The 142,242-nt window shown below is 44.5% G+C and overlaps 7 protein-coding genes and 2 non-coding genes across 13 annotated transcripts; 6 read left to right on the forward strand and 3 right to left on the reverse strand.

The window, feature by feature from the left end:
* The first annotated feature begins 30,292 nt into the window (after window positions 1-30,292).
* On the forward strand, window positions 30,293-44,836 carry sun2 (Sad1 and UNC84 domain containing 2). Its single transcript, XM_030094796.1, has 16 exons — window positions 30,293-30,468; window positions 37,948-38,056; window positions 38,134-38,249; window positions 38,409-38,756; window positions 38,837-38,908; window positions 39,003-39,074; window positions 39,557-39,714; window positions 40,359-40,409; window positions 40,550-40,588; window positions 40,903-41,097; window positions 41,172-41,309; window positions 41,438-41,534; window positions 41,896-42,011; window positions 42,151-42,324; window positions 42,792-42,881; window positions 42,968-44,836. Exons 2-16 carry the CDS (start codon window positions 37,950-37,952, stop codon window positions 43,085-43,087), a joined length of 1,893 nt encoding a protein of 630 aa, XP_029950656.1. The 5' UTR covers window positions 30,293-30,468; window positions 37,948-37,949; the 3' UTR covers window positions 43,088-44,836.
* Window positions 44,837-46,979: 2,143 nt separating this feature from the next.
* Window positions 46,980-47,170, forward strand: LOC115391189 (U2 spliceosomal RNA). Its single transcript, XR_003931748.1, has one exon. It is a non-coding gene; the product is annotated as a U2 spliceosomal RNA (small nuclear RNA).
* Window positions 47,171-50,825: 3,655 nt separating this feature from the next.
* Window positions 50,826-51,016, forward strand: LOC115391164 (U2 spliceosomal RNA). Its single transcript, XR_003931726.1, has one exon. It is a non-coding gene; the product is annotated as a U2 spliceosomal RNA (small nuclear RNA).
* Window positions 51,017-52,764: 1,748 nt separating this feature from the next.
* Window positions 52,765-54,722, forward strand: LOC115391153 (G-protein coupled receptor 35). Its single transcript, XM_030095271.1, has 2 exons — window positions 52,765-53,115; window positions 54,168-54,722. The coding sequence occupies exons 1-2, from the start codon at window positions 52,765-52,767 to the stop codon at window positions 54,720-54,722; spliced, it is 906 nt and encodes a 301-aa protein (XP_029951131.1).
* Window positions 54,723-55,042: 320 nt separating this feature from the next.
* Window positions 55,043-57,247, reverse strand: LOC115390366 (uncharacterized). 2 transcript variants are annotated; one of them, XM_030094209.1, is made up of 3 exons: window positions 57,007-57,247; window positions 56,225-56,489; window positions 55,043-56,096 (listed from the first exon to the last, which is right to left on the reverse strand). In XM_030094209.1, exons 1-3 carry the CDS (start codon window positions 57,135-57,137, stop codon window positions 55,431-55,433), a joined length of 1,062 nt encoding a protein of 353 aa, XP_029950069.1. In that variant the 5' UTR covers window positions 57,138-57,247; the 3' UTR covers window positions 55,043-55,430. The 2 variants fall into 2 exon arrangements, with proteins under 2 accessions (XP_029950069.1, XP_029950070.1); XM_030094210.1 differs by having other exon boundaries at window positions 56,960-57,149.
* Window positions 57,248-67,085: 9,838 nt separating this feature from the next.
* On the reverse strand, window positions 67,086-71,746 carry atf4a (activating transcription factor 4a). Of its 2 annotated transcripts, none has more exons than XM_030094434.1 (4): window positions 71,581-71,746; window positions 69,558-69,740; window positions 69,141-69,467; window positions 67,086-68,603 (listed from the first exon to the last, which is right to left on the reverse strand). In XM_030094434.1, exons 2-4 carry the CDS (start codon window positions 69,604-69,606, stop codon window positions 67,678-67,680), a joined length of 1,302 nt encoding a protein of 433 aa, XP_029950294.1. In that variant the 5' UTR covers window positions 69,607-69,740; window positions 71,581-71,746; the 3' UTR covers window positions 67,086-67,677. The 2 variants fall into 2 exon arrangements, with proteins under 2 accessions (XP_029950294.1, XP_029950293.1); XM_030094433.1 differs by having other exon boundaries at window positions 67,086-68,606.
* A 1,520-nt stretch (window positions 71,747-73,266) lies between these two features.
* On the reverse strand, window positions 73,267-77,830 carry rps19bp1 (ribosomal protein S19 binding protein 1). Its single transcript, XM_030094363.1, has 4 exons — window positions 77,673-77,830; window positions 75,218-75,385; window positions 74,927-75,024; window positions 73,267-74,008 (listed from the first exon to the last, which is right to left on the reverse strand). Exons 1-4 carry the CDS (start codon window positions 77,725-77,727, stop codon window positions 73,859-73,861), a joined length of 471 nt encoding a protein of 156 aa, XP_029950223.1. The 5' UTR covers window positions 77,728-77,830; the 3' UTR covers window positions 73,267-73,858.
* A 968-nt stretch (window positions 77,831-78,798) lies between these two features.
* On the forward strand, window positions 78,799-82,278 carry LOC115390386 (3-mercaptopyruvate sulfurtransferase-like). Its single transcript, XM_030094234.1, has 2 exons — window positions 78,799-79,397; window positions 81,319-82,278. Exons 1-2 carry the CDS (start codon window positions 78,818-78,820, stop codon window positions 81,615-81,617), a joined length of 879 nt encoding a protein of 292 aa, XP_029950094.1. The 5' UTR covers window positions 78,799-78,817; the 3' UTR covers window positions 81,618-82,278.
* A 2,653-nt stretch (window positions 82,279-84,931) lies between these two features.
* LOC115390659 (uncharacterized) lies at window positions 84,932-98,130 on the forward strand. 3 transcript variants are annotated; one of them, XM_030094593.1, is made up of 12 exons: window positions 84,932-85,028; window positions 87,423-87,558; window positions 93,880-93,962; window positions 94,526-94,696; window positions 94,780-94,897; window positions 95,005-95,086; window positions 95,348-95,435; window positions 95,509-95,630; window positions 95,727-95,922; window positions 96,010-96,109; window positions 96,225-96,303; window positions 96,855-98,130. In XM_030094593.1, exons 4-12 carry the CDS (start codon window positions 94,600-94,602, stop codon window positions 97,674-97,676), a joined length of 1,704 nt encoding a protein of 567 aa, XP_029950453.1. In that variant the 5' UTR covers window positions 84,932-85,028; window positions 87,423-87,558; window positions 93,880-93,962; window positions 94,526-94,599; the 3' UTR covers window positions 97,677-98,130. The 3 variants fall into 3 exon arrangements, with proteins under 3 accessions (XP_029950453.1, XP_029950451.1, XP_029950452.1); XM_030094591.1 differs by having other exon boundaries at window positions 95,727-96,109; XM_030094592.1 differs by lacking the exons at window positions 87,423-87,558; window positions 93,880-93,962 and having other exon boundaries at window positions 84,949-85,028; window positions 95,727-96,109.
* The last annotated feature ends 44,112 nt before the right edge of the window (window positions 98,131-142,242 follow it).

Genomic DNA, 142,242 nt, shown 5'->3' on the forward strand with positions numbered 1-142,242 from the left:
TTCATTTTTAAGATAAAGAAAGATAAAGATGCTAGTTGGGAATAAGGCACCACACACTACTGTCCATCTTCTGTACCACTCTGTGCAGGGCTGCAGGGTGCTGGATTCAAACCTGTGAGCCTGGAGGAAACTCGTGCACGCACAGGGAGAACATGCAAACCCCACAGAGAGAGAACCTGCCAGAATTTAAACCGTGACCGCGTGAGAGGGGGAACCACTACACCAGCACGACGCCCCAAACACTGTTATAGTTATGTTAAACTTGACAAAAAAAAAAAAAAAAATCAATGGATGAATAAAGGAAGAAAAGAAATTTAAAAGTGAGATTATTATTGAGACTTTAGATACTGTAAAAGTGGAACTTTCAACTCGTTATTTTAGCCAGTGAGTGATGTTTCTCTGGAGGGATGCAGCTCAGTGGGTTCCACTTCACTGACCCGTCTGGAAAGATGTTTTCTTCAGGTCAGTTCAGTGAAGCATCTTGTGGCCTCATACTATAAACAGTGCTGTGAGTTGTTTACTGGTTAGCTAGTATTCATGATGTTTATTAAAGCTCAGTGGTTTGGTGCTTGAATGTAACCATCAACTCGTGTCAGGCTCCGTTTAACGGCGTTTTTAAGTGAAAACTGAAACTTTTGTTGTGTTTTGTTTGTCCGTTTACACGACAATGGTCATGCACCAATATCAGCCTCCAACACGTTAAAACTCCTCGTCTTCAAAAAACAAAACAAATAACAGCATTTACAGAAGGAACAGTTTTAAGTAAATCGGTGTGATCAACTTCAAGACTGTAAATGCATTTGAGAGGTTTTGAGATGTTTGTCTTTCCACAGATGAATGATGTGACAGTAAAAGAGGCGGGGGAATTATGATCCTGACAGTTTGCTGCATTTCAGATCAACTTCAGAACTGAGAAGTGCTGGAAACCTCCGGGTTTCATTTTAAATCATGTAGAGTAAATATGAAGCTCAGTGTGTCGGATCTTTATCTGGTTACTAAATCTGTCAGATCGTATAGCTGCTGCTAAATGGTGTCTGGTATCTTTTCCCAACATGCTTCATCACAGCTGGGATTTATGGTGACGGCAGGACAGGTTCCATCCTGGAAAGGCCAGCTGCCCACAAAAACTGTCTGCTTCTTGGATTGATGGAAATATGTCACTCTTTCAACCAAACATAAACATCAACACCAAAACACAGTGAAGTGATATATTGAAAACACCCCCCACATCATTTCTCTTCTGTTTGTATTTCAACTGTTTGTTTCTGTCTAATTGTCGGGACACTTGTTTTCCTCCTGGTTTGCAGTTCAGGAGCAGCACAGATGTTGTTTTTGGAGCTGTGTGGAGGAGTGCCGGCTCCGGGCCGAGGCCGCATCCTCAGCCGAGTTCAAGACTGTAGACAGTCAGCAAATTAGGCCGCAGGAGTGTGTGTGTGTGTGTGTGTGTGTGTGTGTGTGTGTGTGGGGGGGGGGGGGGGGGGGGGGGCTCATAACGTCTGACATGAAAGAGGGAAAAAAACCTGACGCGCAGTAAGAAAGCAGCGACTCCCCGAACCTCCAGCAAAGGCAAACACTCTGCCGTGCAGCAACAGCTCAGCAGGTCCGGGAGAGTCTTGTTTACTGAGAAACACACTGACGGCGCTGCAGGGAGCCTGAGGTCTGAGCTCTGCAGGCACGCCGCCGCGCTGGGGGAGTGTGGGAGCTGAGTCCAGTTAATGAAGGGAAGGTGGAAGATCACTGTCGTTAAGCTTTTTATTAATCCGACACAACGTTTGGACCCGTCCTCCGTGCTGTCCTCAGGCTCTCTGCGTCGCAGACTTTTATGCTGCTTCACGGTTCAGTCGATCGCCATGTGCCACTCACACACTCACACACCCCACCTGGCTGAAGTTTCTCAGAATTCACAGTTTATTGTTTAATACTGAAACCAGGTGGAACTCAGGTGACTCGGAACAACGTATCAAGGAGTTAAATGCAGAGTTTTGCTGATAAATTATTGGTGTGAATGCATCTAAGAAATCAAATAAAGCTTGATTTATTTTATAAATGAGAGCTTTCAGAAACTGGACTAATTCCTGAAAAGTGACATTTCTGAAACAAGAGGTCCATTCCACACCTTTTAAGACATTGAGAATAATATTAAAGTGTTATATTTATATTGCCGGATCCTTTTGTAGCATCGTAGCATTTTTTTATGATGTTTTACTTCATGGGTATTTCATTTCATTTTCAAAAATAAAAGACACGAGGATTTAACAGGATCTCCTTCAGGCTGAGCCGCTTAGATATTCCTGAAGATCGATGTCAAGTTTCCCAAATTCCAGACGGTACAGTCCTTCAAGCACGACGGCGTCGTTCCAGGTTACAGTGTCAGATTCCTGAGTCTCCATCTTTCAGGGCTTTAAGAATGAAACGAGATTCTATCAAATCCAACGTGTTTTCTACATTGTTTGAATGTCTACTCCATGTGAAGGATTTGAGCGTTAGCTACCTCCTGCTGGGCTAACAATCAAACATATTCTTCAATACACTGAAATCTGTTTCAGCCATCACAAGAAAAAAACAACATTGATGAATAAAGTTTAACATGAAAACTGAAGCAAAATGAAATCGATCTGAACAATGAAATCTTACAAAGCAGCAAGCAAACAAGTGATTCAAACCAATTACTGATCAATTGCTCTTTGTTATGACTGCAGTTGCTATGTTTCCACAAGATGCTAAACATTTAGCCACCTGTGAAAGTCAAAGGATAACAAATGACAGATCGTTCATATAGAAATGCAACTGAAGTGTTTTTTAGCTTATGAAAATGTGCCACTATTCATATTCCGGTAACGCTTCCTTTTACAGTACGGTAATTACCATGTATTAACATGGTAATTGCAGGGTAAGTACCATGTAATAAGGAGAAGTTACTGTAAAATTACCATGTAATTACAGGGTAACTATGTTGCTAATTACCTAGTACTTTTAGAGTAATTACCAAGCCAGGCAAATACCAAGTAACTACCTGGTAGTAAGTATAAATTACTGGGTAATTATAATGTATATAGCAACTATGTCGGTAATTGCCAAGTACTTACAAAGTAATTGCTAAGTAATTACCATGTAATCATTGGGAAATGTAGACTTTTTACTAGGTATTACTAGGTACTGCTCGGTGTGTACGCTATGTATTTCCCTATTTGTCAAGTGTTTTTTACTACTTACCTGGTAACTTCTTAGTATTTCCCAGTAACTACAACATTTACCTGGTAATTACGGTTGAACTGTAGACTACTGCAAAAGGAAGTGAAGCCTGTTTCCACACTATTACCTGGTAACTACTTATTCGTTACCCAGGAACTGCAAAAATACCTACCTCGAAATTACATAGTTATTAAAGTGGATTTGTACTGTAAAAGGAAGTGAGGTCTGTTTCCATGTTATTACCTGGTAATTACTCATTTATTACCCAGTAAATAGAAAATATTTACCTGGAAATTACATAGTTATTAAAGTGGATTTGTACTGTAAAGGAAGTGAGGTCTGTTTCCCTGTTATTACCTGGTAATTACTCATTTATTACCCAGTAAATAGAAAATATTTACCTGGAAATTACATAGTATTAAAGTGGATTTGTACTGTAAAAGGAAGTGAGGTCGTGTTCCATGTTATTACTTGGTAATTACTCAGTATTTTAGCCTGTTACTCGGAAACTTTCACATACCCCACACACTTGCACCAAAAATGCATCAAACCCCATCACTGTCTGTGATACAGTGTCTGAACAGCACACTGTGTCTGTCAGGAGATCAGAGTTTCCATCAAAACCACCATCACCAGCCATCACATTACATTAAGATGAACGCATTATTGTTACACTTCCTCACTCCAAACACCTCACTGTGACAGACATGCAAAGAAGAGAGCTGCCAAAGATAAACATTTTAATCAAATGGAGTTCAACTTCTTATAAACAATTTACAAACAGTGCACATTTTTAGCAGTCAGGCACCTTTTGTTTTTTTAAGAAACAGAACAGACTTCTTTTGCAAAAAACAAAATACAAATAACAGTGATAAACAATCACTATAAATCAACATTAATAAGTACACTGCTCCAGTCTTGTGAATTCACATCATCATGTGTTTTCTGCAGACCCGTCTGGTCTACAGGAACCCTTGATCTCCATCATTCCGAATACCCAGGACGGCCGTCGCCAGGTGTTGTCACGTTGTCCACGTCCAGACTTGTACCTCCCTCGGCGTGATGAAAACGAGGACAGCACAACTGTTCCTTCTTAATGCTCAGGGTTTATTCACTTTAACACCCAAACCCCAAACGTGAGAGCTGAAAACATACAAATATACATATTAATAAACAGAAACTTACACAATAAAGAAATATACACATTGCACAAAACACAAATATCTTTAAACCTTCAAACATACACATGAAACCGACATTACAACCGAAACATTCACCCAAGCCTGAACATGAGACCACAGCCACCCAGCACCAGCTGCAGAGCTCCACACTACCACCACTAGAATGATCAATAAAACACCAAGCAACACGGAAATATACACACCTCACTGACTGCATCACATTGTAAGCCGTTTGTTTTTGCTCTTTTTACATACTTTTTGGAGCGTTTTCTCTCTCTCCACGTTTGTGTGCACCACTTAATGTGGTCCTACCCGGAACGTCTGCAGAGGGTTAGTTCCGCCACTCGGTGATATTTATATTTAATTAAATTTCGGTTCTACCTCGACTGAGAGAAAGCTTATTTATGGCAGAACGTCTGCAGACACTTGGTGATATGGTGATATTTATATTTAATTAATTTTCGGTTCCTACTCTAATGAGAGAAAGCGTGTTTACGGCGGAACGTTCCGGGTAGGACCACATTAAGTGATGCACAGACAAATGCGGAGAGAGAAAATAAGAACAAAAAACTCCGTGAAAAGAGCAAAAACAAACGGCTTACCTCCTTTACAATGTGAAACAGCCAGTGAGGTGTGTATATTTTCGTTTTTCTTGGTGTTTTATTGATCATTATCATGGTGGTGGTAGTGTGGAGCTCTGCAGCTGGTGCTGGGTGGTTGTGGTTCAGGCTTGGGTGAATGTTTCGGTTGTAATGTCGGTTTCATGTGCATATTTGAAGGTTTTAAATATATTTGTGTTTTGTGCAATGTGTATATTTGTTTATTGTGTAAGTTTCTGTTTATTAAAATGTAGCGTTATATTTGTATGTTTTCAGCTCTCACGTTTGGGGTTTGGGTGTTACAGTGAATAAACCCTGAGCATTGAGAAGGAACAGTTGTGCTGTCCTCGTTTTCATCTCGCGAGGGAGGTACAAGTCTGGACGTGGACAACGTGACAACACCTGGCGACGGCAGTTCTGGGTATTCGGGATGATGGAGATCAAGGGTTCCTGTAGACCAGACGGGTCTGCAGAAAACACATGATGTGAATTCACAAGACTGGAGCAGTGTACTTATTAATGTTGGTTTATAGTGATTGTTTATCACTGTTATTTGTATTTTGTTTTTTGCAAAATAAATCTGTTCTGTTTCTTAAAAAAAAAAGGTGCCTGACTGCTAAAAATGTGCACTGTTTTGTAAATTGTTTTATAAGAAGTTGAACTCCATTTGATTAAAATGTTTATCTTTGGCAGCTCTCTTGTTTTTGCATGTCTGTCACAGTGAGGTGTTCGTAGTGAGGAAGTGTAATAATAATGCGTTCATCTTAATGTAATGTGATGGCTGGTGATGGTGGTTTTGATGGAAACTCTGATCTCCTGACAGACACAGTGTGCTGTTCAGACACTGTATCACAGACAGTGATGGGGTTTGATGCATTTTTGGTGCAAGTGTGTGGGGTATGTGAAAGTTTCCGAGTAACAGGCTAAATACTGAGTAATTACCAGGTAATAACATGGAAACAGACCTCACTTCCTTTTACAGTACAAATCCACTTTAATAGCTATGTAATTTCCAGGTAAATATTTTTCTATTTACTGGGTAATAAATGAGTAATTACCAGGTAATAACATGGAAACAGACCTCACTTCCTTTTACAGTACAAATCCACTTTAATAGCTATGTAATTTCCAGGTAAATATTTTTCTATTTACTGGGTAATAAATGACTAATTACCAGGTAATAACATGGAAACGGACCTCACTTCCTTTTACAGTACAAATCCACTTCAATAACTATGTAATTTCCAGGTAAATATTTTTCTATTTACTAGGTAACAAATAAGCAATTACCATGTAATAACATGGAAACAGACCTCACTTCCTTTTACAGTACAAATCCACTTTAATAACTATGTAATTTCCAGGTAGGTATTTTTGCAGTTCCTGGGTAACGAATAAGTAGTTACCAGGTAATAGTGTGGAAACAGGCCTCACTTCCTTTTGCAGTAGTCTACAGTTCAACCGTAATTACCAGGTAAATGTTGTAGTTACTGGGAAATACTAAGAAGTTACCAGGTAAGTAGTAAAAAACACTTGACAAATAGGGACATACATAGCGTACACACCTAGCAGTACCTAGTAATACCTAGTAAAAAGTCTACATTTCCCAATGATTACATGGTAATTACTTAGCAATTACTTAGTAAGTACTTGGCAATTACCGACATAGTTGCTATATACATTATAATTACCCAGTAATTAATACTTACTACCAGGTAGTTACTTGGTATTTGCCTACAATTGGCTTGGTAATTACTCTAAAAGTACTAGGTAATTAGCAACATAGTTACCCTGTAATTACATGGTAATTTTACAGTAACTTCTCCTTATTACATGGTACTTACCCTGCAATTACCACGTTAATACATGGTAATTACCGTACTGTAAAAGGAAGCGTTACCCATATGGCTCACTAAGGTTTGTCATCAACATGAAAGGTTAACAATTTGTCTTTGATGAACAAAATGTAACAACATGTAACAAAAATTTACCAAAGAGTCTCTGGAGAAGTGAAAACTTGGATGAATCTTGATGTTCAGTAGGAATCGAGGAGTAAAACGCAGCCAACACACCGACGATCACCATGAAATGTAGAGATGTTTGACAGAAGATCAGATGAACCGATGGATTCTATGAAGTGTTCTGGAATGTTCCATTGCCATGGGAATGGGGGAGTCTCTTTCTACAAAGCTTTGTCTATAATTTATAATGAAAATCTCATCATCAGTTTTGTTTGTCCCCATTTTGTTTCTCATTTTACATTTTTATCGATATCATATCTGATATGTAGCAGACAGAAACTCAGTGTGCCTCTGATATTGACAACACAACTACAGGATCTCTTCCCGTCCAAAAAAATGTTTGTTCCAAAAAATGTGATAAGATAAGATAAGATAAGATAAGATAAGATAAGATAAGATAATGTACCAAGTCCAACCTTACCAGTACTTTTCAGTCTTAATATGTGAGCTCGACTGGATGATTACTGCTATGCTTCACAAAGCAGTCGAAAGAGCTAACCTGCTAACCTTTCGCATTATTTTTCGTGTCTCATTTATCCTGTTGTTTTTGCAATTTTTTAATAAACTAAACAATAAAAGAAGAAAAAAAATCCTTATCAGTCAAAACATACTGTTGCATTCTGTCATGTACATCATGTATGGATGACTCCTATATGATGGACTCTAATATTTCCTGATATCGACCCTAATAAGGATTTTTAAAAAAGTTTTAAAAAAATGTGGATCTTGAAGAGTTGCTGCTGATGTTCGCTGACAGACTCCTGCAGTTTCAAGTCTTCATTGTTCAGTCAGTCGGTCCTCACCGCTGCAGCCGGCTGAAGGAGACACTCGCTGCTGACCGAGATACGATCAGGCACACAACATCTCAACACTCGACCAGGGAGCGCCACTTGTTTTTCTCCGAGGGCAGCGGGGCGAAGCTTTCTGCTGCTGAAGAGCTCCGCCTACAAAGCAGAGGTTCCCGGCCGAGTGTTGGGGACGGGGCCCCTTCAGGGGGCCACACTGCGCCTGCTCTGAGGCTGTTCATGAAGCACTTCAACACTCCTGTTTGTGTATGTTGGAGATAAGATGTAATCTAGAGGGGCTCCGGGGAAAAGAGTGAGGAAACAGTGCTTTAAATTAACTTCAGCATCAAAATGAACAACAGTTTAGCAGTTAGAAAAACTTTGTAACGGGATCCTTCGGACCAGAGATGTCGAACACCTTTTAGTTCAGGGGCCAAATAATGACAAAGTCAAGTTTCTGTTTACGGTGGCAGCAATTATATGTGATTAAAATGTAGATATCGTCACAAAACCGAGCAAATACTCCTGAAAACGGCTCCAGTAACTAATGTCAATGTCTCCGTCTGGTGAAAAGTACAGTGATTAGTCATGTTTTTACAAACTCACACTGACAGCGTTACCAGTGTTTCAGCTTGCGTCTAAATGCTGCGTCTTGGCCGGTTTTGGACCACGGGCCTCATGTTTGACACACAGTTCATGTTGTCTAATGTCAGCCTTCATTCACTGAACGTCTTTCACTGCTCAGCTGTGGAGGAGTGTAGCTTCAGTCACAAGTGTAACCCTTTACACACCTATGCATGTGCATACACACACACTCACACACACACACCCAGACTTTGATCCGAGGGGTGGTTTGCTCTGTCGGTGGGAATTCCCCCTCATATCGCAGTAGGAGGGTCCTCAGCTTCCTCCACCTTCCCAGAAAGAGAGAAAAGGTCTCATTTCTTCTTTTAACTTCTTCTGAAGCTTTGCCTCCAGGGTTGAAGCCTCACACACTCCTCCCCATCACTTCTCTGGCAGTCACACTCAGTCCCCCTGTTGTTCCTGTGATCGGGCCCACCGACGGGTTTCCAGAAGGTCCTGCAGAAGGTCCCGGTGTCACACTTCAAACGGGCCCTTGATGCGTTTCCGTAACGTGTCTGACTGTGGCGCTGAGTGTGAATGGAGCTCCTTGTCATTTCAAGAGGCCTCCAGAGAAGTCCAAGAGTTAAAAGAAGAGGTAAATAGTGGAGCTTTCATTGTGGTTCACATAAAGTAGGCAGCAAATTCACACAGCAAGGATTTTTTTTGGGATCTCTTAACAACAAAGCAAAGAGGAAGGAAAGAGGAAGAATCTTCTGGTGCAATTTCTCAATGAACCTCACAAAAAAAATACAATCTTTCTGCTGTGAGAGGTGAAGAGCTCAAGGTTTTATTCCCTTTAGGTCTCATTTGTTTTCATTTGAGAAAAATCAAAAACTAACAGGAGAGTAGAAAAATGATTTCATATTGCACTGAGTTTCATAAAAACCATGAGTATAGACCCCAGAAAAGTTCTATTTTTATATGAAACCACTTTTTTTTACAAAGCTTTTATGACCTGTAAGCACCAAGGTGTTTGTACAACACCGAAAATTAACAAAAATCCAACCAGGGTGATTCTCCCTTTAAAGCAAACCACTAAACCTTAAAAAACTTGAAATTAGTCAGCTGTGCTGATATTTAATGAGGCAAAATCAAACTGTTGAAATTATCATTCTTGGTTTGGTTTATTGAAACAAATAGTTTTCACTGAGGCGAGTAATTTGTGGACTCATATATTAATGAAATTGAAAATTAATAATTCCCTGTTGCATGAAGCCCCAGAGCCATTGATGGAACGTTTCTGTTTGCTTTAAGGAGGCATCTGTGAAGCATTATTGGTGTTTGGGATTTGCACAATCTGGATTTGTTGTATGAACATAAGACCACGACAAGGTATAAACATCAGTATTTATCGCTTTCAGCTTTATTTCAAAACATTTTGCATCAGTCTATTGAGCGATTCAACATGTTCAACCAGAACTCATGCATGTTCATCGTCAGGGCACTGCACTTTTTACAAATGAATTAAATGCCTGGAATGTGCAGAATGATCATATAAATTTTGGTTGAAGTGGCAGTTATAATTAAAATCCATCCATCTTCCACCGCTTATCCGGGGCCGGGTCGCGGGGGCAGCAGTCTCAGCAGGGATGCCCAGACTTCCCTGTCCCCAGACACTTCCTCCAGCTCTTCCGGGAGGATCCCAAGGCGTTCCCAGGCCAGCCGAGAGACATAGTCTCTCCAGCGTGTCCTGGGTCTTCCCCGGGGTCTCCTCCCGGTGGGACATGCCCAGAAAACCTCCCCAGGGAGGCGTCCAGGAGGCATCCTAACCAGGTTCCCGAGTCTCCTCAGCTGGTTCCTCTCGATGTGGAGGAGTAGCGGCTCTACTCCGAGCTCCTCCCTGGTGACTGAGCTCCTCACCCTATCTCTAAGGGAGCGTCCAGCCACCCTACGGAGGAAGCTCATTTCAGCCGCTTGTATCCGGGATCTTGTCCTTTCGGTCATGACCCAAAGCTCATGACCATAGATGAGGGTGGGAACGTAGATTGACCGGTAAATTGAGAGCTTCGCCTTTCGACTCAGCTCCTTCTTCATCACGACGGACCGATACAACGACCGTATCACTGCAGTCGCTGCACCGATCCGCCTGTCAATCTCACGTTCCATCCGTCCCTCACTCGTGAACAAGACCCCAAGATACTTAAACTCCTCCACTTGGGCCAGAGTCTCTCCACTGACCTGGAGAGGGCAAGCCACCTTCCTCCGGTTGAGGACCATGGCCTCGGATTTGGAGGTGCTGATCCTCATCCCTGTCGCTTCACACTCGGCTGCGAACCGCCCCAGTGCATGCTGTAGGTCCGGGTTCGATGAAGCCATTAGGACAACATCATCTGCAAAAAGCAGAGATGAAATCCTGTGGTTCCCGAACTGGACCCCCTCCGGCTCCTGGCTGCACCTAGAAATTCTGTCGAACCTTCCTCTCCAGGACCCTGGAATAGACTTTCCCAGGGAGGCTGAGGAGTGTGATCCCCCTATACTTGGAGCAACAGGGGAACCACCACCCCAGTCTGCCAATCCAGAGGCACCGTCACCGATTGACACGACATGTTGCAGAGACGTGTCCACCAAGACCGTCCCTGCACATCTAGAGACTTAAGATACTCAGGGCGAATCTCGTCCACCCCTGGTGCCTTGCCACCAAGGAGCTTACCGACCACCTCGGTGACTTCAGCTTGGGTGATGGACGAGTCCACCTCTGAGACCTCAGCCTCTGCGTCCTCCACGGAAGACGATGGGAGATGGGATTGAGGAGATTCTTGAAGTATTCTTTCCACCATCCTATGATATCTCCAGTTGAGGTCAGCAGCTCCCCTCCTCCACTATAAAGTGTTAGTAGAGACATGCTTTCCCTTCCTGAGGCGCCGGACGGTTTGCCAGAATTTCTTCGAGGCTGACCGGTAGTCCTCCTCTATGGCCTCCCCGAACTCCTCCCAGACCCGAGTTTTGGCCTCCATAGCCACTCGGGCTGCGGCTCACTTGGCCTGCCGGTACCTGTCGCCGGGTTCGGGGGTTGCCACCGGCAGACAAAGGAGACCTTACGACCACAGCTCCAAGCAGCTGCTTCCACAATGGAGGTGGAGAACATGGTCCACTCAGACTCAATGTCCCCAGCCTCCCTCGGGACGTGAGAGAAGAGTTGAAAACCCTGCTGACAGAGGGTTCCAGCAGACGTTCCCAGCAGACCCTCACAACACGTTTGGGTCTGCCAGGTCTGTCCGGTTTCCTCCTGCACCAACTGCGAACTCCATTTTTAAAAAGTTGTGTTTTTTAGTGTCTGTTTATGCATCAACAGTGGTCAGTGTCACTGAAAATACAACTAAATGTTTCTTTTAACACATCAACAATATCTACTCATCATGAAACATTTTGGTTTGACACTGAAACCTGGAGGCTTTCAGAGAAACAATCAGTGTTACAGTAAGATCATTATTTATGGAGGCTCACAAGAGCAACCTCTGCAGAAACTGATGCCTCAAAGTGCAAACACCGAACCCACATGTTCCCACCAACCCCAGACTCCAAACCCACGGCCCGGCGGAGGGACACACCGACCACAGGGTTCCACGTCTGAAATAACTCCTGCACCTGTGCTTCCCGTGTCGGCGGCTCCTGGAGGTGAACGGCTCTCAGTGAGACGCCACCGCAGGACTTTCCAGCTGAGGTTTTTATTCCCAACCTGAGGGCAAACAGGAAAACAAACTCTGACTCAAGTTCTTAATTTTAGAACAAAGCATCATAAGTGTCCCAGGAAAGAAAGAAGCGGAAAAAAAAGTCCTGATCCGGTGTGAATGATGAGCACCGACGTGTCGGCACGTACGCCGGGCGCATTGCACATGTCGCAGAAGCTGGGAGGGAGGTCACTTCCCCAAACTGCCCGTCTGTGGACCTTCTGCTGGCTTTTCTGAGTAAATTTACACAGTTGTGGTTTTTCAGCAGGAGCTGCAAAGAAATGAAGTGTACAGAGAAGTGGAGATCAGGAAGTGCGTCAGGCTAAACTCACAGTACACACTCATCCATACACACACACACTGCAGCATACTGGGAGTGTGTGTGAGAGTGTGCATGAGTCTGTATAGTCAGGGTCATTGTCTTACGGTTTCAAACAGCTCGTCGGGAGAACATGTGATGCTAAGAAGCTGTAAAAGTTGCTTCTTTGAGAAGAAACAACGGTGTTTCTGTGTTTTCCCTGGCCGAACTCTCCATGTCCTTCACTTTGTTTGCCTGAGCAGAGGATTTTCTTTAAGTGCGTTTGATAAGCTACAACATGTTTTTGCAACATTGCAGAGATCTGACTCAACCACTTCCTCTTTATAAAGCCCAGATTAATCATACCTGGAAAAATTCCCTTGACCCTAACCTGCTTTGGAAATCAAAAATTGTCCATTCCTTCACTTCTGCATTGTGCCTGCAAAATGTATATATCGTCTTCATCTGAAAAGTATTGATTGACTCATCTTCATTATTTGATGATTTGCATTTTTTATTGATCACATTCAGGTCTTGAACGTCCTTGCCACAAGGCCTGTAACTGAATTACTCACCTTATATCTCTACATCCTGTCAGGATGGACGGAGGAAAGACTTCAGGCCACCGAATGTGATAACGGAGGAGACGCTCTCAGTCTTCGCCCAATCAGTCAATCAATAAATCAATCAATCTCTGTTTAAATGGCACTTTTCAGACAATAAATCTCAAAATGCTTGATAAATGGTTGATGAAACATTTAAAAGGAAAAATATTATGTAAAGTGCATCCTCATGATTATGTCTCTTCTCTGCTCTGCTCTCCCAGACCTGTTCTAGCTCTGTGTTTCATTCCCTCAGGTCTTCTTCTGAGATATGAAATCCAGCATGCTCAGGCTGAGGCAGGTTGGCATTGGAACGGACATCGTTGGAGTCATAGAGTTCAAACTCAGGTGTGTCGTGGCTTGCTTGGAAACTTTTGCAGTTCGATCGGAACTCATTTAGAAAGATTTGATCATGAATTTGGACATTTGAAGGCGGAGTGAAGCCATTTTTAGTGCCTGTGAGACTGACGACCTTTATATTGAAAGTGACGAGCCGTTTTGTGGACATCTTTTTCAAAACGTTGCCATGTAAATGCCTCAAGAAGATTTTCTGTAGCTTAATTTTCAAAGGTGCCATGCTCTTCAGTGTTGGTGAATCAGTTCAGAATCCCTTTCTAAAACTCGGGCATCTTATGGATCCTGTGTAATTCATCCTGTTCACTGTTTTTCTTTTGCTTTTTTTTGCTTGTGTCCCTTTTTGAAGGATTACTGATTACTTTTCTCACATTAAACATAAATCTTTGATCTGTTAGTGAGAAGAATAAATGTCCGCCCCCAGTTTATTTTATGAGTTCCTATTTCAGAACAAGCCTGAACGTCACATGAGGCTCATAAGAAAGGGGAGATAAATAATTTCACCCGGAACAGAGTGAATGTAAACCCGGCTTCTCAATCTGTGGGATGCATTTGCAAAAGGTCACATTGCTGTATGCGTTCAGAAAAGCTGCCCATTACGTTTTTTATTTCACAAAACTGAAGATTTATTACCCGTGGAAGCAGGATGGATCAATAACTGCGGTTTCCACACAATAATCATACGACTTTGATGCCCAGAGGGGAAAAATGAGTCAGAACAGGAAGGCAGGTGAGCGAGAAGAATGAACGATGTAAGACGTTTGCAGAAACTAAAGCAGAAAATGACTGTGAGGTTAAACTATTTGTGGAATGCACCTTTACTTACAGTGTAACCAGACTGCACACACACACACACACACACACCGCCTCGCCGGGCTGTGCGGGGCACGATAAGGTAATGGGAGCATTGGGTTTCGACTCTTTCTCCACAAACGCTATCTGATGGAGGGGACTTCCTGCTCCCTCTGCGCTCCTTCCATCTTTGATATTAATACTTTACAGTGCCTGCTGATAGTGTGAGCTCCTGCCAGGGACTATATACACTTTATAAATGTTAGCGTTGCTGGGTGTGTCCTGCGTTTCTATTAATGTACCGGAGCACGTATTTCACTCCTCTGCTGCTTGCAGCAGGATTTATTTAAAGATCGTACACCTGAGCGACTGCCGCCGGTGTTTGGGGTTGTTTATATGTACGTTCCAGGTTACTAAGCATCGTTTGAAGGCTTAGTTTAGCGCAGGGGTGTCAAAGACATTTTAGTTAAGGGGACACATACAGAACAATCTAATCCTGAGTGGGATGGACTGATTAACTGGAGCCATGATTAGCTTTAAATCGAAAATTTAAAGTTTTTCTTGGCTATGGAGCAAAGTGTGTGTGATGAAAATGTCTATTTTTTTGCAAATACCAAAAAATTACTACTGAAAATGACAACAATCTCAACATAATGCCAATTTTAATGAAACCAGGTGCAAAAATGTTATATTTCTCTGAAAAAAAAAAGTTTTCTTTAAAGGTGCATTAAGGAGTTTGCACGTTTCATGCGAAACAGCGGCCCCTGCAGGCCTTGGGCGAAACTGCAGCTTAGTGAAATGCACGTGTCTGAGGCTTGCATCCATGTACATGCACGGAAGAGGGGAACTCCTTCCTCACTCTTTTAGTAACGCTCAAGTAAAATTTAAGCTTCTTTTGCCTGGTGGGGTCTGTGCGGGAGTTGTGTCAGTGCTAGAAGCCGGTCTTTTCTAATGCTGCTCAGTTGCTGCTCGCTAAGCATCTGGTGGAGTAATGGCGGACTAAACGAAACCTAAGGAAAAAAATTCACAAAAAAAAATTCAAAAAAATTCTGGTGCCGGACCGGTACTGCAACTTTCAAGTGACAATTTAGCGCTGTTAGAGGTACTTGTAATGAATATGTCAGGGCACATTGTACACATCATTGAATATTTGTAATGTATTTATGGTGGAAAATAAGTATTTTTAAAGTTAAAAAACTCCTTAATGAACTTTTAAAATATTTTGAATTTCTTGATAGTTTGGAACCTCTTACTTCCTTACTTTTTTTTAAATACCTTTCATTTAAGGAAGTTTTGAGTTTTTCATCTCTCACCAAGACCAGCATTGACTTCCATGCTGGTTCCTTTCCGTTTGGAGTTTGCATGTTCTCGAAATGCATGCATGTGTTTCTCACAGCTGGATAACACTGGATTGAATGGTTACCAGTGAAACAACCAAACTTTTCTCTGTTTTCAGCTCCAGCCTCACAAGTCTAACGAGGATAAAGTGAGCATAGAAGATAGATAAGATAACCGTGTGAGACTGGAGCTCAGTGCATGTGTTCATTACCAGTAGTTGATGCAAGCAGGAAATGTAAACTACGAAACAAGCATTTGATCCAAAATGTTTTAATGCACGAGTGATTGAGCTTTTTAATGACGAGAGTGGAAAACAATAAGTTGAGTAAAAATCTGTACTTGAAAGTTATTATGCTTCATTTTGACACATTTGATCGAACAGGTTCGTGGTGTCCGCTGCTGACGAAGGCTGAATTCAGAGCATCAGCAACTTTTACACCAACCACAACACGCACAACAGGAGGTCTGGGGTCTTTCACTCAATTCAAAACAGCAAAGCTCAGAAAAAACAAAAGCGAGGCATGAGTCCAGGTCTGAATCGGGATGCCTGATGAACCCCCCCTCCCCCGCTGACACCGCCACTGTCCTCGCTCCTTCCTGTTTACACGAAAAGACGTCCGCCCGAACGCTGGCGGGACCTGTATTCCCTCTCTGTTGTCTCTTCAGATCCAGATAAGTCCATAAATAATGGCGGAGCTTGATTAAAGCACCACCGGCTTTCTTTTGGGCTCTCTTTGTCCCTGCGGAGGAATTGATCAGCAGGAAGCTGAAAGTCAAAGTGGCTCAAATGGCCAAATTGTCTTTCATCTCGCTCCCTTTCAAAATGGGTTAGTGCATAATGCACATACTCACACACGCACACACACACACACACACACACACACACACACACACACACACACACACACAGTCTTGTATTTCTATCCTTGTGGGGACCGTCCATTGACTCCCATTCATGTCTAGCCCCTAACCCTGACCCTTACCCTAACCCTAACCCACACCACAACAAAGCCTAACCCTAAAGAAATGTTTTTGCACTTTTACTTTTTTCAGTAACAACAACATGGTCAAGAAAACACTGTTTCTCCTACTTAGGACCGGAAAAAGGTCCCCACAAGGCACGTCGTTCCACGTTTTGCTATCCTTGTGGGGACATTTGGCCCCGACAAGGATAGAAATACAAGAACACACACACACACACACACACACACACACACACACACACACACACACACACACACACACACACACACACACCTCATTCTAAGAGCTCTCTAATGTCCTGCCATGCAGGTGTGTGCTAATCCTCTAAATCCAATAATAATGGCGGTCCAGGTCTTCATGCGGTCCCATTGAGATCAGTGGAGCAGCTGGAGGGTGTGTGTTTACAGATTAAGACAAAGTCGTGCACGCCGCTGTTTATGTAGCCAGCAGGAGATTTCGGGTCTGTTTCCTCATTGTCCATTTCTCCTTCAGTGATTTGGACTTTTTTTCATACGGGATGTTGCATCATTATTTAAAAAAACTCTTAAAATCTTCTTTGTGCATCATCAGAAAATAAAAACCCAAATTAATTAATGAACTCAGTCGTTTCCTTCAATTTCTGCTATCATGGATCAGTATGAGTCGTGTTGTCATTTACTTTACAAGCTGTGGAAACTTTAAACAGGCTCAATACAACCATTCTGACATTAAAATCATAAATCCTATTTAATTCTTTTGACATGTGGTCGACGTGACCTCTGACCTACACTACAACCTGCCCAGGGCTGCCAAATAATCATCAAATGCAACATTACAGTAAACTCCAGAGCGAAGACATATTCACAGTTTTTCTAGATGAACTGTATTTCTTGGGGACATAACTGTGAAGCAGTGCAGGCTGGAATAATCCTTCAAGGACAGTCACATCTCCTGATAAGGTCTGCTGAGCTCAGAGGAGCGCTGCTTTTCCATGTGAATATTTTAGACCTCATTTAAATGCAATTAAAACACAAAAAGCTGCCATGATCGCTAATTAACAAGAGACTTTACCCCCTAAAATGTTCAAAGTCATGGATATTTACCAAAGTTGGAATTTAACAAGGGCGTCTTCGCCTTCAAGTCTGTTAGCATTTTTATGCAACCTTTAGAAATAGTGTTTTTAGGAAGAATCTCTCTCTCACACACACACACACACACACACACACACACACACACACACACACACACACACACTTGTACAGCTTTGCTTGTCTGTGGGATCCTCTCACTGATTTATTGCATCAGCATTACTTCACCTTAAATGATTTTCCTTATGACTACAAGTCTCCATAACAGACACACACACACACACACACACACACACACACACACACACACACACACGCTCAGTCTCGTATTTCTATCCTTGTGGGGACCTTCCATTGACTCCCATTCATGTCTAGCCCCTAACCCTGACCCTTACCCTAACCCTAACCCACACCACAACAAAGCCTAACCCTAAAGAAATGTTTTTGCACTTTTACTTTTTTCAGTAACAACAACATGGTCAAGAAAACACTGTTTCTCCTACTTAGGACCGGAAAAAGGTCCCCACAAGGCACATCGTTCCACGTTTTGCTATCCTTGTGGGGACATTTGGCCCCAACAAGGATAGAAATACGAGAACACACACACACACACACACACACACACACACACACACACACACACACACACACACACACACACACATGTTTGATAGAGTATTGTATATCATGGAAAAGACCACACGACCATGGCGGGGGGGGGGGTCCACAGCAGTGGGACAATGGGAGCACAGGAGGCTGTGAGAAGTCCAGAAATGAACACGTGAGACAACAAGGAAAGAAAGACGAGTCATTGGAAAAAGATAACATCATAAATGTGGCGGTAGATTCGCCGCTTTGCTGTAACTCGGACGTCGTCATTGTTGAGGAGAATGGCAGCTTAGTAGTCATGGAAGAGAGAGGAAGGTAGAACAATAAAAGATTAATGCAAGAGAAAATATTACAGGCGTGGGAGAAAGGAGGGATGCATGAACTGCGGATTAAAAGAAGAGAAAGATTTATTTAGTTATTGACAGATCATTATTGATCCTCAGCTTGGCTCTATGGTGGTCAAGATGTTGATTATATGTTGAAACCCAGAGACAGCATGTTGCTTCTGTGGCTCCCTGAGCAAATCCTGCACCTTCTGGGATCTGCTGCTGAAATTAACTCATTAAACACAGTCAGTGAAGCACGTCAAATCCTAAACCACAGTCAGAAAAGGTGTGTTTTTACTCCTGTATCTTCTGCAGGTCAAAATCACATGTTTGAGGATAATCGTTGACGCTACAGGTATGGGTGTGAATGTGGTCGTCCGCCTGTTTTTTAATGGAGCAATTCTTCTCTAAAGATGATGAAGAGGGTCAGAAGGATGGAAGGCAAAGAAAAAAAACAGGATAAGGAAAGAAAACATGTTTTAAGCTCAACCTGAGTTGGAAAGTTTCCAGTTTTTTTATCAGCACTTCGGTGTGTGTTCTTATGCGCACAAGCTCTGCGTAGCTGCAAGCCTGCCGAGTGTGTGTGTGTGTGTGTGTGTGTGTGTGTGTGTGTGTGCATCAGGTTGCTGCCTGCAGGCATGACTGAGTGAGTGACTAATTGTGTCGTCTGCTCACTACGACACACACAAACACACACACACACACTCATACACTCACAGATTACGCAATCGCCATGGGGATAATCTCCTTGGCCTGGTATTTTTTCTTTCTGCCCTCAGAAGATGAATATTGACACGTCTAGATTACGCTCCGGTCTGGAAATCCGTCCCTTTGCTCACCTAATCCCTGACCCTCCGTGATTCCGCTCTCCGTCAGGCTCACACCAACTAATCTGCCGCTTCTTGGAAATTCTCCCGTTTCTCTGGTTGTCGGCGAGCGGTTTGGCTGGAATCCAAATTCCATTACAAAATCATTTCATCACTTACAACATTTTGGGTTTGCTGAACTTCCGGATTATTAAATGATTCTCAAACACAATGTGAGCGGGAGCAGCCGCTCATTCTGTGTTGAACCTGGTTTTTAATTGAACGTCAAACACTCAGGAGGCACAACGGTCCTAAAACTCATCACTTTAATCGATTCTGCTCCACCTTGAGAAGCTGGGAGAAAACCACTGAAATCATCAGCTGACAGAACAGAGACAGACGTTTGCATCAGGAATTTCACAGGCTTAGATCAGCGGTTCCCAACTCGACATTCATGCCCCCGAGAAACAGAAGACTGCAGCTCAACGGGAGCGGAGAGAGCAGCGTTAGCAGCAGGGATTTCTTCATTAAGGTTAATGGATGCTTGGACAAGTCGAGGCAGAGACCAAGCAAACCGGCGGCTGCAGGTGATGGTTTTCCAAACCTCACTGGATCCAGAATGAAAGAGTTCCAGCTCTCATCTGCTGGATTTTAATTCAACTCTGGATGTGGCATGAGGAAGGTGAAGGTGAAGCTGAGGTTCGGCTGGTTCAGAATCAGTCTCCAGGAAGTGACTGAATCTCAATCTTCTGTCTTCTGAAGACACGGAGACGTCGGGTATGTGTGTGTGCGTGTACGTGTGCATGTGGGTGCATGTGTGTGGCAGACAAAAATGAAGTGTCAGCCACAGTTCAGGCGGAGCTGAAACTCCGAGCAACAAGTGAAAATCAAAACACGGCGGGCCGAGGCCGGCGTCGCCTGTGGAAGAGTGAGCAGGAACAAAGTGGAGAAGGAGCAGGTGGAGCAGAGCGACGGGGCGGGAAGAACACAGATCCCACGCTTTGATATTAACGCACACGCTGATCAAAAAGGACCTGTTTAAATAGTGTTAGATTAAATCAATCACTATCTGCAAGGCAATTCACAGTGCGTTATGAAGAAGGAAGGAAGGAAGTGTTTCTGAAAAGCTAATTTCAGCCACCATTTAACAGTTTACATTTATATTGTGCTTTTAGTTTTCATATTGTTCTTTGTATTTGGCTCTTATTATCTTTAGGCTTTTTATACCGGGACCTGAGTCCTAATTTCGTACCATTGACTATGTGACAATGAAGTTCCTTGAATTCCATGAAAATATAGAGATACATTAAAGCAAGGCGATAGAGAAAGGCACACCTTGTGTTAATAAAGTTAATATCGACCTTGATGCCTGAAAGTCATGAAACCAGTGCAAAGATATATTCACCACAGGCAAATATTCTTACCTGCTGGATTAAAGACAGAAAAATTCATTTTACTAATAAAAGCCGTGAAAGAACAGATTTTTCTGACGAAGGATTTCCTCCTGCGATCAGCTGAGTCCTGTAAAAAAAAAAAAAACCTTTTCAACTGTGCAGGTTAACCTAAAGGCCCAGCTGTCAACACTGTATATGTATATTTATGTAAAACATTATTTTGTCTGTTGTTTTTCAACTATTTAGCGCCGTGCTGCTGAAGCCTCCTCCATAAATCTGATCACACATCGACTCCTACAAGACTTTTAAAGTAACCAAGCTCATAAACAAGTCCTCGAGGAGTGGGAGGAGGGACCAAGACCAGAATATACAAACCGCTCCTCATGCTTCAGTTTCCATTGCTCCTGGGTTTTGTGTTATAATATACCAAACTGATGTGTGATTGATCTTCTGTCACACAGTGATCAGTCGACACGTCACACACGTTTATTCTGCAGCTCACCTGTTGGTTCATGTCCAGTTTCCAATACGGACGATTACACACATTCCTGCTGCTCCGTGTTGCTCATCACATTGCTCATCCATGCAGGCCCTCTTTATTTGTTGTCTGGCTTTGTCCTCGAAAATTTACAAAAACCTGTCGGTCGTTCGTGCAATGAAAGTTTTTCATTTTCACCTTAACCTTCTCTGGAAACCACAGACGCTGTGAAGCGGTCAGGTGGAACAGAAGCCGTGTCTGAAGATGATCTTCAGGTCTTCAATCATAATTTTGTTTTGTTTTTTTTGTACTGGTGCTATTTCTATTGGTAGATTATGTTTATGATCAATATCTGCAAACATCTGATCACAGAATGTTCAGACTGGAAAAGAACACATTAGCAATCTTTGGAAATAAGATCAAAATAACTGCAGTTTTCATACATTTTTAGCTACTTTCAGCTTGATGCAGTTTTATCGACTGTTTATTTATGCCTTTGTTTTTGCTGTTAAATGGTCCATGTATCTTCAGTTGCAAGAACTAAAAGTCCACCTCTTCGAAACCAGGAACAAATTTTATTATGCTTCTAATTCTTTTCCAACTTTTAAACCATGCGTTCCAACTTGAGATGTCAAAATAGCCACCAAAGCCCGACAGGCTGCTGTTTACCGATCTTACTCAGATTTAACTTTTGCAAAACCCTTAATGAAGCGGATGAAGCTGAGGAAAGTCGTCCAGCTCGAGAACATTGCTTGGAGGTCATGGAAAAATCAAACTGCCCTGGAGGTCGTGACCCGGGGCAAACAGGGACGTCTGGAGCTCGCCGGGCTCTCTGCATCTGGCTCATTCGTTCTCGTAAATCTCCTCTCCTCTCACACTCAGACACACACACACACACACTCAGCCTCATGCACTCAGACGCTCGCGCCCTCTCACACTCTCACACTCTCACTCCATCCACGCCGGCCTTTCATCTATCAATGGGCCCATTGACGGCTCGCGTGAGTCCTTCAGGGTGGATCCAGCTCTCCATCCGACATCGGTACCTCGGGCTTCCTCTGACACACACACACACACACACACACACACACACACACACACACACACACACTTCACACAACACACAGCTCATGGATTTTGGTTGTCATTTCTGTTTCTAATATAACAATTGCAGCTAAAGTGTTAATTTAGCTGTTTTAACCTTTTTGGTCATAAAGCTATTATCATCAATTTTTAAAAACAATTTTAACAGATTACTATTTTTATTTTTTAAGCCTTTTTTGACCAGAAGATTAAAAAACGGTTCAATGTATAATAACTAAGAGGGATGGCTAAAGAGCCACGGGTTGTAAAGCTCTGCTCAAGATTCTTTAAATCCATGAACTGGATACAGACAGATGAGAGAACTTGGCTTATTGTCAGACTGACGAATCAACTCTCTTCCCCTGAAGATAAAAGTCGGTCTTTAATCTTTTTAAAATACGATTCATCAAAATCTATTAGATTTTTTTCCTTAATTGTTCGAACCAGCTCTGGCTAACAATGGCGCGGTGCTTCCCCCTCGCCGGCGGGCCGTGGCGGCGCTCCAGACGTGAGCTCACGGGGAGACTCCCTCTGGCGTGGCGTGGCGGCCGTGGCGAGGTGAGAGGTGAAGCCTCGTGGCGTCGACGCGCACAGCCGGCGCGGCTGAAGATGGCCGACGCGCCCGCTGGCGTCCGTGCATGCGCGCACGTGTGCGTTCAGCCACAAACAAATGCCGTGCGTGCAAATACCTCACATTAAAAGAAAGTTCGAGTCGAGGCTTGAAGGCTGGAAACTCGAAACAAAAGGAAATGTAAATGAGATCGAGAAATAAAATGCAAAAGTCAGATTTTATTAAAAAGAAAAAGAAAAACACCAGATCGTGCAGCTGCTCGGTGGATAACCGTTCAAATTCCTGGCGAGAAGGATTTCCATGCCCTCGGGCAATGGAGGAGAAAAAGAAAAAAAAAAAGTAGCGTCTGTTCTGAGTCAGCTCGTCTGGAGAGATTCAATACAGACGTATGTCAGGTTTTCCCTGAGAAAAGCCTATTGTCTGCAAACGTTTTACAGCCTCTCACGGTGTCTGAGCGGCTCTGGATGTGGTCGTTTCTATCGTCACGCCGAACGCAGACCTTCCTATTTTTAGAGCAGTCTCTTATCGTGCAGTGATTCACAGAGAGGCGACAATACGAACTGGAAGATAAGATCTGGATTTACTGCACAGGACAGACTTTACTCATGTCTGGCTGACCCATTCCATAAGTCTTGAAGTCATCATCTTTTCCATTGTGAGGAAATTTAATATGCTGAAAACTGAAATAAAGTTTCCACCTGAAACAAAATACTTAAAAAAAATGTCCTTTTTTTCCTTCAGAGAAACTAAAATACAGCAGGAATCACTGAGATTGCTGAAGCTTCATGTGTCTTTACAGTCTGCTAATACACGGAGAAATGAACTTAAAAAGGCTGTCGGGGATTAAATATTATGTCATGCACAAGCTGGCCCTGTTTCACAGCCTCACTGTTATTTTCTCACACATTCACCGCCTGTTTACGCCGCCGCCCAGGAGGACCAGGGCTCCGAGCTGCTTTCAGCGATGTGGAGCAGAACCAGTCAGTTTTTAAAAAGCTTCCACACAGAGTTTTGTTTTCAGCGGCTCAAAAACACTGCTGTCATGTAGCCGCAAACCCAAAACACAACAGAAGTTTTGCATTTTCCTAAATTAGTTTAATGAGGTACAGAATAATGAAACATTTCTGACTGATTAATCTTGACAAGCTCAAACTTCAACAAGCCTCTTTTCTCAAGATAAAATATAATTAAAACTGACTTTAACCTCTCATTTACATTCATTACACTCATTACTCATGTAATGATTCAGCAGAACTCAGCTCAGAAAAATAGACGCAGTAAACTTGAACTTCCTTTGTCTGATGAATCGAAAATAAAAATCGAATTGTTTTCCCGGCGCTGACCATCCGGCCGACTCATCCTCAGCACAATCTGAGGAAGTGGAGGTGAGCACTCTTTTTTTTCTCTTATTGCTAGTTGTTGTCTGAAGCAGAAAACAACCCTGATGTCCTTTTATGGAGCGTTTTCCTGAAACATGTGAGCCTTATTTGTTCACTGCCGGTGTGTCCGGCGCTACCTGATGTCAGAGACCAAGAATTCCCCCCGCCAGACGGCAGAGAGGCTCGGGTTAATCAGTGACAGCGTGTGAAAGAAAGAGATTCCTGCACCACAACATGCCGTCTCAAGGCAGACCTTCTCTTTATATCCAGACGGACACAGTTATGAAACCACGAGGCTGCGTATCGTCTGATATCTGATGCTCTGATCTTTTTATTCTGACATCTGAGGTGTATGTTAATATGTTCTTCAGGACAAATTAAGATTTTAGTGTTGTATTTTTCAGGAGCAGCTTCTTTGTGGTTGTGACTTCTTGTAGCAAAAACACTGAAAACGTAGTTTTCACACCAGGGATTGGGATGAAGATGACAGACTCGGACAACTGGATGCCGAGCCTCCAAAATAAAAATCCCCCCTTACGCTCCACAACACATATTAATCTGGTGGTATGGCAAACCTCCAGTGCAGATCCGCTCAGATCCGGTGGAAATACAGCCGTTTATTACAATAGTGGCTAATGCTAGGTGCCGTATATGTATCTATGTCCATATATCTCTGCTTGTAGCTCCTGCTGCGTCACGCAACCGGTGTAAAATGATCCTGAAGCCTAATTTATAACCACAGCATAGCCATAACCGGTGTGTAGCCGCCTCTGCATCACCTCCACCAGCAATCCAATGCTGAAGGCACAGTCGCTGTTAGGGATGTCCTGGCCACAGGCTCAGTCAATGACCTCATCTCTTGTTTTGCTCCCGGTGACCCCCCCCCCCCCCCCGTTGCACCACGTCGTTAAACAGGCACAGGTCTGACAGGAACCCTCCTCCCGTTCCCGTCCTCGCCGTCTGACTCACCTTGATGACGGCACGGCGGATTAGCGCCCGGTCGGCCGTCGCTCTGGTCCGAGGGCGGCTTAAGCTCGGCCGCTGGGAGTCACCGTGTGAGTCTCAGCAGATTAACATGTGTGCCATGCTGCTGGTGAGCTCACGAAGCTGAGCCCCGCTCCTGGCCTATATTCATCGCCGAGCTCGTTTCTTTGCATTTTGCTTTGTTTACGGTCAGATTCTTAAAAAAAAAAAAACAAAGCTGTGCAGAGAGATAAGAAGGCTGTGACAGAGTTTGACTGCACGCTGCTGTTGCATAACTCCGAGGAGGAACAGCGTCTTTGGTACGAGCTGTTTCTAATGGAAACGTACAGCACAGCGCTGTAAACAGTCATCAGAAGCGCCATCGCGTTTTAGGCGAGAGGTGACTCTCTCCGTGAACCGTGTTACCGAAAACGCTCGTTACCTACTGAGGAAGGAAAATCCATCCTGTTTATGCACATTCCCAAAATTCCAAAGGTCAATACTTTGTCATTTTCCTCTCAGGAAAGCAGATTTGGAGGTGGAAATGCCCCCCGGCTCCCTCATTAAAGACTGTACTTTCTGCATTGTTTGAGGGGAAAAACATCAGACGTACAGCCGGGCGGCGTCACCGACGTGAGACTTTCTCATGAAGCCTGAATTCGTCCTTAATGAGGGAAACTCCGCCGACGTTCCACAGACGTCGTCATGCTTCAACGTGTCAGTGGGTTTGTCCGAAGTAGGAGACGAGGCGAGGGAAAATGTGGCTGTAAATCCACTTTATCGTATTGTTCTGTGTGTGTCTGTGTGTGTGTGTGTGTGTGTGTGTGTGTGTGTGTGTGTTCCATTCCATTCCATTACATGACCAATCCTGGCCTGACATGCTAAACTACATTGTTTTCCGTTTCCGTGGAAACGGTCATCGTTTTCAAAGCCCTGCCGAGTAAACATGAAGCTTTCCTGAACCGAAATCGCAAAAAACGACGCGTTTTCTCTTGAAACGTCGTCGTGCACACGGGTTCTTGAAAGCACCACTTCTCAGGCACCATCTTCTGTCGCTCCCGGACGGCGGAGGAACCGCGCAGCGCCAGTCGGGTGGGAAGTGGCGGACCGAGTCCCACATTTAACCGTCTAAATTTAAGCTTCTCACCAGACTTGTGCCATAAAATATTCAGTGGATGTGACCCAGAATAAACGGAGCGGAGCCTGCGAGCGAGTTCAGGCAGACAGTGAGCCTCTCCGCGCTCGCTCCGCTCTGCTGCTTCCTCCTGGAGCGCCGGTCCTGACCGGGCTGCGTCCATTTAATGTGTCAATGCGTTTTCTGCTCCTTTGGACTGAAATCCAGAGTTTACACCTCCGTCCTGTGGATCTCCCACCTGTAGACACATTTCTGCATAATGCATTGAAAGCCGACAGCTCCCTTTCAAAGACGCAAATCTGAAGCAGATATCTGGGTGTGAACTACTGCACTCTCTTTCAATTTCAATTACAGTTTTCAGATGATGTAAACACAAGACACACGCTGCAGAAATGAGTCTCAGTCCTGAACCACTGGCCTGTAAAATATTCACATTGTTGTCACATGCTGCCTTCAATAGCCGGCGATGCTCACACTTCAGGGAATCACTGTTATGTAAGAAATGATCAACGTGACAGAATGATTTCTGTCCTTCAAAATGAAGAGGCTGTGTGCGTGTTAAATCCAGAGGAAAGAGCTCCTAACATCTGACTAGAGGTCACAAACACACCCTGAAATGCTGAATTCCCCCTAAAGATACATAAAACACAACCTACAGCGATTGCTTGAGCAATCATGGAGCTTCAGGTTAATGTCTTTAATTTTTCTTCCCTGTCCTTGATCTTTTTTGTTTGCATCTTGGCAGTTTTATTGATTGAGCATTTATTGTGAAATTAGAGACATTTTTTTTATTCACCTGATTTCCCATACAGGTGAGGCATACTTTAGATTAAAAGTATAAGGTAACTTCTGAATACATTCCAAGCACTTTAAAAAGACACAGAAGAGTCGTTCTCTTTATTTTCTTTGGATTTCAATGAATGTTATCAATATTTTTCAATAATTGGGAAATATTAGGAGCATTTCGCAAACATTAGAAACAAGTCATGCGCAGGATGACAGCTTAAACGTCTTAGAAGCGAATACAGAAGTGACTAGAATTTGGCACTCAGAGAGCGCATACCTCGGCCACAGGTCAAATCAGTCACCAACAACAATAAGAACACCATTTGTAATAAAGCAGCATTGTGATCGGAGTGGTGCGGCACAGTGCCTGCATGTGGTGTTGGACTGGGGGGTGGGGAGGCGCGGAGCGGTGCGGTGCCTGCATGCTGCCTCAGGAGCCCGAGTGGGGTGCTGGATGGGCCCCCCCACCTTTAATTCTGCCCCCCCCCCCCAACCCTGGGCCAAGGACAACAGAGCCGTTTGTCCCCCCCTGTCGGCGGGCCTGCCCAACTATGTCAAAGACTGCCCTATCTCTTAATGATAAAGAATCCTTTAAAGAATTCCTGGATCCAGACAGTGATCCGGATCATCACCAACATTTAATGGATTCTAAGTTAGCCCAAGACCCACCTTTCCACAAGGTTTCATTGCAATCCGTCCATAACTTTTTCCGTAATGTTGCTAACAAACCAACCAACCAACAAACAAATCAACAAACCAAAAAACCAACAAACCAACGTGATTGCATAACCTCCTTGGTGGAGGTAAAAATCTAATTTGAAGTCTGATGATGAGGAGCCAGGCTCCGTCATCTGATTTATTTTGATATTAGCTGGCCTGATGAACATCCTTGTTCAGTTCACACACAGTATACATTCCTCATTCACTCGTGCAGATCAAACATGATCGTGGTCTGGATTACAGGTTCAGCAGTAACAGCGTAGCTTCGGGCTCCTGCTGGGTCTTCGTCGGGGATTTGCTGCTGGTGACTCACAGCTTTTACGGTGTTTTCGTCTGTGACGGTGTAGCAGCGGGGTGTGTCATGTCTACAGGGAGCGGCCCGACTGTCTTTAAAGACCACTTTCTCCTCCCGTTCTCCACGCCGCGCCTCGTTTCTTCCCACCCCCCCACCCCTCCGCCGCCGTGTCAGGCCTTCCAAAAAAACCACATACGTTGGTTTGGCCGGCGCTATTTCTGACGGCATTCCAAGCGCCTGACTTCAGACTGGAGCGAGCGTCGTGTGTGACGTCGGCTGTTTGTTTGTGGTTGTGTCTGGAGCAGCGGCCTGCTAGATAAGGCCGGATGGGAGTCGTCTGAGCAGTGCGTTTGAGGGGTGGGGGGTGGGTGGGGGGGATGCCAGACATGAAAGAGTGCATGAAACATGTTTGGAAGTCGGAGGAACCGGCCTCGGGAGTGATGAGCTTGTCAACTTTATAGACTCCTCATTGTTGAGCGGCCGATGATGGAGTGCCGTTCTATTCCTCCGTCTCTGCCGCTCCCGCCCCCAGCCGCAGGAAACTGCTGCATAATGATAACAGACTCGGAGACAATGGGCTCAACGGGCGTAAATACACAGGCGCGCGCGCGTGCCGACGCACGGCGCGCACACACACCGCTGTGGGTCAGGGGTCCCGCATGAGCTGCTGATAGTCTGCAGGCTTTCTGAAATTATTTATCAAACATGGAGCGGTCCGGACATACCGGCAGCATTTCTGAGCTCTTTTTTTTTCTTTCCTTTTTTGACCTGTTGGAATAAAGAATGAGCCCTCTCCCACCTTACCACCCCTCCGCCCCCCCCGGACCTCGTCTGCCCAGTGATAAGGTCACATCGGGTTTATTTTGGGCTGCTTGCAGAGCTGCAAAGAGTAGCAAACCCTCAGGGTTTCCCCTAAAAGCATCGGTGGTGTTTTGGGATGTTTGTTCCCTCAAGAGAGGTAAACAATTTTGAAAAACGGCCCTCTCTTTCTGAGAGGTTTCACCTTCACTGGTTGGTGTTTGCCTCATATACAGATATACACAGGAAAATGACTTCCAGTCACGGGTCAAAAATGATCGTTTTGCTGTTTTACGACATTTACTGCCTGCGTTTCTGCATCGCCATCCTGCGCTCCAGGGAGTTTGGATTTTGAGTAATGCACAAGTCAGTTTATTTATTTTTCACTCACATATTCAATCAGGAATCAAGGAGAAATAAGCGGTGCTTTGAAACACATATTCATTCAAACATGGACTCCCTTCATAGGATTTATTGAGATCATATGTATTATTTAAAAAAATGAACACAATAACCTCGCAGCTGGGTTTGATTGGTTCGTTCGGGGCCTTTCATACTATACAAAAACATAACTTTCTTTTACTGTCTTTATATAAAACAGGGTTGTCAACACCTAATTTCATCTTCAGTCGGCCAGACCGGTTAAATAGTACCACAACAGGTGTTAAAGTTTTTCTTTGTTGTTGTGCTGAGTGCACGTTTCTTCATTTAAAACAGGGTGAAAATAACAGCAGGACAGTAATTTTTCGATTAATTTATTTCTAAATTTAATTTCATATGATATATATGAGTATCGTCCTCAGCAGTCCCTCGTCAATAAACCTTATCAGTCATGTACAGCCTGATGGCGCCACCGTGTGTCAGCAGGCCTGAACAGCAGCTAGAGGGTGAAGACCTTCAGGCACTGTGCATTTCTGACCACCAGGGGGCGCTTTGGTTATTCTACCTCTACCAGGAGGAGACCGGAAATAGTTTCAAATGGACAACATCACACTCAGAACGTGTACAAAGTAAAATAAATAAATATTCACATGAAGCTGAGGCACTTCCGGTGAAAACGTTACTATTATTTTTCTTAATTACATGTTATCATACTCTCAGTAAAGTATTAATTAAAAAAACAAACAAAATGTATGACTGAAATACATTTCAAAAATATTTCATCATGTTCACTGTTACTTTTTACAGAAAGATCAGTAAAATAACGGGGTAAAGTGTTCATATACATTTCATACAAAAACTGTCCACTGCTGGGTTCCTGTGGCATTTATTGTGCAAAAAGAATTAGAATAACCATTAAAAAGAGGAAAAAATAACACAAGTAACAGGAATAAGAATAAAAAATAAAAACAAAAATAATGTAAAATCAAAATTAAAATTTGGATTTAGAATAGGAATAAGAAAAATAACGGTACAGAATAATAATGAGGATAAAATGTGTCTTCCTGTGTTTTACTGTGCAGCGGTGCTGCGGCTCCGCCTCCGGCAGCTTGACTCCTCTCCAGCCGTCAGTCGGAGCGTCTGTAGCGGTGTCAGACCTCAGAGCTGTCAGTGTTCCTCCGCTCCCTGTCATCCCACCAGCCTGCGGGACACACTTTGTTTGGAAGTTTTTCACTTTAGGTAAGAGACTTTCTTGTGTAACAATGGAGCGGAGGCTTCGCCGCTGACCGGAGGATTATCGTTGGTGCCAGCCGGCCGTGCGGCTCTTTTATCTGCCTCTGGCTGTGGCTGAACTGACGGGGTGAGTTCGGGACTCTTTCAGTTACGATCATCAAACTCCCGGTGCTAAATGTGAGACGTTCACTGTCCTCCTGTGTGTGTGTGTGGGTGTGTGCCACCCGTTCCCCCGGTGCCCCCCTCTTTCCCCCCGGGCTTCGTGCCCCCTCTCCCCTCACTGCCCCCCTCCTCTCCGCGGCGGTGAGCGCTCGGTTTCGGGATGCTTGTGTGGACGCCGCCGTTCGCGTGTTTTCGGAGCGTCTCTCGTGTGAAAACACGCAGCCTTGTTTTGTTGCTATAAATAAATAAGCCCGACGTGTGTGTGTTGGGTGTTGCGTTCACGGACTCAGTGGGCGGAACCGGGACGTCTTAAAAAAAAAAAAAAAAGAAAAAAAAAAGAAAAAAACTTTCTTGGTTCAAAATGAAGGGGAAGTTTAACGTGAGCTTTGGCTAATGTAGCCCAACGAGCTAAGATGCTACATGTAAACAACTAGACTCAGGTTTAAAAAAAAAAACATTTTTGGTTTATTCATACTCCCATATTAAATCAACAACTTTTTATCAAGAGTTTTTGTATAATATTACGGTATGGCCATTTCAATTATTATTTAAAAAATGTGTTTTAATTCCATGTTTGCATGTTTTTACAACTGTACTCTATTTATTCTTACTATTTATTTACTTAATTTTTTTTTTTTTTTGCTTTATTAACCATCATCTCTCTATCTAACTATCTATTTCTACAGGTACATCTACATCTCTATATACAAAAAAAAATTCACTACATTTCATATAGTATGATGCATTTGAATAATTTTAATTTTTTTCTTTGTTTTTATTTATTTATGGCGTTTTTACTTAATTATTTTATATGTCATGATTTGTTTGATTTAACAGTGCAAATAGGTGCAATTTTACGTTGCTTTATAGCCATGCATTGGTATATTAAACATATTAGTTATTAGTAATCTAATACTTTGATTAGTGTTTGTCAAATGTACTTGTAAAATGAATAGTACTTTTACCTGATTAAGTCAAATTAAGGCATTGTAACAGTAGCTTTAGTTAAGCATGAATTTCCAGTACTCCGGGTTTATTATACTGTATAGCTCCTGAGGAGAGTGCATTTAATCATCTGTCATTCATGCTGGGGTCCAAATCTTCAGTGTTCTCCCTAAAGCTGAGCTGAAATGTAATTACTATTTTAAAGAACTACTGTGTCTGCAGGTCTTAGCTGGACTCTCCTGAGGCTTTGTTTGAATTGGGCAGCATTGTGTCTTGTTTTTGTATCCACATGTTTGCACCATGACACCATTCTGCTGAAAATACCTCACAGCTATTACGTCCTGTCTCCAAGAGAGATCTGATCCAAATTATAGGCAATTTCAGTTGTTTAGTATACCAACTACACAGATTTACAGCCACAGTCTGACTACAAAGGACGCTTGAAGCGTAAGCCGAGCCGGCCTGGTCCTGGATGGGATCCAGCAGAACTCACACAGCCAAGCCTCGTCCTTCTTCTCCACTGTAAACGGGCCTCCAGCTAACTGCTGAAAATCCAGAGAGTCCGCACAAGCATCTGGTTCCCATCGCTGTAAACAGACCTTATTAGGCAGCCGCTCAGATAAATACGTGGTTCCTACTGTCCTGAGCGTTTGGGGCGATTTGTCTGAAGCCGGACCGTGCGGCTGACTCACCCGCTCTGTACGCCTGAGTCATATTTCACTGGCACTGTCCTGACGCTAGCCGCCGCTCCTCAGCCCTTTGCCAGCCTCGGTTTGGGCTTTACGGGGAGTGATTCCCTGCATTCTTTACCCACTGCTTTCCACTCCACTCACGCTTTTCCCCCTCCTCGTTTCTGGCCTCCGTTTCTCTCCTGCTTTCATTCACATTTCTGTTTCTTCCTCCTTTTTTGACACGGCGTCCCTTTGTCTGTCCTGTTTGTGCTGCTGCTGCCATTCCCTGCCTTTGTCTCTGTCTGCTCTCTCTTTCACATACGACCTCTCGACTGTCCACGGGCCTTTCCCCCCTTTTGTCTGAGCTCTGCCGGTCTCGGTGGTTTGGACAGTGGGAAAGTAACGGCGCCCCGCCCAGCCCTGCCCTCACCAAATGCTCCTGTAGTTTAAAAAGGATTTGAACGTTCTGCGAAGAGCTTGTGAGTGTTTATCGTACTCGAGTGCGGATTCACTCCGCCTTTCAACGCGAGGCCACGTTTACATGGCAACTTTTCAAGTGTTTTGTGTTTGACAGCGTTTTAATGTTGGCTGTTGGATGTTGGCTTACATTTAAACCACAGAAATGCTGAGATCGATGGAGTTGGCATGCCAGGCCAGGAGTTGGCGCTGTTGGTTGTGTTTGTGAAGAAACCGTTGTCGTTATTTTCCATCCAGTTGCACATGAGCAGAACTCGTTACTACGACTGTGGTGCACATGTTTTGTAGCAGCGTTTCCAAAAAGTGTGATTTTTCTCCTTTTACATGCAGACAGATCCAGAGCGTTTTTAAACAGCTGCATTTCCAGCAGCTCCGAGCAGCACAGTCATGTAGACTCTGAAAATGCTGCAGAGGTTTTGTGTTTTCGTGTGAACGGGGCCTCAGCGCTCGTGTGTTTCTCTCCCACGTTGTGCATTTTCACAGTTGCTGAATCATGGAAATGGATTCACACCACCGTACAGAGTGAGTGTCAGCACACACCCAAAGGAATTTCACTCTTATTTGTTGTGAAAGTTCTTATTTTGTTGTAAATCTTGTAGAGACATGTTAGATGCCAACACCGTGAAGCGGGACTTTGCTCTTCGGCAGGTTTTATATTTCACTTTTGCTCTGAGAAGTGGATTGCTCGCCACGTTGTTTTTGGTTGGATTAGATGTGGTAATGATAACTCTCCACAGCAAACGTTTCAAAAGAGAGTGTGAAAGTCCAAATCCACGGAGTGAAAAAGAGAGACGCTGTTTTCTCAAGGGATCAGGTAGCAGCAATGATGATGTTTGGAAGGGGGCAGAGTTGGAGGCAGTGTTGCAGACGGTGAAGGTGTGTGAAGGTGTGTGAGGCCAATGAATTCCTCGAAGTGTCTCACAGATACGCTCTGATTACGTTCGTCGTTTATTTTTCTTTTCTAATCTTAAAAGACAGTTTGGTTATAGTACCTCTCTGGTGATCCGTACCCAAAAGCCTCCAGGAGGTGAACAGAAATATGAATGAAAAGAACACGGAATATAGACAGAAAGTGGTAATAAATTATCTATTATAACTGAAGTTTATTTTTTAATTTATTTATTTTATTGCAAACCGGTGAAATGCAGCCGCTATTGCTCACCGGGGCCGTAGTAAATAACTCTTGTGTGAGAGTAGGTGGACAACAATGGCCTCCTCCAGCATGACTTCCAGTCCACATTCTCTTTTCTTCTGTTCATATGAATGTCCATGTCCTCTCAACTGTTGATGTTTATAGCTCATAAAAACAAACAGCAGCACCCGCGAGTGTCCCGCCAAGCTAACTGCATGGTTTTCAGTGTTTCTGCTCTTTCCATGCAAAACATTTTGTCGCAAAAAAGATGCATTTTCACCTGAAACGTCATTTAATCAAGGCCTTAGATGACCGTTCTTCCATACAATCTCATAATCACAACATTTTGTTGTGCAGAAACACCTGGTATATTCAGCTGACACCGAGCTGCCTGTCGGTCGATCCTCCACTGCTGCCCTTCATGGTGATTGCTGCTTTATTCTCCGTGCAAACTGAACTGTTCTGTCACGTGCTGTAAATGCATCATTTCGGCAGTCCGGCCTCACTGCTTCCAGTAAACAGCATCTTTTGTCCCGTTTCCTGTCGGCCTCGGGAGGGGAACTGATCGAGGAGAAGCATGCTTTCTCGCTACGTCTCTGCAGCGATGTCTTCTTCTGGGTTTGTGGAGGAGGGGCTCGGTCGATCAGGAGGGGAGAAGTGCTGAGCTGGGCTGCTCGGAGATGCCATTCAGAGTGGAAGGGAGGATTTGAGGGAATTAAAGTACAAACTGCTCCCTTCACCGAGCTCTCAGCTGAAGTCTCTTTACATACCGGGAGGAAAGAAAGGCTGAATGTGTGACAGGGAGGCGCTTGTGCTGTCTGCCGGATCTGCTGCCTCGGAGCATACAGGAAATACAAATACATATCCGTCACTTACTGTTGAGCTCATGCAGCATTGGTTATTAAAGAGGAGAGGCTGGTGGAAAACTCCTGGTCTCCTCACAAGAGGAGAGGAGCCGTGTTAAACGCTAATAAAGGAGATGAGCCTCACGGCGGCATCACTTCAGGGCAGCTTTAGGTGGAGTTAGAGCTTGGGAGTGAAGGTTTCTTAATGTGCTTCTGCTCTTTCTCTCTGACTTCCTGTCGACTGGGTAGAAAAAGCCACAGCTTCCTTTTCTGTCATCTTCTGCCTCTCCTTTCAGCAGCAGCACAAGTAAGTAACGCTCGGCTCCCCTCTCGTCCCTGGTTCATGATACCAGGACTGACTGGCAGGAGAAGACGTCTCTTCTCAAGACAGAGGTTTAAATCCGGGACCTCGGGCTCTCTGACGGGTCAGGCCCGGTAAGCTACCAGCGGCTGACTGAAGGTGAAGTCGATTAGGCTGGAAGACTTTTATGACTCTCAGGTTGCTGTCTCTCATCTCACTTGAATGGCCAGACTGTCTACTTAGCTGGAGGTATGCAGAGGTGAGTCAGAAACGAGTGTGCGTGCGTGTGCGTGTGTGTGCACTGATGCCACGGTGTAATGACACACGCTGTCAGGGTGCGGTGCACAGGCAAACCTTCAGAGTGTATTCAAGCTCGGCCAGTTTAGTGCGAGCGCAGTGCGACCAGACCACGGCCGCTGGGATCCTGACAGCTGATCTCTGAGGACTCTAATCTGAGCAGAGGAATGAAGTCTGGAGGGATTAAGCGCGGGACGTGACGGGTACGACACCGGCGCCTGGTTCTGTTCTGACGCCACTGCATCCTCTGAGCGGTAGTGAGAGTGTTTGCTGTGTGGAGGAGTGTTCACCTGCCTCAGTCTGCTCGCCAGCAGCTGGGGTGAGTTGGATGGAGCGATGTAGAGGCGGATGGTAAAAAGAACCGTCCTCGCTGTATTTTGCACCTCAAGGTATCGTTAAAGTTGGCTTCTTGTTGAGATTGTGGTGATTTTCAGTCATAACTGTTTGGTTTACATGTTCTTCGTGTATTTGCTGAACTGTAACTGATAAAAACCTCTGAAGTTTGAATTTACTGGTTATTTTGGGACTATTTCACTGGTTCCGGCCCACTCCGGATGAAGCTGTGTAGAACCTGAAATGCATTGTGTCTGACGCCCCTGCTCGAATCCTTCTGCTTTTTTCAAGTGCAGCAAAGTCCGAAGAGAAGTGTGAGTTCAGTATAAATGGATCTGAGTTGAGACTTTGGAGCCGCGGTTGATTCTCACTAAGTGGACTGAGAACACATCGACTGGGCTTAACATGCCTGTTACATAATCCCTGAGCGATGGCTGCCATGCTGGAAGCTCACCTTGTGAATACTTTGAAAGAATTCTGTTTATTGTTTGGCTGCCATTGCTTCATACTGAGTCCTCTAAGTGTCGATGCGCTGGAGAACACTCTGAGTGTGTGAGTGCACTGCTTTGAGTTGTTGTTGGGTTTTTTTTTTTTCATGTGTGCTTGTTAATCTCGGCGATCGTTTGTGCTGCAAGACAGATTAGTTGGATTACCGGCCACCAAGATTAACTGAAAGAGCAGCTGTCAGGCTCTTGTTAGTTAGTGCTGCTGCCGCTACATCAACCGTAACAGGCTCAGCGACACTGCTGCCGCTTATTTCACTGCACCGGTAAGCTTTTCTAACCGTTACTGCTTCATGCTCTGCATTACTGCTTTGTTTACACTTCGTATGCTGACGTTGAAGCTGTTGTCACAGCAGTTTTTGTGATAATCGTAACAGTATGAAGCATCTATAAATGCATTGACTAAACTTTTTTTGTAGAAAATCCTAAATGTTAGCAGATTAAATTTGCAGAAATTTTAAAACTGAATTAATCGTAAGTGTGATGGAGACGCATTAAAATCCCAAAAAGCAGCTCTAACAAAACATTTAGTAAGTAGTTCTTGTGCACACGCGCTCGTCGATGATCAACAACAACAATGGCGGCCTCCACAGAGTCGAGGCTCTCATGGCTGTCATCTTTTCCTGGAACTTGGTCGTTTTAGAGTTGAGAGTCACTATAACAGCAAATCAACTTTGTTGTCTGTCCATGTGAATGTACACGCTTGTTAATGTTTAGAGCATGTTGTTCTCTGCCTGCATGTGTGTGTTTTCATGACAAAACCAGAAAGTAGCGCGCACGGCGTGGCCCGCCGTGAAACACATTGGTTTTAAAGCGTTGCCGTGTAAACGGGAAACTTTTCTGAGTCGATAACGCAAAGAGGGTGAGATGTTCTCGCTTGACAAGTTGTCGTGTCAGTAGGGTCTCAGAAAGACTTACGTTTCCATTTAAGAGCTTCTAAAAACAGAAGAAGTTCTTCCTTTCATTGCCGAAGTCTCCCAACAGCAACAACAACTCCCTGTCATGAGACGAAGCATGTGCAGCGAGCAACCTGTGGGGGGGGGGGGCCCTCTCTGAGGGCATGAACACTTTAGAATGATTGCTTTTGTCATTTTATGTCCTCATCTGTCTTTCTTCTGAACTCATTCAACTTCATTCTCAGCGTGAATGTTTTTCTTTTTTGTTTTTGTTTTTTTTGCAACATTTTCCAAATCCCTTTAACCCTTTGGCGTCATTTGTGCTCTCTCAATGCATTTTTCAGTTTTCAATTTTACCCATCCATACCAAAATTTACAAAGAAAAGTGTTCTTAAAAATCATTCATCACCTTTATTTCTTCATTTCAAACCTCAAAATGATTGATTGCTCAATCGTTTTGAAGATTTTGACATTAAAATTGCCAATTTTTACACAAAATCACATTTTATTGAATATTTCTCACAGAATGAATGAGAATGAAGCTTTAGTCGTCAGTAAAGTGTTGGGCTTTTGCAGCAAAACTTATGTATCCATTTATGGAATTGCTGCTGCTCTTTCTTTTTCCTTTCATTTTGTGGCCAAAAATACATCTTTGACTTCTGCTAAAGCCACTTGTCTCTTATCTCACTGCCACTGTGTTATAACATAATGTCACGTTTGCATTTCATCCTCATGGAAAGGTTGTGAGAATTGACATTTCACAAACTTTTAAATACATAAATTGGCATAGAAAGGGTTAAAATCTTGAAATTTGTTTGTAATTTTGGGGAAAAAGGCTAAAAACATTTTAGCTTCATGATGATTTGATTGCGTTTGTTGTGCTTTTGCTTTATGATGCAGTGTTTTTCTTCTCCTCCCGTCAGTCATGTCTCGGCGGAGCACTCGCCTCGTGTCCGGCGGCTACTACAATTCAGACGAGGAGTCAGACTCCAGCACCGTGACCAGCATATCCTACCGTGAAAACCCGGTCAAGTAAGTGAGCGAGCGCGGACCTCAGGGACTGAGATCAGGCCGTCCTTTAAGATTAATGCTCTTCTTTTCCTCTTCAGGGTTTTCAAGAAGAAGGCGGGAAGAAGCAAAGCCGCCTCCCGTACGTCCAGCCGAGCGAACAGCAACGCCAGCTCAGCCGCCCCAGAGACGCCCATCAGCCCAGACCAGTATGAAGGTAACGGATCTGCCGCTCTCTGCCTGCTCACTGACACCGAGTACCGCCCTGGTCTTGGTTATGAACTGTGGTCTGGTCCAAAGAAGCACAGGGACTCCTCCTCCTCATCCTCCTCCTCCTCCTCCTCATCCTCGTCCTCATCTCCTCTCTGCTCCTCAGCTCTGACTCCGTCTCCATCGAGCAGCCAGGTCACCATGCGGACAGTGTCCTACGTGACCTCCGCCCCGACCCCCCGGCCGGCGCTGACGCCCTTGGGCTCCCGCAGCCAGACGCCGGCCCGCGGCCCGTCCACGCCGCCGGAGCGGAGCTACCACACCAGACACTGCAGCTCCGGCGCGCCGGGCCGCACGGAGCCCGGCCAGAGCGGCGTGGACAGCTCGGGATACTCCTCCTCCGAGGGCGCCGGCAGGAAGCCGTGCCCCGTCACCGGCAAGCTGGGCGGGGCCAGCCGGGGCCCCTGCGTGGGACTCAGGAGCAGAATCAGCAGTGCCTTCAGCAGGTTGATCGGTGAGGAGCCGCAGGAGTTCAGGTGTTTAGTTGAGACGTAACACAACTGAATAAACCCGTTTTTTCCCTGTTTTGTTCAGAATCCGCCTCTTCGACGGCCTCCTCGACGGCCGCCGCCGCACATTCGAAAGTCCTTCATCTCACAGCACTAGGTACTTTCAGCCGCCGCAGTGTTTGATCTGCTTTGACACACAATCAGCTCTGATGGTCCAAATCCTCACAAACCGACGTTTCTCCTCCTGCCAGCCGGAGCCCCGTCCTCCAGAAGGCACATGAAGAAGGCCGCTGTGGTTCTGCTCTTCCTCTTCCTCCTCCTCTGTGAGTGTCAGCCAGACTCCGTCTCCCATGAGTCAAGGGGCGTCCTGGGCGTGTTTCCACTCCCTGAAAGCTTTTAGTGATCAGCTGCGTTTCTGAAGGCATGGCAGATGAAGGTGCTCGGGGTTTCCCCCTCCAGGAAGTGAAGAGACGGTTGTGTGCCACAGATGGCGTTTGATTTGCAAAGCAGGCCGAAGCTCGGCTGTTCGCTGGTTGTGCGGTTTGATCTCAGTCGCACGCGTCGCTGATGGGAGGCATTGCCTCGCTTTGCATGTTGCTGCAAATGACTGCTTGGATACACTTATTCTGTGCTTCCTTTGAAGCTCTGAAAATAGAAAGTCAGCCGTCTCCTTGTGATATGTAATCAACATGCAAACTGGCTCACAAACCTAAATGTTTGAGTATTTGAGTATTTTTAAAACTGGGTGAAGTTTTATTTATCGTGTTTTGTCATGACCCTGACCCCGTGGCTCTGTTTCCCCCAGGTGTTTGGTTGCTCCTCCCCTTCTTCACGTCCTACATCTCCCTCCTCACTTCCACAAAGACCGTGTCTCAGACCAAACCCGTGATCCCGCCCGCCGCCCCCGCCGCCCGGCCCCTCACCCCTCCTCAGCCCAGCATCGTGCGTCCCTCGCCGGTGGTGGTACGACTCCACTGCACCTCACTGGCACTGGCACCATCCGTTCCTCCTCAGGGGGGCGCCCTGCTGGAGCTTCACTCTGAAATGTTCACTGATACTCAAACATTATTTACACAATGGGAGGAAATGAGTTATGATCTGATCTTCAAACAACTGACTTAAAGGTGCTGTAGGCAGGATTTTGCTAGTCAATGCTATTTTTTCTGTGTTTTCTTTGGATTAAATGTCAGAGTATCCATTGACAATCCTTTAGGAGTGTAGCATAATTGCACTACCGCGAGGGCGCAGCGTTTCCATCTGTCTCTGTTCTGAGCTGAAAAGGAATCTCGACAGCTCCAGGTATTTTTGACCAATCAGAAGACCCTGAGGTGAGGCTCTAACCGTGATTGGTCGAGGGGCTTAACTTGCGTAAGGGCGTGATGTCAGAGAAAACAGGACAGGATTGGCTGTGCTGGGTTTCAAATGGTCATCTTAGATGGGTCAAAGATGCGGAATCCTGCCTACAGCACCTTTAATTACATTCTTGGATGTCAGTGAAGTAGTTTTCCTGTTAACCCTTACTGCAGATTAGTAGAAAGTTTTTTGGGTTTTTTTTTCTTGAAAATTTTTCAGTTTATTCGTATTTAAATGTTTTTCTGTCAATCCAGGATCCGGCCGTCGTGTCTGCTGCCGTCGACGCGAAGATGGAACGTCTGCTGGTAAGAACAAGCTCGCTGAGTGAAAGTAACGAAAAAGGAAAACCTTACGGTGTGCATCCCAGAATGATCATAACTGAAGCCATCAAGCAAGGCCAGCTTCCTTGCTGGGTTCCGGTGATGAAGGTGTGTGTTTCTTTCAGGTGGAGCTGCAGCTGAAGCAGGAGCGTCTGGTCTCCCAGGTGAGAGCGTCTCTCTGGACGCCGCGCTCGTTTCAGTCTGTTAGCCCTGTAAAATGCTGGAACCGTCCAGTCTGATGGAACCCTGGAGATTCCAGAACCTCGACCACAGCAGGATAGAACCCTGGTTTAGAAGTGGCTGTGCTGTCGTGACATCTAGTGGTGGAGAAGAGGAACTGCTGGAAACCCGGCCTGCAGCTTCTCTCTCAGAAGCCGTTTTGAAGAAATGCCCTTCATGAACTAAAACCAACACTTCACAGCGTTTTCTCTAACCGTCTGTTTCCTAAACTCGGGACTTGCTTGCTCTTGTCCCCCAGATGAAGGAGGCGCTGCAGCAGGACCTGCAGGAGATGAAGGCCCAGCTGGAGGCAGCAGACTCCAGCAGCTGGGCGCAGCTGCAGCAGGAGGTGACGGGGCTGAGCCGGCAGCTCGCGGGCTTCCAGACAGACAGCCAGGCGGCGGCGGCGAGCCTCAGCCTCAGGGTCCAGACGCTGGAGGCCCAGGGCGCCCAGGTAACTGTCATTTCCCCGAGGGACGCGTCCAGCAGCCGACTGGCTCCTGACCCTCGTCCTCCTCTCTGGACTAGCTCTCTCAGGACTTGTCGTCCGTCCGGCTGACGCCCCCTCCTGCCCCCTGCCCTGCGCCCAGCGCCGCCCCCGCCCTCAACCACCTCACCCCGGAGCTCCAGCAGGCCCTGGAGAAGTGGTTCACCGACCGCGTCAAGGTGACCGCAGACACTCGGACCAGCTGATCACACGCACTCTGCAGCGTGGCGTGATCCTTCCTCTGTCAGACCTGCTCCTCAGCCTGTGTGGATTCATCACAGTTTATGTTTTTGTGAACGTGAACCAGGAGCAGGACGCCATCAGGCTCGCTGACAAAGGAGGCTGCACAGACTGTGGACGTCCCATGGCCGACAGGATGCCAGACTTTGCTCTGGAGAGTCAAGGTTGGTAAAACTGTTGTCTTGATTGGTTTGAATGAGGGATATTTGTTCATTTTCCATTGGTCCTGTGTTTTAGCCCAGATTTTTTCCTTAAACGCTCATTATCATCTCATTTATTTTGGTTTAAAAGCAGCCAATCAGTAATATTTTGTCTCTGCTTTTACAGTTGGAGATTAAATCAGTTATATTTTTATATGTTTCAACGCCTGAAAGGATTTTCTTCATTGTCTGGATTAAAGAACTGATCATACCCTTTAACCCTTTCCGTGTGCGTGTCTGTGTCTCTGTGTGTGTGTGTGTGTGTGTGTGTGTGTGTGTGTGTGTGTGTGTGTGTCTGTGTGTGTGTGTGTGCGCGTGTGTGTAGGAGCCAGTGTGGTCAGTACTCGGTGTTCGGAGACGTACGGGATCCGCTCGGCGTGCGTCACCCTGTTTGGCTTCCCTCTCTGGTATCCGTCTGAAAGCCCGAGGACCGTCATCCAGGTGCAGCAGAAACAGAACTCTGTCCTCTCTTCTGTCTCCTCTCTGAGGTCTTTCGTCCGTTCTGAGCTCTTCTTGTTGATCGGTGTTTCCGGGTTAACAGACTGTCTCTCTCTCTCTCTCTCTCTCTCTCTCTGTTCAGGGTTTCCCGGTGCTGCTTCCTGGGAAGTGCTGGGCCTTCCACGGCGTGCAGGGCACCCTGCTCATCTCGCTGTCTCACCCTGTGATGATCAGTCACGTGACGCTGGACCACCTGCCGCGCTACAACTCCCCCACGGGCCGCATCGACTCCGCGCCCAAAGACTTCCAAGTCTACGTGAGTCCTGCTCGGCACAGCGCCGGCGCTTTGATCCAACAGCCATGAGAGGCTTTTATGGGGCTTTGAAATGCGGTGAAATATAGAGAATAGACGGACAGAAGAAACAGATATTTGTGGATGAAAATGAGCAGAAGGATCGATTTCTCTCCGTTTCTCATGCGTGAGGCTCATATGTCTCATCTGCACCCGCAGCTCACGTTAAATCTCCGCTGTGTGTTTTGAAATATGTCGATACTCCACCAATCCAGCAGCAGGTCGGTTGGACTGTTTCCAGCTGAACTGATTTGGACGCTGACGATAATGAACTCTAAACTATTCATTCGTCTCAGAAACCAAGAAAAGAACCAACAAAACCTGCCTTCAGTTATTTCTGTTGCGGGTCGAAGATTCAGGAAGTTAGTGTTCAGTCTGAATAAACAGTTTTGACTCATTTCTGTTGATGTTCTCGCTCCTTTCCTTTCCAGGGGATGAAAAATGACACGGATGAGGGAACCCTGCTGGGAGGCTTCACCTATGACGAGTACGGGGAGCCAACGCAGACGTTTCAGCTGCCGGTAACTTTAAACTGACTGACACATCACACGCACACACACCAACACACAGGGCACACACTGATCTGTTCCCTCTCCGGTTCCCACAGAACCACAGTGACGTCCTGTATCGGTTGGTGGAGCTGCGAGTCCTCTCCAACTGGGGCCACGTCGAATACACGTGTCTCTACCGCTTCCGTGTGCACGGAAAGATGGCGTCCGCGACATGAGGGCGGCGCCGGGCCTCCTCCGGCGTGTCAGAAAGGGCCTGAGCAACGTTCTCCAGGAACTGAGAGACGACCTGAAAGGTCTGCAGTGTGTTCAGGGCCAAACGCTGCTGAAACGCGGACGCATGTCTCCCCCGTGTGTGTGTGTGTGTGTGTGTGTGTGTGTGTGTGTGTGTGTGCGTGCGTGTGTGTGCGTGTGCGCGTGCGCGTTCTCGTATTTCTATCCTTGTTGGGGCGTGTGTGTGTGTGCGTGTGTGTGTGTGTGTGTGTGTGTGTGTGTGTGTGTGTGTGAGCAAGTTTCGCCGTTTTTTGCGACGCTTAATGTTGAATTGACAAACATTAAAAAGCTTTTTTTTTGTGCAGTGCACAAGCTTTGATTAATTGCAGTGAAAGATGTAAAGTATTGTTTTCTAAAAACTAAAAAAGTACTTATTTGGGGTGTAGAGTTCTGGAAACTTTACGCTTTTAAGAATATTTTTGCATTGTTTGTTTGAAATGCCTGTGGTACAAGTCAAATGACACGTTAGAGGAGTAAAGATACAGGACTTTGTGGAAAGCTTTACATATCATAGGCAATAAGAACGTCATGGCTTTAATATTAAATACCTTTAATAAATTCTAATGCTAGTTGCCAAAATGCCGCCATGCAGACTCCAGGTGTGACCGCAGTCAGGTGTGTTTCTCTTACGTCACAGTTATAGCCTCACTATCACCCCATACAAAGAATCTAGACACTCCCGGTCCGTTTCCGGGCACTAAATGAATTGTTTTCTGATTGATGAATGAAGTTGTCTTTAGAGATGAGGTATTTAGTTCTCGCAGCTGTTACATCGGGGTTGCAGCGTCGTAACGACGGGGCGTGAGCAGAACGCACTCTTGAATGTTTATCGCAGTGTTGTTTAAATATGCAGCTTTGTAACGATTTCTCAGTTTCCTCCTTTAACAGGTATTGATGCATTAAGGCAGGGGTGTCAAACATACGGCGTGCGGGCCAGAACTGGCCCGCCAGAGAGTCCAGAGATCACTGCTGCAGAGATGGAGAAATGTGGAAGGATCCTTTCTCAATTTTGTGATTCTGATCATAATATGAACCAGTTGTACCAGCTGTTTTATGTTTTTGAAGATGTAAACAGTGAAATGAACTTGGTGACAAATGAATACTTTGCTGCATTAAAACAAAGACAGGCCTAAGTTATTATTCTTTATAGATGATAATGTTGTTATTTGCCAGTGAAGTGAGTTTGACAGCCCTGCATTAATGTCAGTTATAATCCTGCTACCTGAATACTTGAACGTCGAGCTGCTCCGAGATCTTAAAAACAGCGCGACAAACCAATGATGTCTTTGTTTCTACTTCCTTGTACACAACTATTTGATTTTGTATGAAAAATACTGCTGGTATTTATCTTTAAACCGAGAATATGCATTTACGACTTCCTGTGGTGTTTTTGTAAAATGGGATTGAGGGTGATTTCTGTGGTCACATGCTGAACATGTGAAAAAATCAGAAGATAATCTTTTCAAATCTGGATTTGGTTCAGAACAGAACTGCTTCACTGTTGTAGAGCACAGCTCGAGGAGAAACTATTCAAAGGAAAAAAATAGTTTTCTATATCTTATTGTTTTTGAAGAGTGCAGACTTGATTACGACTCAGGATCAGGAAGTTTTTGTGTCGCTATTTTTTCTGTGAGCAGATCATTGCTGAGGTTTTTAAAATGACTGATTCAATGAAACGCCAATAAATTGCTGGAAAAAAGAACTCACAACTGTCTATTTCATGGTTCATGTGTTGATGAGGGTGGAATGCACAATGGTAGTTTGTATGGTTTTTGGTTTTTAGCCTCTACAGTTTAAATAATGCAACATAATTCTGAACTTCTGTGTTGATTGCAGACATAGAGCACTTTATAAATATACACATTAATTGTGCAGGATATACCGTAACATTTCTGTTTGTGTTTGTGATATTTTCAAATTAGATCGTCACAGTGATGAGCACTCTCATGTGCGTGCATGCAGGTTTTCCCTCATGTTCCCAAAATGTCAAGGCAAAATGTTTCCTCAGCCCAATCCAATGTAATTTGGCTTCAGGAAGATAACAGAAGTCAACATCTTCATTTTGAAATGAGATGATGAGATGCAGCATTTACAGTTTATTCTGTGTACATGCATATTTTAATTTGACCATCATTAATTTTATCCCAGGAGGAACAACTGGCTGTGTTGGGACGAAACCATTTGCAGACCTGCTCCAGTCTTCTGCAGGATGACTCAGTATAGTCAAAGAGAGACAAACGGTGTTGTTTAAGCCCTGGAAAATTAACACAACCAGTTATACTGTGGCTGAAACCCAGCAGCAGTCTCCAGTGGTCTGGCCTGTGTCAGCTGGTCTCCCAGCAGCCAATCAGAAGCTCCGCTCTCCTCACAGCTTCAAACCTTCACACCTCTCTCTGGACACTGCAGCCACAGGCAAATCAGATCTGCAATAGTTGAAGCTGAACTTCCCTGTACTAAAAAATCAATAAGCTGAAGACATACGACAAAACTTAATAGTTGTAGTTTACACAAAAAAGAAAAACAAATCTCTTTGAAAAATCGTATTGCATACAGAAAAACGAAAAATACACAGTCCTTCCCGAGTGGTCTCAGTCCAATTTAACTGGCTTGACACTTCTACTTAATCCATAAACTCTTATAATATACCAAATAATAGATCACTGAAGCATGTGATGCGATGCAACTGCAAAACAAAACTCGCAATCCTGAAAAATCTGTCTACTTGTTTTTGCCGCCACCTATTGTTGCCCGGTCCAATGTGGCGGACACATTGACGTGTCGTTTCGTCAGAGCATGCGCGGAGCATGCGTAGACTGGCTTGAGGTAGCCTGCACGCGCACATGTTCGTTGAAGGAGCGAAACTTCACGTTTGTGCCTCGAATGTCTTTCGGTAAGTTCATATTTACTCGAAAACGTTTTATTTATCGACAGCCACAGACTGCATACATAACTTTAACTTAACTAGTTATCTTTTTTTTTTACTGTTTTCTGAAGAAAGTAATTATTGCATTATGCGTTCTGTCTCCGACTAGCTAGTCGTGGACGGTGGACGAACTTTGCTTCATGCTGCCTTTCAACTTAATATTTTGTTAAAATGTTTTCTTACTTTGTAACTACAGAGTAATGTTGTCTTTGCTTGGGTCGCGTTGGTTTGAGGTGTTAATTATTGGCCTGTTAATGAGGATTTCTGTTTTTATTGGTCATAATGTGGAGACACTCAAGACAATTAACGTCACTTCTGTTGTTAATGTTGAACTTTGTCAGTGCTCTGTCAAAAATGTCTTCGTTTCCTCTGCTGGGTGTTTTTTGGTGATATATTATTTGCAGTAGGAGTCCTAAAGTCTGCTCGGTCACGGTAAAGTGAAGTGAGACGGTTTGAGTCTGGGGCTGCAGTACCTCTCCTCTACACTAGAGGCGCTGCAGGCCCGTCTTCATCTCTGCTCATCATGTCGCGTCAAATCATCTTTTTTCTGTCCTTCATGTTTCTTCCAGCGTGTCTAATCGAATCCAAACACTGCCCGAGCTCCTCTGTGTGAATTTGATCCACATTATTGAGTGTTCCTTTAAGATATGAGCGTTTTTTCGGATGTGTGTTTCTATTGGTCCAGAACGGCTCACGTGTCCCCAGAGACAGACTTCAGTGTAAAAGAAACCCTCGTTAAACTCTTTCAGCTCATAGATATCTGTGTTTCAACTCACTCGATCAGCAGCACGTCAGATTTTACTGTCTCCTCTCTGCTTTCTGTGAAATCTTCAGTAAACGTGTTTTTGGGGTCGGACCGGGACTGACATGGACCTCCCGGAGGATGACTCCCTCTGCTCGGAGTCTCTGTCGGTATCGCTTCTCGGCCTTTTGGCTAAGATCAAGTGTAGTATCTGTTCTTATCAGTTTAATATCTGATACGTCCCCTACCCGGGGACCATATATTAAATTGATTTTTGGAACAGGGAGATGGAATAGGGGCTTGCTCCGTCCACTCCACGCATCGACCTGGTATTGCAGTACCTCCAGGAACGGTGCACCCCCCTCTACTGTCAAAGGAAATATGAATAAGTTGGTTAGCGGTGTGCTTACGTTAACTGGTGTGTCAGCAATTAGTGGGACTGCGGAGTAATTACAGAAAATATGGATTCAATCTTGAATTATTGTAAATGACAGCGTGAACAACTGAGATTCTAAAGCATTTAGAATATTCATGAACACCAAAACAACAACGTAGCAAGTCAAAGCAGGCAGTGGAAATGAGGTGGATTCAAACACACCGTGATACGGTCACAGTCAGAGAAGTGAAAGCCTTCGGTTTACAAAGTTTCTATGCAAACTTATGTCGTGGCTACAAAACAAACTCAACCGTATCAGAAGAGAAAAAACTACATGAACAAGTAAAACAGAAAGTAAACAAGCAGAAACTAAAAGGCAGTTTGTCATTGTTTTTGATACATGTTGAAACTGTTGACTGAGATATTTTAATCCTGAGCCCCCCCTTGTGTCTAATTTCTGTCACTGCATTGATTTTTTTCTAACATATGAAAGTCTATTTTAGCTTTTACCACCCAGTAAGCAGCCCGATCGAAGCCCGCAGTCTTTTAATTTCACCTCTTGTGTTCAATCATTTCTCATGGGAAATGTAGAGAGAGAGAGCAGACAGAGAGATGGACGGAGTGAGATAGAGCAAACTAACGTTTATAAAGTGTTTTCTCATTTTATGTCGTCCACCTTGAAGTTATTGAGCTTTATGAAGCACAACTAAAGTTTGTTTTCTCCACACTATGGATCTGTCTTTTACAGATGTTATTATGAAAGACAGTCATGTTTATATGTTCATCAGTAAGTCAGATATAATGGAAAATGAAGACAAAGAGTTGACAGAACTGAACCTCCAGTAAACTGTTTTCTCATTTGATATCGTCCATCTTTATGTTTTATCTTTACCACAATCATGAAGACGTCTCATTTCAAGTTGTCTTGATGAATAATAAATGTAATTTCTTTCTATTTTCCCCAAACACAGCAGCTCCCACAGAGGACGGACCAGGGGGACAGAAGTGTCTCTGCTGTCCGGTGGAATGAAACCTTAGGCATTTTCCAAGAAATTAATTTAACCTACAAATGTTATGTTTTGAAATAACACGTTTTATAAGCGATTTGCCCTGTCTCTCTGGAATCCACAGAAATTAAAAAAGGAAAACTATCTTTTTCTATTTAGGAATGCAAATATATAACTGTAATTTTAAATCTTAATTGAGAGATAATGGGTTTTTCACTCTATCAGTTTGTATGTAAAAAGAAAAATGTGAAATATTCTTGATTTCATTTCAGTGAAAGAATGTTAACAGAATCATAAAGGCTTAATTTTTTTTTAAATGACCAATATTGTTAATTTTTATCATGGATCATGAAGTTGTTTTGATGAGTTTTATGTTTGGATCGTTTTGTTTCTGCCTTCACTGATTTTCTTCCGTTTCTTCTTCCTCCTGAACACAGAGATCATGTGAAACACAAACGGTCTCAGACCTTTTATTTTTTCCAGCAGATTGAAGGTTTTGATCGGTAGATTGGAGTCATTATTTTTTTTTGCAGAAAATGAGTGTTTGAAGTTACATTTTCTTCGTCTCTGTCTTTAAACAGACAGAATCCAAATGAAGACTTGTGGAGAAGACAGGGAGGAAACTCTGGATCCTCCTGGTCCAGGAAGAGTCGCGCTCTGTTATACTGCAGGTACAGAGACGGCGTCCTCATAGGGGTGTGCGATAAGTTAAGGATTATAATGTCTGGACGATCTCATAAATCAGAAAGATCGTTAAATCGTCCGTAGGGCACGTTCTTCTCGTTATTTTTTCACCAATATATATTTTTTGGAGTGATGATGTTTCCTGAAAGCTTCAGATAATATTAACTAAATATTCCTTCTAGTGCAGTTATCCACATACATAATAGATACATGCAGAGCAACATTAACGATGATTAAAAAAAAAAAAAACCTCCGCAGCCACAGCCAGTGCTGCGTTCAAGTTTACTCGGGACACAAAGGCAGCTAACAGCGAGCGGAGCGCGGTGCGACAGCTTCTCTAACCGGAGCTGCTGCTGGGTGGAGGCTGTGTCAGGCAGAGCTGGTTTACAGCAGCAGTACGGGATCTACAAGAGATCAGTCGCCATAGAAACACCCCAACAAGCTGGAGGGAGAGACGCTGAAGTTAGCACTGAAGCAGTTCACAAGCTAGCATGAGGGATTGTATATACAACAAATCACAGAAATGTGAAAAGACACTCAGTGAACATACCGTCAAGTTAACAGCTGAAACGGCCCTTTAGTCTGATAACTAGTGGAACGTCTTTGGTTTAATGGGATGATGAGGGGCTGCATTTCAGTGGAGACAGAGCCCTCTAGTGGTCATATAGCGCAATATTAAAACTATATCCCATTAAAACTGTGCTAAAAAGCTATTTGATGTGTTTAGTCTTTTGTGTGACAAAAGTGTTCTTTATTGTTCATTATCTTTTACCTCATTTTTAAAAGGCGATAAAAGCTTAGATCTCTGAACAAAAAATTGCTCTCAAGCAGCTGTATTATTCACTCAGGTTATAGATATTAGTTAATTGTGTTTGTCTTTATGTTTGTGTTCATTGCACATTTTGATTAAAAAAAAACTATTATTTAGATTAAAGCCAGTTTCTTTAGCTGAAATTGTATTTTTTTTCTTTTAGGGTTTTACATGTTTAAATACATTTTATACGTTTTACATGTTTAACATTGCAGAAAAAAATGGTCAAACTTGCAAATTAGTTTAGAAAAATCAATATAAAAAAGAATCGTGATAAAATTGTGATCGTGATATTGATTTTAAAAAATCGTGATATGACATTTTTGCCATATCGCCCACCCCTACGTCCTCATCATGTGTTTCCTGACTGTCCCTTTTTTATTTCTCCAGTATGATTTACACCTCCCTCTGGACACTGCAGCCACATGCAGATCAGATCTGCAACAGTTGAAGCTGAACTTCCTGTACTAAAAAGTCAATAAGCAGAAGATATACAATAAACTAAATAGTTGTAGTTTTCACAAAAAACAAATCACTTTAAAAATTCATATTTCATATGAGAACAACGAAAATAAACAGTCCTTCCCGAGTGGTCTCAGTCCAATTTAACTGGCTTGACACTTCCACTTAATCCAAAATATACCGCATAATAGATCAGTGAAGCCTGTGAAGTGAAGTGAGACGGTTTGAGTCTGGGGCTGCAGTACCTCTCCTCTACACTAGAGGCCCATTTCCATCTCTGCTCGTCACGTGCCATCAAATCGTCTGTTTTTCAGTCTTTCACTTTTCTCCCAGCGTGTCTAATCGAATCCAAACACTGCCCGAGCTCCTCTGTGTGAGTTTGATCCACATTATTGAGTGTTCCTTTAAGATATGAGCGTTTATTCGGATGTGTGTTTCTATTGGTCCAGAACGGCTCACGTGTCCCCAGAGACAGACTTCAGTGTAAAAGAAACCCTCGTTAAACTCTTTCAACTCATAGATATGTGTTTCAACTCACCCGATCAGCAGCACGTCAGATTTTACTGTCTCCTCTCTCTGCTTTCTGTGAAATCTTCAGTAAACGTGTTTTTGGGGTCGGACCGGGACTGACATGGACCTCCCGGAGGATGACTCCCTCTGCTCGGAGTCTCTGTTGGAATCGCTTCTCGGCCTTTTGGCTAAGATCAAGTGTAGTATCTGTTCTTATCAGTTTAATATCTGATACGTCCCCTATCCGGGGACCATATATTAAATTGATTTTTGGAACAGGGAGATGGAATAGGGGCTTGCTCCGTCCACTCCACGCATCGACCTGGTATTGCAGTATCTCCAGGAACGGTGCACACCCCTCTACTATTAAAGGAAATGTGATTGTCATCAATTATTCAGCTCTTGGCTCAGTAGTTGAATTGGGTTACTCTTGGAATGATGTGCCTGTTTCAACTGGTGGGTTTGTAGCTTTTATGTGATTGCAGGGTAATTGTGGAGAATTATACATTTGAATTATTGGAAATGATTACGTTAACAATTAGGGCTGGACAACATGGCCAAAAATTTTATCACGATATAGTTCATAATTTTGGTGGATACGATATAATTCCGATATCAATACAAATAATACAAAAGCCTCAGAAAAACTGCTAAGAATCATGTACATGATGTACTACCTGTAAAACTAGAAACTATTGATCCAGGAAGCTCCTCCAGTATAACATTTTAGAAATAAAAACTACAATAAATTAAATGTTTACCTTTTATTTAAGAAATATGAAATCACTGCAAAATAAACGTAAGTTTCACCTTTTTCAATATAAATAGCTTTAACTTTACACTTAAAGCAGAACTATGCAACTGGTGATGCGGAGGACGTTTACGACAGTGAGCTTTCACAGGAGACCAGTAGGGGGAGCGCTAAAGCAAATCTTGCATAGTTCTGCTTTAAATACAGTTATGCTATTGTTATAGATTCAAACAAAGGTGCTTCAACCAGGAAGAAGAATAAAAGTGCTCAGAATTACTAAGGTTAAGTACAGAATTATTAAGATATTATAAGATTGAAGACTATTATAAGATTGTAGTGATTATGGTGACACTGCAGCGAATCTCTGGATTGTTTTTTTTTTTTTTGTTTTTGTATTTGTCTTCACTGTTGCAGCGACTTGTAAATTGTAGACGGTCCCTTAACCCCGCAGCACTACCAGCTGCTCATAGAAATCAATATTGTTTCTGATACTTGATAGACAGATACTTTTAATTAAAACAACGATGGGATGGACGCGCCCTTTGTATGTTACTGACATTTTGTTAAAGAGTTATTGAGACCGAAAGCCCGCATCTGTCAAGATGCTGCTAACTTTACTGGACTGTTCAGTGAATGATATTCCTAATTCGTAGCCACGAATTAATATTTCGTGCGCACGATTTATTATTTCATGGCCACAAATTAGCTTGTGGAAGCAGCAAATAGATACATTGACCTTTAAAGTACTGCAGTCTGAGCCAGTTGCCCCTCCTCCTCACACACAACACAACATCTCCTCAGACGTGCAACCAGCAGCAACTAAACTCTGCATTATAGGGCCAACTTAAAAAAAAACAAAACAAAAAAAAACATGAAATCTGACTTCTGACTGTAAAAGTTCAGGTTCCAGATGAACGTGGGTGTTCAGTGTAGCTTTATATTGCTTTTTCCCCTCCTCCTCCTCTCAACATGAGTGCTTTGGTAACATCTTGCATTATATTTCTCATTTTCACGGCGTCACCTGTTCTCACTGGAGTTGCGTCAGTCAGAATAACACCGCGGTGCGTCTGTTGGTTCAGTCCCCGCAGGAATAAAACTAGAAATCATTTCGCCTTTTTTTTTATTCTAATGACTCCTAAATGGGAATAATGAAAAAGCCTGATCCTCAGGTGTGTGGATAAACGGATAACACCTCCCAGCGTGGCCCCGCCCCGTCGTGACGCTCTCTGGAGGTCGTTTTTAAGCCGCTGGCTTCGATGACCTGCAGAAGGACTCGGGGCTAAAACGCCGTGGACCTCCTGAGGTACGTTCCGGAGTTTTCCTCACTTGAAGCATCTCAGCGTCTCCCTCCCCAACATGTCCAACGCCACCTCCCTCCACCAGAACTCCACCGGCGCCCCCCTGCTGTGGTACCGGTTTCCACAGTGCGCCGCCGTGCCGTACGCCTTCATCTTCTACTACGGGGTCAAGGTGTTCAACCTGGCCGTGGGGACGCCGTGCAACGCCTTCGTCGTCTGGCAGATCGCGGCGAGGAAGAGCGACGCCTCCACGTCGGACGTCTTCATCCTGAGCCTGGCCGTCCTGGACGCCTGCTTCTGCCTCATGACGCCCGTCGACCTGGTCAACACCCTGCTGGTCGACGACTTCCGCGTCTGGCACTACAAGAAGTTCATGTACGGGGTCAAGGACGTGGCGCCGCTCTTCCTGGTGAGTTCTCAGAGCGGAGTCATGAATAAACGCACCACTCCTGTGGTGTGACTGGTAACTGCTGATGCAGAAAGTGTATATATTCTGCTCTTATCACCAGTGGAAAAACTCTTAACGTTTCAGTATTAGAGATAAAAACTTATATTTTTATTGTTTTTTCGGGGGGAGATGAAGATGAATTTACTAGAAAATATAAACTGTAGTCTTTTAAATGACAAACAACATTTTGTTTGTTTATTTCAGTTCCAAATTTTCTTCTTTGAGCAATAAAGTCACCTTGAATTGCAGTTTTAAAGTAAATTTTTGTCCAACTGTTTTTATCTCAATTTGAAATGAAGACATTTTAGGAACTTTAATTGGAATACTGTTGAGTCATCTGTAGTTCTGCATAAACACTGTACTGATAACAGCTCAAAACAACATTCAGTTCATTTCAGTGCAGTTTATATAGCATCAATAACCACATAATTACACTGACTAAAACGTAAATGCAATAATTTTGACTTTGCTCCCTTTTTCCATGAGCTGAACTAAGAGATTAAAAACTTCTTTCTCTCAGATACGGTTCACAGATGTGTCTAAATCTGACTCAGTGAGAACCTCTCTGCTGAGATGATTCCATCCACATGTTTAATGTCCTGACAGAAACGTTCAGCAGTGTCAGCTCACGGCCCGACAGACGAACCAGCGTTCTCAGCATCTCTGCTGCTTTCTGGTATCTATTTCAGGACGTTGCTGTGTCGACACAAAGGTTTATCGGGAATGAAAACGCTAAAAACGACGTGTTTTCACATGAAGCATTGTGACTTTCAGAAAGCATACATTCATTAAGGAACAACCTCTTGATAATAAAAATATTCTAAAAAAATGTATTGATTTCCACCTCTGGTTAGTTATTTTTATGGCATATGGAGTAAAATGTATGATCTGGTTGGTGACACTGATTCCCTTTGTGATCACAGAACAGCTTTTGGGTTAAATCATGGAAAAATATCTGATCCGGTCCGAACCAGAAGTAGAAACGACAGACAGTGTCACTCTGCCTCCTCCAGGTCTGCATCTCTGTAGACCGCTACGTGGCCGTGGTCTACCCGGTGCTGTTCGCCGGTATCCGTGACAACAGGATCCGCTCGGGGCTCTGCCTGCTGGTCTGGGGTCTGGTCCTGGCTCACGGCGTCGCCAAGAGCGTCCTGGGAAGAAAGGGCGTCAACAACATCTTCAGCGGCGTCATCCTGTTCGCCTTCGCGGTCATGGTCTTCTGCAACGTCTCGGTGGTGTGGGCGCTGCGCCGCTCGGTGGCGGGGAAGGAGGAGATGCACCCGGTGAAGAGGAGGGCCTTCAGGATGGTGCTGATCAACCTGGCCATCATCGTGGTCAACTACCTGCCGCCCGTGGCGCTCATGCCCTTCGCGCCCTACTACACGTTTGTGGAGTTCAACTGTCAGATCACGACCAGCGTCTTCTCCATCATGGACCTGAGCTGCAGCATCGAGCCGCTCCTCTACATCACCAAGATGGAGCGCACCGACGGCGGCGGCTGCTGGCGGAGCCGCCGCTCCAGGAGCCGTCCGGACGGTTCCCAGAAATCCTCCGGTCAGCAGCCGTGAATCGGAGTGAACCCGGCGGCGTTTGATCAAACAAGCAAAGCCCTCAGGACTGATGAAGCACTTAGCAGCCGGTTAGCCTGTAAATGAATCGGCGTCTCTCAGTGGGATCAATTAACCCAGAATAATGAGCCATGATGTGCAACTTTATGCAAGTTAGTACAGGAGATGACCAGCACTGTCATGACATTAGGAGTTTTCACCCTCTTTCTCATTTTCATTTAAAAATTCATCCGTTTGGTCTGTTTGAGCCATTTTCTTCATGACAAACCAAAAATAAAGCTACTGGCTGAAAAGGAGCTGAATTTTATTGAAGTCCAGGAGGTAAAGGTGAAGGATCTTCCACACGTTGAACCATTCATGAGCAGCTCCCCATATCAACTGACATGAAATCACAAGACAGGAAATGAAACCATGTTTTGAATCCAGAGAGTTTATCTCAAACACTCTTCAGCAGGAGTATAAAACAGATCAGCTTCACATAGAATATTGCTAAAAAAGTGGCATCTCAACATCATTAAGCTTCAAGTTCAAAGATCTGTCAGACCCCGTTTTCATGGCATTTCAAGTCGGAACACATCGGATTTTCAAAACGATGTCCGCTCGCACTGAAAACGAAGCAGTTAGCTTGTCGGGCTACCAGTTGTTTGTTTCTGTAACGAAGCAGAAAGTCTCGATATAAACATGAGCAGACCGTAGGAACGACGTGCGTCAGTGGTGGGTGAGTTTGGAGTGGATCTCCTCCAGACTGTCCGCCAGGGCTTCAGGGCCGTCCTCGGAGGTCACGTACCCGGGGTAAATGGGAAAGAACTGGGGCGGCGTGCTGCTGTGACCTTTAACCTCTGGCGGCGGAGGCAGAAACAGCGGTATCAGCTTCGCGTGAGCGTAGTCGATCTCAAAGCCCTCGAAGATGAGCCCCACCCCCCAGGCGCCCAGCGCCTCCTCCAGGAGCCGGGACACCTTCCGGGCGGCCAGCACCAGCTCCTCGTAGTCCCTCCTCTCCAGTCTGAATATGTCAGAGGTCAGAGGTCGGCGGGGCACCAGCACGGTGAAGCCGGGAGAGTTGGGGAAAGGGGTGAGAAAGGCCACGTGGCCGCCGTCCTCCCACACCCGCCACTGCTGCTCCTCCCCGCGGACGATGCGCGGGAACAGGCCCGGGTGGGCGGGGTCGTCTCCCAGGAAGCGCAGGTCGGGGGGCGCGTCGGGGGAGGGCAGCCTGGACCGGATCCGGGTCTGGATCTCCGTCAGGCTGGAGTCGCTCCAGCGCGGGGCGGTCTTCGATGTGCAGTAGCCCGGGTCCACGATGTTGAACTCCTCGTCCCCGGCCAGGTGGGGGCGCCACTCCGCATCGAGGCCGTGCAGGGGGAGGATCCGGATCTGCAGGAAAACATGGATTTGCATGATTTCCCTCTAAAACACTGAATTGCCTTCAACTCCCCCGGTTTAGTGTCGGGAGTCCTCCTCACTCATTCCCAGCCTTCATCGTCTCCCCGGAGAGGACTGACCTGAGCCGGGGTGTGTGTGTGCGGCCTGCTGACCAGCGCACACCTGCGGACGCCCAGCCCCTCACACAGCCGCCGGGACACGGCTCGAGCCCCCAGCAGCCAGGACAGGTACTCGGCCTCCTCCAGGTGGAAGATGCTCCCCCCGAGGGGTCCAGGGGCGCGTCTCTCCAGGATGACGGAGCCCGGCGTCCAGGGCCGGGGGTGGAGGTGGGCCACCAGGCCCTCCGACTCCCAGACCACATGACGGAGAGCAGGCGAGGACATGCTGCAGAGAAGGGACGGGGGGACGACAGAGTGAGGCGAAGTAATGCTGTTTAATACTGAGAATTTAGATCTGCAACACTGGATTTGAACACAGTGAAGAAATGTGTGAATATGGTTTAAATTCTAAAAACATCTATAAAAGCTCCCCACACTGTGTGTAATCAGATTCAGTCAAAGCCAGGCTGTCGGTGAGTTTGCAAAAACATGTAAAACAAATGCATAAGTAGTGATAGAGTTGGTGAAAATTAGGATAGAGGTTCAAATAACCTCGTGTTCAAACTATTTCAACATTTCCAGAGGCTCGTGATCACATGTGACCCTGGAGCGCCTTCCTGGGGGTAATCACGTTACATTTTAGGGTTTTGATTCACTTGAACTTGTACTCATAATGAAAATTCCACGATTTTATCATTTAAACTCAGGATTCTGTCATGAAATAGTTTCTCTGTGATGCGTTTGAAGTGAACCTACCTTCTAATCAGGACCCTGCTAAACAGCATAAAGAGGCTCAGACAGACCTGCCGCTCGGCTCCGCTCGGCTCTGTTCGGCTCCGCTCGGTTCTGAACTGGTCGGCTCCGAGTTAAAGTCTAAAGTGTGAAAGACACACACGGCGATAAGCACGCAGACTGCGGCCGCTCTAAACCACATCAAACGCCGCAGTCTAATGAGGAAATATATTTAAAATCAACTTTTAACAGCAGTATGAACGGAAGACTTCCTCTTTTACTCCTTCTGCCCCAAACTGCTGTCGAAACTTCTTCTGCGGTCAGTCACTGTGATGGCAGATTTGGTTTGCAGCCACATTACGGCGCCCTCTACAGGACAGTAGTGACACTGCATCATAAAGCGCTTAAACAACGCTGTAGTTAAATGCATATAAATATTTTATCAAAAGATTCGGGAAGCAAGATAATTAAACAATATATTTGTCGAATTGTAAAACATTGATTTTTTTTATAATTTGATTGATTAAATTTTTTATAACATGTAAAAAAGCATTCGTATCAACATTTTATATGAGCAAAGTAGCATTATATATGAACAAAGTAATCTAGTGAAGAACATCTCAATTCGGTGAAAAAAATAAACTGAGTATACAGAATCATCACATTCAGATGACATATTTTTTTTCAAGGAAAATAAATGACACAAAAGGAAAGCATCTTTTTTTAGTGTTGTGATCCTGTTGGAAAAACTGACCCTTGAAATATCCTTCAAATGTCTTTAGAGTTGATGTTGAAGATTTGAGTGGCTTTAAGTGGTGGACTTCAAAAACAAAGTTTGTGTGCAGTTCTAAAATGTGACAGCAGGTGGCGCCTTTTCATCACAAACAGCAGACCCACCCACAGAGACACACTGCTGTTAAACGTTTTAATTCTGCTCTTTAAACCTTTCGAGTATCATTTTACATCATTACTCTCAACTCAGCTTGAAGATTTCATTCAAACTCTGTCCTGCTTTCTGTACTGCACTCGATTCCTCTTTCAGAGGAATGCCAACAGTTACCCTGCAGAGAACTTATTTACTACACACACACTCACACACACTCACACACACACACACACACACACACACGCCTACATATCCTAATCTTGTTTCTTGTCACCGCAACTACTTCCTTCACCTTAACCTACATCTCATCTCAACATTTTCTGAGCAGTGAAGGAAGTGAGTCTTCGTTTGCAGAGAACAACGCCACCTTTTCCTCTGAAGCTCAACAGATACGATCTCGTTCTTGTACTTATTGGTAAAAACCTTCTTTCACAAATCAAACTGATTAATCTGTCCACTTTATTAGATTCACAGTGAAAGGGGGCATCGTCCAGGGCTGACTGAGACTCCCATTTACCTTACATGCTTGGAATTTCAGAGGAAACTGGAGATGTGTGCACACACACACACACACACACACACACACTGAAGTTTATTCTGTGTCGTGACTCCTTCCTTGGCCTCACATGAACAGCAGAGTGGACTGGTGCGTCGTCCCACTTTCCGGGAGTAAATCTGTCCTCCTAATCTGAGTCCACGGCGGCGGTAATGAGCTCAGCTGCTCGGAGATCCCGTGTGATGGATGTCCGCTGAAAGGTTCCCTTCGTTCAGCGGTGGAAGACAAGAACGCTGAGAGAAAGCATGTGACTGACCTGACACACTGTCCGGGTGTGTGTCCTGTTTAAACCCTCTCAGCTTTCATCTTTTTTCTCCTCCTTACCCCGGCTATTCTCTCTGAGGCCTGCGTTACGTGGAGCTGACCCTGGACGGGCAGGGTGGGGTCACTCTCTCTGTTTGCTGTCAAATAAACTGCTGTTGGTTCCAGGATGTTTCCGACCTTCAGCCTGTGGACTCTGGATGAGAGGATAAACACCACGGAGAGTTCTCAAAAGGTCAAGATGATCATATCTAAATCAAACATGAGCATTCCTTCAGGACACTTTAGAAAAACTAATATTTTTATGGGATTTATGGGTCATTGGAGTACAAACCACTCCCTTCTTAATGGAATAAAACGATCTTGGTACACACACAGGCCAGTTAATAATGTGTTCAGTCAATGTGTGGCTCTGGGAAAAAGGAGAGTCGTGTTTTGTGGCTTTCACAGCCATCACAGACGTCGACCTCTGATCTAAAAGTAGGTTTGATCAGAAATACTAACTGGAAGTTGCGTAAGTTTGGCCACAGCTCTTCACTTCCTGGCTGCTGTCCTGCTGCTAACGAGCACTGTGTGTGTTCGTGAGTTCAGGAAGTCCAGAAGAAGAAGGAGGAAATCCTCTGTGTGTGTGTGTGTGTGTGTCAGGTATTCATCTGTCCTGACGGAGCATTGTGGAGACATGCCAGGCCCTCATGAAAAACAGATTTTATATCTCAGCGGGGCTTTTACCTGGTTCAATAAAGGATATAATAATAACTTAATCGAGGATCCAAGCAGGGATGGAACAACAGCTGTTACTGCAACACCTGAAATAATCTGCCTGGGCTCCAGAAAACTGAAACTGTATGAAAAGAGTCTGAAACTGTAGGAAAAGAGTCTGAAATATATTCAAAGCAGTCTGAAACTATAACTGACATTTACAGTTTTTTTTCTTTATCAAAGTAGCTGCAGTTTCCTTCTTTTGAAAAATAATCTTATTTTATTTTGTAGTATTGTGGAGTTTTAATAAGACATAGACACAATAAAGAGTTCCAAAATGAGGAACGATTTATTTTTTATCCATTCATTTGATGTAATTTTGGAATTACTTTTCTTTTGCTTCAAGCACTTCAACCTTTATAAAAGAAATTCTGTTAAATGTTTTCGATTCCTATCTGCACAAACCATTTGGAGTTGTCTAAAGATGTGCATTAAAAGCTACCATGCTCTCATTTTACTGATCTGAAGGTCAAGTTAGGCTTTATGTGCCTGAAATAGGTTTGACTTCACTTTGTTCAGGACTGTTCTTCTCGGCTCTCTGCGACCCAAAGCTTCTTTATGACTAGCTTTATCTTTCATTCACCACGGGCATTAAACTCAGAGTCTAGAGCTGTCTGATCGTTCTTTCTTTTTATCTTTTCATATCTTTTCACCTTCTCAAACCTGCTTTGCTGTTATGAAGCTCACATGAACACAGCATCACATGTTCAGCCTGACCACAGTATTCACTGGAATCTGCTTGTTTTGCCTTCATTTTCTGAACACTTGAAGACATTGTGTGAGAGAAAAGGCTTGAAAGTATTTCAATAGAAATGAATGAGCTAATAAAAAAGGAATCCTCTTTTTTTTTGGTTTGGCATGTAAAATGTGTGAATGTTTCCTTTTGTATTGAGGAAAAGTATCAAACAGATTAATCTGTTATTCATTTGAGAAACGGATCGAACCTTTAAAAATTCACTCTGATCCAGCAGTTATTCGCAGAAATATTTATCCTGTGTAAGAACAGAACGAGACAACCTGTAAAGACTGTATTTCAGTTCAGGGCAGTAAAGTCTGTTTAAGTGCAGGGTATGTTTGGGCGATCATCAGCAGAGCGGACTTTATCTACTTTAAACCAAACTCAGGAGGGAAAAACAGAGAAAAAAAATGAAAATTACATTAATCGGTTTGTCTTGAATACTGATAGCGATCAACAAATGAATGAACTTGAAAAACAAATTCAAAATGAAAAAAAAACCAGAAATGTTTCTCGATTCTCTCTCTAAGTTTACGCTCAGCTGTCCGTTGGTAAATCAAATGATTTTAACACTTCTAGTGACTCCCTGGTCCGTCTGATGCCATCCCGCCCCTCTATTTCCAATACGACTCCATCCGCCCGGGATCACTGACCACATGCGGGAGTCAGGCCTGATATCCTCCAGGAATAGCCCGGTGAACAGCGCCGGGGCAGAATATCAGAATGTGTCACATTTGCTGGCGGCCGCCGACTTACAGTAGAATAACTATGAATAGCCTGACAGCCTTACCGGGTTTCGGTCATCTGACCGGCGAAATGCCGTCCGGCGCTGTACTGCGGTGTGGAATACGGCTGAGGATTGTTCCTGCGGGCTGCGCGGGGACGCCGCCAGTTCAGGCAGGTTTTACGAGCTTGGCTCTGGGAGCAGATCTGGAAAGGAAGTCCAGGAGGTCTTCACGTGGAAACTACCCTCCAAAGACAGCCTGCTCCCTGAACTACTCAAACAATTCCAAAGAACACCAATCAGAGACCGGTCTGTTTCATTCTGTGCTCTGACTCATGGGAATGTTTCAGGATTCTACCGTCACAGTTTACGCTTCATGATTTTTTCATCTTGTGGCTGGGTGTAGCTCTCCTCTCCTTTCAGGGGCTCGACTGGTGTTTCTTGGGAACTCCTGACTCACCGTGTATGTGTGTGTGTGTGTGTGTGTGTGTGTGTGTGTGTGTGTGTGTGTGTGTGTGTGCAGGTCTGCAGTTTCTTCATTTCTTTTCACTACATTGAATCTGACAGCCTGAAATGGCCTGAAAAGTGTCCGAAACCGTCTGAAACTGAATGATAACTGCCTGGAACTGTCTGAAACCCTTCAGAAACTTACTGAAAACTACCTTGAATTGTCTGAAACCCCTTAGAAACGGTCAGAAATTTCCTGAAAACTGCCTTGAACATTACTGAAAACTGCCTGGAACTGTCTGAAACTCTCTGAAACTCACTGAACACTTCCTGGAATTGTCTGAATCCCCCCAGAAATTGTCTGAAATGAGTGTCGGACTGTCTGAAGCCCTCAGAAACTGGATGAAACTGTCTGTTGAGTGTCTAGAATTGTCTGAAAAGGATCTGAAACTGACTGAAAATTCCGTAGTAACTGAGTCAAACCAGGTCAAAAGCTAATGTTGGGTTAGCACAGACAGAAACAGCTTTTCAGTAAAGTCATGGACTTTTCAACATAACGTGAACTACAGTCTTTCATCGTTGTAGGAAGGTTCAGGGGCCATGAGGGAAATCCTCAATCTGCTCATAAGATGAGCCCCTGCTCAGTGAGGCCACGTGTTTAGACAAGTATTTTCATTTAACGTGAAACACAATCCTTTTACAGTGTGAAACACGCTTTATGGGCAGAGTAATGCTGCTTTCCTGCTGCCTGAAGGATCTGAAATCCAAAGACCCCGCGGTTTTCAGGAGCCTGCTGTGCTTCGTCAGCAGAAACTGAGTTTTACTGTTGTTTTAACGGCCGGTTTGTCTGTTTCAACCAAATGTACCTTCGGCTTTGCTACTTCGAAGTGGCTCTATGGATACGTTATTGTTTGATTCATGTTCAAAATGAGCTTCCAAAGGGATAAGCTCATGAAGCTGACTGACTTGCCACAGATTTACGAATCGCTCTAACTGAGTTTTTCAAAGAGAAGACGTCATTCAGTGTCTGGAAAGCAGCATGAACACGTCAGAGTGAGACTGTTGGCTACGTCGCTTCTGTCGACACAACAAAAGAACAAATTGGTGCAGAGAGGACTGTCCAACATATTTGCGAATCCATTCACAATACGGTCACGAGTGCAGAAAACAAAGCCAACGCCACAGCGAGCGTCTTCGCCGTTAATGTAGGGACGAACAAAGCCAGGCTGTGCGACGGTTACGTAAGACCAAGACCTCCTCAAGCGTGCAAATCTCCCGGACCGAGACACATGACTGCACCCAGAGCAGGATCAGTGATCACATCTGAAGCGATCTCCGTCCGTTCGCACGAGGACGCAGAGCACCAATTCTCCAAACAGTAGTGGAACTCCGGTGAACCCGGCCGCCGTGACGTGCAGAGGAATGCCGCCGGACGGGAATAGATCAGGAACTCCGCTCGCAGCGAACCGCTCCCTTCACCTGCTGGCACGCAGAATCACAAACATTCGTTCAGAGGATGTGAAAAGAAACATGGCCGCTCCTGTTTTATGTCAGTATTCTGACGGTCAATGGATCAAACTTGAGCAGCTCAGCTCCGCCCTGAACCCTGAAGGTCACATCTCACGTGCCGAGGAAACCACGTGTTTTGATTACTGACCTGTTCAAACACCCCGATCAGTCGAGAGGTCAGAGCTGAGCTGCTTTTTGACGAGTTCGTTCACACACTATCACACTTTAAACAAGGAACACAGAGCTGCTTCAGAGAAGAGCGCCTGGCTCTGCTCTGGGGAAGTGAAACGTGCTGCTGTAACGTTTGCTCTCTGAACTTTTCAGTTAAGTTTTGTTTATTCAGTGCCAATAACAACATGGCGTCCTGTTGAAGTTTGAGAGACAAAATCAACAATCGACAGCGAAGAGGAAGAAATAAAGCCAAGGCTGTGTTTACACGACGACACTGACAAGTGAAAACAGAAAACCTTCGTAGCATTTTGGTTGCCCAGAGACACTGAAATTGCCAGTTTTCGAAAACAGTTCCCAACTTGAAAATTTTTGAAAATGTTGCGACACGGTCGCTATGGAAACAGGGGAAAACACAATTTTTCCGGCGTGCTACAGCCGCGGTGCACACACAGGGGCAGCATTTCAGAAAAGTTGCATTTTCTTGGAGATGGAGTCGAAGCGTTTTCAAAAAGTTCCACCTTGGAAGTTGTTTTCAAAAAGTTGCTTTCTCAGCGGCTCAGAGCTTCATTGCCGTGTAAACAGACATCTTAAACACCTGAAAACGCTCTAACATAGTGACTTCACTGAGCTCCACTGTTGAGATTGCTGTCATGCTCCAATACAAAACTTTAAACATTTTCCTTTTCAACATCTGGCTCCGGTCACTTTAATATATGACACAGAGCCTGCAGGTTGTGTTATAAATGATAAAAACGACGCTGAACTGGGAAAACACAGCGAGGACTGAGCTTCTCCATGGAGAGAGCGGCATTCGTGACTTGACCTCCGTTGACCTGGATGTGTTGCGTTGCCGTGGCGATGCTGTCAGCAGCCTGACAGGCTGGTTGGAGCACGTCAAAAGCTGCTGCTACACACTCAGACCTGCTGACGGCTTCGTCTTAACAGGTCTGAGACAGACGCTTTAGGTCGGCGCCATGTCTTCACTAAGCTCTGAACTGCAGAGAAACATTTTCTGCTTCAACAGACGGAAAGAGATATTCATTCTGAGGTGAAAACTTGTCACACGCAGCTGGCCAGATGTGCCTCCTCTTGAAAAGTAGATCAATCAATAGGCTTTATTGGGGGTGCATCCCATTTAGCTTCGGCCTGTTTACGTGCATGAGCGCTCACTGTTTGTGCACTTTGGTTCTGACCAGGTTTCCAGTGTGTGCTCAACAAAAAGGACACAGAACAAAGTCAACAGTGAGACAGGCCGGCGTGAGACTGAGCCGCTGCGGCCTTTTGTTCACGCACAATGTCACACACAAAGGAAACAGACGGCCCAAAAAACTGAGGCTGAATGTGACTGTTTGGTGTCGTGTTCCTGTAGAAAGAACCTCAAAAACAAATATCACACTAAAAAAAAAAGGAGACATAAAGGCTGTACGTTACACTCTCCACCGCCATAATATATAATGTAGATGAACAGCATCATCAATCAGGCACAGGTGCTCGATTTGGGTATTATTTTGCTTTTACTTACCAAATTTTAACACAAATAACTGTAATTTTTACTCTCTATACTATTCAAACTCTTTAAGCTGTTTGGAATAACTCAGAGCTACTCTGGAAGGAATCAAGTCACATCAAGAATGGTTGAATAAAAAAAAAACACAATAATGAATGTGAACACCAAGGCTTCCTTTAGATTTCACACAAAATAACAAAAGGAAACTAATGGTGTTTTATGTGAAGTCAAAATTTGATTTTTTAATTAAAGAAATTGCTCAAAGGTTTGATAGAAGTTGTATCTTTGAGGAAGGAGTTGCTGTTTTCACATCATAGAGTGTGGTTACATGATGTTTTTAGTTAGGAATTGGTTTATTCTTAATTAAGCAATTCAGAATTATATTCATGAGCGTCGTGTTTACATGGGAAAAACAAAGATTAAATCCTCTGTGAAGCGTTCTGATTGGACGGGACGGCCGTGGCGTACTGACGTCTCCCGGAAGTAAACAGCGTTTTTCTCGTCTTTCTTTCTCGATTAACTTTGACGCTACAGCTTTGAAAATGTCTGCGTTGTTAAGCGCCGGTCGATACATTACATCCAGTTCTACTAAAACTCCGGTTAAATAAATCGTCTCCGTACGAGTCCAAATGCGTACTGCGAGCCGCCATCTTGGAACATTGCGTCATCACGATGGAGCATGCGCAGAACGACCAGAATTAAGCCGCCTAATTAGCATATAATTTTGCTTCCACAGGAGAATAATCTCGACGGTTTTTTTTTTTATTTAAACTTAATCCTGAATAAAGTTTTCAGGCGTTTACATGCTCATTTTAGAACAGAATAAGGCTTTATGGAGGAACTAAAAGTCCCGGTACAACTTTAAACTTTCCCACACTAATATGTGTACTTTTATTGCGTGGAAACAACGTTTCTGCGCAGATGAAGCATAAATGCTGCTGATTCAGCTCACGGGGAACCTGAACGTTCAGCCATAACAAAGCAGCCTCGTCACGTTATCGCTCCCGTTCCGACCCGCAGCCTCCTCGCTCCGCTTATCTGGCTCTTCTCAGGAGGGCAAGGCCTCACAGATGAGGAGGCTATCAGGGAGGAGTGAGCACCAGTGTGTGTGTGTGTGTGTGTGTGTGTGTGTGTTGGGGTCTTACTGCCAAACCTAAATTTACACAGCTGCCTGACAGGAGTCAGCACATTGAGTTGGCTGTAGGCCACACACTCCCTCACACACACACACATACATACACAGAGTGGTATTTCTCACACACACACACACACACACACACACGTGTTCACTTCGAGGGTCTGAAATCAGAAGCTTTCATGAATATTTACAGATGTGGGTCCAGCCCGAGCTGTGAGAGCGTCGGTGTGGGAGAGAGGCGAGTGTCGTCTGCCTTCACACCAAGGACCTTCCCATCAAACACTGCACCAGCTGTGTGTGTGTGTGTGTGTGTGTGTGTGTGTGTGTCTGCTTTCCTCTTCAGCTGCAGGCGCTCAATGGCGACCCCAGTGACCCCAGTGACCCCAGTGAGCCCATCACTTTCAATAGGACTGGCAGGCTCAGTCAAAGAAGCATGTACACACACACACACACGCACACACACACACACACACACACACACATGCAGTTACTGATCGGTGTCCCTCTGCTTGGTTCCTACGGAACGTGATCGAACAGAGAACCAAAGAATCACATCCAAACCTGAAGATGGTTTAATCGAATATGTTGATATTTTTACAAAAATTAAAACATCTACAAGCAAAAATAGCGACAATCTCAACATGAATCCAGTTCAGTGACATTATTTGGTGCAAAACCTGTTTAAAAACCTTCTCTAGCTGTTGGGTTTTCAGGAAGTTGCCCTGACCGCAGGGCTTTGAGGCCAGTCTGACAGTAACGAGGCTTTTACTACTGCAACGACACGTCACCAGTAGGGTGAAACTAACCCGTGTCACGACGGTCTAAACCAGCCCACGTGAACAATCCAGCGCTTGGTGAATTCTGCTTCACAGTGATAGGAAGAGCCGACATCGAAGGATCAAAAAGCCACGTCGCTGTGGAAGCTTGGCCGCCACAAGTCAGTGATCCCTGTGGTAACTTTTCTGACACCTCCTGCTTAAAACCCAAAAAGTCAGAAGGATGGCGAGGCCCCACTTTCACGGTCTGTACTCATACTGAAATGAAGGTCAAGCGAGCTCTCGTCCTTATGCTCCCAGTGCTATTCTCAGTGTTGTGTTCACTATGGCTTAAAAAACATTTTTATAATTTCCTTGTTCCTTTTGGCACACCGAGTGGAGCCTCAACCTGCACACATTGTGATAAGATGAACTTAGAGAAGCTGTGTGAGCGAGACTTCTCATACAGCTCCATTTTTATTTATACTTAATCACTGTTGAAAATACATTTAGATGACAAAAAATAATCTTTCATACCGATATTCATGATGTTCCTTCTGCTGAAATTCATCTGATTTCCTGCTTTAAGTGATTCCACTACAGGTGAGCTGTGATGACTCTGAACCATCAGTACTTATAACTTTCAACTATTTACATGAGAAAACCCTCTAAGACTGGACAAAAACACACAAAACTCATGATCAAGTTCTCGCAGACATTTATTAGAAAAAAGAAAAAGCAAAGCATTTGTACAGGCCGAACAGCGGAGCTAAGAGAGAGAGAGAGAGAGCTGCTGCAGAGTGATGGGAGTTTCATCCAGCGATAAATAAGAAAAGCCACAGTCAGCGAGCAAACGGAGAAAACTATGTACACAAAATGTTGACAGTGTGACATCGATTTCATAAATAGGCTGAGGCCCCTTTCTGGACTTGAAGCTGTTGGAAGAAGTTGAGGACGGGGTGAAGCTGGGGGGGGGGGGGGGGGGTGTCAGCGGGGTGACGGAGGACAGACTAATCTTTCGGGGACAGATGTGGGAGTTGAACGCTCTGCTCATGGGTTCCTACCACACGACTCGGGGTGAAGCTGATTCTAGTTTTCTGCATGCCTAGTCTGCAAGGAGGACGGCACGGGGATCCGACCGGGGACCCGACCGGGGGCTGAGAGACAAGCATGTACAGATGCTTCACCTGACGACCTCCCAGCCCGCCGGCCCGCACGGCGACGCCACTCATTCATCCACCCTCACACCATCTACACACTACCTACGGTGCGCCCTGGCGGGGCGCTTCCTGTCTACGCCACGGAGCCGGTCTTCCCGCGCCGGTGCTTGCGGACCTCCTCCATCAGGTCCTTGAGGTACTGGATCTCTCGGCTGATGGACTCGGCCTTCTCGGCCAGCTCGCGGTTCCTCTTCTCCAGCTCCTCGCACTCGGTGAGCAGCAGCTCCTGCTCCACCCTCTTCTTCTGCCGGTAGCGCGTGGCGGCCGTCTTGTTCTGCTCCATCTTCTTCAGTTTCTTCTCCACCACCTTGGGGGCCCCGGACACAGACTTGACCTTGGGGGTCTTGGGGGAGGGCGCGGCGGCGGGCTCCGGCTTGACGTAGGGCTTGGTCCTGGAGGAACCGGCCGTGGGCCGGGGGGGCGGAGGAGAGGCCTGGCGGGGCGGGGAGCCTGCGGCCGACTCGATGCCGGAGTCGCTGTCGCAGTCGCTGGAGGCGGAGGTCTTCGGGGTCTGGTCGGGGAGGGGCGGCGGCGACGGACCCTCTTTGTTGGAGAGCACCACCACTAAGTGACCGGAGGAGGGGATGGAGAGCACGATGGGGGCCACGGGCGGCTCCGGGCCTCCGCTGGCGTCTGGGAGGAAGGCGGCGGCAACGGACGGGGTGGTTTTCTCGGCGTCCAGGACGTCCACCTCGCTGCCCAGCTCCAGCGTGTACACCGGGGAGGAGGGGGGGCAGGAGGAGGGGGCCGGGGAGAGCGGCTCGCTCTTCACGGGCTCCAGGGGGAGGGGCGGGACGCCGGGCAGCGGCAGGCCCAGCTCCAGGCCTCCGGGGGCGAAGGGCTCCAGCTCCAGACCCATGTGGGAGTCGAAGGAGGCCAGGAGGTCCTCGGGGGAGTCGGGGGACTCGTCGGACGAGCAGGAGCCGATCAGAGACTCCAGGTCAAATTCACTCAGGTCAATTTTTTCCGACATCCAGTCCATGCCATCGAACGCATCATCTGCTGAAGTAAAAACAAACAGGAGGATTTGATCATTAATACTTCAATAACCTCAGTTTCCTGTTCTGTGGAATCTGAAGCATCCACCACTGAATCCACAGACTACGCCTCACTAAACCAGTCTGGGACTTCAGTGACTCATGGCTCCGCCTACCAGCTCTGAACCAATGACTTCACCCCCTCCCTCCCTAAACCACACCTGGTAATTACTCTCCACACAGCCTCAATTCCATGTTCTACAAAGTGCGTCGAGTCTTGTGTTAAAGAGAAGATTGACTTCAGTCCAGAATAACCATCATTAGATAAACCGATTACTCTTGAGTGAATCAGTCCATCATGTGGCCTTCATTCACCGGGGGGGAAGAGTCCTGAATACCACCACATTAAAACATCTGGGTCAGGCTGCCTGAGGCCAAAACTCATAAAACACATCTGAAAGCAACTAACGTTCCCAGCTGGAAAGTACAGAGTTACAACCAGAACTATAGAGAAACGTCCACATACAGCAGCGAGACGTTAACGCCGGCTCCTCCTCACCTTTGCTATCGTCTGCTCCGACGCCGGAGTTGAGCAGGTCGCCGGCCACCAGCCAGGGGAGAGACTGCAGGTCGGCTCTGGCCTTGGTTCCCAGGAAGGAGGAGGACTGGGTGGGAGGGGGAGAGGGAGGCGGCGAGGTGGAGGAGAGCGGAGAGAACGACACGGTCTGATAAGGAGACAGGGACGATGCACTGGAGGAGGAGGAGAAAGAGGAGAGGGGGGGCGACGCTGGCGCCTTCCCCTCTAGAGAGGAGGAGGGAGAAAGAGCTTCTTCTTCATCTTGGTCCAGAAGGGGCCCCATGGGGTCAGCCATCAGAAACGAGTGCCCTGCAGGACACAACAAAGGTCACTTTCTCATGACTCTCCTGAGAAGGGCTGCTCTCAGTGCTTTAAACACCCTCGCAACGCGACACCCACCGAAGCACAGGGCCTCCACGTCCTCCAAGGCCAGCTGGGAGAGTGTCATCGCTGCTGCTGCTGGTCAGTGGTATCCGTGAGCCGGCGTACAGGAACAGGCGAGAGTCCAGTGACGATATCAAGTCGAGGGGATCGGTTCTGCTGTCGACGGCAGCAAAGCTGAGGGTGGTTGCCGAGAGAGACCTGGGTGGAGGACAAAACCGTGTTTTGGTGAGAACATGGAAGAAAACTGCATCAGAACCACATCTGATCAATAAACATCCTGCTCCGATATCGTGTCTATACATCTAGATGTTAGATTGAAAAAAGATACACTGTGATCGAGCCAATGCATAAGAAACGTGAAGAAAATTAAGTCAATATTCAACTGAAATGGATTGAAGTAGTATGCTTTATTTGAAGTCGTCACTCACAACACACGGATATGCATCCGTTTTAATTTTCATTCTGTTTTATTTCTTTAAGTTGCTTTTCAATTTTTTTTGTATGTTCTATTCTGTAAGGAGCAACACTGCAGAACCATTTCCCTGAGATTAATGAGGTATTTCTATTAGTATCGACACACACGCACACACACACACACAGATAATGGCATGTAAAGACATGATTATTGCTGTGTGGGCGTGTGTAAAACAACCACAAATTCCAAACCATTATGTTCTTTGACTAATAGACATTTAAAATACTCCACTATATGTGAGTTACATAGTTGGACAACTGGAGTGAAAAGGGGAAACATGGCGTTTCTCTTTATAAAGTGATCATATGATCTGAAAAAGGCCACTTCTGCCAATAAAACCCTCTAAAGTAACACAACCCCATAAACATACATGGATCAGGACTGCAGCAGCCTCTAGAGATCCACTGTCGGACCCACACGTTTAATTTTAACTACTGACAATAAAGCAAGACGGATGTGACTTCAATAATCTATCATAATCTTTAAAACACGAATCTACTGTAAAAATCCACTGTCATGTGGCTGGAATTATCTTTTTATCAACATCCATGAGAAAGCTTCAGCAGAGTACTTCCTGTACCAGAAGCACATTTCTCCCTCCCACACACAGTAGTACAGTGTGAGAGAGAGAGTGTGTGTGTGTGTGAGTGTGTACTACGGTGGTTAAGCCTGTTAGCTCCCCGCGGAGGGGGATGGGAGGCTAAATTTGGCTAATCCGCTCCTCTGAAGTGTCGAAGCGGCGGTGATGAAGGAGAAACCCCCGCCCTCCACCGGGGGCACAACATTGCCTAATTTGGTCATGGTTCGACCGGTAACCCCGCCCCCCTCCCTCCGTGTAGGCGGGCAAACCGCCATTTTCACAACAGAGAGCCATCTGCGCGAGGCGGGTGCCGCGAGGACACGACGCTGCTGCGCGCCATTTTGGACACGCCACGTTGTCATTGTTTAATATACACAAACATCACAAAAGAGCTTCAGATAATCTAACAGTCGCGGAGGAAAAAACACGTCAAAATAGAGGGTTTGGTCGGATTTCTTCCAGCTGTCTGAGGGTCAACACGAGGGGTAAATTCAACACTAAACGGCATAACTCTCGCTGCCGGTGTTTCGGATGAAGTGGTAGTCGACTCTTCCTTTTACATCCGTCGTTGCCGCTGGTAACAGCATGCTGTAAATACCCGACAGTAGCCTTGGTGAACGCTGCTTAACCGCATTCACGACAAAATTTTTTAAGTGTCAACGTTTTCTGGATTTTACTTTAGTATCTGTAATTCCTGGCAAAAAAGTCGGGTCACCAGTTAACAAGGAAACCAGTCAATCCGCAACAGCGGGAAGGGAACCACCTCAGCTGTGACAGCCTGTAACTCGACACTCGCATACCACAACATCAGGACATTCCTCTCTGCGACCCTACTGTAAGTTCTCATGACCCCCCTGACCCCGTCCCAAAAAGGGGAAAACATAAATCGAGTTAATTCTCCCACGCAACAAGTTGATGAAGTTTAGATCACACATTGAGATGACATGTGAAATGCAGGAAAACCGCCTATAAAGAGTACTTACGCCATTTTGCCAGAAATAGCCAGTGCAGTTCGCCGTTGCACTGCCGGTTTGTTGCCGCAAGAGTCGCCGCCGCAAGCCTTCACACTGCCATGTTTCACGCCTAGGAGCGTCAAAGGAGAGCTAATTAACGATTTGACTGATACGGGAGGACGAAGGGCGGACGCGAAGAGACGCCGGGGTTTATAAACAACCGAAGCATCACGCAGTGTACGCATCCGCGGTGGCCAGTCAAGGGAGCGCTTGTTCTGTAAGCAACCGGCAGCGCGGATTGGCGGAGATTCTTTTCTCCGTCGACACAACCCATAACCACGCGATGCTCATTTAACTAGCGTCGAATAAAACAAGCGCACCCCAAAGGGGCGAGATCACTCCGCTTGATTCGCGTTGCTGATTGGCTGGATGCATATCACCCATACTGCCGACAAAATAGACCCACATGGTCCGACGAATATAGGTCACACGCAGAATGTAAATACTGACACAGGAAACCTTCCACTTCCTTGTTTTAGTAAAGTTAAACACGAGGTTTTATGATGTTATATAACACCTATATTAAGACTTAAATTTGCATTATTTTGTGCATAATGTTAAAATATTAACTTATAAACCAAGCGCCTCCATGTGTTTTACTGATTTCTTTGAATCTTCTTAAATTTAAGTCTTTTAATAGTTTTTTTCCCCCAAAATAATAGCTTTTAAACTACTTGTTTTCTGTTTAAAGTTCCTAAATTACATCTTCCCAGCCTCTTGTAGGTTTAGATTTGCACTTTTCTACTGTCTAATATGTATTGCATGTACAATAAATCTTACATCCTCTGAAAATCTTTAGTGAATTTATTGTACAAGAAGATTAAACTCTGTGAACTCGTTATAAAGCTGTGCTGCCCCCTGATAGTTACCTTCACCTTCAACAGCCTCATAAAACCACTAAAAAAATACTGGTGTTTTATGGCTGAATGTCTCCCCACGTGCTTTATATGTGTATAAATCGCTCATATCCATTCTTGATCAGAACTATTCAAAGAAGCGCTGACTCAGCGCGGCATTGACAGAAGACTTTAAACTCCTCCTCGATTCTGTCGACTTGACCGGGACAAACATGAGCTCTTTCCACGCAGACACAAGTTCTATAAATAGGATTGGGATTCTTGATCTTTGAACTCCACCTGTATTTGTAAAACAAGACTTGGTAGCACAGGGATCTTTTTTTTTTTTAAAAGACAAAATTCTTTAAACAATCTATTTGAAACATCTGTATTCAATAAACTGTCTTTTTATTATTTAAACAGATCAAACATGTACTTGGGTTAATCTCTTGGAATTACACTCTGTCAAAGCAAACAGATGCAGCGTAGACTGTTTAAACTCAACTTTTCCAGAATAAGAGTGATTTTTGTTCACTATGTTTGAGGAAAGGATTCAAGGGCAGCATTTTCACTTGTACAGTTTAATCCAGTCCAGGTGACACCCGCTGGAATTAATACAAACCTCCACAGATAATAATAAGAACAACACTCAGTTCGTTTGGTTTAATGAGGAAAACATCTTAGCAACCGTAAAATGAAAGGCAGTAAAAATACCTGAAGTGGAAGAGCAAACACGTGTAATCTGCAGAGTCCATTACAGCTTTACCAGCAGTACCTTGAAAATCCAGTTTTAGAAGCAGTTTGGTAAACCTGCGTGAGCCGCGTTTTGTGTGTTTCTACTGTAATTTGCTGTTTCAACATTTCTTTACTTCATGTGCATTGCTTTTTTTTTTCTCTCTCCTTTTGGCAATGTCCTTCCCTTTGAAATAACGGCTGTACTCAGTAAATAATTCTAAATCTGCAAATTTACTGCATTTCTTAATGTATAAATGAGGCAAACTGAGGGAACTTCATTGAGCTGTGAATGTGATGAAAATACAGTGGAAATGTTTCATCTTTATTCCTTTTCTGACTGTTTAACATAGAAATTTCAGGAAGAAGAGGAAGAGACAGTCGTCGCACTGTGTCTCTATTTTTCAGTCACAAGGAAGCAAGGAAGGAGATTCCAGATTTGTTGAGCGATGTTAGAAGGTCAACAGTAACCGACCACTTCAACTCGGTGGTTTTGAACATTCCAGACAGAAACACTGAAGCCTGTTGGTTTTTAAAGTCAGCACAGAAGAAAAAAGCGTGTGTCTTTGATGAAGTAGCGAGCCGTGATCTCCCAGACGGCCTCCAGCCTGAAGCGTCCGGAACACGATCTGGTCCACCTCCATGTCCTCCACCGTCTTCCCACGGCTCCCCGGTCCTTCTCACTTCTTCTGCTCCACTGTCCTGCCAAAGTATTCCTTCTGGAACTGCTGGAACTCCTCCTCTGTGAACAGCGACGCCTCCTCTTTGGGCTTCTTGGGCGTTCGGTCGGGACGATTCCTCGACTGTCTGCCTGAGATGTGGTTCATGATCTGAGACGGGAAGAAACAGACATTTTCAATCAGACTCTGGAGAATCAGGAACAGAATCAGACTCATTTGAAGTGGCAGTGGGCGATAACGTGGGCGAACAGGGTGAAGTATGGAATGGACCTATGTTCTTCCCAGGGTGCATCACGCTTTTACAGTAACAAAGTGGGATCGACCCGGCAACCCTGAGCTGGATAAAGAGAAGGAGTGGACGATCACACTCACAGCCATGTGAACTCAGCCTGAACAGATTGTGAAATAACGGACTTATAAAGGTGTGGAGTAATCAGTTACTCTATTCTGGATGAGTCAAACTCATCTCAGTTCAGAGGTCGGATGCAGCTCAATAAGCCGGGTGGATCAAACACCGCCACAATAAAATAGAAAAAAAGAGTTTTGTTGATGTGATGCAGAGTACACATGATAAAATGTCATAAAACCAAACGACTACAACTGAAAATGACTCCAGTCTCAGCATGAAAATAATTGTAATGAAACTTTGTGGTAAAAAAAAAAAGTGAAATGTGAAAAAAACCTGCTCCTATAGCTGTTGCATTATGGGTGTTTTTAATGTCTCCACTCAGGTCTCGGTGTTGTGTTGTGTTGCCTTCGCTGCTCTTAGGAAATTTGTTTAAATAAAGAAATCAATGTTTTCTGAGAAATTTTTCCAGTTTGCTTTGTGGCTTGGCGGCCACATTAGAGTCTTTTGATGGGCCGATTCTGGCTCATGGGCCTTATGTTGGACGCCTCCTTTTTTAAAATTACGATCAGGAAATAAAAGCTGGAAGTTCTTGACATTATTAGCGTCGCTGAGCCTCATTTTAAAGAGCGATTGAAGAGTTTGATGTGTGAATCCGTGGAGCTGGATCGATGCCGTGCGACCGGTCGCCGTGACTGAGAGCTGTCTAATCATTAATTTACCTTCAGTGTGTCCGAATCTGTTGCTTTGTGGTCGGCTTTCATGAAGTAGGCCAGGTTCCTGCTCAGCTGGCTCTTCCCCCGACTCTTCCTGAACTCCTCTGCGATCAAAACCACAGAAGAAGAGACATCGGAAACAGAAGAAATGTGTGCAGATGTTAAAATTTCCAAGACACAAAGCCCTGGAGGAGTTCCAGAGTGGGCTGAAGACTCGGCATGGAGCGTGACTGCCACCTGGTGGCTGTTAGAGGGCTTAACACTCATCCCCATCTCCCCACAGCGCTGCAGACTGACCCACTGCGGACTTGATCCTCTTGTCCTTGACGGTCGCCTTGCTCTTCCCGGGGCCGAGGCGGCCCTGCAGCCGCTTCACCTGCCGGGTCACGCCCTGCCGCTTGGTGCCGACCAGCTCCATGACGGCGGCCGAGCTCGGCGTCCGCTGAGGCTTCTTCTTCTTCTTCACTTTAGAGAAAGACACAGACAGGTTTTACTGACTGAGTACATTAAGACAGAACTCGAGATCCTGATTCTCACTCTGTATGTAATCAAAAGATTTATATCTGTTTACACAAAACCTCAGAATGTGGTTCAACAATGTTTCCCCGAACAAAAACAAACAAACAAACACAACTCTTCTTCCTTTATTCTGTGGAATAATAATATGATCTCTAGTTAGTATAATTATAATCACTACCAACACTATTATCTTGTTTTTATAAGTTTTTATTGAATACTGTTTTCTTTTGTGACTCTCATTACTGCCCACACGCTGTAGCAATAATGCACATTTCCCTGTTTTGGGACTAATACAGGATTATCTTGCACAATTTTAATACTCGAGGCTTTCTCTAATACAAATCTCAGCATCCACTCACTGTCTTTGGTACACTGCAGGATCAGGAAATATGTTTAGAATATTTTTTTAACAAGGAAAATAAAATATTTGAAATTCCTGGAACCTTAGAAATCAACAAATTTGACAAAGATACATAATTCACAATTTATAAAAGATTATTCAGCGGAAAATGTACTAAAAGCAAAAACTGTCCACTTGTGAATGTTAAATTAAATGAGTATGATGACCTGATAGACACATTTCTGTTTCATTTAATGATCAGAAACAGATGAAAATGTAATCCGTAAGGATCCAGAGGCACTCCAGGGGGCAGGAGTGAACACATGTTTTTACTTCTCCCTACTCCTTTTCAGTCATGTATAATTTGTATTTATGTCATTTTGGTATTTGTTTTATGTCCCTTTTCTCGTTCCTTTGCAGCAGAAATAAACGAATAAATAAATCAAATCAAAGTGAATCAGCTTATAGTTGCTCCACTCCTCACCTGGCTGTGGAAGAAACGTTCTGACTGAGGACTGCCGATGCACAGACTTCTTTTAAACCAGACCTTCATGCACCATTGATTGCTCCAACTTTCCATTAAACAGTAGATTTCACTTATTTTATTTAAATCATCTTGATACAGCTTTTAGTTTATTTAGTCTCCATGTAATTCCATTCTTGATTGCTCTGTTTGGATGCATTTCCTGGTGGATCACTGTGAATTGCTTCATACACACGATTGTCTCCCCTTCCCTTCCATATGCGTATCAAATCTGATGTAGTGTTTGTCTTATAAAACAACTGGAACCAAGTGTGATGAATCAAGTCAACCCAAGGGACAGTATTGAACAGGTTTTAAATTAGCTGCTGACCCAAGAAAGCAGAGGTGTTTTAGGATCTTATGTGTGGTTTGATCTTTAAGTGTTAAGTAGCATTAGTTTAGTTTAGTTTATTTGTTTCTTTCGTTTAAAACAACACAAAGACAATAAACAAAAAAGATGAAAATACATCAATGTCATCAATCTAGACACCAACAAACGAAAGAAAAGGAGCAGAAAGAAGAACAATCTTATTATATCTGCCCCTTTACATACAGTATTTGAATAAATACAATTTAACAATACTCAAAAACTCATATTCAGTAAATCAAAAAATAAAAAAAATAAAAAATGTTTTCACCCGCAACAACTTAGTTTTCATTTACATATTTTTCTGGTATGGAATTTTTTATATGTTTCTTAAATGCCATAATTGTTTTACACTCTTTGATTTCCTGTTTCAGAGCATTCCATAAGTTCACTCCTTTTACCACGATGTTTCTTTCTTTGATTTTGGTTCTGAATCTGGGTTTTTTGAGCACGTCTATTCCTTTAAGATTGTATATACTGATTCTTATTTCAAATATATTCTGAAGGTTCACAGGCAATAAATTCCACTTTGCCTTATACATTATTTTTAGGATGCTTAAATCAACAATATCGGGAAATTTCAAAACTTTCAGTTTAATAAATAATGGGTTAGACGGCTCTCGATAGTGACTATTTGTTATTATCCTTATTGCCCTTTTTTGTAGTATAAATATTGTCTGTAAATAAGTTTTACATGTCGTACCCCACACTTCAACACAATACATGAGATAAGCATTAAAGATTGAAGTGATGAACTGTGCTTATAAAGGATTTACACAAGCAGCTCTCAGCTCATGCAGGATACTAATCGTGTTTTCTAGTAAGAATAAAATAATAACTCATTTCATGCTTCCTGTTATTAAGCATTTCGCATTGTCGCCACGTTTTGTCATGAAACTAGATATGTGGTATAGATGGGTAAAGATCCACGCTTACTGTAGCTGTAAAAACTCGCATGGCGAGCAGACTGTAGATGCTAATGTTAGCCTAGCAGCTAACTCACCTTTAATGTCGTCGCCCAGCAGCTCCAGTCCTCTCCTCACCAGCGACGCAGACATCTCGGTTTGATATCGTGAGGTTTATTCTTAAATATATATTGTTTTAAAAGTATCATAGACGAAGAACTTGATGCCGAAGAAAACCATGTGAGCACGTCAACATCCGCCGTGCAGCGACTACAAGCATCCGGGCAGACACAGTGACGATAAATAAAAGGTTCCGAGCGAAGAAAGTTCCTGGGAAAGTTCCAGCGAAATCATAAAAACACAAAAACAATGGACAATGACCTTTAAAAATAGCTAATGATGAGAAATCTCAATAAAGCACTTTTAGACTTATCTTCATCCTACTCCTGTTCTTGTACATGGGATGTGTATATTTTGTGTTCTTATAAATTGTATCCATTTGTTTATTTTTTTCCTTGCATTCGTATGGAAAAGAATAAATGAAATGAAATTTAGGCGCGATCTACCGTCCGCTCTGCATCTGTTATTTGGATCCGTCGATATTACTACGGCGCATTTATTGCTTGTGCGATCTATCGATCTTGAGAATTGTACATTTAATAATAATAATAATAATAATAATAATAATAATAATAATAATAATAATAATAATAATAATAATAAGAAGAAGAAGAATAAGAAGAAGAAGAAGAAGAATGTTTATCACTGTAGCCACATTTCGTGAAACTAATAGATGAATAGATTTATTTATTATCATTTCACCTCCCTATCAAATCAAATTCCGTGTGAAGCTCTCCTTTATTCACAGCAGCATAAAAAGGCGATAACTGACACATAATATAAACAGTACTAAAATACAAAGAAGAAAGAATGTAAAAACGTGGAATAAATGTTGGCATGTGTGCAGTAAGGTAGAAATAGAGCTTTTATGGTCCTGTTTCTTCAGATTATGTTGCATCGTTTGAGCTACAAGAAAATAAGTGTAAAAGATCTTTTATTCGTGTTTACAACATATTAATGCGTGGTTAGTTTGTAAACAGTGGCAGCTCCTGTCACGTCCAGCTGATGGATCTCTCGGGGGCGTGCCGGTCTCCCCGCTCTATTATCTTTCACTCCGCGGGGTTGGGAACCATTCACTGTTCTCAGAAGCCCCCACAACCGCTCTACCTCTCCTCAGATAAGGATGGCTCTCCAGACGAAGGCCCTGGTCAGCTCCAGGTGGCTGGCGCAGGCCCTGCTGGCGCCGCGTAAAGTGCGCGTCTTGGACGCGTCTTGGTATTTACCCAAACTGCGCAAAAACGCAAAGAGCGAGTTCAAGAAGCGGCACATCCCGGGCGCAGCGTTCTTCGACATCGACCAGTGCTGCGACAAAACCTCCCCCCTGGACCACATGCTGCCCCGGGAGGAGGTCTTCGCGGACTACGTGGGGAATCTGGGCGTCGGGAGCGACACGCACGTCGTGGTGTACGACGGCAGCGAGTTCGGCGCCTTCTCCGCGCCGCGCGTGTGGTGGATGTTCCGGGTGTTCGGGCACGGCCGGGTCTCCGTGCTCGACGGGGGGCTGAGGAACTGGGAGCTGGAGGGCCAGCCGCTCAGCGACCGGTACGCCAGACCCGCACAGGCCGAGTTCCGGGCCTCCCTGAACCGATCCTGGATCAAGACCTACGAGGACGTCCTGGTGAACCTGGACACCAGGGAGTTCCAGCTGCTGGACGCCAGGCCGACCGGCAGGTTCCGGGGACTGGAGCCTGAACCCAGAGACAGTGAGTCAGCTGACACGACTAAACCTAACAAAAACTTTAGATTTTCAGTCAGAAATAGAATAGAAATACTTGAATTCCAGAGGGAAGTTCTTGTAGCCTTGCTGTACATAAAATAAATAGAAAGTTAAAATAGCATTAAGAGAATAAATATTAAATAAGTGATATTAACTAAAGAGAATATTCTCTCCTGCCTGTTGAAATCCAACATTTTTTAGTTAAATCCTCAGATTTAAACCAAGTAACTCACAGCTAACCTCCCAGGAACGATGCAGTTAAAAAAACATTTTCTTATGTTTTCTTGAAGTTTGAGTCTGAATAAAGCTACAACCTCATTAAATGTTTTAATTAAACTGGGTGCAGGAAATATGAGGAATTTTGAAAAATCCTGAAACCCATACCAGCTAAAAAAAAAAGGTGAATCTGAAAACCTGGAAGACTCCCTGATCCGTCATGTTTGCATTGTTGGGTTAGTCATTAGCTGAGTGGGCCGTAAGATCAGGGTCAAACTCTGAGGGAGGTGGATTCTCTTTAGTCTGTGATGTATAGCTACAAGTTTCGTCAATTGCTATTGAAAACCATTAATCCATCGAACTACAGTTAAACTTTACAGTAACTTGCACTTTGGATGACCTGATATAAAAAAGAGAAACGTGGATCAATTGATAAATAACTCATTTCTGATCAGTTTGAGGCTACTGGCAGTGATGTTTTAATAAATATTTTCCATTTAGATAAAGTGTCTTCTACATCAACAACAGCTTGAACTCTGAAAACCGATGCTCAGGCAGCTTTTCAGATATTTCAGTGTGGACGACGTCTGCCAACTATAAAGTCTCGTGAAACCAGCAAGAGGCTTCAGTCCAGGCCACCACACCAAAAAAAAAAAAAAAAAATCACTGGTTTTCAAACACAAATCTTAAGAGCTTCAGAAACAACAGAAAACTGAGAGCTGAACAGGGATATTGATGCTGCTGCCATGAAAGAGAGCAAATCAGCCTCAGAGCCATTTTATCAGGGTGAGTTTGTACAAACATGGAGCAGTTTGAGTATTTCATTATATTTTGAACCAGAAAGTTTCATTAAAACTGGCTTTCTGTAGAAATTGTAGTAATTATTTGCTTTAAACTTAAAGTTTAGATTTAAAGGTTATTATTGCGCTGCTTTACCCATCCGGCCCGCTCAGGATGAAACTGGGCCGTTTGTGACCCCTGAACTGAAATGAGTGTATCACTCCTGATAAAGACGATTTACACACAGACACTGAGATACAGCTCACAGCTGACCACAAGCAAAAATCCAGTCCATGAAAGCCTCGACAGATACATGCATGATAAGATAAGCTACGTTAGAATAGTGGAAATAGGTCATAAATTAACCAAACAGCATGACGCAGTGTCTCACTGATGGGACATTGTTCCATTGATCAGGTTGAGATAATGTTGCTGCAGCAGACAGACATTGAGTGAGGACATGAGGTGTGAATCCAGGGTCTGTCAGTCTCATGACGGCGGGAAATGGATTTCACTCTAAACAAGACAAATCCATTAAAAACACAAACCCCCAAACCATAACCAGTGAGAAATGTTTGTTTTTGTTGGACCTTCTTCAGAAATAGCCAGAGTCTGTGGTGAACCAGAGGGTTCCTGACCAGACAAAGAGACGCTATTTGATACACAACTCTGCTTTTATTCATTTATTTCATGAGAGGTGTATCCGCGTCTTGACTCGCTTCAGCACGACACTGGAAAGTGGTGTAAAAACCACATTATTCTGCTGAGTCCACGGCTCCTGGAGTTTGTTCTGGACAAACAAGGAGGAGGGAGGAAGCCAGATGGACCCGGATGGCCAAACAACACACACACACACACACACACACAGGCCTGAAGCTTTCCTCCATCTCCTGTCGTCTTCTGCTCCACAGACAGGGAGCCGGGCCACATCCCCGGCTCCATCAGCGTCCCCTTCCCGTCCTTCCTGTCGCCGTCGGGCCACTTCCTGCCCCGGGAGCGGCTCCGGGCGCTGTTCGCCCGGGCCGGCGTGGACCTGCGGCGGCCCGCCTGCGTCCTGTGCGGCTCCGCCGTCACCGCCTGCCACGTGGCGTTGGCGGCCCACGAGTGCGGGCACCCCGGCGTGGCGGTGTACGACGGCGGCTGGTCGGAGTGGTTCACCCGGGCGGCGCCCGAGCACGTCATCTCCGAGGGCCGCGGGAAGCACCTGTGACGGGCTCAGCAGACGTCTCCAGACAAACGTGAAGACATGAACAGGAAGAGAGTGAGGCATTCTGGGACATCTCTGAATTCTCAGTTTCAGAAACCGTTTGCTCGACAATGTTTTCAAGTGAAAACACAAAACTGTCATTTGGGTCAAAAAACAACTTTTCAAAATCGCTGCGACTGTTTCTGTGTAAACGGGGGAAAACGTGACTTTCCTGAAGCTCTGCGGCTGCGAACCTCGGCTGGAGGACATGGTTCCTCTCATGTCCTCGTCGATGGACATTAACAACGTTTCCGTCCAGACTGTCGTGACTCCCAGTCGGACTCATACAAATGTTCTCGCCGTTGTTAATGTTTACAGCAAACTGAAGTCAGTATATTTTATTTTCACAGAACCAACAGCACCTCCTCCTGGCCGATCAGGCTAACTACACCGTGATTCAGTGTCACTGTTCTCATGTAAATGTCGAACTTCTCAGAAACAAGAATGCAAAAATGATGTGTTTTCACTGGAATAGTTGTGGTTTAAACAGCTCTGTGGCTCCTCCAATCAGAGGAAAGTCATTCTGGGTTTTTGCAAATAAAGAACAGAAAAATGAAATGAAGGTTTTGATTCTGTATTTAGCTGTGTGTCAGATTCTGGTTTGCTTCTTCTCTTCTTCTTCTCTCCTAACTCAACATCATCATATAAAAATTACAAAAACACTTTGCAAAAATGTTCAAATCTTCACGAAGAAGCTTGATTTTTTCCCTTTTCCTGTTCCGAATGCTTTCGAGTGAACTTTAAAATGAAGCTTTGTTCTAAAAATAGCAGTAAAAGAACTGCTGAGCCAGGAGTTTTAGTGTATGTGACTTTTATTCATCATGCATTCAGGCTTCGGGTTTGACACAAAGAACACCAAACTAACCCAGAACAGAGTCGATATGGTCATTTTCAGTTCCATCAGTGTAGAAATGAAAGAAAAATGTAAAATAGATACAGAAGGAAGAAGAGGAATATTCAATCAGCTGGTTGATCATGAGGAGTTTTCCACATCATGAATACAGAAGATCAAAACTGGAAAAAAAACAAATGACTGAATATTGTCCTTGTGACTCTTAATGTGGAGCTGTTTGGATTTTCTGCTTTACTTTTGCAAACAGTACAACTGAGAGCGCTGAACAAAGCTTTTGTTTTTCCCTGTTTCTTTAAAGGTGCATTAAAGAGTTTTACAACTTTAAAAATACTTATTGTTGCAGGAGGAGGCCCTCTCCTGACTTGTAATAATGAACCAATCCCGGCAGGGGGAGCTGTGTATAAAAGTAGCTCATGCTGACTGGTGCAGCGCTGCCGCTGAGTCTGGAGTAGAATGTATGAATGAGAGGGAACATAAAGCCCTTTTTAACTCCCCTTGTCTTTCTTCCCTCCCTTCCAGAAGCTGAGAGCAACGGTGGTGGCATCAGTGTTCCTGGGTGATGGTGTCTCCCTCCCGTGTGATGTGCTGTGCACCCCGTTTGGTTTGAGTGTGTTCACCTTTATTTTCAGCGAGTGAAAGTGTCCTCGTGTGTCTGGGGTGATCCTTCCGAGGCCTTCATTTCCCCTACTACCTGTGTCCCACCGGTAAGCCTCAGCTCCTGTTCGGGCTCCCCCCTCTTCCCCTTCTTTTAAAGAGAGTGAGTGTGTTTTTGATATTTATTAAAGAGATTTCTGTTAGCCTGAACCCACGTCTCCTGCTTCTTAAGCCACGAACCCGAGTGTCCTCACAAATCATTAATTTCAGTTGATTTCCTTGGGTGCAATCCCCAAGGTGACATTGTCCGGCTTCTGTTTAATCTGATTCATCTCGCCACATTATTTTCCACCATAAATATGTTACACATTTTTAATGATGTGTACAATGTGCCCTGACATATTCATTACAAGTACCTCTAACAGCGCTAAATTGTCACTTGAAAGTCGCAGTACCGGTCTGGCACCAGAGTTTTTTTGGGGAGAATTTGAAAGGAATGACGTGATGCGCGCTCCGGCTGGTTAGGTTTCGTTTTGTCCGCCATTACTCCGCCAGATGCTTAGTGAGCAACAACTGAGCAGGATCTTACACAAAGTAAGAAAAGACTGGCTTCTAGCACTGCCACAGCTCCACACAGACTCCACCAGGTAAAAGAAACTTCAATCTTACTTGAGCGCTACTAAACGAGCGAGGAAGGAGTTCCCCTCTTCTGTGCACGCAAATCACAGGGACGAGTTTTTCACTCAGCTGCATTACGCCCAAGGCCTGCAGGGGGCGCTGTTTCGCATAAAAGGTGCAAACTCCTTAAGGCACCTTTAATGAAACAGTCAGTTTTTAATTAAAAGGAACAGGAAATGTGAGTGTAATGGCAGGTTAATGACCTTAAAGAAAACAGCAGACAGAAACATAAATATGTTGATTCAATCATCAACACCTGATCAATCAACATAAAACACCTGATCTCAGTTTAATGATCAATCAGGTTCTAGTTCCACCACTTTATTTTACTTTCTCATGTTAAACACTCATGCGGGGACTTTTAAATCTTTTTCTTTAATCACAGTTTTTAAACATGAACATTCTGTCTTATCTCTACTTTTTTCTTATTTAAACCAAAAACAAATCTAATCTATCAGCAAATAATTACTAATCACTCAACCTGAGTAAATTCAGTCATGTGAACTCATCTCCATACAGACGGAGCTGTCACCTTCACCCTGATACAGAAACAACACGGCAGCGGCGCCAAAAGAAAGGAGGAAAACAACCCGTCTATTAACAAAATAATCAAAAAATAAGACCGGATTGGAGCCTCCCGCGGCCCGGTTTTGCCCCACAGACCTCATGTTTGACGCCTTCTGCTCTACAAGCAGATCAAGAGATCTGGTTTCCAGAAATACGTCAGGAAATCCCACCAAGAACAGAAGCATGCTGTCATGATTCGTCCATTTGTGGAAGTTTCTGAGCTCATTACTTCCCAGTCAGCCTCCATTGTTATCTTAAAAAAAATCAAGTTGACTATTCATCCTTCATCTGAAGTGACAGAGAGAAACTTCCACGGGAACTAAAATTTAGAGCCGAGTATTTCCCTTTAAACTTGCGTCATTTCAAAGAATTTTCTCAATTGGGAAACAATGACAAAGCATCTGCTGGTTGATCCACGTTGTTCTACAGTGATAAATGTGTGATTCAGTTAAACGGAGTGATGAAAGTCATGTGATGCTGATCTGGGTTCAGAGTGACCCTCACTGATCACAGGATTGGCTCACGGCCAGGAGGAAGTAAAACCAGAAGGCCTTCCTCTTTACTCATGTGAAGCCTTGCTGAAGTCCTTCCTAGTTGAGTCGAGTTCTTCTTCACGGAGGAGTACCAGCGAGGCGAGTCGCCTGAACCCTCCATCTCCTGCGTCCCGGCCGGGGGAGGACCCGGTGAGTGTGTCCGTCTGATTAACCCGTTCTGTGTCTTATCAGGCCGTGAACAGCAGGTCCAGCCGCTCCGCCGGGGGACAGTAACCAGGCAGGGTCTCCAGTCTTTTATTACACATCACTGACAACTTACAGCACTGTTTCTAGCTGTTTTCCCTCCGCTTTGCTGATGAAAACATCTGATTCAAGATGAATTCGACATGAGGTGATGCTGGGGTTCCTGATAGAGGTGACAGGAGTGTTAAAGGCAGTTTCCACATGAGGGCAGCACAGCTTCAGATCACTTTACGACCAGGACAGACGGCTTAAAGTGAAGAAAAGACACCTTCCTGATGAAAAACACAACACTGAGAGAGTGTCAAAGCCGTGATAAATGTGTCTGAGTTTAGAGTTAAAGTTCATTCACGCTCGATGTGGGAAAATCCTTCAGAAACCACAAATTCAGTTTCATTTTCATGTCTGTTTTTCTGTCAGACGGAGAGATTTGACATTCAGCCGCTTCAAAGTAGCTTGAAATTCAAAAGGATGTGTTTAAAGCAGGGGTGTCAAACATAAGGCCCGTGGGCCAAAACCTGCCTGCAAGAGGCTCCAATCTGGTCCATCAAACGACTCAGAAAATTGTAAAACAAAAAAAAAAAAAAAGAAAAAGTTGATGAAAACATCAATTTTTTTATGAAACTTCTGAAGAATGTCTCATGTAAAACACCTGAGGTGAGACATCAGCATGAAAACAGTCATTTCATTGCATTTTGCATCAGAAGGTTTTATTGAAACTGGCTTTATGTTGAGATTTTAGTCATTTTCTGAAGGAAATGTTTTTGTATTTTTTTTTTTGGAAAAATACAGAGATTTCTGTGACTGCATGAGGCTTCTGGAGTAAAACGTGTTTCACACTCCTGGTCGCTCCAGTAGGAACAGTCTGCTATGCTGACATGTGTGCCAGTGTGTGTGTTGTGTGTCTAAACCCCGGCGTGAGCAGCACGGAGTCAGCTCCATAAACGCGGTGGAGCGTTCATCATGTGACATGTTCATCGTCTTCACCACAAAGCCAGATCAACGCTTCGACCACTTCAGTTCTTGCTCGTTGACTCTGAAGTGAGAGGAGTCAGTCTCCTGATCTGACTCGAAGGAAAATGAAAGAACTTCAAAAGAAATGCTAACAGCGCTCATGATGAACTGCAGTGCTTTGAGATTTGAGCTTACTGCAGCATTACAGGACTGGAGAAAACAAAGGATGATTTTAGACTGAAAGATGGACGAAGAAATCCATAGATGGTTCTGAAAAGCTGCTGACTGAGGATTGTTGAAAGTGCAGTTACGTCCTGTAAATAAACACAGATAGAACAAAGTAAAATTGCAATTTTAAATCAGTTAAAGGGCAACTCTGGTTTTTTGACACCTGGACCTTATTTCTAGGTGTGTACATGCTCATATACTCACTCAGACAAACATGGTGCAGCTCAGAGTCCTGCAGAAGTTATTTAGATCCAACCAATTTAGCCGCACTTTAGCGGGGGCCACGGCAAGGGGGCTTCAGCACGGGACATAATCTCTGCAAGATTGCTCATTTCAGCTATATTTCTTCATCCATCGCCAGTGTTATCATAAAGTCAGCTCGTCCACCGTCTTCAGGTGGGTTCTGTCCTTTCTCTGTCTGCCATATTTTGGCATGGAAACCTCGCCAACAATGATCAGAACTCAGTCTGAAGAGTCGTTCAGCATCTAAAGCAGCTGTGGTGAAATCCAGCAGTCTGACTAAACCTCCGCTGCTCCGTCCATCTGCACAGATCAAACTCATCCTCTCTGGGTTCTGTGCTCGGTTTTGCACTGGAGCTGTGCACTTTGCACATTTTGCGCTTTTGACAAGTTGCTGCTCACACTTTGTACATTTATATGGCTTCTTATGTGTTTTTTAAACCTGTTCCTTGGTTGTTTGCTGCAAATCAAATTGCCCTTCAAGGGACAAATTAACAAAATGAAGTGAAGTGAAATGAACTCCACTATAACAATAACTGAACACTTTTCAACATTTTGTAAAATCTATTTCTAAAACTAATGATGCATCATGTATTAATGGGCAGATAAAGCTTTAAAAAGACATTAAGTCTTAAAATTTGATTTTTCAATCAGTGTTTGCATTTTAGGAGTGTGTAAGATTCAGTGTGGAGGATGAAATAGCCACTTTTGACGTTTACAAGTAATTGAAACTGAGCAAAGCATGAGGAATGGTGCAGAGGGAATGGAAAGTAGGCTAGCTTTGGGGTTTTCACCTCACGATTTCACATCTTCTTGAAACATAGATAGTGTTACCACTGAGGCACTACCGTGAAAGGAAACCACAGCAACCAAAACAGCTTTTTCACTTTACTCAAAGTTTTCCTGTGCACGTCACTTCAGGTCCCGAGGCAGATTTTACACGCCGACGGGTCTCAGAGCAGCCTGGGCGACTCCAGAGGCTCGACGCCGACTGACGGGTCAGGGAGTTAAAGTGGGGACAGCCGGAGAGAGCCGTCCACCGGAAGCTACTGCAGAGGTAGGATTCTCCGTGGTTAGACCAGACGGTCGGTCAGACGCCAGCAGAATGACGAGGCTGAGCTCAAGACAGTCTGTTGATGGCGATGATAATGTCATGATTAGAAAATCTCCATCACTGTATCTCCTGTCTCCGCTTTGACAACTCCGATGGAGAGAATGTCGGTTGATTTAGACCCTGATTGCATTTCTCGTGTAGACAAGAAGAGTGAATCCTTTAATCAGAATTGGGGATGAAGTGGTTGGAACTCAAAGGAACATCGCATCACATAACATTCTTCAAACTATGCTTCGTTCCCTTTGTTGTCTCAGCTTGTTCCGTGACTTTTCATTTCTTTGGTCGTGGCTCTGTGTTTTCAGATCCACAGCAGAGCATCGGTGCTCACAACGCCTCCGTGCGCTCATAGCTTCATATCCATCCACATGCTTTATGTGGTGGCCTTGATACTGAATGTGAGCAGGGAAAAGCTCCAGCAGCTTGATGACTGCGTCGTGAGCTTGTTGTTTCATCTTGATGCGTCGCGACTGCTGCTGAAACTCACATTTCAGGGTCAAAAACTGACGTCATTCTAAGCAAGAACTGAGCGATTCCTCGGTACTTATGATCTTCTCTGTCACTTCATGACAGAGGTAGGAGATTGGAACCTGATCAAGTCATCTCCATGCCATGTTTTTGCTCTGACCATGTATAGCACCAGATGAATCTAACCAACCCTGCTCCTCAGCTTGTCTGTGGTACATGGTGAGGGCAAAAACATGGAGATGACTTGATCAGGCTCCAATCTCCCACCTCTGCTTCATGATCAACTCCAGCAAATGTGTGATGCTCCCAAATCAACATTAGCAAGAAAACATCTCCCTGATTCTCTGCCATGAAGATTCAGGTCAGTTCTGATGCCTAAAAGGTCACCCACCCAACACCCGCAGGGGTCAAACTCTCAAGGTGCAAAGCTGTATGCAGATGACAGGAATGTATATTTGTTACCAGTTCCTCATGAAGGTAAAACCTTTGTTTCAAAATGGAAGGAGAGGAGATAGGTTAAGAGACAGATGAGTTAAAAAAAAAAAAAAAGGGGGATGCGTGGGTGAAAGAGTGACGAAGTAGGTTGTGGTGCGTGTGGGAAGGAGACAGACATGAGAAACACTCATGAAGCAGAGTGGAGGAGTGGGGAAACACATAAAGCACCAAGCCTGCGCTTTCAAGTGTGTCAACAGGCCAGCATGCTGCACAACAAGCTGAAGCCAGGAACCGAAGAATGAGGGAAACTACAGAGTCTGGATGTTCAGTGAGAGACGGGATCCTCAGCGATCTGAATGCAGAATGCCTCCAATGATTGAGACGAGTCCACTTTTAGCTCACGCTGCTGCTGTTTCCTGCCTATGAACCTTCCTCCCACATGCTGCATACTCGCTTCATGCTGAATCCTCCCTCCATCGACCCACCTGCATCCTGTAAAATACAAAAAGTCAAGCTTTGCAACTAAATCAACTGAAGCCATCCAAATAAAGCCGTTGATGTCAAATCAGTCTTCTGGATCCTCTTCTGGATAGCTGAGGTATTCAACCACATTTTAGCCAGAGCAAGACACGTCTGCAGCAGCAGCACAGTCCAGCCTCTTTTCCCAAAGCTAAACACACTCTTGAGAATCAAGCGGATGACTAAACATCAACTTAGCAGCAAACAGCAACACATCAGCAGCATCAGCTCGCAGTGGTCTCAATGCAGCAGCAGCTCAGTGAACACACTTCACCTTTACAGCTCTTCCTTCTCTTTGCGCTGATGAGGCTGGTAAAGCCCAGTTTTCTGAGAAGATCACGATCAGTGACCATCAGAGAGGCGTTTCAGTCTGTTTTGAGTAAAGATAGAGTCAAGATTTCTTGAATATCTATTAGATAAACACAAAGAAAAACGTTCTTTATGCTCTTTCATGTTCCAGTCACTCAGAAAGGCTTCATCTCTTCCAGCTTGCTTTAATTATTTTAAAGTAAAATTCACCATATGGTGAAACAGTACTGTTGTAAACTGTTTTTGTCAGTGAATGAAATGATGTGGCCTCATTTACTGCGGCTGTGTGTTCCAGAAAACAGCCCTCAGCCATTGGCATAACCCTCAAACTACCCGTCAGTCAACAGCACTGCAGCTCGGAGCTGAAAGCCTCAAACTATACTGTGAGTTTTCAAGCAATACTGAAGGTTTTTTTTCCCCCAGAATGACTTCTGTACACTAATTTGATGGCTAAAAAAGTTCACTTTAACTGCACTAAAATATGATCTGCTGATAATTTAACGGCTGATGTTGTTTTATTCTCAAACACAGACGATTCCCTTCATGATCGCACCAGTCGGTCATGATGTTAGGCTCTTTTTATAAAACGTATTTCTCAAGTTATGTTCAATTTAGAATGATCAGACTTGATGGTTGGTGGCATCATGTTGTGAGTCTCCGATTCTCTCCTGCGTGGCAGCTTCTTCTGCCTGTTCTGAATGGAAACTGTTGCTTTTCTGGGAAGAGATGTGGGTTTAGGAAGTGGTTTGAGTTTCTGTGTGTGTGCGCGCATGTAGGTGCCTACATGCGCGTGCGTGTGTGCGGTTATTTTTTTATTCTTCGTGCTAGCGTCTGCCTGAAACACAGAAAGGAAACAGAGAGAAGAGGCTCGTCCTTCTCGCTGTCGGCCCATATCGGGGGAAGTCCAAATGTCAGCAGCAGCCGGATACAAACCAAACAGAAACAGCTCTGGGTAGGAGGTTTCGGGGAGGCACAACGCTGAGATCACATCTGAGAAAGTGAGACGACCAAGATCTTTCATCTTGATAAAGGACAAAAACCTCCTCCAGGATGGTTATCTACTGGGTTTAGTGTTGTAGTCCAGACCAAGACCAAGAGTATCCCAAGACCAGAGGAACACCAGAGCATTTGGAGATACTAAGATCAAATTATCTCTAGACTTGTGGGCCTGATACTGAGTGAGGACCAAGATCCGAGCATCCCCGGACTGAGACAGGACCAAGACTTTAAGGCGCCGATGCCAAGATCATGAAAATATGGTCTCAAGCACAACAGCACACAGTTTGATCCCCGTCTGTCCATGTTTAAATGGCCTGAAGCCTCCAGCAGCTCTCAGCGCCGTGTAACAACCAGCCTGTGCTTCCACGTTAGATAACATAAAAATAAATGTCCTTTTTTAAAGCAATTCTCGAAAGCGGAGACGGAGAGTCTGGAGATAACTGATCTCGGTGGAAGTTTCTAGAGTCAACTCGTCCGCTGTGAAATGACTCAGTGATGATTCGAGTAGATGAAGTTATTGCAACAGCAATGATCATCATTAAGTGGAAAGAGGAAGCTCATGTCGAGGAAATTACATTTAAAACAGGAGCAATACTGAGAAGGGTGTGAGCAGCCTGACAGTGGCACAATATCTGCTTTATGCAGCGCAGCGGCCCTCTGGAGGAACTCTTCACTTTGTTAAATTGAGGAAATGCGCCTGTTTGTTGCCAGTCACTGTGGGTTTTCTCTCAGTTCAGCTCTTTAGATTTTCTCTCAGTTTCACGGTTTGTTTTTTTTAGTTATTGATTAGCTTCAGTCTCTCTTCTGTTTACTGTATTATCTGCTGCGTTTCTGATCCTGAGGCTTTAAAACGCTTCTCATGCTGATCTACTGCCGGTCAAATGCATTAGGATATTCAAAATTTGTAACTCACACTCAACTCATGCACACACACACACACACACACACACACACAGAGTTCATGGTATGACTGAAAAACACACAAATCCGTGGCGTAATGTTTGCCGGCGCTCAGTGAAAGCAGGCAGTGAAAGTGTCTCCGTCTGACCATCGACGATTTCAACACAGTTTTCACTTTTGTTGGCGACTGCACAGGCGGGCAGCCCAGTTTACTGTTTACCTCCGGAGCTGTTGCTGTTCATCACCTGATTAATGCATTTTTTTCAACAAGCTCCAACATCCAGATCAAAGATCTTCCTCACTCTGACTCGGGTTGATCCTCAGCTCAGGCTCAGCAGCACTGCGGCAACAACGCTGCCTGCAGGAAGTCACTACCTGGATACGCTTTGTTTGCAGCAAAGTAACAGAGACTTTTGGGGAAGTCGCTTTAATCAGGTAGCGTCCGCATCTTTGCGAGAAATGGTCAATAACACTGAACAGTTCTGCTGTGCCGTGTTGTTAAACTGCAGTAAAAACCAACGAATCATCTGCAAGACGGATTGATTCAGCTCAGCTTTTCTTTTCTCATCTTTAAAATGACTCTTTCTGCTCGTTTCCCATGTTCGTTCACCTTAAAATCCTTCGGTTTGATGACGCTCTTCACACCTTGTTTGACAGGAAGTGCTCTTTGTCAGGGTGGAACAATGAGGTTTGACAAAAAAAAAAAAAAAAAAAAAAAAAGCGAAACAGCCCGACCTTTATGAAAACCTCAAAAACATTTGACCAGAGAAAACATGTGACATTTCCTTTGTGCACAGAGGTGAAAAAAAATAAAGAAGAAAGAAGCAAAACAAGGCGTTGTTGATCTATCAGACAGTGCGTGAGTTTGAGAGGATGGATGGAAGAATGACGAGTTTGATGAACTCCTCACAGATCTGGAGATTACAGAGACGTCTGAGGCATCGAGGCGTCAGCGTTGGATTTCAGACAAAGGAGCAAAAGAAATCAGCATTATTTCAACAATGTCCGAAACTTTATGCCTTCCTGTTTTTGAAAAGAACAAATTAAAACGTCTCACGACGATTGGAAAAGAGTGAACTTATAACATAATGTAATGAAATGGAAAATATCATATGTAATAATACTGTGCATAAAGCATCAGTATTCACATTTTTAAGCAGCAGTTATTGTATTCTGTTGTAAACACATTCATGCAGTAACTTCAGGTTTCTTTGCGATGTGTGCATTTGTTTTTAATTGCATATTTTATCATGGGAACATGTCAGTATTTTGGGGATGTGTTGTAATGTATTGAATACAGTCAACATGCAGGCACTGTGTTTCACACGCTCAGTGAATTCAATCCGACGTTTCAGGCGCTTCATTTGTCGGAACTTTTAAATATTTTTTAACCTTTAAAGATCATTAATTCTCTTTAATCCAGTAAACAGTGTCCTAACGGCACGCTGGTTACACAGATAAGAAATGAGTTAGTTTGAAATCGCTCTGCTCGGGCAGTTTGTGAAGTGAAAGTTGTTTTTTTGGATCAGTAGGTGTTTTGCGGTTCAAGTGTCAGGGGGGCTTCACCACACACACGCACTCTCACACACACTCTTTGTTTTTTCAGTTTGTTTTTCTTCGGTTGGGACAGAGTCGGTCTGAGTGGAATCTTCCACTGATCACTGCATGGACCGAGAGAGGGGGTCAGTCAGGGGAGAGGTCGAGCCTGGGGTGTCAGAGTCAGGAGGACGGAGTCTGGAGGGCCAACGGGCCAAACTCCTCCGTCTCCTCTCATCTGCTGCTGGAGACCTCAGTCCATTTGAAAAAAGAACAAGTTCTCATCCGTCTTCCGCAGATTTGGGACGTTTGAATTTTACTCTATTTGTACAGAAATATGACTTCTTACATTCTCAGAACTTACTATTTTAGCTGATGTGGATTCAGGTTCACAGCGAAAGGCGCTGATAAGGGCTGGATGTCAGCAGGACTTCCTGTATTTCCTTAAAGCACATTAAAGAGGGGTGTGTCTCACTTTACCCCCTTCAAAATTAAACTTAAAGTTGTGATGAAGAGTAAAAGAGATGAACATGTCCTTCGTGTTGTGAATGCCCTCACACACAGGTGATTGAGAGTCACAAATTATTTGGGGAACACACTTGGATTTGAGGAGGAAGCAAAAAAATCCAGGTAACATGCAAACTCAAAACCAGATCTTTGAGCCGTGAACTAAACAGCGCCTGGAGGGTCTGGTTGGAGGAAGAGGAGCGTTTCATGGACCCAGAGTGGGTTGAGAGGGTCCATGGTGCTGGAGACAGGGAGCCCTGCACCGTGACGGCTGAAATTAAGGTGAAAAATCAGGTTCAGATGAAGGAAGTCACTTAATCTGAGGAGAAGTCGTGTTTTAACACAAGATTAATGTGACGCATGAAAACAATGACCCCGTACGCAATCAGACGCTTGGATGGAAACATGTTCAAATGTATCAGAAAAAATAATGGGAAACTGCTCTGAGACGGAAACTTCTTATTTCCACAAAAACACGCCGGTGAGGGCCTGTCTGCAGGCGGAGGATCAGAAATGTGAGGTTCTGATTGGTTTGTGGTTTGCTTTCCGAAGAATGACCTTCAGACGCCTCTGAACTCTCGCATCTCTCTGCAGGTTATCGCAGCGCGAGCAACAAACCACACGGCTCGCGGAGAAAGATCTGGTCTGAAGCTGAATCTGTGCAGCTTCGGCCTCAGGTGAGACTCCCACTTCTCAGATTTTTGTGAACTGCTGGTCACCAGACCAAAACGGGCCAGCATGCAACAGGGTCATGTTCTAATTTGATGCTTCTATGCTGTCGTGAGGCACCAGATAAACCACCAGATGTGGTTTTTTTCGATGCATGCTGCTGCTGCTGCTGCTGCTCAATCAGCGCAGGTTCCAGACTGATTGAGTTTTGGAAAGTTGTGGTATTTTATCTTCTTGCAGATCTGTCAAAATAAGCACTTCTCTTGCAGAAGTGATGCATTGTTGTTAGTAAAACTTCTGCAAATAGAGGATTTGTTTCACTGGATTTAGAGTCATTGTTCAACATGAGAAAAAGATGAATTCATGCACGTTTGTGAAGCTGCCGCTGCGGACTTGGCGGCGCTGCACGGGTCCCTGGGTTTGACACACCTGCTCTAAACGGAGCGCCTCTATATCTGCCGCGGTCGGCCTCCCTCAGCCGCTGGTATTTCTGGTGCTTTGGCTTCTTGCACCTGGCCGAGCAGAAGCGACGCTCAGACCTGTCAGCATCCGCCTGCTTCCACCTGCGCAGGATGAAGAGAAGAAGGAAGCACTGAGCGAGAAGAATCCACCCGACCGCCGCCGCGCCGTTTGAACCCAACCGAGATGGAGAGGAACCAGAAAACCCCCGTCCTGCTGCTGCTGCTCTTCCTTCAAGCCTGCAGGGTGAAATGTCACAAGTGTCCCAGCAGTCCGGACCCAAGTGAGTGTCTGATTCACCCTGAGGTGGAGGCCTGCGGGCGGATGATTCCTCTCATGTGGCTTCTTCTTCGCTCTTTCTCTCAGATCTCACCTGCTTCAATGACTTCAACCACACCATGACCTGCGAGTGGAACAGCGCGTCCGATCGCTCAGGCACAGTGTGCACACTGTTTGCTGAAGATAATTATCCGGATTCTTACAGGTAAGGACTGCACAAGAAGAAAAAAACCAAAACAAAACAGAAAGTGTCTCCAGTGTTTAATGCAAATATCATCATGTCCACTTCTGTCCCTGTCAAACTGGATTCAGTGGCTCCTGCGAGCTGGAGCCTGTTGACAGCTCCAGGCCAGCGTTGATGGCGTGCTCCGTGGACTTCAAAACAGGCTACATCGTAAGTGAGCACCGAAGACCCAGCAGCGAGGGTCATCTGTGTACCGTATGTGTGTTTTATTGTGTTGAAATGTCCCCAGTCAGGTCAAAGTCTCAAATGATAAAGGAAAAGCAAAGTGAGTGGGACCTTCTGAATAAAAGGCTAAAATGAAGGGATTTGAGTTCAAAACAGCTTTTTCCATGAAGCTGGTGGCAAATTACAATGACCTGAAGAAAAGTTGAAAGCTTTCCTGCACCGATGAGCCTTCTGTTCTTGTTTCAGTTCTATCGGAAAGATAATGTATCCCTGAAAGTAAGCTGTGGCCGTGAGAAACACATCGTGTCCATTTCCTACAAGCCGTATTGCCACAGTGAGTAACTTCACAAACCGCTGCCAGCTCCGCCGCTCATTTGGCCTCAAACCGTGTTTGTGTGATCCTGCAGTAAAAGTGAATCCTGGGAAGCCCGCCGTCAACGCCACCACCGTTTCCTGGTCCATGCATCATTCATCTATAAAAAGTTGGAAGTACGAGCTTCAGTGGAAGCGTGGAGACCAAGCGTGGAGTGTATGTGTGCTTCGTAGATTCCTGTCAGTGTGTGAGCGTAGGACGACCCGCGGAGCTGGACCGAGAGCTGAACCCAAACGTTTTCTCCTCCGTCAGGAGGCCACGGTGCTGAAAAAGGAGAATCTGATGTCGGGACGTTTCAAGGTGGAACTGGAGGAAGAGTGGCTGGACCGAGGCCAGAGCTACGAGGCTCGCGTCCGCATGATGGTGGAGGAAGGCTCCGGGCCCTGGTCCGACTGGAGCCCGGCGGCGTCCTGGGTGTCACCGGTCGGGAGATCCAAACAGCCGCCAAGCAGCTTTCACCCGACCCAGTTTTCCTTCACTGGTCGGTCCACAAGTGAGCCTGTAAACGAACGGTGCCGTCCGGCGTGTTTCTCAGAGGCTGCTGGGAGCGTTTGGCAGATGAGCGTTGCCGTAGCGGCGGCGGCGGCCGTCCTGCTGCTGATCGGCGCTGTCATCATGCTGAAAAGATCCACCTGGTGAGGCCAGAGGAACCGGTCGGTTCTGTTACAGAGCTTTCTGGTTTCTTTAAAAAAAAAAGAAAAAAAAGAGAAGTTTATTTCCAGGAATATCAGAGTGGTTGTGATGTTTCAGGGTTTACGTGGTGAAGAGGATCCGGGGCCCGCCGATCCTGACCCCCCCCATGTCCCTGCTGCAGGACGACACGCTCCAGGTGAGCGCACCGCTCCACTCTGGAATTCTGAATTGGAATTAGAATTACTTTAGCATTTTTGTTCAGAATTCCTAGCTTAAAAATATTTCTCATTTTAATGATTGTTATATGCATTATTGTTTCTTTATTCTTATTTTTTTTTAAATCTGTGCAATGGAGAGTTGCTGTTAGAGTTTCGACCCTAACCCTCCGTTCACTCTTCTGTTTTCGCCGTTAGTTCGGCCAGATTTCACCTCTGAGGCAGATGTCGGCTGAACTCAGAATCACTTTCACAGTTCCATCGTTTCCTCCTTTTTCGTGCTTAAATTTATCTCCCAGGAAGTGTTTGTTCCCCGTCAGACGCTGAACTGAAAACATTAAATTAGTCCTTCGATTTGAGAGGAACAGGAGCATTGTGGGTTTCTGCACCCAGACTTTGACAGTTGTGAAAAGATCTGTTATTTTCAGAGTTTCTCCGGTGGAGGAAGGAGACCGGCAGCGCTCTGATTCGTTGGCGAAGCGACCTGCTTGCTGACACTCATCCCCCCTTCCTGTCTCCGTTTCCCCCTCAGGGCTGGCTGCAGCCGTACTTCACCAGCGACTCCTTCCACTCCGTCCTGAAGCCGGTGGAGGTCGTCTCGGTGGAGGTCGCCTCCGCCGTGGACGCCGTCGTCCCCTGGAAGCCCCAGACCAAGGCGTCCACAGAGAAGGGCGGCTTCGACTCCACCGGCTCCAATTTTTCTAACCCCAGCTACTCCGACCTGTGCGGCGGCCCTCCGCCCGTTTTCCCGCTGTTCGCCGGGAGCCTGGAGGCGTGCGCCGCCGACTCGCCGTACGGGCCTGTCGGGAGCGGAGCGGCGGACCGGAGCGGCGAGGAGCCCAGGGCGGAGGAGGAGAAGGATGTGGACATCCTCAAGCTGTTCTGTAAAGAAAACAGCGGCGCCGAGTCGGCGCCGGACGGCGAGAAGCTGCAGGTGGAGCACCTCCGGCTGCAGAGCCTGGACTCGGGGGTGTGCAGCGGCGAGGAGGTGAGTCAGGAGAGCATGGAGGCCGACAGCATCGGCGGCCACGACGAGGAGGCCGACGGCGGCAGCGCCATCAAGGTCGACTTCCGGACGCTGCTGGGAAGCAGCAGCGTCTTCAGCAAGGGCTCCATCCTGGTTTGCTCGGGTTACGAGGCGGTGGAGAAGCTGAGCTGCGGCCCGGTTCTGCCCCGCCGGGATTCGAACCCGCCCAGCAGCCGCGAGGAGCCGGAGGAGAAGTCCCCAGAATCCACTCCTCTGCTCCTCCCGCCCTGCTCCGTCCTCTCCCAGCATGCTCTCCTGATGGCTGCTGGCAGCTCAGTGGAGCCCTCTGGTGACGGGTACACGCCAGTGAGCAGCTCTGACCCCTGACCCCTGACCCTGACCCGATCAACCATCAGGGCCCCATGACCGTTATGAATGTAGTATTCCTATCACATGTTATTCATCAATACTGGACAGAATGAGAGTTCACCATGGAGGACTGAAACTACAATTAAAAATAAATACAGAAAGATGAAAATGGCTCAATAAACATATTTTTATGCCAAAACATTATACAAAGATTATTTTCTTTTAATGAAAAAAAATGTAAAATATGACTAAAACTGTATATTTCTTTTGTCGTTTTCAACAGTTTCAATGTAAATTTGTAATGATATTCCCATTTCAGTTCAATTTGTTTATTACCTCCGCCAGGAGGTCATGGAATCACGCCCGTTTGTTGATTGGTCTGTCAGCAAGATTCCGGAAAAAGTAATGGACGGATTGCAATGAAACTTTGTGGGAAGGTGGGTCTTGGGCTAACTTAGAATCCATTCAATTTTGGTGAAGATCCGGATCACTGTCTGGATCCAGTAATTTTTTAAAGGATTCTTTATCATTGACAGATAGGGAGTCTTTCACATGGTTGGGCAGGCCCGCCGACAGGGGGCGACAAACGCCTGGTTCACACAGGCGGAAGCGCCGAGCACCGACTGTCAGATCGGCGCCCCTGTTAACCTATCTGACGGTTCATACAGAAGGCACGGGACAGCGCCGCGCACATAGCGGCTTGCACCGTGGACCGCGGCCGCTCCGCTCCTCTCTATTTTCTCGGCGCGCGCACCGCCAGTTCTGAAGCTGGACAGAGCAGATCGCACCAGACAGGAAGTCGGGAACGGAAAATACGAGAGAATCCAGTCAATTTTCAAATTAAAATGACATAAAATAACATAAGTTATGTTGCTTTTCTGTTTTCCTTTTCAGATGAACACACACACACACACACACACACTCTTACATTTTCTTCTTCTGTTTTTTCCAAGTATGTTTATTTATATTTCTCTATATATATTTCTGCCTCATTATGCAAATGAGGGGGCGTGGTTTAAAGGTATAACTGGGATTCTCACAACAGTGAAAACAAATATACATTTTTAATCACATTTTTTCAGTTTTTTTTTCTCATGGCAAAAATAGTATATTTCTTTTAACTTGTTTACATATGAATTTGTTTCTTGAGCCATTTTTATATTTCTGTATTTATTTCTAATTCCAGCAGTTTGGGTCCTTCATCGCTCACGAGCTGCCATGCATGTTGAAAATCCTGATGCTCGAAAATGACCTGACTTCTTGAAAAAATGCATATCAATTCTTGATCACACATTTTAAACTTTTTTTGTGGATCGATGCGTGGTGGTCGGTGCGTCTCATCAGGAGAAATCTGTAGGCCTTTTTCATCTTACTTTATTTTTTAAGTAGACTCGATTTTCTTGGTCTCAGATTACTTCATTTAAATGTAATGCGGAAAAATTCTCAGTCTCAAACGACGTACTTGAAAAGGTCTAAGATGACTTAACCAGCTGCATTATTAGAATTTGTGGATCCAAACAGTAAAACAGTGTTAAAATTAAAGCCGCGAGCGGCATTGGTCGGGACCCAGCCTCCCCGCCGGCCAGCGACTGAGACGTCCACCCACTAACATGAAGCTGTTAGCATCTGTCTTCCATTAACACAGAGTTGTTAGCATGTCCCATCCACTAACATGGAGTAGTTAGCATCTCCCATCCACTAACATGGAATTATTAGCATCTCCAATCCACTAACATGGAGTAGTTAGCATCTCCCATCCACTAACATGGAGTAGTTAGCATCTCCCATCCACTAACATGGAGTAGTTAGCACGTCCCATCGACTAACATGGAGTATTTAGCATCTCCCATCCACTAACATGGAGTATTTAGCATCTCCCATCCACTAACATGGAGCTCTTAGCATCTGTCTTCCAATAACATGGAGTAGTTAGCATGTCCCATCCACTAACATGGAGTTGTTAGCTTCTCCCATCTGCTTTTGAGAGTCACTGAATGAAGGCAATCAGTGGCAGAGTTTGATTGACAGCTGCTGTCAGCTGTGTAACTGCAATGTATGCCCATATATGGTCATTTCAGTTAGAGTGGAGAGAGGAGAAAATAAAAGTCTTTTTTGGGGAAACAACTGGTCCTTGTTCCTTTGCTGTTTGGCAAAACTCAACAATAAATATCACGTTTGATAGGAAAATTTGTTGTCTTTCAGTTGGTGAGGCTTTCAGAGAAGTCAGACATTTAGTTTGGACCGTAGAGGCCTCAGTTTGTGAGAAGCGCAAGATTTTTCCCCATCCGGCTCCATTATAACTGAGAGCAAAAAAAATGCAGAGCGCACACCTTTTCTTACCTGTGAAAACATACATATAACATCATATTTTCCCCACTTATGTTACATCATCTTGTTCGGGAGAACCTGCTGGAACTTTCCGTGTGCTCGGTTTGTTGATAGGAGTCACGGTTTAGCCGCAGTCGCCACTTGTTCGAGGTGCTGAAAAAAGGCGACTTTTGTCCTTTTTTCCCCATTATAACGGATGAGGGCCGGAGCAAGGCAGGATTTCAGACTTCCAACTTTGAACGCTAATAAAATCCACACCGTTAGACTTTTGACAAAGTTGTTCACAACTTTTGTAGAGAAATTTGTCGTCTTTCACGTCGCGTGACTCTTATGTCTGTACGACAAACGGTCTCGGAGGAGATAATTTTTTCGTGAGGAGTGATCTTGAGCAAAATTTTACTTTGAAAGGGAAATAGCAGACTTCCTGTTGGATTTAGGTCAGGGGTGTCAGCACGTGAAATGTAGATCTCGATGAGACGAACGCGTCAACGTAGGTTTGATCTCTCTACGACATTCCTGTGGACCGTAGCGACTGTTTTAGACGTTTTTCGGGATATAGGTGGCGCTAGAGAGCCGATGGTTGTCGTTTTTGTATTTTATAAAATTTTTCGCCGGTCACGATGTGCGTGCCAAATTTGGTGAGTTTTCGTGCATGTTTAGGGGGTCAAATTGGCGTTTATTTGGGCGTTAGTATAATAATTAAAGCCGCAAGCGGCATTGGTCGGGACCGAGCCTCCCCGCCGGCCAGCGACTGAGACATCCACCCACTGACATGGAGAAGTTAGCATCTCCCATCCACTAACATGGAGCTGTTAGCATCTCCCATCCACTAACATGGAGTAGTTAGCATCTCCCATCCACTAACATGGAGTAGTTAGCATCTCCCATCCACTAACATGGAGTAGTTAGCATGTCCCATCCACTAACATGGAGTAGTTAGCATCTCCCATCCACTAACATGCAGTAGTTAGCATCTCCCATCCACTAACATGGAGTTGTTAGCTTCTCCCATCCACTAACATGGAGTAGTTAGCATCTCCCATCCACTAACATGGAATTGTTAGCATCTTCCATCCGCTAACATGGAGTAGTTAGCATCTCCCATCCACTAACATTGAGTAGTTAGCATCTCCCATCCACTAACATGGAATTTTTAGCATCTTCCATCCGCTAACATGGAGTAGTTAGCATCTCCCATCCACTAACATGCAGTTGTTAGCTTCTCCCATCCACTAACATGGAGTAGTTAGCGTCTGCCATCCACTTACATGGAGTTGTTAGCATCTCCCATCCACTAACATGGAGTAGTTAGCATCTCCCATCCACTAACATGGAGCTGTTAGCATCTCCCATCCACTAACATGGAGTAGTTAGCATCTCCCATCCACTAACATGGAGCTGTTAGCATCTCCCATCCATTAACATGGAGTAGTTAGCATCCCCCATCCACTAACATGGAGTAGTTAGCATCTCCCATCCACTAACATGGAGTAGTTAGCATCTCCCATCCACTAACATGGAGTAGTTAGCATCTCCCATCCACTAACATGGAGTAGTTAGCATGTCCCATCCACTAACATGGAGTAGTTAGCATCTCCCATCCATTAACATGGAGTAGTTAGCATCCCCCATCTACTAACATGGAGTAGTTAGCATCTCCCATCCACTAACATGGAGTAGTTAGCATCTCCCATCCACTAACATGGAGTAGTTAGCATCTCCCATCCACTAACATGGAGTAGTTAGCATCTCCCATCCACTAACATGGAGTAGTTAGCATCTCCCATCCACTAACATCAAGCTGTTAGCATCTCCCATCCACTAACATGGAGTAGTTAGCATCTCCCATCCACTAACATGGAGTAGTTAGCATCTCCCATCCACTAACATGGAGTAGCTAGCATCTCCCATCCACTAACATGGAGTAGTTAGCATCTCCCATCCACTAACATAGAGAAGCTAGCATCTGTCATCCACTAACATGGAGGAGTTAGCATCTCCCATCCACTAAAATGGAGTTCTAAGCATGTTCCATCCATTAACATGGAGCTGGTGGCTTCAGACATCCGCTAACATGGAGTTGTTAGCATGTTCCATCCACTAACATGGAGTCGTTAGCATCTCCCATCCATTAACAAGGAGTAGTTGGCTTTTGCCATCTGCTTTCCTGAGTCACTGAATGAAGTCATTGAGTGTCAGAGTTTGATTGACAGCTGCTGTCAGCTGTGTAACTGCTCTGCATGCCCATATATGGTCATTTCAGTTAGAGTGGAGAGAGGAGAAAATTACAGTTTCCTTCTGCGAAAGAACTGCTCCTTGTACCTTTCCTGTTTGGCAAAACTGAACCAAAAATATCACGTTTGATAGGAAAATTAGTTGTATTTCAGTTGGTGAGGCTTTCAGAGCATTCAGACTTTTAGTTTGGACCGCAGAGGCCTCAGTTTGTGAGAAGCGCGAGATTTTTCCCCATCCGGCTCCATTATAACTGAGAGCAAAAAAAATGCAGAGCGCACCCCATTTCTTACCTGTGTAAACATGCATATATCATCATATTTCCCCACTTATGTTACATCATCTTGTTCAGGAGAACCTGCTGGAACTTTACGTGTGCTCGGTTTGTTGATAGGAGCCACGGTTTAGCCGCAGTCGCCACTTGTTCGAGGTGCTGAAAAAAGGCGACTTTTTTCATTTTTTCCCCATTATAACGGATGAGGGCCGGAGCAAGGCAGGATTTCAGACTTCCAACTTTGAACGCTAATAAAATCCACACCGTCAGACTTTTGACAAAGTTGTTCACAACTTTTGTAGAGAAATTTGTCCTCTTTCACGTCGTGTGACTCTTATGTCTGCAGGACAAACGGTCTCGGAGGAGATAATTTTTTCGTGAGGAGTGATTTTGATCAAAATTTTACTTTGAAAGGGAAATGGCGGACTTCCTGTTGGATTTAGGTGAGGGGTCTGAGCGCGTGAATTTTAGATCTCGATGAGACGAACGCGTGAGTGTTGGTTTGATCTCTCTACGACATTCCTGCGGGCCGTAGCGACTGTTTTAGACGTTTTTCGGGATATAGGTGGCGCTAGAGAGCTGATGGTTTTCGTTTTTGTATTTTATCAAAGTTTTCGCCGGTCATGATGTGCGTGCCAAATTTGGTGAGTTTTCGTGCATGTTTAGGGGGTCAAAATCGCGTTTATTTGGGCGTTAGTATAATAATAGAGGAGAACGAGAACGACAAACGAACGAAAAACAATAGAGACCTTGCCCTATGGGCAAGGTGGCCTGCGGCCACCTTGCCCTCCGGGGCTCGGTCCCTAATTAAAGCCGCAAGCGGCATTGGTCGGGACCGAGCCTCCTTGCCGGCCCACGACTGAGACGTCCACCCACTGACATGGGAGTTGTTGGCATCTGTCATCCACTAACATGGAGTAGTTAGCATCTCCCAACCACGAACATTGAGTAGTTAGTATCTCCCATCCACTAACATGGAGTAGTTAGCGTCTGCCATCCACTTACATGGAGTTGTTAGCATCTCCCATCCACTAACATGTAGCTCTTTGCATCTGTCTTCCACTAACATGGAGTCGTTAGCATCTTCCATCCACTAACATGGAGTAGTGAGCATCTCCCATCCACTAACATGTAGGTGTTAGCATCTCCCATCCACTAACATGGAGCTGTTAGCATCTCCCATCCACTAACATGGAGTAGTTAGCATCTCCCATCCACTAACATGGAGTAGTTAGCATCTCCCATCCACTAACATGGAGCTGTTAGCATCTCCCATCCACTAACACGGAGTAGTTAGCATCTCCCATCCACTAACATGGAACTGTTAGCATCTCCCATCCACTAACATGGAGTAGTTAGCATCTCCCATCCACTAACATGGAGTACTTAGCATGTCCCATCCACTAACATGGAGCTCTTAGCATCTGTCTTCCAATAACATGGAGTAGTTAGCATGTCCCATCCACTAACATGGAGTTGTTAGCTTCTCCCATCTGCTTTTGAGAGTCACTGAATGAAGGCAATCAGTGGCAGAGTTTGATTGACAGCTGCTGTCAGCTGTGTAACTGCAATGTATGCCCATATATGGTCATTTCAGTTAGAGTGGAGAGAGGAGAAAATAAAAGTCTTTTTTGGGGAAACAACTGGTCCTTGTTCCTTTGCTGTTTGGCAAAACTCAACAATAAATATCACGTTTGATAGGAAAATTTGTTGTCTTTCAGTTGGTGAGGCTTTCAGAGAAGTCAGACATTTAGTTTGGACCGTAGAGGCCTCAGTTTGTGAGAAGCGCAAGATTTTTCCCCATCCGGCTCCATTATAACTGAGAGCAAAAAAAATGCAGAGCGCACACCTTTTCTTACCTGTGAAAACATACATATAACATCATATTTTCCCCACTTATGTTACATCATCTTGTTCGGGAGAACCTGCTGGAACTTTCCGTGTGCTCGGTTTGTTGATAGGAGTCACGGTTTAGCCGCAGTCGCCACTTGTTCGAGGTGCTGAAAAAAGGCGACTTTTGTCCTTTTTTCCCCATTATAACGGATGAGGGCCGGAGCAAGGCAGGATTTCAGACTTCCAACTTTGAACGCTAATAAAATCCACACCGTTAGACTTTTGACAAAGTTGTTCACAACTTTTGTAGAGAAATTTGTCGTCTTTCACGTCGCGTGACTCTTATGTCTGTACGACAAACGGTCTCGGAGGAGATAATTTTTTCGTGAGGAGTGATCTTGAGCAAAATTTTACTTTGAAAGGGAAATAGCAGACTTCCTGTTGGATTTAGGTCAGGGGTGTCAGCACGTGAAATGTAGATCTCGATGAGACGAACGCGTCAACGTAGGTTTGATCTCTCTACGACATTCCTGTGGACCGTAGCGACTGTTTTAGACGTTTTTCGGGATATAGGTGGCGCTAGAGAGCCGATGGTTGTCGTTTTTGTATTTTATAAAATTTTTCGCCGGTCACGATGTGCGTGCCAAATTTGGTGAGTTTTCGTGCATGTTTAGGGGGTCAAATTGGCGTTTATTTGGGCGTTAGTATAATAATTAAAGCCGCAAGCGGCATTGGTCGGGACCGAGCCTCCCCGCCGGCCAGCGACTGAGACATCCACCCACTGACATGGAGAAGTTAGCATCTCCCATCCACTAACATGGAGCTGTTAGCATCTCCCATCCACTAACATGGAGTAGTTAGCATCTCCCATCCACTAACATGGAGTAGTTAGCATCTCCCATCCACTAACATGGAGTAGTTAGCATGTCCCATCCACTAACATGGAGTAGTTAGCATCTCCCATCCACTAACATGCAGTAGTTAGCATCTCCCATCCACTAACATGGAGTTGTTAGCTTCTCCCATCCACTAACATGGAGTAGTTAGCATCTCCCATCCACTAACATGGAATTGTTAGCATCTTCCATCCGCTAACATGGAGTAGTTAGCATCTCCCATCCACTAACATTGAGTAGTTAGCATCTCCCATCCACTAACATGGAATTTTTAGCATCTTCCATCCGCTAACATGGAGTAGTTAGCATCTCCCATCCACTAACATGCAGTTGTTAGCTTCTCCCATCCACTAACATGGAGTAGTTAGCGTCTGCCATCCACTTACATGGAGTTGTTAGCATCTCCCATCCACTAACATGGAGTAGTTAGCATCTCCCATCCACTAACATGGAGCTGTTAGCATCTCCCATCCACTAACATGGAGGACTTAGCATCTCCCATCCACTAACATGGAGTAGTTATTATCTCCCATCCACTAACATGGAGCAGTTAGCGTCTCCCATCCACTAACATTGAGTTGTTAGCATGTTCCATCCATTAACATGGAGCTGGTGGCATCAGTCATCCACTAACATGGAGTTGTTAGCTTCTCCCAGCTGCTTTTGACAGTCACTGAATGAAGTCATTGAGTGTCAGAGTTTGATTGACAGCTGCTGTCAGCTGTGTAACTACAATGTATGCCCATATATGGTCATTTCAGTTAGAGTGGAGAGAGGAGAAAATAAGTCTTTTTTGGGGAAACAACTGGTCCTTGTTCCTTTGCTGTCTGGCAAAACTGAACAAAAAATATCACGTTTGATAGGAAAATTTGTTTTCTTTCACTTGGTGAGGCTTTCAGAGCAGTCAGACGTTTAGTTTGGACCGCAGAGGCCTCAGTTTGTGAGAAGCGCGAGATTTTTCCCCATCCGGCTCCATTATAACTGAGAACAAAAAAAATGCAGAGCGCACACCTTTTCTTACCTGTGAAAACATACATATAACATGATATTTTCCCCACTTATGTTACATCATCTTGTTCGGGAGAACCTGCTGGAACTTTCCATGTGCTCGGTTTGTTGATAGGAGTCACGGTTTAGTCGCAGTCGCCACTTGTTCGAGGTGCTGAAAAAAGGCGACTTTTTTCCTTTTTTCCCCATTATAACGGAAGAGGGCCGGAGCAAGGCAGGATTTCAGACTTCCAACTTTGAACGCTAATAAAATCCACACCGTTAGACTTTTGACAAAGTTGTTCACAACTTTTGTAGAGAAATTTGTCCTCTTTCATGTCGTGTGACTCTTATGTCTGTACGACAAATGGTCTCGGAGGAGATAATTTTTTCGTGAGGAGTGATTTTGAGCTAAATTTTACTTTGAAAGGGAAATAGCGGACTTCCTGTTGGATTTAGGTCAGAGGTGTCAGCGTGTGAAATGTAGATCTTGATGAGACGAACGCGTGAGTGTTGGTTTGATCTCTCTATGACATTCCTGTGGGCCGTAGCGACTGTTTTAGACGTTTTTTGAGATATAGGTGGCGCTAGAGAGCCGATGGTTTTCGTTTTTGTATTTTATAAAATTTTTCGCCGGTCACGATGTGTGTGCCAAATTTGGTGAGTTTTCGTGCATGTTTAGGGGGTCAAATTTGCGTTTACTTGGTAGGTCAGTATAATAATGAAGAAGGAGAAACACACGAATAACAATAGAGACCTTGCCCTACGGGCAAGGTGGCCTGCGGCCACCTTGCCCTCCGGGGCTCGGTCCCTAATTAAAGCCGCAAGCGGCATTGGTCGGGACCGAGCCTCCGCGCCGGCCAGCGACTGAGACGTCCACCCACTAACATGAAGCTGTCAGAATCTGTCGTCCATGAACACAGAGTTGTTAGCATGTCCCATCCACTAACATGCAGTTGTTAGCATCTCCCATCCACTAACATGGAGTAGTTAGCATCTCCCATCCACTAACATGGAGTAGTTAGCATGTCCCATCCACTAACATGGAGTAGTTAGCATCTCCCATCCATTAACATGGAGTAGTTAGCATCCCCCATCCACTAACATGGAGTAGTTAGCATCTCCCATCCACTAACATGGAGTAGTTAGCATCTCCCATCCACTAACATGGAGTAGTTAGCATCTCCCATCCACTAACATGGAGTAGTTAGCATGTCCCATCCACTAACATGGAGTAGTTAGCATCTCCCATCCATTAACATGGAGTAGTTAGCATCCCCCATCTACTAACATGGAGTAGTTAGCATCTCCCATCCACTAACATGGAGTAGTTAGCATCTCCCATCCACTAACATGGAGTAGTTAGCATCTCCCATCCACTAACATGGAGTAGTTAGCATCTCCCATCCACTAACATGGAGTAGTTAGCATCTCCCATCCACTAACATCAAGCTGTTAGCATCTCCCATCCACTAACATGGAGTAGTTAGCATCTCCCATCCACTAACATGGAGTAGTTAGCATCTCCCATCCACTAACATGGAGTAGCTAGCATCTCCCATCCACTAACATGGAGTAGTTAGCATCTCCCATCCACTAACATAGAGTAGCTAGCATCTGTCATCCACTAACATGGAGGAGTTAGCATCTCCCATCCACTAAAATGGAGTTCTAAGCATGTTCCATCCATTAACATGGAGCTGGTGGCTTCAGACATCCGCTAACATGGAGTTGTTAGCATGTTCCATCCACTAACATGGAGTCGTTAGCATCTCCCATCCATTAACAAGGAGTAGTTGGCTTTTGCCATCTGCTTTCCTGAGTCACTGAATTAAGTCATTGAGTGTCAGAGTTTGATTGACAGCTGCTGTCAGCTGTGTAACTGCTCTGCATGCCCATATATGGTCATTTCAGTTAGAGTGGAGAGAGGAGAAAATTACAGTTTCCTTCTGCGAAAGAACTGCTCCTTGTACCTTTCCTGTTTGGCAAAACTGAACCAAAAATATCACGTTTGATAGGAAAATTAGTTGTATTTCAGTTGGTGAGGCTTTCAGAGCATTCAGACTTTTAGTTTGGACCGCAGAGGCCTCAGTTTGTGAGAAGCGCGAGATTTTTCCCCATCCGGCTCCATTATAACTGAGAGCAAAAAAAATGCAGAGCGCACCCCATTTCTTACCTGTGTAAACATGCATATATCATCATATTTCCCCACTTATGTTACATCATCTTGTTCAGGAGAACCTGCTGGAACTTTACGTGTGCTCGGTTTGTTGATAGGAGCCACGGTTTAGCCGCAGTCGCCACTTGTTCGAGGTGCTGAAAAAAGGCGACTTTTTTCATTTTTTCCCCATTATAACGGATGAGGGCCGGAGCAAGGCAGGATTTCAGACTTCCAACTTTGAACGCTAATAAAATCCACACCGTCAGACTTTTGACAAAGTTGTTCACAACTTTTGTAGAGAAATTTGTCCTCTTTCACGTCGTGTGACTCTTATGTCTGCAGGACAAACGGTCTCGGAGGAGATAATTTTTTCGTGAGGAGTGATTTTGATCAAAATTTTACTTTGAAAGGGAAATGGCGGACTTCCTGTTGGATTTAGGTGAGGGGTCTGAGCGCGTGAATTTTAGATCTCGATGAGACGAACGCGTGAGTGTTGGTTTGATCTCTCTACGACATTCCTGCGGGCCGTAGCGACTGTTTTAGACGTTTTTCGGGATATAGGTGGCGCTAGAGAGCTGATGGTTTTCGTTTTTGTATTTTATCAAAGTTTTCGCCGGTCATGATGTGCGTGCCAAATTTGGTGAGTTTTCGTGCATGTTTAGGGGGTCAAAATCGCGTTTATTTGGGCGTTAGTATAATAATAGAGGAGAACGAGAACGACAAACGAACGAAAAACAATAGAGACCTTGCCCTATGGGCAAGGTGGCCTGCGGCCACCTTGCCCTCCGGGGCTCGGTCCCTAATTAAAGCCGCAAGCGGCATTGGTCGGGACCGAGCCTCCTTGCCGGCCCACGACTGAGACGTCCACCCACTGACATGGGAGTTGTTGGCATCTGTCATCCACTAACATGGAGTAGTTAGCATCTCCCAACCACGAACATTGAGTAGTTAGTATCTCCCATCCACTAACATGGAGTAGTTAGCGTCTGCCATCCACTTACATGGAGTTGTTAGCATCTCCCATCCACTAACATGTAGCTCGTTGCATCTGTCTTCCACTAACATGGAGTCGTTAGCATCTTCCATCCACTAACATGGAGTAGTGAGCATCTCCCATCCACTAACATGTAGGTGTTAGCATCTCCCATCCACTAACATGGAGCTGTTAGCATCTCCCATCCACTAACATGGAGTAGTTAGCATCTCCCATCCACTAACATGGAGTAGTTAGCATCTCCCATCCACTAACATGGAGCTGTTAGCATCTCCCATCCACTAACACGGAGTAGTTAGCATCTCCCATCCACTAACATGGAACTGTTAGCATCTCCCATCCACTAACATGGAGTAGTTAGCATCTCCCATCCACTAACATGGAGTACTTAGCATGTCCCATCCACTAACATGGAGTAGTTAGCATCTCCCATCCACTAACATGGAGTAGTTAGCATCTCCCATCCACTAACATGGAGTAGCTAGCATCTCCCATCCACTAACATGGAGTAGTTAGCATCTCCCATCCACTAACATGGAGTAGTTAGCATATCCCATCCACTAACATGGAGTAGTTAGCATCTCCCATCCACTAACATGGAGTAGCTAGCATCTCCCATCCACTAACATGGAGTTCTTAGCATCTCCCATCCACTAACATGGAGCAGTTAGCATCTCCCATCCACTAACATGGAGCTCTTAGCATCTCCCATTCACTAACAGTGAGTTGTTAGCATCTCCCATCTACTAACATGGAATTGTTAGCATCTCCCATCCACTAACATGGAGCTCTTAGCATCTGTCTTCCACTAACATGGAGTAGTTAGCATCTCCAATCCACTAACATGGAGTAGTTAGCATGTCTCATCCACTAACATGGAGTAGTGAGCATCTCCCATCCACTAACATGGAGTTCTCAGCATTTCCCACCCACTAACATGGAGCTCTTAGCATCTGTCTTCCACTAACATGGAGTAGTTAGCATCTCCCATCCACTAACATGGAGCTGTTAGCTTCTCCCATCTGCTTTTGAGAGTGACTGAATGAAGGCACTGAGTGTCAGAGTTTGATTGACAGCTGCTGTCAGCTGTGTAACTGCACTGTATGCCCATATATGGTAATTTCAGTTAGAGTGGAGAGAGGCGAAAATAAAAGTTTCTGTTTGGGAAACAACTGGTCCTTGTTCCTTTGCTGTTTGGCATAACTGAACAAAAAATATCTCGTTTGATAGGAAAATTTGTTGTCTTTCACTTGGTGAGGCTTTCAGAGCAGTCACACTTTTAGTTTGGACCCCAGAGGCCTCAGCTTGTGAGAAGCGCAAGATTTTTCCCCATCCGGCTCCATTATAACTGAGAGGCAAAAAAATGCAGAGCGCACACCTTTTCTTACCTGTGAAAACATACATATAACATGGTATTTTCCCCACTTATGTTACATCATCTTGTTCGGGAGAACCTGCTGCAACTTTGCGTGTGCTCGGTTTGTTGATAGGAGTCACGGTTTAGCCGCAGTCGCCACTTGTTCGAGGTGCTGAAAAAAGGCGACCTTTTTCCCCCATTATAATGGATGAGGGCCGGAGCAAGGCAGGATTTCAGACTTCCAAATTTGAACGCTAATAAAATCCACACCGTTAGACTTTTGACAAAGTTGTTCACAACTTTTGTAGAGAAAATTGTCCTCTTTCACGTCGCGTGACTCTTATGTTTGTACGACAAACGGTCTCGGAGGAGATAATTTTTACGTGAGGAGTGATTTTGAGCAAAATTTTACTTTGAAAGGGAAATAACCGACTTCCTGTTGGATTTAGGTCAGGGGTGTCAGCGCGTGAAATGTAGATCTCAATGAGACGAACGCGTCAACGTTGGTTTGATCTCTCTACGACATTCCTGCGGGCCGTAGCGACTGTTTTAGACGTTTTTTGGGATATAGGTGGCGCTAGAGAGCTGATGGTTTTCGTTTTTGTATTTTATCAAATTTTTCGCCGGTCATGATGTGCGTGCCAAATTTGGTGAGTTTTCGTGCATGTTTAGGGGGTCAAATTCGCGTTTACTTGGGCGTAAGTATAATTAAAGCCGCAAGCGGCATTGGTCGGGACCGAGCCTCCGCGCCTGCCAGCGACTGAGACGTCCACCCACTAACATGAAGCTGTTAGAATCTGTCTTCCATTAACACAGAGTTGTTAGCATGTCCCATCCACTAACATGCAGTTGTTAGCTTCTGTCATCCATTAACATGGAGTTCTGAGCATCTGTCATCCACTAACATGGAGCTGTTATCATCTCCCATTCACTAACATGGACTAGTTAGCATCTTCCATCCACTAACATGGAGTAGTTAGCATCTCCCATCCACTAACATTGAGTAGTTAGCATCTCCCATCCACTAACATGGAGCTGTTAGCATCTCCCATCCACTAACATGGAGTAGTTAGCATCTCCCATCCACTAACATGGAGTAGCTAGCATCTCCCATCCACTAACATGGAGTAGCTAGCATCTCCCATCCACTAACATGGAGTAGTTAGCATCTCCCATCCACTAACATGGAGTTCTTAGCATGTTCCATCCACTAACATGGAGTCGTTAGCATCTCCCATCCATTAACAAGGAGTAGTTAGCTTTTGCCATCTGCTTTCCTGAGTCACTGAATGAAGTCATTGAGTGTCAGAGTTTGATTGACAGCTGCTGTCAGCTGTGTAACTGCTCTGCATGTCCATATATGGTCATTTCAGTTAGAGTGGAGAGAGGAGAAAATGAAAGTCTTTTTTGGGGAAACAACTGCTCCTTGTTCCTTTCCTGTTTGGCAAAACTGAACAAAAAATATCACGTTTGATAGGAAAATTAGTTGTCTTTCAGTTGGTGAGGCTTTCAGAGCATTCAGACTTTTAGTTTGAACCGCAGAGGCCTCAGTTTGTGAGAAGCGCGAGATTTTTCCCCATCCGGCTCCATTATAACTGAGAGCAAAAAAAATGCAGAGCGCACCCCAATTCTTACCTGTGTCAACATGCATATATCATCATATTTCCCCACTTATGTTACATCATCTTGTTCAGGAGAACTTGCTGGAACTTTACGTGTGCTCGGTTTGTTGATAGGAGTCACGGTTTAGCCGCAGTCGCCACTTGTTCGAGGTGCTTAAAAAAGGCGACTTTTTTCCTTTTTTCCCCATTATAACGGATGAGGGCCGGAGCAAGGCAGGATTTCAGACTTCCAACTTTGAACGCTAATAAAATCCACACCGTCAGACTTTTGACAAAGTCGTTCACAACTTTTGTAGAGAAATTTGTCCTCTTTCACGTCGTGTGACTCTTATGTCTGCACGACAAACGGTCTCGGAGGAGATAATTTTTTCGTGAGGAGTGATTTTGATCAAAATTTTACTTTGAAAGGGAAATAGCGGACTTCCTGTTGGATTTAGGTGAGGGGTCTGAGCGCGTGAATTTTAGATCTCGATGAGACGAACACGTGAGTGTTGGTTTGATCTCTCTACGACATTCCTGCGGGCCGTAGCGACTGTTTTAGACGTTTTTCGGGATATAGGTGGCGCTAGAGAGCTGATGGTTTTCGTTTTTGTATTTTATAAAATTTTTCGCCGGTCACGATGTGCGTGCCAAATTTGGTGAGTTTTCGTGCATGTTTAGGGGGTCAAATTTGAGGTCAAAGGCGCGGGGAGTATAATAATAATAGCTAAGAAAATTAAAGCCGCAAGCGGCATTGGACGGGACCTCGCCCTCTGGCAAGGTGGCCCGACTGAGGTCGTCCTCGTACCTTGATGACCGAAGTCCAAGTCACTGGGAAACTTCTTCCTCCATAGACTTCCAGCACCCTCTCACCCACTAACATGGAGTTGTTAGCATCCCCCATCCACTGACGTGGAGCTTTTAGCATCTGTCATCCGCTAACATGTAGCTGTTAGCATCCCCCATCTGCTAACAGGTAGCTGTTAGCATCTCTCATCCGCTAGCAAGTAGCTGTTAGCATCTCTCATCCGCTAGCAAGTAGCTGTTAGCATCTCCCATCCACTCACATGTAGCTGTTAGCATCTCCCTTCCGCTAACATGTAGCTGTTAGCATCTCCCATCTGCTAGCATGTAGCTGTTAGCATCTTCCATCCGCTAACATGTAGCTGTTAGCATCTCTCATCCGCTAGCATGTAGCTGTTAGCATCTCCCATGTGCTCACATGTAGCTGTTAGCATCTTCCATCCGCTAGCATATAGCTGTTAGCATCTCTCATCCGCTAGCATGTAGCTGTTAGCATCTCCCATCCGCTCACATGTAGCTGTTAGCATCTTCCATCCGCTAGCATATAGCTGTTAGCATCTCGTATCTCTCACCCGCTAGCATGTAGCTGTTAGCATCTCTCACCTGCTAGCATGTAGCTGTTAGCATCTCTCACCCGCTAGCATGTAGCTGTTAGCATCCCCCATCTGCTAACAGGTAGCTGTTAGCATCTCTCATCCGCTAGCAAGTAGCTGTTAGCATCTCTCATCCGCTAGCAAGTAGCTGTTAGCATCTCCCATCCACTCACATGTAGCTGTTAGCATCTCCCTTCCGCTAACATGTAGCTGTTAGCATCTCCCATCCGCTAACATGTAGCTGTTAGCATCTCCCATCCACTATCATGTAGCTGTTAGCATCTTCCATCCGCTAACATGTAGCTGTTAGCATCTCCCATCCGCTATCATGTAGCTGTTAGCATCTGTCATCTGCTAACATGTAGCTGTTAGCATCTCCCATCCGCTAACATGTAGCTGTTAGCATCTCCCGTCCGCTAACATGTAGCTGTTAGCATCTGTCATCCGCTAACATGTAGCTGTTAGCATTTCCCATCCGCTAACAGGTAGCTGTTAGCATCTCCCATCCGCTAACATGTAGCTGTTAGCATCTCCTATCCACTGACATGGAGTTGTTAGCATGTCCCACCCACTAACATGTAGCTGTTAGCATCTGTCATCCGCTAACATGTAGCTGTTAGCATCTCCCATCCGCTAACATGTAGCTGTTAGCATCTCCCATCTGCTAGCATGTAGCTGTTAGCATCTTCCATCCGCTAACATGTAGCTGTTAGCATCTCTCATCCGCTAGCATGTAGCTGTTAGCATCTCCCATGTGCTCACATGTAGCTGTTAGCATCTTCCATCCGCTAGCATATAGCTGTTAGCATCTCTCATCCGCTAGCATGTAGCTGTTAGCATCTCCCATCCGCTCACATGTAGCTGTTAGCATCTTCCATCCGCTAGCATATAGCTGTTAGCATCTCGTATCTCTCACCCGCTAGCATGTAGCTGTTAGCATCTCTCACCTGCTAGCATGTAGCTGTTAGCATCTCTCACCCGCTAGCATGTAGCTGTTAGCATCTCCCATCCGCTAACATGTAGCTGTTAGCATCTCCCATCCGCTAGCATGTAGCTGTTAGCATCTTCCATCCGCTAACATGTAGCTGTTAGCATCTGTCATCCGCTAGCATGTAGCTGTTAGCATCTCCCATCCGCTAACATGTAGCTGTTAGCATCTTCCATCCGCTAGCATGTAGCTTTTAGCATCTCCCATCCGCTAACATGTAGCTGTTAGCATCTCCCATCCGCTAACATGTAGCTGTTAGCATCTCCCATCTGCTAGCATGTAGCTGTTAGCATCTGTCATCTGATTCAGCAGGGGCCACGGCAATGGATTGCAGTGCGGGAAGCTCCATTGCCGTGGCCCCCGCTGAATCGGTTGGATTTAAATAACTTCTGAAGGAATCCAAGCTGCACCATGTTTGTCTGAGTGAGTACATGAGCAGGCACACACCTATAAATAAGGTCCAGGTATCAAAAAAACCGGAGTTGCCCTTTAACACTGTTGAATTTGAAATTATCCCTGTGCTTTGTTAAAAATGTCATATTTTGCAAAAATATGGGGTGTGAGGCTCTTATTTTGATAGTCATGTCTGCTCCACTATGTCAAACACCAATATATCCATGTGAGTGTGATTCCATACATTCATTTGCCTGTTTGAGCAGCAATCCATCACTCGTGTGATTTGTGGTCACGGAGCGCCATCTACTGTGGAAAGCAGAGACAACATGCAGAATGTTTTACAGCAGCTCTCAGATCAGCCTAGAGGCAATGCCCATATATGGCATAAGTAGGTCACATGATGTTAGAGTGTGACTCGGCAGACACACAGTTTCTCTTTGGTCAAAACAGCTGGGGAAATGCATTTCCGTGGACCAAAGTGAGCAAACAATGTCAGAAAGTGATAGGAAATTTAGTTGTCTTTCACTGTAGAGCTTTTCAGAGCAGTCAGACTTATAGTTTTGAAACGGGAGGCTTAATTGATGAAGAAGGTGAGATTTTTGAGCAAAATTTGAGCAAAATTTTGAGCAGAAAGTGTGAATGACGGACTTCCTGTTGCATTTAGGTCATAGGCACGAGTGAGAAAGTTGTAGATCTCGATGAGACGAATGCGTGCATATGTTTCTTTTCTCTGTACCACACTGTGAAGGGTGAAACAGTCCATATTAGTGGTTTTTGAGTGAAAAGTGTTTTGAGGCACATTTGATTTGACAGGAAATAACGGACTTCCTGTTGGATTTAGGTATAGGTATGTCTCTTGGTAAATTGTAGAGCTCGATGAGACGAACTCATCCATGTTGATTTTATTTCTCTGCGACATTCGTGCGGGTCGCACTGTCCATTGTAGTGTTGCAAGTGCGTTTTCAGACTTCAAACTTTAAGGGTTAATAAAATCCACACCCTGAGACTTTTGAAAAAGTTTTTAACAACTTTGGGAGAGACACTTGTCCTCTTTTATTTGGCACCAACCTGACGTCTCCACGACAAGCGGTCTCGGAGCAGATAATTTTTAAAGGAGGAGTCATTTTTTGCCAAATTTTACACTGAAAGGGAAATAGTGGACTTCCTGTTGGGTTTAGGACATTTTTGTCAATGAGAGACTTTTAGATCTTGAGGAGACGAACGCATCCACATCGATTTGGTCTCTCTGCGACATTCCTAATGGTTGCTGTGGCTATTTTACTGTTTCTAGGTGGCGCTAGAGAGCAGATGAGGTTATAGGGTTAATTTTTTCATTATATCAAGTGGCCACCGGTCCGGATGTCCGTGCCAAATTTGGTGAGTTTTCGTGCATGTTTAGGGGGTCAAATTAGTGCTCGAGTGCGACAGTAAAATAAGAAACAAACGGACGAAGAACAATAGAGGCCTTGCCCTCAGGCAAGGTGGCCTCAGTTGAGGCCACCTCGCCCTCGGGCTCGGTCCCTAAAAAGAAACGGACGAATAACAATAGAGACCTTGCCCTACGGGCATGGTGGCCTGTGGCCACCATGCCCTCCGGGGCTCGGTCCCTAATAATAGAGGAGGAGAACGACAAACGAACGAATAACAATAGAGACCTTGCCCTCCGGGGCTCGGTCCCTAATGAAGAAGAACGAGAACGAGAACGAGAACGAGAACGAGAAACACACGAATAACAATAGAGACCTTGCCCTACGGGCAAGGTGGCCTGCGGCCACCTTGCCCTCCGGGGCTCGGTCCCTAATAATAATATAGAACGAGAACGAGAACGACAAACGAACGAAAAACAATAGAGACCTTGCCCTACGGGCAAGGTGGCCTGCGGCCACCTTGCCCTCCGGGGCTCGGTCCCTAACAAGATCTCTTATATCCTCTAATGTACACAAGCCTTTCTTATTGGTGCATTTTGAGGTTTTCCTGCAGTAATTTTGTCAGGTTAAACTGCTTTTGCTAATTAGGGACCGAGCCCGAGGGCGAGGTGGCCTCAACTGAGGCCACCTTGCCTGAGGGCAAGGCCTCTATTGTTCTTCGTTCGTTTGTTTCTTATTCCGAGGGCGAGGTGGCCTCAACTGAGGCCACCTTGCCTGAGGGCAAGGCCTCTATTGTTCTTCGTTCGTTTCTTATTATTATTCCTACGCCGCTTCAATGCCAAATTTGACCCCCTAAACATGCACGAAAACTCACCAAATTTTGCAGGTACATCCGGACTCGCGAAACATTTGATAAAATGCAAAAATTTTCCCCATGACACCATCTGCTCTCTAGCGCCACCTACAAACAGTAGAATAGCTGCCTTTACTCGCAGGAATGTCGTAGAGAGATCAAACCAACGCTCACGCGTTCGTCTCCTCGAGATCTAAAAATAATGATCTGTTAGTTTTGACCTAAATCGCACAGGAAGTCCGGTATTTCACTTTCAGTGTAAAATTTGGCAAAAAATGACTCCTCCTTTAAAAATTATCTGCTCCGAGACCGCTTGTCGTGGAGACGTCAGGTTGGTGCCAAATAAAAGAGGACAAGTGTCTCTCACAAAGTTGTTAAAAACTTTTTCAAAAGTCTCAGGGTGTGGATTTTATTAACCCTTAAAGTTTGAAGTCTGAAAACGCACTTGCAACACTACAATGGACAGTGCGACCCGCACGAATGTCGCAGAGAAATAAAATCAACATGGATGAGTTCGTCTCATCGAGCTCTACAATTTACCAAGAGACATACCTATACCTAAATCCAACAGGAAGTCCGTTATTTCCTGTCAAATCAAATGTGCCTCAAAACACTTTTCACTCAAAAACCACTAATATGGACGGTTTCACCCTTCACAGTGTCGTACAGAGAAAAGAAACATATGCACGCGTTCGTCTCATCGAGATCTACAACTTACTCACTCGTACCCATGACCTAAATGCAACAGGAAGTCCGTCATTCACACTTTTATTGTACATTTTTGCTCAAAAACTCTCTCCTTCTTCACCAATTAAGGCTTCCATGGTCAAAATTATAAGTCTGGATGCTCTGAAAACTTGACATTTGTAAAGACAACTAAAATGCCTATCAAACTTGAGGGTGTTTTTTTCATTTTGGGCAACGGGAATGCCAAGACCAGCTGTTTTTACCAAAGAGAAACTGTGTGTCTGCCGAGTCACACTCTAACATCATGTGACCTACTTAAGCCATATATGGGCATTGAGCCTCAAGGCTGATCTGAGAGCTGCTGTAAAACATTCTGCATGTTGTACCTGCTTTTCACAGTAGATGGCGCTCCGTGACCACAAATCACACATGACTGAAGCAGCAGTGCCCCTGCAGCAGCAAGCCACTGAGGAAGCAACACTTGAAACACATTGGAATGATCTAAACAGCTGTCACCCTGCAGAAATATCACCTGATACACACCATACACCTGAAATCAGTCTTTAAGCAGGTGGATAAATGATGGATGGATGGATACGTGGATGCACAGACAGACAATGGGATGTATGGAATAATGCTACTCTGACACTCAAATGGATATATTGGTGTTCGTGAAAGCAAAGAACACATGACTATCAAAATAAAAGCCTCACACCCCTTCAAAATAATTCACATTTTTGCATAAAATGACATTTTTAACAAAGCATGTTCATAATTTCAGGTTCAACAGGTTTTTTTTCTTTACTTTTTTTTTTTACTTATCTTTGAATTTTCTTTTGTTCTGATGGATTTATTTCTCAGTTTTATATCCCATTGTAGTTTTTATTCTGCTGTGCAGCACTTTGGAAACATCTGTTGTTTAAATGTGCCATAGAAATAAAGTGAATTGTATTGTATTGAATACTGTTAGTGGAATGACTTACTTCTCTACCGGAGTGATGGCTGAGTGGTAGAGCATCCGCCTCACAACCACAAGGTTGTTGGTTCGAGTCCCGGCCGGGTCATACCGAACACCTTGAAAATAGTACATACTACCTTCTAACCAGTTGCTCAGCATATATCGAATGGGGTAGTGTGTCGACCACAGGTCTCACCCCCACCCCCCCCACTGCAGCTTTCACTACTCACAGTGGCTGTGTGGCCTGTGGGTAAGAAATGGAGATAGGTTCCGCCTCATGCACTTGTGCATAGGGAGACTTCGACTTTCACTTTTTGCAAAACTGGAGCAATCATGACTACCAAAATAAAAGCCTCACAGAATAAAATAAAAGTCACTTTTTTTTTAAAAAATGACATTTTTAACAAAGCAGCTTCCTAATTTCAGGTTAAACAGTATTAGTGGAAGCATGTACTACGTTTCCAAAATAGAAGGTCAAAATTCCTTCAAAATAAAAGCCCATTTACAACAAAATGAGATCAAGTCATGAAAATCGATGTTATAGAGAAGCAAGATGGATATACTGGTGTTTGCTAAAGTGGAGCACACATGACTATCAAAATAAAAGCCTCACACCCCTTCAAAATAAAAGTCACTTTTTTTTTTTAAATTACATTTTTAACAAAGCAGCTTCCTAATTTCAGGTTAAACAGTATTAGTGGAAGCATGCACTACGTTTCCAAAATACAAGGTCAAAATTCCTTCAAAATAAAAGCCCATTTACAACAGAAAATTAGGTCAAGACTTGAAAATGGATGTTTGTTGAGGAGCAAGATGGATATATTGGTGTTTGTTAAAGTGGAGCACACATGACTATCAAAATAAAAGCCTCACACCCCTTCAAAATAAAAGTCACTTTTTTTAAAAAAAAATGAAATTTTTAACAAAGCAGCTTCATAATATCGATTTACACAGTGTTAGTGGAAGCATGTACTACGTTTCCAAAATATAAGGTCAAAATTCCCTCAAAATAAAAGCCCATTTACAACAAAATGAGATCAAGTCATGAAAATCGATGTTATTGAGGAGCAAGATGGATATATTGGTGTTTGCTAAACTGGAGCACACATGACTATCAAAATAAAAGCCTCACACCCCTTCAAAATAAAAGTCACATTTTTGCAAAAAATCTTTAACAAAGCAGCTTCATAATTTCGGTTTACACATTGTTAGTGGAAGCATGTACTACGTTTCCAAAATGAAAGCCCAAAATCCCTTCAAAATAAAAGGCCATTTACAACAGGAAATGAGGTCAAGTCATGAAAATGGTTGTTTATGGAGGAGCAAGGTTCCCAGTGACCTGGACTTCAGTCATCAAGGTACAAGGACGACCTCAGTCAGGCCACCTTGCCAGAGGGCGAGGTCCCGTCCAATGCCGCTTGCGGCTTTAATTAGGGACCGAGCCCGAGGGCGAGGTGGCCTCAACTGAGGCCACCTTGCCTGAGGGCAAGGCCTCTATTGTTCTTCGTCCGTTTGTTTCCCCTATTATTTTACTGACGCACTCGAGCACTAATTTGACCCTCTAAACATGCATGAAAACTCACCAAATTTGGCATGGACATCCGGACCGGTGGACCACTTGATGTTATGAAAAAAATAACCCCATAACCCCATTTGCTCTCTAGCGCCACCTAGAAACAGTAAAATAGCCATAGCAGCCATTAGGAATGTCGTAGAGAGATCAAATTGATGTGGATGCGTTCGTCTCCTCGAGATCTAAAAATCTCTCATTGACAAAAATGTCCTAAATCGTACAGGAAGTCAGGTATTTCCCTTTCAGTGTAAAATTTGGCAAAAAATGACTCCTCCTTTAAAAATTATCTGCTCCGAGACCGCGTGTCGTAGAGACATCAGAGTGGTTCCAAATAATAGAGGACAAGTTTCTCTCTAAAAGTTGTTAAAAACTTTTTCAAAAGTCTCAGGGTGTGGATTTTATTAACCCTTAAAGTTTGAAGTCTGAAAACGCACTTGCAACACTACAATGGACAGTGCGACCCGCACGAATGTCGCAGAGAAATAAAATCAACATGGATGAGTTCGTCTCATCGAGCTCTACAATTTACCAAGAGACATACCTATACCTAAATCCAACAGGAAGTCCGTTATTTCCTGTCAAATCAAATGTGCCTCAAAACACTTTTCACTCAAAAACCACTAATATGGACTGTTTCACCCTTCACAGTGTGGTACAGAGAAAAGAAACAGATGCACGCGTTCATCTCATCGAGATCTACAACTTTCTCACTCGTGCCTATGACCTAAATGCAACAGGAAGTCCGTCATTCACACTTTCTGCTCAAAATTTTGCTCAAATTTTGCTCAAAAATCTCACCTTCTTCATCAATTAAGCCTCCCGTTTCAAAACTATAAGTGTGACTGCTCTGAAAAGCTCTACAGTGAAAGACAACTAAATTTCCTATCACTTTCTGACATTGTTTGCTCACTTTGGTCCACGGAAATGCATTTCCCCAGCTGTTTTGACCAAAGAGAAACTGTGTGTCTGCCGAGTCACACTCTAACATCATGTGACCTACTTATGCCATATATGGGCATTGAGCCTCCAGGCTGATCTGAGAGCTGCTGTAAAACATTCTGCATGTTGTACCGGCTTTCCACAGTAGATGGCGCACCGTGACCATAAATCACACGAGTGATGGATTGCTGCTCAAACAGGCAAATGAATGTATGGAATCACACTCACATGGATATATTGGTGTTTGACATAGTGGAGCAGACATGACTATCAAAATAAGAGCCTCACACCCCATATTTTTGCAAAATATGACATTTTTAACAAAGCACAGGGATAATTTCAAATTCAACAGTGTTAAAGGGCAACTCCGGTTTTTTTGATACCTGGACCTTATTTATAGGTGTGTGCCTGCTCATATACTCACTCAGACAAACATGGTGCAGCTTGGATTCCTTCAGAAGTTATTTCAATACAACCGATTCAGCGGGGGCCACGGCAATGGAGCTTCCCGCACTGCAATCCATTGCCGTGGCCCCTGCTGAATCAGATGACAGATGCTAACAGCTACATGTTAGTGGATGGGAGATGCTAACAGCTACATGCTAGCGGATGAGAGATGCTAACAGCTACATGTTAGCGGATGGAAGATGCTAACAGCTACATGCTAGCGGATGGGAGATGCTAACAGCTACATGTTAGCGGATGGAAGATGCTAACAGCTACATGCTAGCGGGTGAGAGATGCTAACAGCTACATGCTAGCGGGTGAGAGATGCTAACAGCTACATGCTCGCAGGTGAGAGATACGAGATGCTAACAGCTATATGCTAGCGGATGGAAGATGCTAACAGCTACATGTGAGCGGATGGGAGATGCTAACAGCTACATGCTAGCGGATGAGAGATGCTAACAGCTATATGCTAGCGGATGGAAGATGCTAACAGCTACATGTGAGCGGATGGGAGATGCTAACAGCTACATGCTAGCGGATGAGAGACGCTAACAGCTACATGTTAGCGGATGGAAGATGCTAACAGCTACATGCTAGCAGATGGGAGATGCTAACAGCTACATGTTAGCGGATGGGAGATGCTAACAGCTACATGTTAGCGGATGGGAGATGCTAAGAGCTACATGTTAGCGGATGGGAGATGCTAACAGCTACATGGTAGTGGATGACAGATGCTAACAGCTACATGTTAGTGGGTGGGACATGCTAACTACTCCATGTCAGTGGATAGGAGATGCTAACAGCTACATGTTAGCAGATGGGAGATGCTAACAGCTACCTGTTAGCGGATGGGAAATGCTAACAGCTACATGTTAGCGGACGGGAGATGCTAACAGCTACATGTTAGCGGACGGGAGATGCTAACAGCTACATGTTAGCGGATGGGAGATGCTAACAGCTACATGTTAGCGGATGGGAGATGCTAACAGCTACATGTTAGCGGATGGAAGATGCTAACAGCTACATGATAGCGGATGGGAGATGCTAACAGCTACATGTTAGCGGATGGGAGATGCTAACAGCTACATGTGAGTGGATGGGAGCTGCTAACAGCTACTTGCTAGCGGATGAGAGATGCTAACAGCTCCTTGCTAGCGGATGAGAGATGCTAACAGCTACCTGTTAGCAGATGGGGGATGCTAACAGCTACATGTTAGCGGATGACAGATGCTAAAAGCTCCACGTCAGTGGATGGGGGATGCTAACAACTCCATGTTAGTGGGTGAGAGGGTGCTGGAAGTCTATGGAGGAGCAAGGTTCCCAGTGACTTGGACTTCGGTCATCAAGGTACGAGGACGACCTCAGTCGGGCCACCTTGCCAGAGGGCGAGGTCCCGTCCAATGCCGCTTGCGGCTTTAATTAGGGTCCGAGCCCGAGGGCGAGGTGGCCTCAACTGAGGCCACCTTGCCCGGAGGGCAAGGACTCTATTGTTCTTCGTTCGTTTTTTCTTATTATTATTATTATTATACTCCTGGCGTCTTTCAACGCAATTTTGACCCCCTAAACATGCACGAAAACTCACCAAATTTGGCAGGCAGATCCAGACTCGCGAAAAATTTTATAAAATAACAAAATTAACCCCATCTGCTCTCTAGCGCCACCTACAAACTAGCACCTTCAACTAGCACAACCGAGACACAGTAAATTCTGCACCCCTGTCAAGTAGGAATGTCGTAGAGAGATAAAACCAATTGCTGACATGTTCAACTCATTAAGATCTAAAAATCATCCACTGACACCCTTGGCCTAAATCTAACAGGAAGTCCGCCAATTACCTTTCAAAGTAAAAGCTTCACGCAGCTGTTTTACAACACCATTTATTGTAGAGATGTCAGAGTAGTGCGCTCTGATAGAGAAGAAGTGTCTCTACAAGAGGTGTAAACAACTTTTTCAATAGTCACACGGTTTACATTTTATTAGCCCTTCAAAATAAAACTCACATTTTTGCAAAAAGGGTCGCTATGGCCAATAGGAATGTTGTAGAGAGATCAAACCAATTATTCACACATTCGTCTCGTCGAGGTCTACAAATCTCTCATTGACAAAAAAGACCTAAATCCAACAGGAAGTCCGCTATTTCCCTTTCAAAGTAAAAAATCACTCCTCATTTAAAAATTATCTGCTCCGAGACCGTTTGTCGTACAGACATCAGAGTGGCGTGAAATAATAGAGGACAAGTTTCTCTTCCGATATTGTTAAAAACTTTTTCAAAAGTCTCATTGTGTGGATGCTGTTAACCCTTAAAGCTAAAAGTCTTAAAATCCACTTCAAACACTACAATGGTCGCTACGGCCCAAAGAAAAGCCGCAGAGAGATAAAACCAATGGTCATGCGTTAGTCTCACAGAGATCTATAAATGACCAATTGACACCGAAAACCAAAATCCAACAGGAAGTCCGTTATTTCTCTTTCAAAATAAAAGTCACATTTTTAATAAAGCGGTCGCTACTGCCCATAGGAATGTCGTAGAGAGATCAAACCAATTGCTCATATGTTTGTCTTATGAAGATCTAAAAATCATCCATTGACATGCATTACCTAAATCTAACAGGAAGTCCGCTATTTCCCTTTCAAAGTAAAAATCACTCCTCATTTAAAAATTATCTTGTCCGAGACCGTTTGTCGTAGAGACGTCAAAGTAATGCGGCCTGATAGAGGAGAAGCTTCTCTACAAATGATGTTTCAAACTTTGTCAAAAGTCACACGGTGTGGATTTTATCAGCCCTTCAAAATAAAAGTCACATTTTTGGAAAAAATGGCCGCTACAGCCCGTGGGAATGTCGTAGAGAGATAAAACCAATTGCTCATGTGTTCATCTCATCGAGATCTAAAAATCACCCATTGACACCAATAACCTAAATCCAACAGGAAGTCCACTACTGACCATATATGGGCATGCAGTGCAGTCGACAGCAGCTGTCATTAAAGTGTAGATATGATGCTATTTTTCAGTCATGTCATATATATCTCTGAAGGCCTAAAACATAGTATTCAAGCTTCTTTACAACAAATTCATCCTTCTTTCAGAGTTTCAGCGGTGTAAAAAGTCCCTGTCGGAGTCCTTCAGAAGTTATTCAGATCCAACTGATTCAGCGGGGGCCACAGCAATGGAGCTTCCCGCACTGCAGCTCCATTGCCGTGGCCCCCGCTGAATCACTTGGATCTGAATAACTTCTGAAGGACTCTGAGCTGCATGATGTTTGTCTGAGTGAATAAATGAGCATGTACACACCTATAAATAATGTCCAGGTGTCAAAAAAACCGGAGTTGCATGTACTACCTTTCCAAAATAAAAGCAAAGAATTCCTGCAAAAGAAAGGCCCGTTCACAACAGAAAATGAAGTACAGTCATGAAAATGGATGTTGATGGAGTACGATGTGTTAGCCGGTGATTATGACAGTGTGTACTACCTTTACAAAATAAAAGCCCAAAATTCCTTTAAAAGCCCATTTACAACAGAAAATGAGGTCAAGTCATGAAAATGAATGTTTATGTACTGACAAGGTTCCCGATTACCTAAACTTCAGTGCTAACAGCTACATGTTAGCGGATGACAGATGCTAACAGCTACATGTTAGTGGATGGGAGATGCTAACAGCTACATGTTAGTGGATGGGAGATGCTAACAGCTACATGTTAGTGGATGGGAGATGCTAACAGCTACATGTTAGCGGATGGGAGATGCTAACAGCTACATGTGAGTGGATGGGAGATGCTAACAGTTACATGCCAGCGGATGAGAGATGCTAACAACTCTATGTCAGCGGATAGGAGATGCTAACAACTCCATGTTAGTGGGTGAGAGGGTGCTGGAAGTCTATGGAGGAGCAAGGTTCCCAGTGACATGGACTTCAGTCATCAATGTACAAGGACGGCCTCAGTGGGGCCACCTTGCCAGAGGGCGAGGACCCGTCCAACGCCGCTTGCGGCTTTAATTAGGGACCGAGCCCGAGGGCGAGGTGGCCTCAACTGAGGCCACCTTGCCTGAGGGCAAGGCCTCTATTGTTCTTCGTTCGTTTCTTATTATTATTATACATACCGTGTGTTCGACGGCAAATTTGACCCCCTAAACATGCTCAAAAACTCACCAAAATTGGCAGGCACATGCAGACTGGCAAAAAATTTTATCCAATTGAAAAATTAACCCCTTAACTCCATCCGCTCTCTAGCGCCACCTAGAAACGTGAAAAAAGCCCACCGTAACTCGCAGGAATGTCGCAGAGAGATCAAACCAACTCTCATGCGTTCGTCTCCTTGAGATCTACAAAAAAGGATCTGATGTTTTTATGCTAAATCCAACAGGAAGTCCGCTATTTCAAGTTATATGTCAAATTTTGATGAAAATCAGCCGAAAATGACTCCTCCTTTAAAAATTATCTGCACCGAGAGCGCTTGTCGTGGAGACGTCAGAGCAGTGCCAAATAAAAGAGGACAAGTTTCTCTCACAAAGTTGTTAAAAACTTTTTCAAAAGTCTCAGGGTGTGGATTTTATTAACCCTTAAAGTTTGAAGTCTGAAAACGCACTTGCAACACTACAATGGACAGTGCGACCCGCACGAATGTCGCAGAGAAATAAAATCAACATGGATGAGTTCGTCTCATCGAGCTCTACAATTTACCAAGACACATACCTATACCTAAATCCAACAGGAAGTCCGTTATTTCCTGTCAAATCAAATGTGCCTCAAAACACTTTTCACTCAAAAACCACTAATATGGACTGTTTCACCCTTCACAGTGTGGTACAGAGAAAAGAAACATATGCACGCGTTCGTCTCATCGAGATCTACAACTTTCTCACTCGTGCCTATGACCTAAATGCAACAGGAAGTCCGTCATTCACACTTTTATTGTACATTTTTGCTCAAAAACTCTCGCCTTCTTCACCAATTAAGGCTTCCATGGTCAAAATTATAAGTCTGACTGCTCTGAAAACTTGAAATATGTAAAGACAACTAAAATGCCTATCAAACTTGAGGGTGTTTTTTTCATTTTGGGCAACGGGAATGCCTATAACCAGCTGTTTTTACCAAAGAGAAACTGTGTGTCTGCCGAGTCACACTCTAACATCATGTGACCTACTTATGCCATATATGGGCATTGAGCCTCTAGGCTGATCTGAGAGCTGCTGTAAAACATTCTGCATGTTGTCCCTGCTTTCCACAGTAGATGGCGCTCCGTGACCATAAATCACACGAGTGATGGATTGCTGCTCAAACAGGCAAATGAATATATGGAATCACACTCACATGGTGTTTGACATAGTGGAGCAGACATGACTATCAAAATAAGAGCCTCACACCCCATATTTTTGCAAAATATGACATTTTTAACAAAGCACAGGGATAATTTCAAATTCAACAGTGTTAAAGGGCAACTCCGGTTTTTTTGATACCTGGACCTTATTTATAGGTGTGTGCCTGCTCATATACTCACTCAGACAAACATGGTGCAGCTTGGATTCCTTCAGAAGTAATTTAAATCCAACCGATTCAGCGGGGGCCACGGCAATGGAGCTTCCCGCACTACAATCCATTGCCGTGGCCCCTGCTGAATCAGATGATAGATGCTAACAGCTACATGTTAGTGGATGGGACATGCTAACAGCTACATGTTAGCGGATGGGAGATGCTAAAAGCTACATGCTAGCGGATGGGAGATGCTAACAACTCCATGTTAGCGGATAGGAGATGCTGACAGCTACATGCTAGCGGATGAGAGATGCTAACAGCTACATGTTAGCGGATGGAAGATGCTAACAGCTACATGTTAGCGGATGTGAGATGCTAACAGCTACATATTAGCGGATGACAGATGCTAACAGCTACATGTTAGTGGGTGGGAGATGCTAACAACTCCATGTTAGCGGATGGGAGATGCTAACAGCTACATGTTAGCGGATGGGACATGCTAACAGCTACATGCTAGCGGATGGAAGATGCTAACAGCTACATGTTAGCGGATGGGAGATGCTAACAGCTACATGCTAGCGGATGAGAGATGCTAACAGCTACATGCTAGCGGATGGGAGATGCTAACAGCTACATGCTAGCGGATGGGAGATGCTAACAGCTACATGCTAGCGGGTGAGAGATGCTAACAGCTACATGCTAGTGGGTGAGAGATACGAGATGCTAACAGCTATATGCTAGCGGATGGAAGATGCTAACAGCTACATGCTAGCGGATGGGAGATGCTAACAGCTACATGCTAGCGGATGAGAGATGCTAACAGCTACATGTTAGCGGAAGGGAGATGCTAACAGCTACATGTGAGTGGATGGGAGATGCTAACAGCTACTTGCTAGCGGATGAGAGATGCTAACAGCTACCTGTTAGCAGATGGGGGATGCTAACAGCCCCATGCTAGCGGATGAGAGATGCTAACAACTCTATGTCAGCGGATAGGAGATGCTAACAACTCCATGTTAGTGGGTGAGAGGGTGCTGGAAGTCTATGGAGGAGCAAGGTTCCCAGTGACCTGGACTTCGGTCATCAAGGTACGAGGACGGCCTCAGTGGGGCCACCTTGCCAGAGGGCGAGGTCCCGTCCAACGCCGCTTGCGGCTTTAATTATTATTATTATTATTAGGGACCGAGCCCGAGGGCGAGGTGGCCTCAACTGAGGCCACCTTGCCTGAGGGCAAGGCCTCTATTGTTCTTCGTTGGTTTATTATTATTTTCGTCACCACCTGTTTGACCTCAATTTTGACCCCCTAAGCATGCACGAAAACTCACCAAATTTGGCGGGCACATCCAGACTGGCGAAAAATTTTATGAAGTGGAAAAATTAACCCCATAACCCAATTGGCTCTCTAGCGCCACCTAGAAACAGTAAAATAGCCACAGCAACCATTAGGAATGTCGTAGAGAGATCAAATTGATGTGGATGCGTTCGTCTCCTCAAGATCTAAAAATCTCTCATTGACAAAAATGTCCTAAATCGTACAGGAAGTCCCGTATTTCCCTTTCAGTGTAAAATTTGGCAAAAAATGACTCCTCCTTTAAAAATTATCTGCTCCGAGACCGCTTGTCGTGGAGACGTCAGGTTGGTGCCAAATAATAGAGGACAAGTTTCTCTTCCGACGATGTTCAAAACTTTTTCAAAAGTCTCAGGGTGTGGATTTTATTAACCCTTAAAGTTTGAAGTCTGAAAACGCACTTGCAACACTACAATGGACAGTGCGACCCGCACGAATGTCGCACAGAAATAAAATCAACATGGATGAGTTCGTCTCATCGAGCTCTACAATTTACCAAGAGACATACCTATACCTAAATCCAACAGGAAGTCCGTTATTTCCTGTCAAATCAAATGTGCCTCAAAACACTTTTCACTCCAAAACCACTAATATGGACTGTTTCACCCTTCACAGTGTCGTACAGAGAAAAGAAACATATGCATGCGTTCGTCTCATCGAGATCGACAACTTACTCACTCGTACCCATGACCTAAATCAAACAGGAAGTCCGTCATTCACACTTTTATTGTACATTTTTGCTCAAAAACTCTCTCCTTCTTCACCAATTAAGGCTTCCATGGTCAAAATTATAAGTCTGAATGCTCTGAAAACTTGATATATGTAAAGACAACTAAAATGCCTATCTAACTTGAGGGTGTTTTTTTCATTTTGGGCAACGGGAATGCCACGACCAGCTGTTTTTACCAAAGAGAAACTGTGTGTCTGCCGAGTCACACTCTAACATCATGTGACCTACTTAAGCCATATATGGGCATAGCAGCTGCTCTGGGACCTGTTGTAAAACATTCTGCATGTTGTACCTGCTTTCCACAGTAGATGGCGCACCGTGACCACAAATCACACATGACTGAAGCAGCAGTTCCCCTACAGCAGCAAGCCACTGAGGAAGCAACACTTGAAACACATTGGAATGGTATAAACAGATGTCACCCTGCAGAAATATCACCTGACACACACCATACACCTGAAATCAGTCTTTAAGTTGGTGGATAAATGATGGATGGATGGATGCGTGGATGCACAGACAGACAATGGGATGTATGGAATAACGCTACTCTGACACTCAAATGGATATATTGGTGTTCGTGAAAGCAAAGAACACATGACTATCAAAATAAAAGCCTCACACCCCTTCAAAATAAGTCACATGTTTGCAAAAAATGACATTTTTAACAAAGCATGTTCATAATTTCAGGTTCAACAGGTTTTTTTTCTTTTCTTTTTTTTTTACTTATCTTTGAATTTTCTTTTTGTTCTGATGGATTTATTTCTCAGTTTTATATCACATTGTAGTTTTTATTCTGCTGTGCAGCACTTTGGAAGCATCTGTTGGTTAAATGTGCCATAGAAATAAAGTGGATTGTATTGTATTGAATAGTGTTAGTGGAATCACTTACTTCTCTACCGGAGTAATGGCTGAGTGGTAGAGCAACCGCCTCACAACCACAAGGTCGTGGGTTCGCGTCCCGGCCGGGTCATACCGAACACCTTGAAAATAGTACATACTGCCTTCTAACCAGTTGCTTGGCATATATAGAATGGGGCAGTGTGTCGAACACAGGTCTCACCCCCCCCCACTGCAACTTCCACCACTCACAGTGGCTGTGTGGCATGGGGGTAGGAAACGGACGCACTTGTGCATAGGGAGACTTTGACTTTCACTTATTGCAAAAGTGGAGCAGACATGACTACCAAAATAAAAGCCTCACGCCCCTTCAAATTGAAAGTCACATTTTTGCAAAAAATGACATTCTTAACAAAGCAGCTTCGTAATTTTGGGGTAAACAGTGTTAGTGGAAGCTTGTACTACGTTTCCAAATTATAAGGTCAAAATTCCTTCAAAATAAACGCCCATTTACAACAAAATGAGATCAAGTCATGAAAATCGATGTTATAGAGGAGCAAGATGGATATACTGGTGTTTGCTAAAGTGGAGCACACATGACTATCAAAATAAAAGCCTCACACCCCTTCAAAATAAAAGTCACATTTTTGCTAAAAATTACATTTTTTTACAAAACAGCTTCATAATTTTGAGTTCAACTGTGTTAGTGGAAGCATGTACGACATTTCCAAATTATAAGGTCAAAATTCCTTCAAAATAAAAGCCCATTTACAACAGATAATGAGGTCGTCATGAAAATGGATGTTTATGGAGGACCAACATGTATACATTGGTGTTTGCTAAAGTGGAGCACACATGACTATCAAAATGAAAGCCTCACACCCTTTCAAAATAAAAGTCACATTTTTGCAGAAAATGACATTTTTAACACAGCAGCTTCATAATTTTGGGTTTAACAGTGTTAGTGGAAGCATGTACTACGTTTCCAAAATGAAAGCCCAAAATCCCTACAAAATAAAAGGCCATTTACAACAGGAAATGAGGTCAAGTCATGAAAATGTTTGTTTATGGAGGAGCAAGGTTCCCAGTGACCTGGACTTCAGTCATCAAGGTGCAAGGACGGCCTCAGTGGGGCCACCTTGCCAGAGGGCGAGGTCCCGTCCAATGCCGCTTGCGGCTTTAATTAGGGACCGAGCCCGAGGGCGAGGTGGCCTCAGAACTGAGGCCACCTTGCCCGAGGGCAAGGCCTCTATTGTTCTTCGTTCGTTTGTTTCTATATTATTATTATTATTATTTTACTGTCGCGCTCGAGCACTAATTTGACCCCCTAAACATGCACGAAAACTCACCAAATTTGGCACGGACATCCGGACCGGTGGCCACTTGATATAATGAAAAAAGTAACCCTATAACCTCATCTGCTCTCTAGCGCCACCTAGAAACAGTAAAATAGCCACAGCAACCATTAGGAATGTCGCAGAGAGACCAAATCGATGTGGATGCGTTCGTCTCCTCGAGATATAAAAGTCTCTCATTGACAAAAATGTCCTAAACCCAACAGGAAGTCCACTATTTCCCTTTCACTGTAAAATTTGGCAAAAAATGACTCCTCCTTTAAAAATTATCTGCTCCGAGACCGCTTGTCGTGGAGACGTCAGGTTGGTGCCAAATAAAAGAGGACAAGTGTCTCTCCCAAAGTTGTTAAAAACTTTTTCAAAAGTCTCAGGGTGTGGATTTTATTAACCCTTAAAGTTTGAAGTCTGAAAACGCACTTGCAACACTACAATGGACAGTGCGACCCGCACGAATGTCGCAGAGAAATAAAATCAACATGGATGAGTTCGTCTCATCGAGCTCTACAATTTACCAAGAGACATACCTATACCTAAATCCAACAGGAAGTCCGCTATTTCCTGTCAAATCAAATGTGCCTCAAAACACTTTTCACTCAAAAACCACTAATATGGACTGTTTCACCCTTCACAGTGTGGTACAGAGAAAAGAAACATATGCACGCGTTCGTCTCATCGAAATCTACAACTTTCTCACTCGTGCCTATGACCTAAATGCAACAGGAAGTCCGTCATTCACACTTTCTGCTCAAAATTTTGCTCAAATTTTGCTCAAAAACTCTCTCCTTCTTCATCAATTAAGCCTCCCGTTTCAAAACTATAAGTCTGACTGCTCTGAAAAGCTCTACAGTGAAAGACAACTAAATTTCCTATCACTTTCTGACATTGTTTGCTCACTTTGGTCCACGGAAATGCATTTCCCCAGCTGTTTTGACCAAAGAGAAACTGTGTGTCTGCCGAGTCACACTCTAACATCATGTGACCTACTTATGCCATATATGGGCATTGAGCCTCAGGGCTGATCTGAGAGCTGCTGTAAAACATTCTGCATGTTGTCTCTGCTTTCCACAGTAGATGGCGCTCCGTGACCACAAATCACACGAGTGATGGATTGCTGCTCAAACAGGCAAATGAATGTATGGAATCACACTCACATGGATATATTGGTGTTTGACATAGTGGAGCAGACATGACTATCAAAATCAGAGCCTCACACCCCATATTTTTGCAAAATATGACATTTTTAACAAAGCACAGGGATAATTTCAAATTCAACAGTGTTAAAGGGCAACTCCGGTTTTTTTGATACCTGGACCTTATTTATAGGTGTGTGCCTGCTTATATACTCACTCAGACAAACATGGTGCAGCTTGGATTCCTTTAGAAGTTATTTAAATCCAACCGATTCAGCGGGGGCCACGGCAATGGAGCTTCCCGCACTGCAATCCATTGCCGTGGCCCCTGCTGAATCAGATGACAGATGCTAACAGCTACATGTTAGTGGGTGGGACATGCTAACAGCTACATGCTAGCGGATGGGAGATGCTAACAGCTACATGCTAGCGGATGGGAGATGCTAACAGCTACATGTTAGCGGATGGGAGATGCTAACAGCTACATGTTAGCGGATGGGAGATGCTAAAAGCTACATGCTAGCGGATGGAAGATGCTAACAGCTACATGTTAGCGGATGGGAGATGCTAACAGCTACATGCTAGCGGATGAGAGATGCTAACAGCTACATGTTAGCGGATGGAAGATGCTAACAGCTACATGCTAGCGGATGGGAGATGCTAACAGCTACATGTTAGCGGATGGAAGATGCTAACAGCTACATGCTAGCGGGTGAGAGATGCTAACAGCTACATGCTAGCGGGTGAGAGATGCTAACAGCTACATGCTAGCGGGTGAGAGATACGAGATGCTAACAGCTATATGCTAGCGGATGGAAGATGCTAACAGCTACATGTGAGTGGATGGGAGATGCTAACAGCTACATGCTAGCGGATGAGAGATGCTAACAGCTATATGCTAGCGGATGACAGATGCTAACAGCTATATGCTAGCGGATGGAAGATGCTAACAGCTACATGTGAGCACATGGGAGATGCTAACAGCTACATGCTAGCAGATGAGAGATGCTAACAGCTACATGTTAGCGAATGGAAGATGCGAACAGCTACATGCTAGCAGATGGGAGATGCTAACAGCTACATGTTAGCGGATGGGAGATGCTAACAGCTACATGTTAGCGGATGGGAGATGCTAAGAGCTACATGTTAGCGGATGGGAGATGCTAACAGCTACATGTTAGCGGATGACAGATGCTAACAGCTACATGTTAGTGGGTGGGACATGCTAACAACTCCATGTCAGTGGATAGGAGATGCTAACAGCTACATGTTAGCACATGGGAGATGCTAACAGCTACCTGTTAGCGGATGGGAAATGCTAACAGCTACATGTTAGCGGATGACAGATGCTAACAGCTACATGTTAGCGGATGACAGATGCTAACAGCTACATGATAGCGGATGGGAGATGCTAACAGCTACATGTTAGCGGATGGAAGATGCTAACAGCTACATGATAGTGGATGGGAGATGCTAACAGCTACATGTTAACGGATGGGAGATGCTAACAGCTACATTTTAGCGGAAGGGAGATGCTAACAGCTACATGTGAGTGGATGGGAGATGCTAACAGCTACTTGCTAGCGGATGAGAGATGCTAACAGCTACTTGCTAGCGGATGAGAGATGCTAACAGCTACCTGTTAGCAGATGGGGGATGCTAACAGCTACATGTTAGCGGATGACAGATGCTAAAAGCTCCACGTCAGTGGATGGGGGATGCTAACAACTCCATGTTAGTGGGTGAGAGGGTGCTGGAAGTCTATGGAGGAGCAAGTTTCCCAGTGACTTCAACTGAGGCCACCTTGCCTGAGGGCAAGGCCTCTATTGTTATTCGTTCGTTTATTAGGGACCGAGCCCGAGGGCGAGGTGGCCTCAACTGAGGCCACCTTGCCTGAGGGCAAGGCCTCTATTGTTCTTCGTCCGTTTCTTCTTATTATCGTGCCGCCGCTTTGAACCCTAATTTGACCCCCTAAACATGCATGAAAACTCACCAAATTTGGCAGGCACATGCAGACTGCTGAAAAATTTCATAAAATGGAAAAATTAACCCCATATCTCCATCCGCTCTCTAGCGCCACCTAGAAACGTGAAAAAAGCCCACCGTAACTCGCAGGAATGTCGCAGAAAGATCAAACCAACTCTCATGCGTTCGTCTCCTCGAGATCTACAAAAAAGGATCTGTTTTTTTTTGGCTAAAACCAACAGGAAATCCGCTATTTTGAGTTATATGTCAAATTTTGATGAAAATCAGCCGAAAATGACTCCTCCTTTAAAAATTATCTGCTCCGAGACCGCTTGTCGTGGAGACGTCAGTGTGGTGCCAAATAAAAGAGGACAAGTGTCTCTCACAAAGTTGTTAAAAACTTTTTCAAAAGTCTCAGGGTGTGGATTTTATTAACCCTTAAAGTTTGAAGTCTGAAAACGCACTTGCAACACTACAATGGACAGTGCGACCCGCACGAATGTCGCAGAGAAATAAAATCAACATGGATGAGTTCGTCTCATCGAGCTCTACAATTTACCAAGAGACATACCTATACCTAAATCCAACAGGAAGTCCGTTATTTCCTGTCAAATCAAATGTGCCTCAAAACACTTTTCACTCAAAAACCACTAATATGGACTGTTTCACCTTTCACAGTGTCGTACAGAGAAAAGAAACATATGCACGCGTTCGTCTCATCGAGATCTACAACTTACTCACTCGTACCCATGACCTAAATCAAACAGGAAGTCCATCATTCACACTTTTATTGTACATTTTTGCTCAAAAACTCTCTCCTTCTTCACCAATTAAGGCTTCCATGGTCAAAATTATAAGTCTGAATGCTCTGAAAACTTGACATTTGTAAAGACAACTAAAATGCCTATCAAACTTGAGGGTGTTTTTTTCATTTTGGGCAACGGGAATGCCTATAACCAGCTGTTTTTACCAAAGAGAAACTGTGTGTCTGCCGAGTCACACTCTAACATCATGTGACCTACTTAAGCCATATATGGGCATTGAGCCTCAGGGCTGATCTGAGAGCTGCTGTAAAACATTCTGCATGTTGTCCCTGCTTTCCACAGTAGATGGCGCTCCGTGACCATAAATCACACGAGTGATGGATTGCTGCTCAAACAGGCAAATGAATGTATGGAATCACACTCACATGGATATATTGGTGTTTGACATAGTGGAGCAGACATGACTATCAAAATAAGAGCCTCACACCCCATATTTTTGCAAAATATGACATTTTTAACAAAGCACAGGGATAATTTCAAATTCAACAGTGTTAAAGGGCAACTCCGGTTTTTTTGATACCTGGACCTTATTTATAGGTGTGTGCCTGCTCATATACTCACTCAGACAAACATGGTGCATCTTGGATTCCTTCAGAAGTTATTTAAATCCAACCGATTCAGCGGGGGCCACGGCAATGGAGCTTCCCGCACTGCAATCCATTGCCGTGGCCCCTGCTGAATCGGATGACAGATGCTAACAGCTACATGTTAGTGGATGGGAGATGCTAACAGCTACATGCTAGCGGATGAGAGATGCTAACAGCTACATGCTAGCGGATGGGAGATGCTAACAGCTACATGTTAGCGGATGGGAGATGCTAACAGCTACATGCTAGCGGATGGGAGATGCTAACAGCTACATGTTAGCGGATGGAAGATGCTAACAGCTACATGCTAGCGGGTGAGAGATGCTAACAGCTACATGCTAGCGGATGGAAGATGCTAACAGCTACATGTTAGCGGATGGGAGATGCTAACAGCTACATGCTAGCGGATGAGAGATGCTAACAGCTACATGTTAGCGGATGGAAGATGCTAACAGCTACATGCTAGCGGATGGGAGATGCTAACAGCTACATGTTAGCGGATGGAAGTTGCTAACAGCTACATGTTAGCGGGTGAGAGATGCTAACAGCTACATGCTAGCGGGTGAGATATGCTAACAGCTACATGCTAGCGGGTGAGAGATGCTAACAGCTACATGCTAGCGGGTGAGAGATGCTAACAGCTACATGTTAGCGGATGGGAGATGCTAACAGCTACATGCTAGCGGGTGAGAGATGCTAACAGCTACATGCTAGCGGGTGAGAGATACGAGATGCTAACAGCTACATGTTAGCGGATGGGAGATGCTAACAGCTACATGTTAGCGGATGGGAGATGCTAACAGCTACATGTTAGCGGATGGGAGATGCTAACAGCTACATGTTAGCGGATGGGAGATGCTAACAGCTACATGTTAGCGGATGGGAGATGCTAACAGCTACATGTTAGCGGATGACAGATGCTAACACCTACATGTTAGTGGGTGGGACATGCTAACAACTCCATGTCAGTGGATATTAGATGCTAACAGCTACCTGTTAGCGGATGGGAGATGCTAACAGCTACCTGTTAGCGGATGGGAGATGCTAACAGCTACATGTGAGCGGACGGGAGATGCTAACAGCTACATGCTAGCGGATGAGATATGCTAACAGCTACATGTTAGCGGACGGGAGATGCTAACAGCTACATGCTAGCGGATGAGAGATGCTAACAGCTACTTGCTAGCGGATGAGAGATGCTAACAGCTACCTGTTAGCAGATGGGGGATGCTAACAGCTACATGTTAGCGGATGACAGATGCTAAAAGCTCCACGTCAGTGGATGGGGGATGCTAACAACTCCATGTTAGTGGGTGAGAGGGTGCTGGAAGTCTATGGAGGAGCAAGGTTCCCAGTGACTTGGACTTCGGTCATCAAGGTACGAGGACGACCTCAGTCGGGCCACCTTGCCAGAGGGCGAGGTCCCGTCCAATGCCGCTTGCGGCTTTAATTATTATTATTATACTGACACCGTCTTTCGACGCATTTTTGACCCCTTAAACATGCACGAAAACTCACCAAATTTGGCAAGCACATCCTGACTCGCGAAAAATTTTATATGGTGGAAAAATTAACCCCATAAGCCCATCTGCTCTCTAGCGCCACCTAGAAACAGTAAAATAGCCACAGCAACCATTAGGAATGTCGTAGAGAGACCAAATCGATGTGGATGCGTTCGTCTCCTCAAGATCTAAAAATCTCTCATTGACAAAAATGTCCTAAATCGTACAGGAAGTCCCGTATTTCCCTTTCAGTGTAAAATTTGGCAAAAAATGACTCCTCCTTTAAAAATTATCTGCTCCGAGACCGCTTGTCGTGGAGACGTCAGGGTGGTGCCAAATAAAAGAGGACAAGTGTCTCTCACAAAGTTGATCAAAACTTTTTCAAAAGTCTCAGGGTGTGGATTTTATTAACCCTTAAAGTTTGAAGTCTGAAAACGCACTTGCAACACTACAATGGACAGTGCGACCCGCACGAATGTCGCAGAGAAATAAAATCAACATGGATGAGTTCGTCTCATCGAGCTCTACAATTTACCAAGAGACATACCTATACCTAAATCCAACAGGAAGTCCGTTATTTCCTGTCAAATCAAATGTGCCTCAAAACACTTTTCACTCAAAAACCACTAATATGGACTGTTTCACCCTTCACAGTGTGGTACAGAGAAAAGAAACATATGCACGCGTTCGTCTCATCGAGATCTACAACTTTCTCACTCGTGCCTATGACCTAAATGCAACAGGAAGTCCGTCATTCACACTTTCTGCTCAAAATTTTGCTCAAATTTTGCTCAAAAATCTCACCTTCTTCATCAATTAAGCCTCCCGTTTCAAAACTATAAGTCTGACTGCTCTGAAAAGCTCTACAGTGAAAGACAACTAAATTGCCTATCACTTTCTGACATTGTTTGCTCACTTTGGTCCACGGAAATGCATTTCCCCAGCTGTTTTGACCAAAGAGAAACTGTGTGTCTGCCGAGTCACACTCTAACATCATGTGACCTACTTATGCCATATATGGGCATTGAGCCTCTGGGCAACATTCTGCATGTTGCACCTGCTTTCCACAGTAGATGGCGCACCGTGACCACAAATCACACATGACTGAAGCAGCAGTGCCCCTGCAGCAGCAAGCCACTGAGGAAGCAACACTTGAAACACATTGGAATGATCTAAACAGATGTCACCCTGCAGAAATGTCACCTGATACACACCATACACCTGAAATCAGTCTTTAAGTTGGTGGATAAATGATGGATGGATGGATACGTGGATGCACAGACAGACAATGGGATGTATGGAATAACGCTACTCTGACACTCAAATGGATATATTGGTGTTCGTGAAAGCAAAGAACACATGACTATCAAAATAAAAGCCTCACACCCCTTCAAAATAACTCACATGTTTGCAAAAAATGACGTTTTTAACAAAGCATGTTCATAATTCATGTTCATAATTTCAGGTTCAACAGGTTTTTTTTCTTTTCTTTTTTTTTTACTTATCTTTGAATTTTCTTTTTGTTCTGATGGATTTATTTCTCAGTTTTATATCCCATTGTAGTTTTTATTCTGCTGTGCAGCACTTTGGAAGCATCTGTTGGTTAAATGTGCCATAGAAATAAAGTGGATTGTATTGTATTGAATAGTGTTAGTGGAATCACTTACTTCTCTACCGGAGTGATGGCTGAGCGGTAGAGCATCCGCCTCACAACCACAAGGTCGTGAGTTCGCGTCCCGGCCAGGTCAGACCGAACACCTTGAAAATAGTACATACTATCTTCCAACCAGTAGCTCAGCATATATAGAATGGGGTAGTGTGTCGAACACAGGTCTCACGCCCCCCCCACTGCAGCTTTCACTACTCACAGTGGCTGTGTGGCATGGGGGTAAGAAACGGAGATAGGTGAAACCTCATGCACTTGCGCATAGGGAGACTTTGACTTGCACTTTTTGCAAAAGTGGAGCACACATGACTATCAAAATAAAAGCCTCACACCCCTTCAAAATAAAAGTCACATTTTTGCAAAAAATGACATTTTTAACAAAGCAGCTTCATAATTTCGTGTTAAACTGTGTTAGTGGAAGCCTGTATTATGTTTCTAAAATAGAAGGTCATAATTCCTTCAAAATAAAAGCCCATTTACAACATAATGAGGTCAAGTCATGTGAATGGATGTTTATGGAGGAGCAACATGTATACATTGGTCTTCGCTAAAGTGGAGCACTCATGACTATCAAAATAAAAGCCTCACACCCCTTCAAAATAAAAGTCGCTTTTTTGCAAGAAATGACATTTTTAACAAAGCAGCTTCATAATTTCGGTTTACACATTGTTAGTGGAAGCATGTACTACGTTTCCAAAATGAAAGCCCAAATTCCCTTCAAAATAAAAGGCCATTTACAACAGGAAATGAGGTCAAGTCATGAAAATGGTTGTTTATGGAGGAGCAAGGTTCCCAGTGACCTGGACTTCAGTCATCAAGGTACAAGGACGACCTCAGTCGGGCCACCTTGCCAGAGGGCGAGGTCCCGTCCAATGCCGCTTGCGGCTTTAATTATTATTATTATTTTACTGTCGCACTCGAGCACTAATTTGACCCCCTAAACATGCACGAAAACTCATCAAATTTGGCACGCACATCCGGACCGGTGGTCCATTTGATAAAATGAAAAACTTAACCCCATGTGCTCTCTAGCGCCACCTACAAACTAGCACCCACAAAATCGTGCAACCAATAGACAGTAAAATCTGCACCCCTGTCAAGTAGGAATGTCGTAGAGAGATAAAACCAATTGCTGACATGTTCAACTCATTAGGATCTAAAACTCATCCATTGACACCCTTGACCTAAATCCAACAGGAAGTCCGCCAATTACCTTTCAAAGTAAAAGCTTCACACAGCTTTTTTACAACACCATTTATTGTAGAGATGTCAGAGTAGTGCGCTCTGATAGAGGAGAAGTGTCTCTACAAAGGATGTGATCAACTTTTTCAAAAGTCACACGGTTTGGATTTTATTAGCCCTTCAAAATAAAACTCACATTTTTGAAAAAAGGGTCGCCATGGCCAATAGGAATGTTGTAGAGAGATCAAACCAATTATTCACACATTCATCTCGTCGAGGTCTACAAATCTCTCATTGACAAAAAAGACCTAAATCCAACAGGAAGTCCGCTATTTCCCTTTCAAAGTAAAAAATCACTCCTCATTTAAAAATTATCTCCTCCGAGACCGTTTGTCGTAGAGACGTCAGAGTGGCGTGAAATAATAGAGGACAAGTTTCTCTTCCGATATTGTTAAAAACTTTTTCAAAAGTCTCATGGTGTGGATGCTGTTAACCCTTAAAGCTAAAAGTCTTAAAACCCACTTGAAACACTACAATGGTCGCTACGGCCCAAAGAAAAGCCGGAGAGAGATAAAACCAATGGTCATGCGTTAGTCTCACAGAGATCTAAAAATGACCAATTGACACCGAAAACCAAAATCCAACAGGAAGTCCGTTATTTCCCTTTCAAAATAAAAGTCACATTTTTAATAAAGCGGTCGCAACTGCCTGTAGGAATGTCGTAGAGAGATCAAACCAATTGCTCATATGTTTGTCTTATCAAGATCTAAAAATCATCCATTGACATGCATTACCTAAATCCTACAGGAAGTCCGCTATTTCCCTTTCAAAGTAAAAATCACTCCTCATTTAAAAATTATCTGGTCCGAGACCGTTTGTCGTAGAGACGTCAAAGTAATGCGGCCTGATAGAGGAGAAGTTTCTCTACAAAAGATGTGAACAACTTTTTCAAAAGTCACACGGTGTGGATTTTATCAGCCCTTCAAAATAAAAGTACCATTTTTCAAGAAATGGTCGCTACGGCCCACAGGAATGTCATAGAGAGATAAAACCAACTGTTCACGCGTTCGTCTCGGGGAGATCTAAAAATCTCCCATTGACACCATTCACCTAAATCCAACAGGAAGTCCGCTATTTCGCCTTTCAAAGTAAAAATCACTCCTCATTTAAAAATTATCTCCTCTGAGACCGCTTGTCGTAGAGACATCAGAGTGGCGCCAAATAATAGAGGACAAGTTTCTCTTCCGACGATGTTCAAAACTTTTTCAAAAGTCTCACGGTGTGGATGCTGTTAACCCTTAAAGTTTGAAGTCTGAAAACGCACTTCAAACACTACAGTGAACACTGCGACCCGCACGAATGTCGCAGAGAAATAAAATTAACATGGATGAATTCGTCTCATCGAGATCTACAATTTACCCAGAGATATACCCATACCTAAATCTAACCTCTTGACCTACTTAAGGCATATATGAGCATAGCAGCTGGCCCCACTGATCTGGGACCTGCTGTAAAACATTCTGCATGTTGTACCTGCTTTCCACAGTAGATGGCGCACCGTGACCACAAATCACACATGACTGAAGCAACAGTGCCCCTGCAGCAGCAAGCCACTGAGGAAGCAACACTTGAAACACATTGGGAATGGTCCAAACAGCTGTCACCCTGCAGAAATATCACCTGATACACACCATACACCTGAAATCAGTCTTTAA

Source organism: Salarias fasciatus, chromosome 6 (genome assembly GCF_902148845.1).
Source record: "Salarias fasciatus chromosome 6, fSalaFa1.1, whole genome shotgun sequence".
In the NCBI taxonomy this organism is placed as follows: Eukaryota; Metazoa; Chordata; class Actinopteri; order Blenniiformes; family Blenniidae; genus Salarias; species Salarias fasciatus.

What these genes read in the sequence shown, in the direction of transcription:
- LOC115390659 (XM_030094591.1), top strand. Translation starts at nt 94,600, where the DNA reads ATGGAGAGGAACCAGAAAACCCCCGTCCTGCTGCTGCTGCTCTTCCTT. An exon ending in ACTTCAAAACAGGCTACATC is followed by an intron (nt 95,087 to 95,347) that starts GTAAGTGAGCAC and finishes TTCTTGTTTCAG; the next exon opens with TTCTATCGGAAAGATAATGT. An exon ending in GTGGAGACCAAGCGTGGAGT is followed by an intron (nt 95,631 to 95,726) that starts GTATGTGTGCTT and finishes CTCCTCCGTCAG; the next exon opens with GAGGCCACGGTGCTGAAAAA.
- sun2 (XM_030094796.1), top strand. Translation starts at nt 37,950, where the DNA reads ATGTCTCGGCGGAGCACTCGCCTCGTGTCCGGCGGCTACTACAATTCA. An exon ending in CCTTCATCTCACAGCACTAG is followed by an intron (nt 38,909 to 39,002) that starts GTACTTTCAGCC and finishes TCCTCCTGCCAG; the next exon opens with CCGGAGCCCCGTCCTCCAGA. An exon ending in CCAAAGACTTCCAAGTCTAC is followed by an intron (nt 42,325 to 42,791) that starts GTGAGTCCTGCT and finishes TTTCCTTTCCAG; the next exon opens with GGGATGAAAAATGACACGGA.
- atf4a (XM_030094433.1), bottom strand. Translation starts at nt 69,606, where the DNA reads ATGACACTCTCCCAGCTGGCCTTGGAGGACGTGGAGGCCCTGTGCTTC. An exon ending in CGTGGAGGCCCTGTGCTTCG is followed by an intron (nt 69,468 to 69,557) that starts GTGGGTGTCGCG and finishes TGTGTCCTGCAG; the next exon opens with GGCACTCGTTTCTGATGGCT. An exon ending in CGGAGCAGACGATAGCAAAG is followed by an intron (nt 68,607 to 69,140) that starts GTGAGGAGGAGC and finishes TTTTTACTTCAG; the next exon opens with CAGATGATGCGTTCGATGGC.
- rps19bp1 (XM_030094363.1), bottom strand. Translation starts at nt 77,727, where the DNA reads ATGTCTGCGTCGCTGGTGAGGAGAGGACTGGAGCTGCTGGGCGACGAC. An exon ending in GCTGGGCGACGACATTAAAG is followed by an intron (nt 75,386 to 77,672) that starts GTGAGTTAGCTG and finishes CTTTCTCTAAAG; the next exon opens with TGAAGAAGAAGAAGAAGCCT. An exon ending in GAGGATCAAGTCCGCAGTGG is followed by an intron (nt 75,025 to 75,217) that starts GTCAGTCTGCAG and finishes TTTTGATCGCAG; the next exon opens with AGGAGTTCAGGAAGAGTCGG.
- LOC115390386 (XM_030094234.1), top strand. Translation starts at nt 78,818, where the DNA reads ATGGCTCTCCAGACGAAGGCCCTGGTCAGCTCCAGGTGGCTGGCGCAG. An exon ending in GGAGCCTGAACCCAGAGACA is followed by an intron (nt 79,398 to 81,318) that starts GTGAGTCAGCTG and finishes TCTGCTCCACAG; the next exon opens with ACAGGGAGCCGGGCCACATC.
- LOC115390366 (XM_030094209.1), bottom strand. Translation starts at nt 57,137, where the DNA reads ATGTGGTTTAGAGCGGCCGCAGTCTGCGTGCTTATCGCCGTGTGTGTC. An exon ending in CGAGCGGAGCCGAGCGGCAG is followed by an intron (nt 56,490 to 57,006) that starts GTCTGTCTGAGC and finishes CCTTCTCTGCAG; the next exon opens with CATGTCCTCGCCTGCTCTCC. An exon ending in ACACACACACCCCGGCTCAG is followed by an intron (nt 56,097 to 56,224) that starts GTCAGTCCTCTC and finishes GTTTTCCTGCAG; the next exon opens with ATCCGGATCCTCCCCCTGCA.
- LOC115391153 (XM_030095271.1), top strand. Translation starts at nt 52,765, where the DNA reads ATGTCCAACGCCACCTCCCTCCACCAGAACTCCACCGGCGCCCCCCTG. An exon ending in ACGTGGCGCCGCTCTTCCTG is followed by an intron (nt 53,116 to 54,167) that starts GTGAGTTCTCAG and finishes TGCCTCCTCCAG; the next exon opens with GTCTGCATCTCTGTAGACCG.